Source organism: Argiope bruennichi, chromosome 11 (genome assembly GCF_947563725.1).
Source record: "Argiope bruennichi chromosome 11, qqArgBrue1.1, whole genome shotgun sequence".
Lineage (NCBI taxonomy): Eukaryota > Metazoa > Arthropoda > Arachnida > Araneae > Araneidae > Argiope > Argiope bruennichi.
This window is the reverse complement of record NC_079161.1, coordinates 43,771,548-43,915,726: the sequence shown is the minus strand read 5'-3', so window position 1 is coordinate 43,915,726 and position 144,179 is coordinate 43,771,548.

The window sequence follows — 144,179 nt, the reverse complement described above, 5'->3', positions numbered from 1 at the left end:
ATATATATTAAAAAAAATATCTGCAGAATAATTTTGACTGATTTTCAGAAATACTTTCATTAGAAAATTTCATTTGAGTGTAAAGAGAATGCGGTCTCGTGGACCGAACTACCCCAGTTAATTCATAATTTTTTACCTCCCCAGTTAAGGATTATGCATATGCTACAGTGATAAAAGTATAAAGGATGCGAATTGTAGTTTATGTAATCATTAAAATATTATACAATATTTTCAAATGATTTTAATTTATAACAATCAAAGGTTGCTAAACCAATGAAATTCGGGAAAAAAAATAAGTTTTCGTCTAAACCAATGAAATTCGGAAAAAAAAATAAGTTTTCGTCTAAACCAATGAAATTCGGAAAAAAAATAAGTTTTCGTCAAAACCAATGAAATTCGAAAAAAATATATAAGTTTTCGTACAAATACTAACAAATTCGTTTCTCTCACCAATTTTACAGTGACTAACCAATTTATATTTTCTCTCAACAAAAGCAAAACGCAGCCAACGGAACTGACGTTTCTATCCATAAAAATCAATCACCGTCCCATGTCGACACGCCCCAGCTCGACATGTCTGTCACAAATTAACATTTCTTTTCCAAAAAACACACGCCTGAGGAATTAAGGTCATGTGCAATGTATGAAACACTCCAGTGGGAGGATGGGCGATTAAGGAAATATTTTGGTGGAAAGAGCTGTATTTCCTGTAAATCTCCAGTTTGTGCCACTAATGAGTTTGAAACTGAATAGTGGAAGACATGTCTTTCTTTATACTTTGAATTTATGTGAATTTTTCTGAAACTGTTTCAGATATATTTTCTGTAGTATAAGATTTGGAAGAGGCTATCATTATTATTTATTTATGTTCCTGTTTATGAAATCTGTATTTTGGAACTAAATAATAATTTCTCAGTTTCGTTGTTCAAAACTATTTTGGAGTTCGTTTTCTGTGAAATATAAAAATAATAACTTTGTTTTTTTCCAAGAAAATAAATTTTTGGAAAATTCATATAACAAGACAGAATAAAAATAAATTATTCCATTCTCTTACTAGGCATATTTGGTGAGCAACTAATTTGTCTTGTTGCAAAAAAAAATTTTAAAAAAAATCTTTTATAAGGAACTTAGCCTTTATCTCTTTTTAAGAAATTTCTTTTAAAATTCCAGTTCTTATAGATATATAAATTGTTCTCTGCGACTCAAAAATTTAAACAATGAAAAAATTTAAATATTTAAAAATATTTAAATATTTTCATAAATATTTAAAAATACATTTAGTCTATTTTCTTAATACGAGTTCGGTGTATTGTGCTTCATATGCATAAACAATTAATAGTTGACTTGAATATATTACATATTATTGAGAATCTTTTTTTAAAAAATAACAGTTAAAAATTTAAACAATGAAAATATTCATATGGATTTCAAAATGCATTTTGTGTATTTTCTTTATATGATTTCGATGTAATGTGCTTAAGATGCATACACAATATAATGACATTAATAGTTGACAAATATTTTGCAAATTACTAAGATTTTTTTTTTAAAAAAATAGCACTATTTCAAGAATTTAAACAATGAAAAAATGTATGTAGATTTTAAAATTCATTTAATCTGTTTTTGGAATACGGCTTCGGTGTGATGTACTTTATATGTATATACAGTATTATGACATTAATAGGTGACTAGAATATATTGATCGTTATAAAGAATTTTTTTTAAAAAAATAACACTATTTAAAAATATTAAACAATGAAAAAATTCATATTGATTTCAAAATGCATTTAGTCTATTTTCTGAATACGTCTTCGATGTAATGTGCTTCATATGCATATACGATATTATGACATTGATATTTGAATATATTGCAAATTTTAAAAAAATAACAGTATCTCAAATATATAAACAGTTAAAAAATTCATACAGATTTCAAATATATTTAGTCCAATATATTGCAAGTTATTAATAATTAAAAAAAATTACAGTATCTCAAAAATTTAAACAAGGGAAAAATTCATATAGATTTCAAAATGCATTTAATCTGTTTTCTTAACATGACTTCGGTGTAATGTGCGTTATATGCATATACATTATTATGATATTAATAGTTGACATGAATTTATTGCAAGTTATTAAGATTTTTTTAAATGAACGATATCTCAAGAATTTAAACAAAAATGATATCAAATTGAAATAAACAGGACTTGATTGCGCTTCCATTCTTGTTGACCAGAGTATAGATGCGTGTTTCTATCGTTCAAACTAATTCTCGTATGGTTTGAAACTCAATTCCGTATCGTACATTATCTATAGATAGCTCGAATTCCTTTACAGAAGATTATTCCTTATAATCGAAATAATTGCCGATAATCTTATTCAAATAATCTATGTTCTAGTAAATGAACAACTCATTTTGAAAATTTGTATAGCAAAGCTATTCTTTAAACTAAATGTCACTCAAACGTTTAACTATTAACTGGGGAGGTGAAATTTTAGGACTTAACTGGGGAGGTGCGGTCTACGTGATCGCATTTCATTTACACTCAAATTAAATTTTCTAATGAATGTATTGGTATGAAAAACTGTCAGTCTATTTTGCAGATATTTTTCTTCATATATAAATATGTTCTAGAAATTTTTCGAAATATGTTATCATTGAAAAAAATAAATGCGTTGGAACATACATTTTCTTCTCAAATTACATGCTACAATAAATAATATTCTTGGAAAAACATATTACTTTTTACTTTTTCAATTATATTTATTTTTATAGTATATGAAGGTATATAGAAGACAATGTAATGCAAAATGCAACAATCATATGAAAAATAAAAAAAATTGAAAATGGATAAAATTGGCCCTTTTTGATCGGCTTGTGTGACTTTCATAGCACGGTATTCTAAAGCATTTTAAACATACAGGTTAAAAACTAATATAAAAATCGACCTATAAATTCTGTATATATATCTCTTGGTATATTAATATATTCGATAAATTTTTCAAAATACATTTTCACTAGAAAAATTAATAATGTTTGAACATATATATCAGAATCAGTTAAATGCGAACTTTTCTTCTGTACAAATTATCCTTATCACTAAAATCACTTTCTGCTTCATTTAAAAGTGTCTGGAGCACTGCTTCATAATAGGATCAGTAAATTGGATGATATTTCGAAGCTAAGTTTTAGCGCCATCTGCTTAGCCTTGTTTATCACTGGGACACTAACAGTGAGGTGCGGTCTTAGAGGTCGCGCTAAAAGAAATAACTGAATTATTTTAAAAAGCATCCGCTGAAATCGGTTGAAAAAGTGCACTTGCATTGAAGGTCACAAAACAGGAAGCTACAGGGTCAATCCATTCAATTAAGCTAAAAATAGAATAGGGGTGACCGAAAATCCATCTCTAGCGGTCTCACAGACTGCACGTCCCCAGTTAAGGGTTAAGAATTTTATTCAAAAAAAATAAATTAAATGTTAGACGAAATGAAAAACGAAATAATTTGTTTTTACTACAAGAATAGTGTTTCTATTCCTTATAATTTCGAATCTATTTAAGCATAATAAAAATTAAAACCGCGTTAAGAAAAAATATTTTTGTCCTCCTCGTCATTCAACAACAGAATACATACATATGTATATAAAAAAGCAATTTATTTCAAACGTTTGCACAAAATATAAAATAGGATGTAAATCCGACCAATCCGGCATCAATAAATTTAACACAAGGTGTGCAAAAGAGAAGGAAAGAAAAATACATAAATAATACATAAACATTGTTGATCTCCGGCTGTATTTACAAAGCCACTTTCTAGAAGCACAGAAAAAGTGAATAAATAAAACTGTTCCCGGAATGGGAAAGTCAATATCGCATTGTATCCAACCTTATTTTATCCCAGTGTATAGAAATATTCGCTTTTTATGCAACCATCTGCCTGCCACGGCGACACGGCCGCCTCTTTTTCCCCATCTAACTCTACATCTTTCAAAACTCAAGCAATATGCAGAACGTGTGAATCGTTATATATAGAGTAGCAACAAGACTCTTGTAGAAATAAAAAAAATGCGTTGCAATAACTTCCCCTGCTGACATTCAAAGTGGAGAAATATTGAAGGACTCTCCCGCTTCGAGAGCAGGAATGAAAAATGGAGCTTCACGCTGTTGAGCGCTTTCTCTAGGTTGATCTTGTTTCGCGGATATAGTGTTTCCTCTAAAGGCAATAGGAAGAATCATAAATGGCAAACGAGAGTTTTATTAAATTCTACCAGACAGAAAAGTATTTTGTTTATATGAGAAAGTGAATGCCCGTGTTGTGAAAAGTGAAAGAATGTGCTTTGTTTTGAAGTTAAATAGTGGATGATTCTGAATTGTGCAAAGGTAACTCTGTTCGTAAATGTAGGTTTACTTTAATTCCTAGTTTTAGTTTAGTATAGTTATATTAACATCCCGTTTTAAAGCAACACTAGGACTATTTGGGGACGGACCTTGCAATTTTAAGCCTTGGTCAGATGACGAGAACTGTACCTGAGCTGCCGTAACCTACATTGGTTCAGTTTTTAGTGTGCCTTAATTCCTTAATGTTTTTATTATCAACTTAACTTTCGTTTCGGAAGTAAGTTGTATTACTTATTCAATTAAGAATTTATAGAATTTATTACGTATTTGTGGATTATGTGTAAATTTTTCATCGAAGTATAACCTTTTTTAATTATATGAATTTAGTTTATAAGGTTTAGTAATAATATGGGCAGGGCGATTAACGGGTTAATCCTTAGTTTGTAGGATCTTTTTAGTTTCACAATCTTCAACCTTCTTCCTATATCTAAACATATGGAATACAAGCGTAAATGAAGGAAGACACACTTTTTATTCAAAATTTGCTATTTCAACCTTAAAGTATTTCAACTAATGCAAATTACCTTTTTTTAAAAAAAAATGAATGAATAACTTCCGGATGTATGAAATAACTGTTTGAAGAACATTCATATTCTAGAAATGTTCTACTTGACTTTAACAAGGAATATTTCACGATCGATCACACAAATATTTCTTCTTAAAACATCAAGTGTTGCTATGAATAATTAAGTAATTTCCATTCAAAGTATCTACCACGAGATTGAAAAAAAAACTTTTCTTTTGAGGCTGCTTGGATTATTTAGCATAAAGAATAACAATTTCTAGAGACGATTCTTTGATTCTTAGATATGATAAGATATAAAAAAAGATTATAATATCTAAAAACAAAATTTGCATAAAGCAATTAAAAACAAACGGGTTTTATCGTGAAACTTAGAGATAAAAATTGTTTTCCACAGAAAAGTTGTATGAAAAAAAAATTAGCTTCCCTTTAAAAAAACACCAACATTTACGGCAATAACCAGCTGTGAAAATAAAGTGTAAGTATCAACCCTATTTCTTTTTAGAACAAACACACTTCCGGAAACAGCACGCACTGCTAATTATTGAATATTCTCCTGGTAATTGACAAATCACACTATCTAGGGAACGACGGATTGCAGGTAATTCATTTTAACTGCTTTTGTTCCAAAGTGCGAAGCTTTAAGATATATCGCTTCTTCAAGTGCCTCCTGGTTAGCGTTACCAAAAAGAACGTTCTCTTAAGATCGATTGTAAATCATCATCTATTTCGCAAAGAGGATTAGATTAATCTTTCCAAAGAGGACTTAATTTGATTCGAGGATATTGGAGGTTTTTATGAATGAGAAGAAAATATATAGAGTATTGTTCAAAAGTTCACAAATTTACGAAATGCATTATTTTCTAATGAATCAGCAAGTACAAAATGTATCGGTAGAAAAAAATGTTATGGGTTTAATTTCGGTATATAAAGTGAATATTATTACAATTACAAATTGTTGCACTTGAAGTGTCATATTAAAAAGCGTGCTATTGAAAGTAAAACTAATAGCTTACATATTTCGTCTAGGTTCCTAGGATTTAATTTGATTCAAAGATATTGGAGGTTTTTATGAATGAGAAGAAAATATATAGAGTATTGTTGAAAAGTTCACAAATTTACGAAATGCATTATTTTCTAATGAATCAACAAGTACAAAATGTATCGGTAGAAAAAAATGTTATGGGTTTAATTTCGGTATATAAAGTGAATATTATTACAATTACAAATTGTTGCACTTAAAGTGTCATATTAAAAAGCGTGCTATTGAAAGTAAAACTAATAGCTTACATATTTCGTCTAGGTTCCTAGGATTTAATTTGATTCAAAGATATTGGAGGTTTTTATGAATGAGAAGAAAATATATAGAGTATTGTTCAAAAGTTCACAAATTTACGAAATGCATTATTTTCTAATGAATCAGCAAGTACAAAATGTATCGGTAGAAAAAAATGGTATGGGTTTAATTTCGGTATATAAAGTGAATATTATTACAATTACAAATTGTTGCACTTGAAGTGTCATATTAAAAAGCGTGCTATTGAAAGTAAAACTAATAGCTTACATATTTCGTCTAGGTTCCTAGGATTTAATTTGATTCAAAGATATTGGAGGTTTTTATGAATGAGAAGAAAATATATAGAGTATTGTTGAAAAGTTCACAAATTTACGAAATGCATTATTTTCTAATGAATCAACAAGTACAAAATGTATCGGTAGAAAAAAATGTTATGGGTTTAATTTCGGTATATAAAGTGAATATTATTACAATTACAAATTGTTGCACTTAAAGTGTCATATTAAAAAGCGTGCTATTGAAAGTAAAACTAATAGCTTACATATTTCGTCTAGGTTCCTAGGATTTAATTTGATTCAAAGATATTGGAGGTTTTTATGAATGAGAAGAAAATATATAGAGTATTGTTCAAAAGTTCACAAATTTACGAAATGCATTATTTTCTAATGAATCAGCAAGTACAAAATGTATCGGTAGAAAAAAATGGTATGGGTTTAATTTCGGTATATAAAGTGAATATTATTACAATTACAAATTGTTGCACTTGAAGTGTCATATTAAAAATCGTGCTATTGAAAGTAAAACTAATAGCTTACATATTTCGTCTAGGTTCCTAGGATTTAATTTGATTCAAAGATATTGGAGGTTTTTATGATGACAAGGAAGTAAAGGGATTATTGTTCAAATGGTAAAAAATTTAAGAAATGCACTATTTTCTAATAAATCAGCAGCTGCAAAATGTATCGGCAAAAAAAAAAATTTGGATTTAATTTTTATAAAGTGAATATAATTACAATCATAAATTCACTTCAAGACTTGAAAAGTTAAACATTGAAAAGAGTGTTATCGAAAATAAAATGAACAGTTTAGGTATTTCGTCACGGTTTCAAGGAGTTGAGTTATTTTTTTCGAAATCTGTTATAAAAAGGCGTTTTAAAGATAAATTTATACAAGATTAAATTCTTGAAGGAATTTCTTAATTTGCGATGTAAAAAGTCTACGAGATGTAATGAGTCTTTCTAAGGAATGTAAAAAATTATATATATATATCCTTGATTTTTCATAAAAAAAAAATCTGTACCAAATTTAACTTTGTAATGTTGTAATCTGTATTGTAATGTTGTATAACTTGATATTTTCAAGCACAATACGTAAAAAATATACTCTATCATTTCATAGCTTGCATATGTGTTATAATAAATGCATTTTGTGTATCTCAATGTAAGGAAGAAAATAGTTTGATTTTCTTCTTTCACACATGAATAAATAAAATTTTATTGCATGTCGTTGCTTCTTCCAATTATCACGTTCAAAAAAACGGTATTAGATAAACAGACAGATGAACATCCATTATATAGAACTGGCCCAAAATTGAATATACATCCACATTTATATGTAAAAACAATGTGTCGAATGCCATCACTGTAGCTCTTTGGATTTTTATTAGACAGATAGACTAACTTAACTCTTAAGACTGACTTTCAAATTTCTTGAGACAGACAGACTTTCTGTTTTCATCATCATCGCATAAAGACAGATGGATATTTTTATTGTTAGATCATCGCATAAAGACAGATAGACTTTTCATCTTTATAATCATTACATAAAGGCAGATAGATCTTCCATCCTTATAATCATTGCATAAAGGCAGATAGACCCATCCTTATAATCACTATATAAAGGCAAAGGCACTTTCCGTGTTTATAATCATCGCATAAAGACAGACATAGTTTCTATTTTTAGCATTCTCGCATAAAGCTAGACAGATTATACGTCTTTATAATCGTTGCATAAATACAGACATATTTTCTGTTTTTATCATCATTGCATAAAGCTAGACATATTATACGGCTTTATAATCATTGCATAAGTCAGACAGATTTTCTTTGTACTGATATGATTCATAATTTGATACAAATTTATAAATTTGGTATTAGGACTACATTCAAAATTTCAGCTTCCTAGCTTAAAATCTTTTTTATGCTAACCCATGCACAGAGAGAAAGACAGAGCACAGATAGACATTTTTTTTGGGGGGGGGGGGAATTCAGAGAAGTCTACATTGTGAAAAATTATGAAAATGGCGAACTCAAAGTTCTTGACGATTACAATACCTTCTCTTCGTATTCATATAATAAAGTACTTGAATAGTCATGCAATAAAATACTTGAGTAGTCATATAATAAAGTACTTGAGTAGTCATACAATAAAATACTTGAGTAGTCATATAATAAAGTACTTGAGTAGTCATACAATAAAATACTTGAGTAGTCATATAATAAAGTACTTGAGTAGTCATACAATAAAATGAAATATTAACTTATGAAATATTAACTTTTGGCGGGAATTTGGTATTTTTACGGAATCTATCTTGTGATACTTGGAGAGTTACTTGGCGATTAATCCCTTGGATGCGTTAATAATATCCTAAAATCGATTTTGAGTTTTAGACACGTTTTTCTCAGCTGATTGAAGCAAAAAATTTAACATAAAACTGTAATTGTAGTCACAAAATCCCATACCACATTTGGTATATTTAAGTCACTGCGTTTTTGAATTACCGCCTTTACATGCTTCTGAAAGTACAAGCCGACAGACAGTCAGCCCGTAGTTGAATTCGACTCAAATTTTGACATGTGTCTTTACTATAGATGTGTACCTAATCTTATCTATCTAGCTCTCTTCATTTTGGAGTTATCGTGTAAACTTATACTCAAAATGCCGAGCAGACGGATTTTTTCTGAACATACTTTACATTTCATTCAAAATTTAATAGAATTCCTAGCGTTTATTGTAAAGACCATTTACCAAATTTCTACCGCCTAGCTCAAAGCGTTATTTAATTATATTTGTCACAGATAGACAGACAGACGGACATTTTCCAAAAATGTGTTTTTCAAACTCAAGGAGGTCTGTACTATGTATACGAGAAAGTAAGAGTAATATAATGTCTTATTCATATAATAAAGCACTTGAGTAATCATGTTATAAAGTACTTGAGTAGTCATGCAATAAAATACTTGATTAGTCATGCAATAAAATACTTGAGTAGTCATGTAATAAAGTACTTGAGTAGTCATGTAAGTACTTGAAAGCATTAAATAAAGCTTTTAATTAGCTAAGTTAACTACATAAAAACAATTAATGTGTTAGCTGCATAAAAACATTTAATAAAACTAGCTACAAAAGTGGAAGATCCGAAAAAGAATAAAATGTGCATTATTAACAATTCAATAAAGTGAGAAACCGAATAAGATACTTTAAGCTCTTCAAACAATTTAATTACATACAAAGCAATAAAAATGATACTTAAGAGAAGATGACTTCCAAACAATCTCGTTAAAAGCATTTTTAAATGGAAGATTCGTATGCTAATTTCTTGGTAAAAAAGCTCATCTTAAATACATTGTTTACAACAACAAAAAAACAGCGCACTTTTAGATAACCTCAGATAAAGAAAACATCTAAAATATCTCAGAAATCTTGCATTTTTTTTCTTATTACTTGCATAGAAATATAATTTCATTTCAAATAAATGAAAACACGGAGAAAAAATGCTATAACCTGGTTTTAATACCATTTAATTAAAAACCAAAGCCTATCTGTTTGTAGGAGAGTAAGGTTTTAAAAAAGATATTATGAAAAGGAATTGAAATGAAATTCGGAAAGTCTGGAAAATAAATTAGACAAAACAAATTTTTCGTTAATACGATTTAATGTTTTGATAAAAAAAATTAAACCAAACGATTTATGCAGATATTATTTGATGTTTGAGATGGGGAAAATGTTGTAAAATAATATTTTATTTAGTGATAAATTTCGAGGCAAATTGTTTTTTGTTTTTTTTGTTTTTGTTTTTTTTTTAATGTTTAAGAAGGCAGTTTTTCAACAACAAATAGTAATTCTTCGAAAGTTGTTCCAACGAATTTATCTAATAAAGACTAAAATGAAGAAAATCCTTTTTTATACCATAAAGTTTTGACGTTTCATTGGATGTCAGGTTTTGGATACTGTTGATCAATGGGTTAAAAATTAAAAAACACATACTCACAAAAAAAACCGCTTTTCACCGGATTTAAATAAAAGTATGTTTACGAGCCAGCAAAATTAGTAAAAATATTATTTTAATAAAATTTGTTCCAACCGGATAAAGAAACACACTAAAAGAAACGTAAAAAAAGTGCAAATATAAAAGCAAACGAAATCCTTTTTATTCTAAAGACCGTTATTGAATTTTTTTTTTTATAAAGAGAAAAACATTATTTTCAAAAGCCATAAAACTTAGTTAATTGTACTATTTTCCACCTAATTTACCATTATACCAGCGCATTGTCAACAAAATAATAAATACTTGTATAACCTTCGGGAAACATTGAATTTTTTTCGGTTCTATTAATTTGTGGCTATATTTTATTAAACAGCATTATAAATGACTAAAATAATCTTAATGGTTCAAAGAAAAAAAGGAGGATAAAATGAACTACTTACCGAAAACAAAGAATTAAAAAAACATACCATTGCTAAGCCTTGATATTACAGAGAATATAGTTCTTATAAATAAATATATTGCAGCGTTGCATGAGCTTCATATAAGATAAATTTTTGAAAAATCGACTCCAACATTTAGATAAGTCATATCACTGACAAAACGACCCATCTCGAAGGCACACGGAAAAAAAAAAACTGAATGATCGAACCGCCGCTACAGCAACACTGGTGGGAACTGGGATTGAGTCCTAAGGGCCATCACCGGCCACGGTACAACCCTTCCCTAAGAAAGCACGTTCCGTCATCGCTGGGAAGAGCCCTCTTTGTGTACCCGCCAGGGTGGCGAAATCCAACTATCATGCCAGAAGCTTCTCATCCTCATTTCGAGGTGTCCCCTGAGGGGGGAGGGAGGAGCCAACATTTAGATAAGTCAGCCATCTAACTCTCCGACCTGCCACGAAAGCACACGGATTTAAACCATAAAACTGAATGACCGGACCGCCGCAACAGCAACATTGGCGGGAACTGTGGTTGAGTCCTAAAGGCCGTCACCGACCACGGTACAACCCTCCTCGAAGGAAGTACGTCCCGTCATCGATGGGAGGAGTCAGATCCCCCACCTATTAGTGTACCCCTCCAGGGTGGCGAGATTCAACCACCATGCCGGAAGCATCTCATCCTCGTTTCGAGGTGCCCCCCGGGGGGTTCCAACATTTAGATAAATTATTTTAGTTTAATGTTAAACGCAACTTTAATATAATATGAAAAGAATATGAGAAGACAAAAATTGTGAAAGCATTTATAGCAACAATATCAATTATCTAATGTTATCTCTTAAAAATCTTATAAGTGTATATAAGTCTATGATAACTCTATGTATTGATACATGCCAGCTTGCCGTTATCTGCATTGTTAAAGCAAAGTTGTTGGTAAAAGAATATTGCAGCTGTCAAAAGAGTTGCAAATGCCCGCCTCTTATATATTGTTCACAATTTAGTAAGATAGCTCCAAGTTTAGTTTGCTGTCATTACTTGTGTGGTACCTTTTCTGTAATTGTTTGTATAAGTGTTGCATTTCTTATTTAAATGTTTTGTTACAAAATAGAGTCGGTCTCAGGTTTTAATAGCCTTAAACTTTTAATCAAATCAATTTATCAACTTCAATCATCTGTTAATATATTTTAATCAAGAAGTTTTGATCATAAGTATCAAGATACTAGACATAGACAATGAAATATATAAGATGGCAGAAAATACAGAACTATTCAAAAGAATTCCGTTACGTTTTACTCGAGGATTAATCTTTTAATCTAGCTTTCTTCGCTGTTAAAAGCGAAACAACTAATCGTCTGACATAGGCTGAACGTCATTATAGAGTTACCAAAACAAATAAACTTTATCTTAGAAGTAATAACTTAAGAAAGCAGTAGAAGATGTATGCAAATCAGTATTGAATAAAAGTTCGTTCAACTGAATTTTTCTACAATATGCATATAATATTACAGAAGATATTGAAGATTACTGGCATATATCAATATAAATGTCACAACTTTTAATCATAAGTTTTCTTATGCAAGACAGAAAATGTGATGAAAAATACATTTATTGGCAAAAAAGGTAATAAAAATGAAACAAGTTTAAAGAAATTAATTACTATAAAAAATGTTTTATAAAATAAAATAAAAATGCTGACACAATTTTACTAAAAGCATTTTCCCATTCTGAATACAGACTATTTACAAGGGAGAAAGCATTCTTTAAAATCTGCAACAGAAAAAATTTGTGTTTTCCCAAACAATTTTATTTGAAGTATTTAAAATTTGTTTGCAGTTTACTAAAAGTTGTTTTATTTGGAAACTTAATTTTGTAGGAAAGCAACGAACGTATAAAAAGTTGGTGGTTTTAATGTGCAAAGTTTAAGTTTTCAACTTTTTTCTTCTAGAGTAAAATACCTTTAGCGGTAAAATATTTTTGTTGCTGAGAAAATAAATAAAATAAGATTCTAGAAGTTTATATTAGAGTGAAAAAAATCTTTACAAATTTCAATTAATTAAAGCAAATTTGTAAAATATATTTTCAATATAATGTAATCGGCATATTTATTTTGAATTTTTTTTATATTCATTTATTTAGCATTTTTTTAAATTTAATTTTGAAGGAGATTTATTTTATTTTGCTTTGGTTTCAACTCAAAAATTCAACACTATTTAAAACTTTAAAAACAATTGAAAATGTTTTTTTATTTAGAAAATCACCAAAGATTTCTTATATATAATATGAGCCTCTGGTTTCCCTTTTTTAGCATTGGTTTAACATTGGGGTCCAATTGGTTCGCCAGGAATACTGCATTGAATTTGATTTAAATCTTTTATGCATTTCAAGACATCTATGATCTCTTCAACAAAGTATTTTGTAGGCAGAAAATGAAGATTAAAGCTGTATGATTTTAATAACCTTGCACATGTTTTCTGTTCTTTATGTACATGAATCATTCTAAGGGAGTGAAATCAAGTTATCATGACATCGTAATGCCATTGAAAAAGTGGCTGCTCGGTTCACTCGTCTACTAAATTTGCAGGAATTGTAACTTCGTTTTCCTATTACTTGTGTCAAATGATCAGATATTAAAACACAATCTTTCTTTCTTAGCTTCCATCAATGTTATACAAATCAGAGAAATATATATTTGATAAATCAATGAAAACGGTTTGAATATTTGTTCAACAATAAAATCTTTAACATGTATATATTATTTTACTTTTAACATGTGTGTGTATATATATATATATATATATATATATGTTAAAAAAATGTTAAATTCAGGAAAGATTTGAAAGCCAATTAAATTAGTAGAGTGAAAAAAATGTTGGTTTAATTTTAAAATAATGTCAAAATCAGTTTTGGACAATAATATTTTAGGGAGTTATATATTTGGCGAATTATGGAGCACCCGCCTCGCATAGCGAGACTATCTCCTTCCTTGCAGCGTGGAGACTTGACAACAGATGTGCCCTGGACTGCGTAAGGGAGTTATATATGAATATATGAACATAATCGTTTATTATTTGTTTGAATATTGTTAACTTGTATCTTTGTTTTACTTTTTCTGACTTTCCAAAATATCATATTTCGTAGTTTTTCATGGTTAGCGACGAATGTTTCAAAATATCAAATATGTTAGAATTTCTAACAAATAGAATAGCCAAGATCTAGGGCAATAAAAATAGAATTTAGGCCAAAGAAATTTCAATAAGGAAATGAATGTATTTATTTATTTTTACGTTTCCCAGCTTTAATAAACTATTTTCAGATTATGTCAAGATCCCAATGCCGATTAGTTATTATTCAAACTGGCGACGGTTTGCATTTTTTGATGGGGGATTTTAAGCCTCGAAGAAAATTAAAATTGATGAATTTACTCTTAATTTCGTGAAATAAAAAATTATAGTAATAAAATTTTGAAAAATTGAACTCATTCCTTTTGATTCAAAATAAAAAGAATGAGAGTAACTTTCCAATTTACAGGGCACATAACCATGTATCCTACCTTAAATAACTTTATTTTTTTAAATTACTATATTTTTTTACATTTTAAATTTTAATTAAACTCTTAAATATTATTTGTTTCCAGATGTTTTGTGCATTTAAATATATAGAAACGCTTACCCTTAAACAAGAAAACTTGCTTACCATTAAACAAGAAAACTTTACAAGTGAAAGAATTTAAAGAAAAAAAGGTCCCAAATCATATTAACTTGGAGAGTAAAAAGAATCGTCCTAAATATATGTGGTGGCCTGGTGATAAGGTCTCGGCTTCTGATCCGGAGGGCCTCAGGCTCGAGAACCGATTCTCACCATAAGCGGGCGTGTTAGAAGCCAGATCCGCGAGGGCCAAATGCCCTCCCGTTGGTCCTCTGTGGAAACTTGGAGAGCGAGTGCTAAGCACAGGCTTCGTCCTCGTCATTTGACCGTGTTTCAATATTACGAGATCCGTCCCAACATAACCCTGTTGTTGCTTTAAAACGGGATGTTAATACAACTAAACTTTTAAAAAAATCCCAATATATCACGCAATTAAATATCAGACATAATTTATATTACAGTACATTATTCATATTTAAATGCAATATTTATTTTGTTTTTGTTTCATTAAAAAAATAACTAAAATATGCGCTATTGTGTCCAAGCAAAACCAGAAAAATACAATGCAAAAACTGCATTTCAAATAAGGGTACCTGGCTATTTTAAATGAAATAAAAAGAATAAAAGCAAATCAAGTCTTAAAGTAGAGAGCCAGGAAAAGCTCTGAATATTTGACTTATAAAAAGAAACAATTTGGTTTTTCATCAGACACAAGGCAGGTTAAAAAGTAAAGCTACAAAGAAGACATGGAATTAAATCCGATTCAGAATTCTGTTCTCAGATATAACTTTTTTATGTTTTTCAGGTAATGGGATTTTTTTTTTTTTTTTTTTGAACAACCAACACGGGTGAAATTCAACGGTCGAACTCGTAAAAGTTGAAAATTTGATAATATTTTGCTTTTTATCTATGGAAAACCAAGATGGTGTTATCACGTTTTTTAGAATTCTGCTATGCAAGTGGGTTTTATTTTTATACCAAAAATCTGATAAATTGCTGTTTCTGCATTTCAGCTGTGCCTTGTCCTTTGTAAAATTAATTATGTTTCACTTTTAAGACAACTGATTTACTACAAATTCATTTTTCTGTATCAGATAAATGCACTAACTTTTAAAAAAGAAAAAAAAAACTTTTATATTAGATAAACTTAAATATCCAAAATATTTTCCTTCGATTAAACGAGAAATATTTTGTATTATTTTACTTTTTCAGCGAATAGAATGTGGAAATATTTTATTTAAAATTTAAAGTATAAATTAGAAATTTTCGCATTATTTTTTCCACATTTCTTCTGTTTTGCTGGGTAAAGTTCTGTTAAAGGATTCGATAACTGATGATTCATTTTTTTTAAATATGAAGAAAGATATAAAATATTATTAAACATGAAAAAGATGCTATGAACACTGATAATTTCTATTTTCTCTGAAATTTAATAGACATTTTGCACTTTTACATATAAGTTTACGTCACTGAATTCACAATGACAAAAGAAAAAACTATTTCGAACAAAAATTTAAAACTTTTAAATATTTCAAAAAAAAACCCGGAGATCTTTATTAATTGTTTAAATTCAAAAACAAAGTTATAAAAAAGAAAAAATCATCCTTTGGTTTTGTTTTATGTTTTATATGTTTTCCCTATTGTACTTATTGTTATCTTAAAATTCTTTAATTGCCAATAATTTCTTTATTACGCCATAAAATATCATGTCTGATGAAAACAAAGATGAACCTTTTTCAAATTTGTTTAATTCAAATCATGACTCTCAAACGTGTTGTTAATAATGGGAAATCACATTTCATTTATAGAAGCCTGAAATAAATTAAATATTGGAAGGAAGAATACATAAGTTTAACTAAGCATTCTGACTTAAAAATATTTAATAATGGATGATTTCTTCAGGTATCCGACTAGGTTGTAAATGGGCTTTTTCTTGAAAAGTTTGAATTTTATATAATAATCGAAATCAGAGCCCAAATTTCGAAGATACTATAACGTATTTTATTTTTAATCAATGAAGGTAGAAATACGGTTGTTTCAATAGCTGACAAAAAAATAAAAATTATTGAAAAGGAAAAGAAAATAGTACCATTTTAAACCGGAATCGAATGAGTTACTTTTTTTTTTTTTTTCTATTTTCACAATTATATTTTACAATAAAATCCTTATGATCACACATAGAAAGGCATGAATTTAACGTTTTTCCAGTTTACATTCTTCTAGGCGTACATGGCAATCCAAAAATTCCGCAACTAAAAACAATCTACAAAAATGTTGTAAAAATACAATTTGAGTAAATGTCTTCCCAATATTCCGAAAGCATAGATGGAAAGGCCTGAAAAAAATTCAATGAATTTTTCTCAAGATGTTGTATCTGCTTGAACAAAGCCAATTCATAATAACCGGCTTCATTAGTAAGAAATTTTAAAAATTGTAGAAGGCGCCATGAATCAAACAAGCATATACGCTTTCCAAAAACGCACCTTTCGTTTTCGAAATTCGTAGTAAATACTACTAAGTGTAGATGGCGCCATGCATCACACGAGTATATGCTTTCTGGGAGATAGGAGATAAAACGCGCCCCTCGTGGTCGAAATCTGTAGGTATAATGATGAAACTAATTTTGGCATATGATTGAAAGTATAAACTGCTACTATACATAATTTTTCCAAGTGAATTTTGATAGTAACTTTTTTCCTATTTCAGTCATTTTGGGATTATTTTCTGAATTCACTTAACGTAATTATCACATCAATTTTTGCCGATAAAACAAGATTTTACTATAACTTGAACATACGCCGTTTTTAATTACTAACATTCAAAATAGGCGAAAGCCAGACACTTTTCAATTTTGAATTAGCATTATATGTTCTAATTAAACGACCTTTGTAAAATGAAATAACTTTTGAATCACTGAAAACTGAACCAGAACCATTTTTAATTATTACAATTATTATTGAATACACGTGGAAAAGATTGACGTGGCTAGGAAAATAAGATTTTTCAGAGCTAACATGACTTAGTATTAAAAAAAAAATGTCAAATATAGATTCAAGTGTTTCTATTTTACACTTGAAAAACTTATCAATTATAGCTTCTTTGAGGCTAATTACATGACATATTCTTACCTAAAATAAATTTTTATATGATGCTAAAAATGAATTGATATCTGTACACCAGGATAATTTAACAGGTGATAACTGTCTTTTCGAATGCACTTGTAATGGCATTTAGATGGTTTCTTGAATGTCAAAAATCACTTATATGGAATTAATGTTGTACTTCCCTCATGAAAATACCATTTTGAGACGATAAAAAAAATCTGTTTTTTAATATCTATATATTAATATGTAATATATGTTTTTATAATCTTAACTATAAATCATTTTCTATTTTATTGCCTTTAACAACTCGACGTTTTCTTTTTTTTTTTTTCCTTATTATTATTTTTTTGATAAATAATTTGTTTTCTAATAAAAAGGTTTTATACTTTTGAGTACCCTACAAACGACATGGTTTTAAAAAAAATTCTATTAAATATTTTCAACATTTTAGTCTTTAATTAGTTTTATAATACAATAATATGTAATAATCTATGGAAATTAATCTTTCCTTTGATTCTCTAGATAGCAACTTTGACAGTTAAAAGGAATGAAATAAATATTAATTAATCGACATTGCATTATAATTTTATTAATTGCATTATTCCAGTGAATACTCAATTTTTAAGAATTTCAATTACAACATCTCGAAATGAGGGAAGAATGAATTTAAAAATTCAGTCTTTAGAGATATGAATTTTCTATCATATTGAAAAAAAAATCACAGCGCGTGAGAAAATTAAATAGCAACTTTCGTTCAATAGAAGCGAGCGACAAAAGATTGTTTATTTTTATTTTCAATCACGTTCTCAGTTGCACTGAATGTAAAAAAAAGAGTTTTAATTTAAATTTACTTTCTTTAAAAGCTTCCCAAATGATAAAGCGAACATTGTATTAGTACCACAAAGGAAAAAGACAATCAGAACAAAAGAATAAAGGATACCGCATTGTTGACTTTTGTGTGTTTTTAAAATACTCTACCTGTTAAATGAAATAAGAGAATCTGAAAATGAATGGTATTATAGAATAGCCTATTCCAAAGCATTTTTCGATGATAAATATCAATTCATACAAATTCTCAAAATGTTTTATAAATCATTTCAAAGCTACATGTATCATTACGAGAAAGGTATGTTGAGGACTGAAAATCAATACTTTTGAATATAATATCTAGTAATCAATAAATGATGTTATTTATTTGATAGAAAGACGATTGCAAGATATTCAATAAAAAAATCCTCTTAAAAAGGGATAATATTTCATTCAAATAAATAACACAAATTTTGGAGCAATGAAATTGCCGAAAGTTATGTGCTTTATCAACAAATGGTCCAGATTTCTGATTTCTGTCAGATATGTTCTTATGTCAAATAGCTAAAAATGTTCTCTCGCATTTGCGTTTATTACACTGTTAGATGACTTTCAGCAGCAGGCAGAAGTCACCTGATTTAAATATTGTAAAGGTTATGGTGCAGTCTTCATAAATTTAGTATCAAAGGTTCCCGTTTCTCGATTTACAAAAGTATTCAGAATCATATTTCTCCGAGTCTAAAAGAGTGGTAAATTCACTTCTTTCTAGTGAATTGTTTGATAACAAAAAACCAGCTCCATTTCAAAACGACATGAATGTATATATATAAAACTAAAATAAAAAGAAAATTTTAAATGAATAAAAAGGTCAAAACATTTCGAATGAAACACCTACTAAGAAAAGGAAAATACATTAAAAGTCTTCAACGGAAATTAAATATTATAAACTATAAAGATACTCGGAAAACTAATGTTTTTGGCTCACGTGAGAGGAAATAATTTTAAAGATTATATTACAGCAAATGATTTTCAAATAGTTTTTATTCTTTTAATTTGCATTGGAATCGATATTGGCGCTTGCTTCAAAGTGAATCACAAACCAGATGGAAGAAAGTGGTTCACATCTTTCTTGAAAATCAGTGCACTATTTTGTACTTTAATAATATTCAGCTTGCAATTTTTTCTTCACTTTTTATTGGTTTTGTACATATCTGACACAAGAAACGAGTTATCTCGTTTTTTCGGCAAATTTTTAGTTATTCTTCTTTACGCTTTACTTTATAGAAGAAAATATGCTATATTATACAGCGTAAATGAATTAATGAAAGCAACTGAATCACTAACCATGAAAGATTTTAAAAGAAAGAGCAAAATTTTCTTGGCGATTCTTTTTTCATTTCAGCTTTTCTTAATCATTTTAAGAATAAATTCTTTTTCCAATGGTTTTAACACGTCGAAAAGATATTCACTTATATTCGAATTATTTCAAATATTGAAACTTCAACCGGAATATTTTATTGAGGCTTACAAAATATTGGACATCTCAAATAATTGCATAGCACTAATTACTGTATATATATATTTGTTATATTTCACTGCACGTTTTGCAAATTCATTCGAATTTCTTTCGAACATGTGACAACACAGATTGCGAACGATTATTCACTTGGAAACATTAAAGCTGCTTTGAACATTTATCAGAAGACGATAAAATGCATGAACGATCTTGATGAAAAATTTTCTTGTGCTGTTTTTGTTGTTGTTCTTATAAGTATGAATGGACTGTTTTCGAACTGCTATAGAATTGCTTTCTCTCCAACTGCCAGGAACGAGCATCTTATAGCAAGGCTTTTTTCAGCTATTTTATATTTATCGGTTCAACTATTATTAATATTGCACTCCTCGCTTGCAAATGAAGCGAAAAGAAAAGCTGAAAGAGTTGCAAAATGTGTCTCATAAAATTTCAGTGGGAAACAAAGTCAAACTTTCATTAAAGCAAGATTTCAATAAAGACAGCAGTCTGACGTTATGGAACATTTGTGTTGTAGAAAGATCTGTTTTAATCACAAACATTGGAATTCTGCTGACGTATGGAATTTTACTTGCAACTTTGGGGAAACAAGTATGAATTAATCTCCAAAAATAAAAGTAAAAAACAGAAAAATTTACAATGTTTATCATATACATTTATTCAATGCTTAAAAAAGCTTTAAATTCAATAAACTTTATTTTAAAAATAATTATTATTCTATATTTACATACCAGAAGTTTGTCATGAAAAACAAAAATAGCATTTGCTTATCAAAATTTAAAAATCTTTTAAGTTATTGCAAATGTAAAAAACTTAAATATCTTCAAAGAACTGGAATTATATATTCCATATTCCAGTATAACATGGAACGTATAGACATATCTAGATATCAGTTGAATTATAGAGAGGATACAAAAATAACATTGTTTTTAAAGCTTACTGAGTATATCCGCATTTGTATTAATGTTATTGCATTGTATCTTGGGATTTTCATTAATAACTATATGCGCAATGAAAAATTTTCCTCACCAATTTGCAATGTCTTAGATATTTAAATGATAGATAGAATTAAAACATCCTTAAACAGCCTTTACAACAGAAATAGTGTTTCTTTTATCTTATGAGAATGTTGAGAACCATTCAGTAAGCAGTAGATGCATCAAATAATCTAAAAGAAAAGTTTCAATTGATACTAGAAAAAGAAAAGAAAAATTCATTGGTTCTCAGACACACGAACAACATGACTCATAATTCACTATCAAGCGACCCCTATCCATTTTCCTTGCGAAGAACTGTAATTTCAGACTACAAAATAAATTTTATTTTCACTTAGATATTAAGACGGATCTTATTTTAAAGTTATGTTATGAAGTTGTATTATGTATTTTAAAGTTATGTTATGTTTTGAAGTTAAGTTATGTATTTTAAAGTTATGTTATGTTATTTTTGGATTGTGTTGTGGCAAATGTTTTTTTTGTTTGTTTGTTTGTTTGTTTGTTTTGTTTTACTTGAATGTTAAGTTGAATGTCATTTTTAGGTGGTGTTATGACAAATATTATTTGGGCAAATATTATTTTTATTTGCATGCTGTGATGAATATTAATTTACCAGGCAAACTTTTCATCGAGAGCATGAAGAACTGTTAATACAAATTCACATTTGACTGTAAAAATATTGGAAACTTTCTTATATGGTACCACTATCATTGTTCCCATCGTCGATGAACAGAATAAAGTATTGTTACACACCATTTCTAACGATAACTGTCATTTTTTTTTTCCTCCGTTCAGGCATGGACAGCAGAAACATATTGCCTAAAAATAATTTTTAAAACTGAAATTATTTTTTTTTTTATGTTATGTACATTCTCTATATTCAGATGATGTTATGACTGTTAGTATTTTACAAAGCTGTTTCTGTTTGAGTAAAATAATTCCAGCTTTAATCGCAATTAAAGTGAAAATTGAGAATATTTCTGTTATACAATTTATTTATTGTTACCCATTTGAATTCTCTAATCCCAAAAACAATGGATGGTATAATTATTCTAAAGTAATGTTTGTCCTGTTTATAAATCGGAATATTTCTCAGAGATTTTAAATTAATGCGAATTGTATATTTGAATAAAATTTATTTTAAAGCAACATTTTTTTTTTTTCAAAATTGAGAGAAAAATCGTAATTTTAAGTAAAGCATAAAAGAAAGAAAAATATTTAAGTGGTTCTTGTTCGAAATTGTGTCTGAATTTTATTATTGATTTTAACGTAGTTTGTTGACAAAAATTTGACAAGATTCTGTATTTTAGATGTTAGACCTGTGATCAATTTTTATCTATCTAGCTCTTTTCACTTAGCAGTTATTGTACTGAAACTGCTAAATAGACAAATTTTATTGGAACGGATTTCTTTTATTTATTTATTATTTTCAAATTATTTATTTTGTAGGGCACAAACAACCAAAGACACAGGCACACTCACATACTTTCAACTTTTTCAATGAACATTATAAAATACAAGATATAATTTCTTATTAGCCATTTACAGCATTCCATCCAAATAATGTACTTCTGAACTAGCATTTTTATCAGTTTGTGTTCCTTTCTCAATTAATATTTTATTAAATAAAATCCCTTAATGGTAAATTTGGAATCTAAATTGAAGCACAAAACTAATGTGACCACATTTTTGTAATACGGCAATAATTTAAAACATAGACATTTAATTTAATAAGTTAAATATTTTTTTGAATAATATTTACTCTTTTACAAAATAACAATTTTTCAATATAACAATCATTTAATAAAATACACTTGATATTAAATTTTATTGATTAAGAAAATAGCATAATAACTCTAAGTTAATTTTTTTTTTATTTCAATAGTAATTGGTTTTTAATAAATTTAAGAACACTTTTATTTAAATTTAAAGAATTTGTAAAATAATTTGTGATGTTCATTACTCATTCCAAACTTGAAAGCAAATTACATCTTTTTTAACTGATTTTGCAGCCTACTATACTCAAAATAATATCAACATTCAAGTGAAATTATCAAAATAATATCAAATGGTTTTATGGTACAAACTTAACAATTAACAAACCAATAAAAATAAATAACATTTCGAACTCATAATAAAATTCTATAAAGCAAAATCGTTTGCAAAATTCATGCATTTAATTTAATGAATTTGTTAAATACAGATTTAAAACTTTAAGTATAAAAGTTACAGTGAAAGGTTTCAGTGTTCTTAACTTTAAGCAGATGCAAATGCAAGGTAGCTGATACTGAGTGGTTCAATACCTTAAAAAATTAGAAATTTTTTGATTAACATTAAATTGTGCAGCGTCAGTTTCTTTTTCATATATATAAACATTATTCAAAATTTAACTATTATGATATGTTTATGAATAACTAAGTTTTTAAAATTATTATTCCATGAATTCGAAGAACGATCTATTTTATTTTTAAACAATTTTTTTAACATATTCCTATGTTTGAAAAACTTTAATTTGATATAAATTTTCCTTTAAGAGTTTTTAAATGTTGCACAATTGTGAATTAATAATGGTAATACACTATTTTAATACAGACAGAGCTTATTTAAAATTAATTGACCTTTTTTTGATTCTTACATGTCAAACTAACTGTCGTATTATTCTAAAAAATTAATTTCCTAACTCTATAAAATTTACAATAAAGAATTATAAATTAAAAATAAATACACTTATAAAAACTTAAAAATGTATGGAAGAAAATGCTCATTTTACTGAAGATATCCTTTTAACATTTTAAAAATAGTATTTGATATAGATTTTTTTTATTTATTTATTTATTTGAGCATTAGAATGTCAGAATAAAAGTATTCCGATAGGAGTTCTTTATTAAAACCAATGAAAATATCAAGGCTTAAAATATTTATCCACATGATAAACATTTTAAAAAATTATTTATAACTAATAATTAATAAAAGGGAGAAATTAAAATGTTCTTAATTCCTCATAACGGAAACAAAAGTTATAATTATTTATGTAAAAATGGAATATATATTCGAAAATTAACTTATTCGATTTTTTTTCCTCTAAAATATAAATAAATAAGAATTTAATTCTCTTTATACCTATGTGCTCTCAATTGAAAGTGTGCTAAACAATACTCATCCAGAATCTTCACAAAAAAGAGTATTTTGGTTTCCTCTTTCTTAACTGTTTTTTCATATGCGTCAAACAAACAAAATAATACACATAGAAAAAGTAGAAATAAAATAACAAATATAAGAAAAAAATAACTAGCAAATATAGAATAAATAATATTCAAATGCCTATATGCAAAATACATAAAATCATGCTTACCACGTCTCGCCTTAACCGCATAGAACCAGACTTAAACAATATGGAGGCAGTAATTTCGATTTGTACTTCCGAAAGCTGCGACTGGGGTAACTGCGATTGTTCATGAAACTCCTAAGTGAGACCTCACGTTCTTTTTTTTGTGTTTCGAAAACCTCTCTCACTTCGAATTTTACAAAAATATATTTATTGAAGTGCAATTCTAATTGATTTCGTAATTATAATTAGTATATCATCTTGATTTTTTTTACTATTGTTAATGATCAAAACATTGGACTTATTTATTCTTGTTAAGTCAGCTTCAATCTTATGTTGGGAATTACAGTGTCGAAGGAATAGGTGGCGCTGTGTCTACTTTATTTTAATTTAAACCATATTATTTGTGACTCATCGGTATTAACTCTTTTTCAGATTGTAACTCTTTTTATGCATATTTACTCTCAATTGAAGGTATCCTAAATAATACTCATCAGGAATCCTCACATAAAGAGCATTTTAGTTTCCTCTTTCGTAAAGGTTTTTTCATATGCATAACTTTCACATACGTCTTACTGATTCTGAATAAACAAGCAAAATCATGCACAGAAAAAAAAATAGAAATGAAATATCAAATCAAAGTAAAAACAAGTAAATATAGAATAAATAATATTTAAATGTTGATTAGTATGCAAAATATATAATATTATGCTTACCACGTCTCAACTCAACCGCTCAGAAACAGGCTTAACACGAACAATTAATGATTTTATTTGTAGTTCTGAAAGCTGCAACTGGGGGCACTGCGATCGTTTATAAAACTACTAAGTGACACCTCTAATTATTTGTCTCTGTATTTATAAATACTTTGAGTTTTAACAAAAAAAAAAAAATTTTTTTTGAAGTTCAATTCTAATTGATTTCAAAGTTGTGACTAATATATCATCTTGACTTTTAAACCGATGCCGATGATTAAAATATTTACCCATGTTAAGTCAGCTTCAATTTTATGTTTTGAATGACAATATCAAAGGAATAGGTGGCGCTGTGTATACCTATTTTATACCATACTCTCTGATTCATTGGCTCTCCTTTATAAATACCTCATGAAATAAGCCTGTAAGTGTCTGAGGTATCGAATATATTTTAACAAGATTTAATATGGGATACAAGTCAATTGTAAGAAGTGAATCACAATGAGCTCATAATAATTCTTTTTTTACACTTACAAATGAGATTGAGTTCAGAATACAGAAATGAAAAAACGTTTTTAAAGTCTTTCATCGCTTTTAAACTAAAAGAAATTTTTAAAATCCTTTGTGAAGTTCACTGCTTTTTCCAAATTTGAAAAGTAACTGCATCTTTTTAACAGCTTTTGTAGCATTTAAAATAACATTTTGTAACATTTAAATAACAATATTCATTTGTGTAAAACATTCATTCATTTGAGTAAATTCATTTTTAGAAGTAAAAATAGTTTCAAATAATTTTATTGAACCAATATAACAATTAACAAAAACACGAAAATAAATAACGATTCTAATACAAAATGTAAAATTTATAAAGTCATTTGTAAAGCTCAGCATTTGAGGTATATAATGTTTTAAATATAAATTAAAACTTTACATATAAAAAATTGCGATGAAATGGTTTAGTGTTCTTAGTTTTCAACAGTTGCAAATTCAAGGCAGTGATTGAATACCTAAGAAAACAAACAAATTTTATTTATGATCAAATTAGGCAACGCCAGTTTCTTTTTTATATAAACGTCACTCAAATTCTCATGTTAAACTGTTCCGAAAAAATAAATTCTCTAAATTTTTGTTATGCCAAAAATGTGCAAATGAAATCTATGAAAAAAATATTAATAAAAAAAACGATTTATTTTTTCTATCTGCAGCGATTTAAAAGTTATTTCATTTCATAAATATTATTTGCTTAATAATGCAATACAAAACCACAATCGAAAGAATCTTACATTCGAGTATTTTAAATGCTAATAAATGAAAACAGGGTGCATTCATGTTCCAAAAAAAAAAACTGATTATCCGCAAACTGATTATCACCACGTGATGGTTACGTGAAGCGAATTTAGAAAATAATCTTAAAATAACTGATATAGGGTAAAAATTACCCTCAAAATTCTTTTAGAAAAATGCTTATCTACAGTAACAGTATTATATAATCAATCATATGCGAATATTGGGATTTCGTAGTTACAGATTTAGGCTACAAGAGGCGCGTTTTATCTCCTGTCTCCCTGAAAGTAGATACGTGTGTGATTTATGGCGCCATCTATATTTCATATCATATGCTATTAATTAAGCTGGTTGGTTTGAACTGCCTTCGTTAAGCTGCGTTACAACTACAAGGAGAAAAATCTATTGAATTTTTTCAGGCCCTTTCTGGATTGAAAAAAACATTTACTCAATTCGTATTTTTATAGCATTTTTGCAGAATGTTTTAGTTGCCGAATTTTTGGATTACCACGTATGTTTTAAAAACCACAAGCGGAATAAATATCAATTTCTATATATGTCTAAGTTTGATCAAAAGAATCTCAGGAGGATTTCTAAATGTAATTCTGGAACAAAGATCAATTATTAATAATAATCACCTATGATTAGAAATTTATTGGTATAAATATATTAATTACTTTAAGGATTAGTGATAATTAATATTATTGCTTGCTTATTTAATTTACTTTATATGAATTACTATTACTCTCTCTCATACACACATTATTTCTCCGTCCTTCTATTACCTAGTTTCTTCCAGCAATGTGTAAATAAATTCCAAAATTAATCTGAACCGCAAAATCGATAGATTTTGGGCACATTGCAGAATTTGATGTTTCATGGTATGGCATAAACATTACAAAAGCAGCAATGAAATCTCAAATTTGTTGGAAAGCTTTTGTAAGGACAAAGGGGAAAAATTGAACAGAAGAGAAAGGTAAAACTGTAACATCTATTCGGAGATAACATAAAATTGAGATATTTAAAAGAAAATCAATTTTATAATTGAAAATTTTTCGTATCAATATTTTTGATATAGACAAAATAAAAATATATATTGGAAGAATTGTTATTAAATTCGAAAAGAAAATGTTATCTGTAACTGAAAAATAAAATATCCAGTCATATTATTTCGTCAATTCAAAAAAAAAAAAAAAATGTGAAAAGAATTGATTTTCTTGAGTACAGTGCTATGTTCACTATTTTGTGAGAATTTTAGAATTTAATGTTTCATGGTAAAGCATAAACATTACATAAAGTAACAATAAGTTCCAAATTTGTTGAAAAGCTTTTGTATGAACAGAGAAAAATGAACGAAAGATAAAGAAGACTCAACTGTAACATATATTCGGAGATAAAATAAGATTGCGACATTTTAAAGAAAACCAAATAACCAAATAACCTCATAAATTGCGGAGCCATCTTTCTGACCAGTCTTTGTTGATATGGCAACGATGTAAATAATTATCAGGCATTTGTCATGTTATTTGATTAATTTTAAGACTATATATTTTATTTTCTTTGATGCTTTGTTAATTATATTTCAATTGAATATTTTTAAAATATCATTTTCCTACTAAACAGATATTTCTTTAAAACAAAATTGGAATTTTTTAATAAACATAAAAGATGAATTGTTTTTATTGTTTGTAGAGTATCAGTTAATAAAAATATAAAGATGCATAATTAATAGAGTATTAGGCATCTTCGGCGATTAGAAGGGAATAATATCCATGAAAGTTTTCAATTAAGTATTTCATGCATCTTCGTTTTAATGGCTCAAATGTTTCTAATCTTCAAATTTTGATAGTCAAACAACTAATGTCATTATAAAGCTTCACACCATTTTCTTTATTGAACTAAATGTTCTAATTTTTTTATCGTTTCCCGTAAAATATGAGCTTCAGTTTCGAAGTTATTACCTTAAGTTAAGACGTTTATTAGTAATTACCTTACTTAGTAATTACTTAGTTAAACTTAACAATTACCATTCTAATTTAAACTAAATTTTTCAAAAGTTTAATTTTCTCACAATTTAACAGGATTAAAAAAATTTGCAATAACAAGATTTCTTATATTGAAGCAACAATTAATCTCATTAAAATCTAATGAACTAACCCAATGAATTTCCCCAAAGCTTTTGCAATATATAACTTTTAATAAGAGAGAGTTTATCTTTAATCTTATTCCTCTTTTTCACAACTAAAAATAGGCTTTCTAGTTCATTTGAACTAACTCAATAGATGGCGCTGAGGCCCTTCAATTATTAATTAGGACGACGAGGCACTTTTACTGGGAGTGATAGGCGTGTGCAACTTTGGACGCGGGTGAGTTGAATGTAGTTTGACGTGGTGCGTTTGCACTAATTGCTTTGCTTTATTATAGAGTCGTTTGGAGAGTTGCTTGCAACTCGTTGTTCTTTGCTTTCTTGTTTTAATTTTTTTATGATTGAGTGGTTTTTTGTAGTTTGTGTTTGTTCTATTGTGGTTTTGCTTGGATTTGGAAGTAATAATTTGCTTGAAATTGTATAATTTATTGTCTTTAATTTTTGTGATATTGGTTTATCTGTAAGCCTCAATTTCTGGGGATTTTCGGGTCACGAGGGGTCAATATTTTTTGACGAAAGTCAAATCCCTCACAGAAAAAATCCCTAGTTTGAATCCCTGCCTGAGGGTACCCTTGAGAATGTCTTCAGACCGGATTCTTCATGTCTTTCTTTTTGATTCTTTTTGCATTAAACAATTTTTTTTCTTTGATTTAGTTCATCTGTGTTGCAATGGTTGCAGAATTAGCGCTCTTTAAATACAAGCATCTTTTATTAGTTTAGTTCAGAAAAAAAATATTTTTAATTAAATTTCATAATGACTGCATTTTTGATTAATTAAAAAAGAAATAATGCCGTCGTTGAAATGCAGCTGCTCAGTGTTTTGTAACAAAACATTTCCATTTATAAGGGTGATAACAAATACCGTATAGATACATTTCGGTATTTCAACAAATATTCCTACATTATAATTTGTGATATTATTTCTATTTATGCAAATATTACCAATAATGAACAACACTGTCAAATTATTAAAGGTTATCTAATTGGTAAAAATGGCGAGTTTCATTTTAGACCATGCGGCTTAATTTAATGAAATTCCTGAAGTTTAAATGCATATGATGGCAGCATGAATACATCTCAGGTTAACATCTGTTGAAGAAAATAACAAAGAAAATCACTTTACTTTTACAAGGTTATGGACAATAAAACAAATTGAGTAACAATGTTTAAATTTATGCATTTGTTCAAAACAAAGTAAGTTATTTCAACATATCATTCTCGATCAAGACAACTTCCGGTGCCTATAAATTTTAATTAATTGAATGTTTTATACTTTCATAAACGCTTTAATTAATTAATCTATCGAAATTATTCGAAGCGAAAGAAAGGAAATGTCATAAGATCCACCACATTAACCATGAAAGTAAATTTAATGCAAGGCAAGATTAACAATCTTCCGTCCTTCCATTTTTACTAAAACAGAATATCAAGTTTTTTACTGTGTTGATTTTAGCCACATTAATTCCCACGCTATCGAAAATCGATAATTCGAATGCAAAATTAGATATTTATAACACTATTTAAAAATACATCAAAATACTTCATTCAGAGAAAGATGATTAGAGAATCAAATTTGCTGAATTTGAATTATTGCATCGGTTTTAAGAGAACACTCACAGCTTGAAATATAAAAAGAGAAGTTTTTATTGAACATTCTAGTCAAACCGTTTATAGAGGTATCACGTCACACACACACACACACACACGAAAAGAAAATAATTTTTTTTTTTTTTTTAGTTGTGTTTGCTTTTTGTTGTGTTAGAATATTGAACATATTGTAATATTAAATAATTCAATACTGCATTTGGAAAAAACAAAACATTTTTGACGTTTTGACGTTTTTTAATAATTCAAAAAATGTTTTTTAAAATCTAAATTAGTGAATATTGTTATTTGGACTGACGAGCAAATTTTTAGTTTTCTATTCCGCTTTAAATGAAATCCATTCTAACGAAATTTGTCTGTCTTGCTGTTCAAGTGCAACGGAATTCGATAACGATGGAATTCGCTGGATGTAATGCACTAACTCATAAATGCAATAACTGAAAACCAATGAAATTCGGGCAAAATTTCAAACAAACACCACTTAAATATTTTTCTCTAGAAATATAAATAAAAAATAATTGCCCTTACTAAAGTTTTATTCAAATATATAATGAGCAATACTTTAAAATCCCTGCGAAATCCAGGGCGATCAAGAAATAACAGGAGGTGTTCGGACCCCTCTAGTGTGTCATGTACTGGACGAAAAATAACAAAATTTGGCCACCATACCCATTAAAGTATGCGTTTTCGATTTATCAAGAAAAAAAAATTAGTACCAAAAAAACGCCGATAGGATAAATTTTGGCGCTGCGATCGAAAACTTTATTACGTAATTTGCTTATTTGGGTACTTAGTGACATGACATCGAAGATAAAAGGAAGGGTAGCGGGGATTTATGCCATTCTACAAGAATTCGCCTGTCGATTGAGTTGTCGCTACGTGAACGCGCTTTATTAGTCAAACTGTTTACGAAGAATGTTTACCATAACTAACTTACGAAGAATGGTTGAAAGATTTGATACAACAGGAATTCTTGGTGTGCAACCAAGTCGAGGATGTAATGTTATCAAGCAGGAACAAGTTGAACTGTCGCAACTTCCACTTATGGATCAGGAGATAAGTAGCTAATAAGCAGGTTACCAGCAGTGCACGTTCAATATCACAACAAACAGATACCCCGTTCTCGACGATGCAGAAGATATTGCATAAGATCCTGAAATTTTATCCGTATAAGATAAAGCCCATTTACTGATGATACTGATCTGATCTGGTTGTGAGGTGGTTCTAGTTCACTTGAAAGGCATTGTGTATCAAAGACATGTTCCTGATATTCCTATTCTAAAATATAAAATAACGTTACATGTCAGACGATTAAATGTCGATATGCTGCGAATCCCCGTCGAAAACCTCGTGTACTGCATGCAGTTATTGGAACATTAAGTTGGTTGTCACCTTGATCTAAATTTGTAAGTTGCTACAAAAAATGTTTTTCGTTGGTATTTGATGTGTTCCTATTTACTGTTTCCATTAACAGTTATGTATTCTTTTTCCACAGGTCATGAGCTTGTAGCGACAGGATTTCCCCTTTCGTTATATTTCGCCCAGTACATAACACGCTACAGGGCTCCGAACAATTCCTGTTATTTCTTGACCACCCTGTATTCTGATTTATAAACAGGACAAACATTACTTTAGGATATAGTTACCATTCATTGTTTTTGAAATTAGAAATTTCAAAAGAGTATTAGTAAATACCTAGCATAACAGAATTGTTCTAATATATGCAGCTTTCACTTCAATTGCGATTAAATTTGACATTATTATGTTCAATTGAAACATCTTTGTAAAATTCTGACATTCATAACAAACATCATTTGAAAGCGTTGAATATGGAGAACGTACATAAAACAGAATAAGAATTTCAATTCTTTATGACAATTTTTAAGTGATATATATATAGAGTCTATTGTCTGTGATTGAATGAAAGAAAAAAAAAAAGACAATTGTGGTGAAGTGTGCATGCGCAACAATGCATTATTATCTTTGTTATCGACATTTGAAACAATGATATTGGTACTAGACGGGTAAGTTTCCAACACATTTACAATCAAGGTGAATTTATATAAGCAATTCTTTATGCTTATATATGCATTCAAGTGAAAATAATACCATATGAAAATAACATTTACCACGATGCCATCTACAAATATCATTCATCTTAACATTCAAGCAAAAAAAAAATGACACAATAGATATATGGTAATAATATTAGTTGTAACAGTCCCTAAATACAATATTCACCATAATAACATTTAAAAATATTACTTTTTTTAATAATATCACCAGAAATAATATTCACCATAACACCATTTAAAAACACCACTTTTTCATATCTTCTAAAAGTAACATTCATCTTGACATTCAAGTGAAAGTAACATTTATATTTGTAGTCTGAAATTGCAGTTCTCTGTGTAAGGCAATGGATAGGGTCGCTTGATAGTGAATTAAGAGTAATGTTGTACATGTGTCTGAGAACCTATGAATTTTTATTTCTCCTTTTCAAGTAACATTTGATATTTTTTTTAGATTATTTTATGCATCTACTGCTTACTGAATGGTTCTCAACATTCTCATAAGAAAAATAAAACAACTTTTTTTTTGTAAATGCTGTTTAAGGATGTTTTAATTCTACCTATCTTTTAAATATCTAAGGCATTGCAAATTGGTGAGGAAAATATTTCATTGCGCATATAGGGTATTCGTGAAAATTACAAGATACCTAGTAAATTAATATTCACCACAGCATGCAAATAAAAATAATATTTGCCATAACGCCACCAAAAAATGACATTCATCTTCACATTCAAGTAAAAAAAAAAAAAAAAAAAAAAAAAAAAAACATTTGCCACAACACAATTTAAAAATAACATAGCATAAATTTAAAATAACATTCGTCTTAACATTTAAGTGAAAATAACATTTATATTTGTGGTCTGAAATTACAGTTTTCTGCGTAAGCAATGGATAGGGGGTCGCTTGATAGTGAATTAAGAGTAATGTTGTACGTGTGTCTGAGAACTTATAAATTTTTATTTCTCTTTTTCTAGTATAATTTTGATATTTTTCTTTTTGATTATTTTATGCATTTACTGCTTGCTGAAGGTTCTCAACATTCTCATAAGATAAAAGAAACACTATTTTTGTTGCAAATGCTGTTTAAGGATGTTTTAATTCTGCCCATCTTTTCAATATCTAAGCCATTGCAAATTGGTGAGGAAAATCTTTCATTGTGCATATAGGGTAATAATGAAAATCACAAGATACAATGCAATAACATTAATGCAAATGCGGATATACTCAATAACCTTTAAAATCAATGTTATTTTTGTACCCTCTCTATAATGCAACTGATATCTAGATATGTCTATATTTTCCACGTTGTACTGGAATATGGAATATATAGTTCCAGTTCTTTGAAGATATTTAAGTTCTTTACATTTGCAATAATTTAAAGGATTTTTAAATTTTGATAAGCAAATGCTATTTTTGTTTTTCATGACAAACTTCTGGTATGTGAATATAGAATAATATTTTTTTAAATAAAGTTTATTTAGTTTAAAGCTTTTATAAGTATTGAATAAAAATATGATAACATTGTAAATCTGTTTTTTTTTTTCTTTTTTTTTACTTTTATGTTTGGAGATTAATTCAGAATTGTTTCCCCAAAGTGGCGAATAAAATTCCATACGTCAACAGAATTCCAATATTTGTGATTAAAACAGATCTTTCTATAGCACAAATGTTCCATAACGTCAGACTGCTGTCTTTATTGAAATCTTGCTTTAATAAAAATTTGATTTCGTTTCCCACTGCAATTTTATAAGAGAAACCTTTTGCAACTCTTTCAGCTTTTCTTTTAGCTTCATTTGCAAGAGAGGCTTGCATTATTAAAAATAGCTGAACCGATAAATAAAAAATAGCTACAGAAACCCTTGATATGAGATGCTCTGTCTTGGCACTTGGAGAGAATGCAATTCTGTAGCAGCTCGAAAACAGGCCATTCATACTTATAAGAACAGCAACAAAAGCAGCGCAAGAAAATTGTTCATCTAGATCGTACATGCATTTAATCGTCTTCTGATAAACACTCAGAACATGTTTAATGTTTAAAAGCGAAGAGTCATTTGTAATATGTTCTATAACATACTCGAATGAAATCCTAATAAATTTGCAAAACGTACAGTGGAATATAATAAATGTAGATATAGTAATATGTGTCAAGCAATTATATAAGATATCGAGTATTTTGAAAGCCTCAATAAAATATTCCGGTTGAAATTTCAATATTTGAAATAATTCTAATATTTGTGAATATCTTTTCGATGTATTAAATCCATTGAAAAGTGAATTTATTCTTACAATTATTAAGAAAAGCTGAAATGAAAAAAGAATCGCCAAGAATATTTGGCTCTTTCTTTTAAAATCTTTTATTGTTAGTAATTCAATTGCTTTCATCAATTCATTGACGCTGTGAAATATAGCGCATTTTTTTCGATAAATTAAAATGTAAAGAATGATAACTAAAAATTTGCCAAAAAAACGAGATAACTCATTTCTTATATCAGATATGTACAAAACCAATAAAAAATGAAGAACTAATTGCCAGCCGAAAATTATGAATGTACAAAATAGGGCACTGATTTTTAAAAAAAGTGTGAACCGTTTTCTTCCATGTGGTTTGGGAATCGCTTTCAAACAAACACCGACATCGATTCCAAAACAAATTAAAAGAATAAAAACTATTCTAAGATCACTTATTCTTTTATAATCTTGAAAATTTCTTTGTATCTCACGTGCGCCAAAAAGATCAGTTTTCCCAGTCTCTTCACAGTTGATGATATTTAATTTCCGTTGAAGATTTTTCATGAATCTACCTTTTCTTAATAAGTGTTTCTTTCGAACAATTTTGACCTTTTTATTCATTAAAAATTCTTTTCTTTTTAAATTTCTCTCTATATACAAACGAGTGTCGTTTAGAAATGGATTTGGATTCCTACTATCAAAAAGTAAGAAGTGAATTCAACACTCTTTTAGACTTTAAGCTATTTGATTCTGAACATTTTTGTAAATCTTGAAATTCTGGAACTTTGGATATTATGACGACTTTTATCCAAACCAATAGACTTCTAAATATCTTCTGCTGAAACTAATATAATATTGCAATAATTATAAGTCCAAGAGAATGTTTCTAACTGTTAGGCATGAGAACTTACACCAACTATTTCGGACAATTTTGAGATCCCAAAAATTTTGTTAATTTGATTTTTTTAATTTCTGGCTCAATTTTTCAAAACTCTGGATATTAAACTTATGAAGACTGCACCATAACTTTTATCCAAACCAGTCGACTTCTAAGTGTCTGCTGCTGAAACTCATCTAATATTGCAATAATCATATTTCTAACTGTTTGGCTTTGGAACTTACACCAACTATTTCGGACAATTTTGAGATCCCACAAGTTTTGTTAATTTGATTTTTCCAATTTCTTGTGATTTATTTCTACTATATATTATTTCTTTTCATGGTTTTTTTTATTGCAATCGCCTTTCTATCAAGTAAATAACACCATTTATTGATTACTAGGTATACAATTGAAAAGTATTGATTTCCAGACCTCAACATACCTTTCCCATAATGATAAATGAACCCTTGAAATGATTTATAATACATTTTGTGAATTTCGAAAATAGGGGAAGAAATAAAAATATTTTATTATATTCAATTTGTATGCATTAATATTTATTATTGAACAATGCATTGAAAGAGCGCTTTGAAGTCTGAAGGATCTTGTACTTATAATTGAAAGCCATTCATTTTCAGTTTTTCTTATTGCATTTAATAGACAGAATATTCTAAAGAAACATACGGAAACATGCAATTCGATATCCTTCATTCTGTCTGTCTCTTCCCTTTGTAGCTCGTTTTTTTCTTCTTTTGTAAAACATTTAGAAGAAACGAAATTAATTTAAGTCTCTTTATTTTTTTTAACATATACTTCAATGACAAACGATCTTTTGTCGTTCGCTTCTATTCAGTGAAGGCTGCTATCATTTTAAGTATCTATTTAATTTTATCGAATTTAATTTTTTAACGATTTTTTTCTGTTTGATATAACATACATATCAATAAAGATTGAATTTTGAAATCGACTTTTCACTTATTTAGAGATGCTTGCCGTTATAATTGAAATTCGGAAGTATTTTTTCAATTTCTAAAAGTAGTTTAATTTCATTTTCCAACAACATATTTCACACAAAATAAAATAATAAAATTAAATGTGCACAAGCATTGTAAGAAGGAAAACAAAACAAAACAAAAGCCTTTATCAACGGGTTGCCATCATATTGGCAGAAACTCGAATTAAATTATTAGTCTCCTTTCACTCCACACCAAGAAAAGTTTAATTTAAAAAAATTGAATATGAAGCATGATTTTTACTAGAAGAATTAATGCAAGAAACAGATTGCAACTTTAAATAACTGTTTTATAAATTCAATATAATTTGACAAACATAGCTCAATATATACAGATATCCAATTTCATCGAGATCCAGCAACTAATTTAAAAACCTTTTATAATAAGCATAGACATCCAATTAAAAAAATAATCTATATGCAGAATATTATAAAGCCACCAACATTTATACATATTTCCTACATTTATCAATAATGTGGTTGCATATGAGTAGTTTATGAAATTATTTTTGGTATTTCTTGGTGAAAAACTTTAAGCAACTTTTTATAAGTAACTAATTATTATTTAATTTATATTGACGTTCATGAGAAACTAATATTGTGTTTCTCATAGACTGAAGCGCCATCATAGGTCTTTAATGTAAATACGCCATTTTGAAGAAGAGGAAACAGAAATAAATCTTGTGGATCTGGCAATGATGTAAACAATAATTAGGTAACTGTGATTAATGTAAACAATTTATATAAAGATGCTTTTTATATTACTTTTTATAAAGATTTTTCTTTAACTTTTTAAAAGTGTAAAGTTTTTTTATGCATCTTGTTTTATTGAAAAAGACCAACAAAAATATACAATTTCTAAAAGGTGTTGTTTTTTTTTAATCTTTTAAATACCCTAAGTTTCAAATTAAATATCGAGCTTTTAAATCGTACACATTTAGTTGGTTTGTTTTTAATATTTGGCTGTATGTATGCTACCATTGCATAATTTTCTGTTGAACAATAGTTTAAAAAATAAACGTCAGCTGTCAAAATTGTTCAAATAATATGACATCTTCCCCCCACCGTATTGAACGAGTGGTATATTTTTATAAATGTTTAGCGGAATAAATACACAAGGACACAAGGAAAATATTAGGAGCGCCGGCGCCCGTAGGGCGCTATCTCCGATCGACTAATACTTTCAGCAGGACGAAAGATGGTTTGCACAGGAGTGGGGAAAGGTCTTGAATGAGGCTGGTGGCAAGGAATATTTGACGCATTTGATGTTTCCCAAAAAATAAAAATACTTTTGTGGTAGGTCAGTATCTTTTTTAAAAAATATAATCATTTTAAGCAAGCCGTGTTTTGCTTCAAGAAAATCATGCTACTTTTTGTGACTATCAATATTGATAATTCAGGCTAAAGTATACTAAAATAGGTATCGTGATATGTTTTCATTATTTTTCCCTTTACCTGGCTACTCCAGATAAATGAACTCATTGATATATTTTAAATTTAATTTGGAAAATAAGATTTCTAAGGGTTAAACATCAAGAGGCAGTATAAAATTAACAATTTAAAAAAATTTAAATATTACTATTTAAATTTAATTTTAAAAAAACGTTAAAATACCTATTATTTATATCATTGTTTTTCCCACAATGATTGGTTCTATTTTACCTTCATCAGAATTATGTAATTCCATTTTTTAAGTATGATGGCGCTTCAGTCACAGAGGAGTTCAGTGTTAAAATTGTCTCCAAGCGCATCAATTAAAATGAATCACAGGATTTTCTTTCTCTCAAGAGCATCTATTACTATTAGCTCGTCTATTACTATTACTATCATCAGCTTACTTAATTGTTTGGGAATCAATAACGCTATCACACTAACCCTTTTCTGTAAGACATTTAATGTAAATGCATGTTTTCATTTGTTGGAAAAAAGGAATGTGATTTCCAGCGATGTAAAATGTTTTTCTACCAACCACTAAAAGTTACTTAACATTTATTTGTTATTTGAATTAGATACATGGAGTGCTGCAATATTTAAGTATTTTAATTCAAATTGAGGCTGTTAGTAGCAGAAAAAGAAGATTAATGTTACATGCGCTCTATAAAAATGCTTACTTCTGCAATTTCTCACCTTCCGAGTAAAGGTATAAAAATCCTTAATGCTTGCGAAATTCTTTTTAAGAAATTCCAATAAATTCCCTTAATTAAATCAACAAGTGTTAAAGAAATCCCTATCAGTATCTCATAGTATAAAATCGATGAGAAAAATCTTGGTCTTTTCTGCTTCTGTTCTTGTGTCGATGATTTTTCTTACTCTAGTTTTCCGTTGATTTTCTTTAAAAAGTCGTTATCTTATTTCCTACAAATATCTGTTGCAATTGAATCTTTCTCTTCTATTGATATTTTTCTCTATTCTTACAAAAGGTTTTCAACAAATTCGGAATCGCATTGCTGCTTTATGAAATGTTTATTTATGCTTTAATATGAAACATTAAATTTTGCAATGTTTAAAAATAGTTTTTTTATTTTGTGAATATTTTTTTTTTAAGTCGACGAAATAGCATAACTAAAACTTTAGTTTTCAGTTACAGAAACTTTTTTCTTTTTAGTTTAATAACAATTTTTCGAAGCATATTATTACTTTTTTTATATAAAAATATATTGATGAACGTGATGATGAAGAATGAATGAAGTTTCATTTATAAAATAGGTTTCAATTTCAATATCGTAATTTTATTTCATCTCCGAATAGACGTTACAGTTGAATCCTTCTCTTCTGTTCATTTTTTCCCTCTATTCTGACAAAGGCTTTTCAACAAATTCAAAACTGAATTGCAGCATTATGTAATGTTTATACTTTACCATGCAGCACCAAATTCTGCAATATTCGCAAAATCTATCGATTTTTAGCGTCAATTTAATTTTGAAATTGATTCAGCACGTTACGGGAAGAAACTGGATAATAGAGGATGTAAAGATTTGTAGAGGAGAAAATAGGTAGCTAGAGAATGTCTAGATTTACCGCTTAAAACAACATACTTTTAAAAACGAAGATTGCATACTTTATGACTTTTCCAAAACGAATGAAACTTGTAAAGAATCGACTTCATTTGCAATAATGCTTTAAATTTTATGGTCAATCTCTGCTAATAATACTGAGAAATATTTATTACTAATCCTTACAATAATGAATATAAATATACCAATAAATATCTAATCATAGGTAATTATTATTAATAATTGATCTTTTTTCCATTATCATATTAAAAATCCTCCTCAGATTCTCATGATCACACTTTGACATATATAGAATTCGACCTTTGTTCCTCTTGCGGTCTTCAAAACATAAGTGGTATTCCTAAAATTCGGTCACAGAAACAATCAACAAAAATGCTATATTATACAAATTGAGTAAATGCCTTTTGAATCTTGCAAAGGCCTGAAAAAATTCAATGGATTTTTCTCAATGTTGTTGTAACACACACAGATTAAACGAAGACAGTTCAAACCAACCAACTCAAATAGTAGTAAATAATATGAAATGTAGATGGAGCCATGAATCATACTAGAATCTGCTTTCAGGGAGACAGGAGATAAAACGCGCCTCTTGCAGTCGAAATCTGTAAACATAACTACGAAATCCTATTACTCGCTTATGATTGGATATATAAAACTGTTACTGTAGATTACCATTTTTCCAAAAGAATTTCGATGTAATTTTTACTCTATTTCAAGATTATTTTATAATTTCGCTTCAATGTCATTATCACGCCGATTTCTGCAGATAATCAGGATTTTATTATGAACATTTATGCACTTTGTTTTTATTTGATAGCACTTAAAATGCTTGCATGTAAGTTCCTTTTCGATTTTGGATTCACATTGTATAGTTTAATCAAGCAACTTCTATGAAATGAAATGACTTTTAAATCGCTGCAGATAGAAAAAATAAATCGTTCTTCATATTTTATTTCATGATAGAATCGTTCTTCATATTTTATTTCATGATAGAATCGTTCTTCATATTTTATTTCATGATAGAATCGTTCTTCATATTTTATTTCATGATAGAATCGTTCTTCATACATTATTTTACACATTTATGGAATAACGAAAATTTAAATAATTCTGAACAATTCCACATGAGAATTTTGTGTGATATTTATATGAAAAAAGAAATTGGCTTTGCATAATTTGATCATAATCAAAATTTGTTTTCTTAGGTACTGAGTTGCAGCTCACTCAGTTGCAGCTGCCTTGGATTTGCATATTTTAAAAGTTAAGAATACTAAACTTTTTTCACGAGAATTTTTATATGTAAATTTTTAATTTTTATTAAAAAATTATCCCCCTCAGATTATCAGTTTTACAAATGACTTTATAGATATTTCATTTTGTTTTAGAATCGCTATATATTTTCATTGCTTTGTTAGTTGTTATATTTGTTCAATAAAATTATTGGACATTATTTTTACTTCTAATATTGTTTCAAATGAATATTGATGTTATTTTAAATATAGCGTGCTGCAAAATCATTTAAAAAGATGCATTTTGCTTTCAAATTTGGAAAAAAGTAGTGAATTTCAGAAAGGAGTTTTAAAATTTTGTTTAGTTTAAAAACGCTGACAGATTTAAAAAAAAATACATTTCTCCATTTAGAACTCAACCTTATTTGTAAGTGCAGCAAACTATTCATTATGAGCAAAAGGTAAGTTACTTCTTGCAAATGACCTATATCTCATATTAATCTTTGTTAAGAAAACAAATACTCGAGAGCTCATATACACACAGGTTTATTCCATGAGGTATTTATAAAGGAGCCGATGAATCTAGTTAAGTTTAAATTAGATTAAAGTAAATACATACAGCGTCATCTATTTTTTTTTTTTTTTTTTTTTTTTTTTGACACCGTGATTCCCAACATAATATTGAAGCTGATTTAACATAAGTAGATAAGTCCAATATTTTTATCATCAGCATCGGGTAAAATGGCGAGATGATATATTCATCATAACCTTGAAATCACTTAGAATTGCACTTCAACAAATATATTTGTAAAATTCGAGGTTTTGTAAACAGAGAAAAAGAATGAGAGGTTTCACCGAGGAGTTGCATGAACGATCGTAGTGGCGCCATTCGCAATTTTCAGAACTACAAACCGAAATCATTGCCCTCGTATTGTTCGTGTTAAATAGATTTATTGGAAGATAAGTTTAATTTACGATAAAATATAATAGATCTCTCGGTAGTGTACTAAGCGAATGTATCATGTTATTAAAAATTTTGAACCAAATGCCTATGCGTTCAATAGTTTAACAACTGTTTTCCACTTCATTTCAATTTTAATAGGGGGGGGAAGTTTACTGATGTATTTAAAAAAATATCAGCTGTTCTCTTTAAGTTCCAATAATATACGTTTCATTAAGTTAGTGCAAAAAAAAAATGACTTTAAATAAATTTATAAAATTTTAAATTTTGGATATTTTAAGATTATAATAATTATTTAAATTATTTATCATCTTTAAAGTTATATGTATTTTAGCGTCTAAATATTTAATTATAATTTAAAAAAATGCAAATGAACTTAATTTTGCATAATAAATTAGTAACATATTGAATTAAAAATTACTGATATATTAAATTAAAATAAGCAGTATCAAAATTAGTAATATATTAAGTTAAAATAAGAACTATTAAAATTAGTACTATATTTACTCCATTGACCACTTCATTGAAAATGCATCTATCAGGTAAATGGAGTTTCTCCAAGTTTCATTCGATTAAATAAGAAATTATTGGTTTCCCTAAAATAATATTTTAATTTACATAACTGAATCAAATTTGGTCGCACGCGATTGAAAAGTTTTATTTATTGATATAAAAGAATAATTTCAAAAATATTTTACTGAATATGATTTATAGAATGAAAGAACTGAATAAAAATAAGACCATAATTTTTTTCTCAAAAGTATATTGATTTATTGGAAAAAATTATTATTTACGTCACTAAAATTTTTTCGAAATTAAAACTGAAAACTGAACTTCATGATAATTAAGAGAAATTTTTATAGAATGATATATAAATTATAAAAATTTATTCTGTAGTGCACATAAAATTTCAGTGCTTAGTGATTGCTTTTTTGTTTTCGTATTTTAAAATGCATATTTGGTCACAGCAAAAAAGTTTCTTTTTTTTTATTGAAATTAACATATCAAATTTAATAATATAAATTTTGATATTATGTCATAGTATCAAAATTGAGGATTTTTTTTTGTCAAATTTGACTTAATTTCATCTGTCAGATATTTATTAATTCTTCTATCTTTATGTGGAGTAATTCTTTCCGAATGAGGCTTTCTGTAGTTTTTAAAACATACGTTAATCTGTCAATGCAACTCAAATAAAAAGAGAGAAGATTTTTTAACATCTGAATTCTTTATATTCAATATTTGATTATTCTGATTAACTTCGTGTTTTGATATTTATTTAAAAATATTTCTGAAATAAATTTTCAAATAATTAATTTTTGATTATATTCAGAAAACTGAAATTTTCATGCAAATACGAATTAAAGAAAAATGAAGGCCTTGGTTACTTCAAAATTCATGAAATAATCGAAGACAGCAGCTGTACTTTTCTTTTTCACCAATTCATAGGCATTTTAATTTCTCTGCTGAGAATTGTTTGAAATTTTATGCATTAACATTCAGATTTTTCTTGAAGAGGAAAATATATTAACCTTTTGCCCTCGAATGGTGATTCTGTCTCATAATTCAAGACGGTGCGTCATTTTGGCTTTTTATTTATTTAAGTTTGATTGTTAAAAATACCTGCAGAGTAGTAAGAAGATGCAAATTAATTAATTCAACTTGAGACAATTATATATATATTTATTTTTTGGAACAATAAACAAGTCTTTATATTACTGGAATAACTATTGTGGTGGATTGGTATGAGCGGAGATAGAACCTGGGACCTTGTGGTTCGCAGCCGAGTAACATGACCACATTACAAAAGCAATTGCTTGTGTACCGTAGCTGTTAACTGGCTTATAAGCTTTCACCACACTATCCATCGAATTACTTTTCAGAGTGCAAAGAGTTAAATCGATGTCAGGCATCCTTGCAATGTTATCTAGCAGTTCGTGAATATCTGTGTCAACTGAAAAGTAAGGCTGTGATTTTGGTGAATTCGTTTATGAACTCGGATGTATCAGCAGGGGAAAACACTACGTCTTCTCACGACGAAATCTCAGAACAGAGTTCAGCCTCATAAAAATTTGTAAAATAAAAATATTATGCTAATATATATATATTATTATTATATACTTTGTTTAGTAAAAAGTTTTTCATTTCATTGCCTTAATTTTGTTCATGTTATCAACACGTTTGTACAATCATATTGTTGTTTAATATAATTATACAAAATATATAAGAAAACAAGAAAAAGTTATAAATTGTTATTCATTGTCTCTCTCAATCACTTTAAAGCATGGATGTTTATCCTGACTTGCATTTATATATAATTGTACGATTTTTACTTTCTCTTATACGAAATATACAAAAAGAGAGTATTGTAATCATTGAGAAATTCAAATAAGAGATTTAGATTAATATCCAATTTTCAGATCTCTGTGAATCTGTAAAAACGTGTTTTTAAAATTATGTTTGTCCATCTGTCTCCCTGATTGTGAACACGATAAGTCAAAAAAACTTTGAGCCAGAAATTTGATAAATGTCCTTTAAAATATATTTATAGATGTCATCAAATTTTGAATGAAATCCTTTAGAGGTAGTCTATCTACGAATATAATTTAACAGAATAACAATAGAACAGACAACCGTATGCATAATATTTCGTACACAGATTTAACATCTAAAGAGCAGATCTCCTTCAAATCACCTAACCCATCAAAGGATACACCATCTGTCTGTCTGTACTTCCACACGCATGTAAACATAAAACTTGAAGATGCAATGACATGCACATGAAATCTGGCAGGTGATAACTTTCTAATTAAAGTCGTTGTTTTGATTTTAATTGGTAAGGAAAAATATATCCAAAATACATATTCGATTTCCCAGTGCTCGTCTATTTTTTGATCCCGGGAATAACAGACAAAGATTGTATTTTTAAAATTTCTTTTGCAATTATTATTAGCTTCGCTATTGCCATACAGCTAATAATACACAAGTACAATTATTAAAAAGTATTCAAGAAAGTGTCACTGGTTTCATCTTCTTAAGGTTACTCTAAAAAAAAGGATATTTGAAAAAAAAATAATCAATTTAATACATTTCATTAAAATACTATTCATTATATAATAAATACATTTCATTAATATACTGTTCATTATATAATAAATACATTTCATTAACATTATGTTCAAATAAATAAACATAATAAAAATTAATATTACTTATCAATTGAACTGCATTCACAGAGGTTTATAATTAAACTAATGGCAATCAGAATCATTTAAAACTCGATATAGCAATCAAAATATTGTGAAATTTGGTAAGGGAACTGATAACAACAGAGAAAGATGAAAATAACAGGTAAAGATTCATTATTAGAGTAAAATTAAATTTTGCACAATGTAAAGATAGACAAATTATTTTCAATACGAAATGCTCCAAACGAAATATTCACTTTTATTTATGGCCATCTTCAATGTGAACAACGTTCTTATGCCTCGATTTCTATAGTGCTATTACTATGGAACATTATTAATATGTTGGACAGCATGTATGTGATATGCTTTCTCTTAACATTGGCAATTTTAGAAATAATATAGAGAGAGAATGGTGGAAATATAATAATTTCGTAGAACTAAAATAAATAAATAAATTGACATATCGTCTCTATTGGAATTTTTCCTTTTCCTTAGAACTTGAATCACAATCTTCATTGTTACTTACATAATTGAAAATAAATCTTTTCGTTTCTTATCTATATAGCCATGGGGAGGGGAAAAAAAAAAAAAAAAAAAAAAATCTGCAAAATTCTGATTTACAATTGTTAGTGCATTTCTCTACATCTAGATGGCAGCACAAAACAGGCCTGAAATGAACTTGATTCTTGAAGTTTTATTGCTTGGATGCGTTCGAGAGTCGAAAGGAAAGATTAGGTGTGCAATTAAATAGTGTTTTCGAATTAGAGAACCAGGGGGAGGGGGAGAGGGTTGCCTAATTAGTGAACTCGAGCAAAACTGGTGTGTTATATTTATTCCATATTAAACTTATTTGCTTGAATTGTAAACAATCATGTAAATAATTGCAAATTTTTAAATCTTTTATAAAAGGTTTCTAGTTCCTTCCTTACTGTATCTGCAGAACTGAAGATTTTGAATCCCCCCAACAGTTAAAAAACATTCTTACATCAATAAAAACTACCTACCAAATGTAACTAAAATATTGTTTCTTATTTAACTAAATTAAAAAATATAGTCCAATAACGAGTGTGGGAAAATCAGAGGGATGGAGTAAGTAGTTACAACTTGAATTAGGCTAAAGGTGCTTTCATCATTCGTAGGCTCTATTCTAATTTACTACTGGCTTGTTTGGAAAGTTTTGCTGCTTTAATTATATTAGAAAACTCCTTTACAAAATTTCCTGGCCTGTCGGTTGGCCAGGCCTGAATGGCCTGATGTTTTCATTTTTCTGGGGTTATTCAGCTTCTTTCCTCACATCCTTTTTCACGGTATTTTTGCATACTTTGGGTGCCCTTCTCTGTATTGAATCTTGGAAAATGTATGTATCCTTCCCAGGCAGCTGTGTGTCCTTTTTCCTCTAATTAACGCGATAACCAATGTTTCGATTACATAGTTCCTAGTCTGGTGTTCATCATGACATCTTACGCACCTTGCTTTCGATTTGCAATAATAAACAATCTCGTTGAAAAAATGAAAAAAATCCTGATCAATTGTCACAAAAAATGGCAGAAGAATTTCTTAGATACGATTAAGTTTTAATCTTGAGATGAAGTTATTTTCCATTGTTGATCTATGATCTCTAATAGGAGGAGCTTTATCTATATGAGGAAGCTCTGGTAGAGGGACATTTCTCTGTGATTTTAAAAAAGAAAATATAGTTATTCTTCTTATTCTCTATCCGGATGTACTCTTCGTTTCTATCTTCAAAGATTTCCAGAATTTTCAGTTTTTCTGGGTCGGTGGCAGAGGGGATGTTGATCATGTTACAGCTGAATTTATTTTCTGTATTGGGGAATTTGCTACTGATGAGTTGGAGAGAAATATTAAAATTATTTGACAGTTTGAAAAAAAATGGGGGTGGTTTTCTTGGTTGATTCAAGTTGATTTCATGTTTCCTTATTTGGAATTTCTAATGAATGTTCAATTTCAACGAGCGGCTTTCTTTGCAGGAGACGTTTGGAATCCTCTACCCACTGCGTTGTCATGTGATCTTTTGTCAGAGACAGTAATGTCTACTTTCATTTTCCCCCCTTCAAATTGATAAGGAACGATTTCAGAGTAATTTTCACTTGCACTTTCAACTCTATCTGCCCAGCTGATTTTTTTAAAGGAGATTCTGATTTCTGTTTTGTAATGTAGATGGCGCCACGAGAGTAGAAATTTTTTTTATCACAGCTGTTATGACGATGATTATTAGTTTCGAAGAAAGAAATGTCATCTAAAAGATTTTCTTTCAAATAATTTCACAATGTATTTATTTTTCTACAGTTCCAAAACATCGAATATCAATATCCTTTTTATGAAATTTTTATTAATAGAGAGGATGAATATATGTTCGAGTGCAATTTATACCTTCAAATACAGTATAGAATTTATACCTTCGAATTTTAATTAATAATTTTACTTCGAATACAATTTATACCTTCATATAACAGTATTTGGAGGATTTTAGAATCTATATAAATTGCTAAACAGGATATATGTTTTGACTCTCTCAAAGCTTTCTTATTTCATGGAATGGAAAGATAATTCCTTATAATTATTTTTGTGGCAAATGAGTAACGGCTCAAGCGATTGTCTTTGGTAATGAGAATGGTCCAATCGAATAAAATTATTTCAGCATAAAATATTATTTATGAAATTCATAATAAATGAAAGTTTATGATAAATATAAGTGGTTGTATCTCAGATTATTTGTTTATTTTATTTGTGTAAAATAAAAGAATTTAATATTTATAAAAGTATTTAGTAGGCACCCTATAAATAAAATTTCTACGACCGATGTCAACAAAAAATGAAAAGAGTATATCTGTTTATAATTGAGGCGATTCTTTCTTACTTTTAAAGAATCAATTATCTTCGGATGCATACCTCGATTTATTTAATAATATAATTTGTACCCGTGACAATATTTCTATCAGAAAATTATTTCTCACTAATCGTCTTTGGCGACCAGCGGATTCGTAGGCGATATTGTAGGTTAAATTGCTTGGATATACTCTTTATAGCTATGATACAATGAAATTGCCAAACATTAAAGATGAGTTATTTCTTTGATTTGCATACGCTTTGTTCATTGTATACTTGCTAATGGAAATGGATTAGCTGATTCGCAGGCGATATTCTTTTAAGTTAAATTGTTTAGATATACTCTTTATAGCTATGATACAATGAAATTACCAAACATTAACGATGAGTTTTAAGCGGTATATGATGCGCGAGGATAGAACCTGGGACCTTGTGCTTCGCAGTCTAGTAACATAACCATGATACCAAAAACAATCGCTCGGGTAGCAGAGCTGTTAACTGGCTTATATGCTATTCACCACAGACTCTCCCTCCAGTGAGTCGGAGGTGAGACGAACGATATGGCTGTTGAGTGGTGATGTATTTTTAGCTGTTGTCTAATGTGCTTGTACCCAGTTAAGTAGCGTGTGTGGTTGTCGCTATGATACAATGAAATTTCCAAACGTTAACGATGAGTTATTTCATTGATTTGCATACTCTTTATTCATTGTATGCATAAAACTTGCAAATGGAAATGAAAGTCAATGATACCTTTTAATGGAAATCATGACTCTATTAAACAAGTAAAAGTATAGTTCCTCTATATCATAAATTTCGTGGTATTGTAACTTGTCTTTTTCCCCCGCCGTTTTGTAACCTACCAAAAATCTTCTACTAAACTTTTTTAGCTTCAACAATGAAAGAAAATCACGTGGTTAAGGCCTGGATGAAACAATGGAAACAATTTGAATTACAGGATAGTGATGTAGTTTACTATTGGAAATGAGACAAAAAAAATATTTTAAAAAATTACTGAAATTCCTCAAAACATCACACCACTATTAAATATTATTATAAAGACAATTTTTAAAATTTTTAAGTAGCATAATAATCATTTTTATGCAATATTAGTTTTGGAAATTATCGCAGAAAAACACCAAAATTCAACCTTGTTCTTAATTAAATAAAATTATAATAAAATTTTTTTTAAATTGTTCAGAGTTGCACGTGCCATGGTATGCATATATTTATTACAAAAGTAAGATCAAACGTATCGTAAAGACACACATATACATAATTCTGTCTAATTATTTATAAGGGTACATGACATTGAATAATACCCTTGATCAATTAGCCGAAATGAAAAACCATTAGAGCCGGACGACGAAAATCGTTGCTGCATTGATTAACTGCTAAACGATAAAACAGATCATTAACTTTAAATGAAAAATGTTCAGAAATGTACCCATTAAACGACTCATTTCAATATTTTGTTTGCTCTGATGCTAATTTAGCTATAAATATATTATATTAATTTAGCATTTACAAGGCATTGAACACTAAAAGATGTGCCATTTCAGAAAATTGTTACTTAATATTATGCTTGGAAATTTTTTTACTAATTATGTGATTGTATATTTATAGAAATGTATTTACTTTGGAATTTCAAAAATGGTTAAGATTTAATACCATTTAATTTTGATATAGAAGAGAGATTTCAGTTTGGAATTGTTTCTTCTTCTTCAAAACTTTTTATTTTTAGTTTTCGGTATGTGAAGCATACACAGATAAAACATTATAAATTGCCAACAAATAAATAGGTAAATAAAAATCAATAAATGAGGTCGAGAATTCAGTGGATCTTCAATTTTACTTTTAGTTGGACCGCGATTTTTTTTTAACTATACTTACTTCCAAAATTAAAGCTACAAACATAAAATCTGTGAAAATGGATGAATTATTCAATGTGTTGCCACGAAATCTGGTACAGAGATGTATTACAATGGGCGAAAGAATATAGCAATAGGGAAAAGATTTTAATTGTGAATAAAGGAACCGCGTATATCAAAAATGTTACATGATACATAACTCATCTGTCCAAATATTGGACATGATATATCTGCATTTTTATTTCTTATTTATTGTTTCTGACTTATAAAACGTCAGGCAAAAATAAAATTTTATCAAATATTATTAAGCACTCCTTCAAATTCAGCTATTAGGGAAAAAAGGGTAAATTTCGGTACCTAAAAAAACTAAAATAAACTTACTATTAACTAAGGAAAATAACTTGTATTTCCTCAAAACAGGAATTCTTTGTCTCTCTTATAAGAACTAAAATCCTTCAGAAGTTGGCTTAGATAAAATTAAGCATCTCACAGCTTTTTTTTTCTATTTCAACAATAGAATTCGATATGATTAATTAATTTTGCAAACAATAAGTTCTTGCATTTTGTTTCTAAAGTTTATTTAAAATATGAAAACAAACAATGTGGATTCTGTTTGGAACTATTCTTTTTTCTCTAAACCTTCTGGAAAGTTTTGAATTAAATCTTAAAAGAATAAAATAATGCTTCTATTTCCCTTGGAATTTGTTCTTCGTTGTAAAGAAGTTTTTGTGTTACTTAATTCTGACTCACTGATTATTTATTGTTTATTTTGAAGGCGAATAAAAGAATTTTTCCGCTTGCGAGAAAAGAGTTTGAGAAAGACCACAAATTATGTTTTGAATACAAAAGGGATGACTTTACTTCTTTAAAAAAGTTTAAGGTGTGAAATCCCTAAAATCACTACCACTTATTTTATATAATTTTTTTATGTGTGTGTCGCAACCCTTAACAATTTTACGACATTTACACCAATTTAACTAAACATTTTCTTGAGATATAAACGTGGATTCAAAAGATAAATTTTATAAACACTAACCATAAAGATTGGTCTCCTTGAAGCTTTTTTGCACATTCCCTATAAAGGTGTTACCACTTTTTTTTATGGAAAAATGTAAAGGATTTTGGGTAAAACCTTGAACGTTATGATTGTCCAAATTTTTATTTTCAGAGTCATGCGCATTTCAAGTTTCATAGAGTAAAGAAGATGGCAATTTATACATTTTCGACATATTTTGTCGACCGATTGATACTAATATTCGACACAGAACTACAATTTTACTATCCAGATTACAAACCGTACTTATGAGGTTGAGGTTTTCTGTCCCGAAGTTCACATGTAAGCGAATGAAACTGGCTAATAATCAACACTTTCAAGGATTTGGTTCACGACTTGTTAGGGATATATACTTTAAATGTTAAAATCATGTACCAAGTGCTACAGACTCTGCGTTTTAAAGTTATAATGTTTATTTGCAATTAAGTCGATAGTTTTCTGCCCTTCCGTTAAAAAATTGTTAAAAAAACCAACGAATTAGGTTTAATAAACGTAAACGACTAAACTAACTAAGAGAAAGACAGCTATAATTCTAAAAGTGGGCCTTTTTTTTTAAACTAACAAAATTTTGAAATGTGGAGTTTGGTTTTTAGAGTTCAAAATTTTTGACATCATAATCCATTTTCTTCGATTACGAGAAATATCGAATCAGATTTAAGACGGATAATGATTAATAGTATTTTATCTGAATTATGTATCTTAATAGTATAGACACCCTATATATTAAATTACAAGGTTTTATTTATTTTAGTTGCTGAGACTTTCAGAAATCGCAGCGTATTTATAGCCGCCTTGCCAAGCATCTGAAGAAGCTGAATGGCAACCGTTTCGAAAGCATGAACGAGGGATCTAAGGCGGAATTTTAACTGTCCTTACTGGCTATGGTGCAACTTCTCCCGTAAGAAGTGCATTCTGTAATTGGAATGGAAGTAACTCAGCCCCAGAATATTAGTACACCAGAGAAACGAGAGCAACCCCACTAGTGACCCCACTTTGATGGCAACCCCACTAGTTTCGTTGGCTTGTCATGCATTTATGGTGTTTCCTCCCCCATTTAGTCGGTTATTTTTAAAAATTAGAGGAAAAAGACTAATTCAAAAACTAAAATAAACGTAAGGCAATATTTTATTTCGAATTCTTTTTTTTTTTATATATACATGATGATTATTGGTATTTGGAAAAAATCAGCTTCATCTTCTGAATTTTTGAAAATCGATTTACATTTTTTTAATACATTAATTTAAATAAAAAAAGAATAATATTTCCTGATTTAGGCTTATTTTCTTGAAGATAATAAGACGAATTCTTTAACAGAACGTTTAAATACTGCATGAAATAACCCTTATTCCACCCCAAATTTCCACCTGGAACCAATGTAGGAAGCAAATACAGAATAACTTAGAAAAAAATTTAACAAAAACTGTTTCCAATGCATTTTTATTAGCATTTAAAAAATAGATTTTTTTTTCTTTTTTTTTTTGTTATTTTCATATTTTTTACTTCTTCAATTCTTACTTATAGAAATCTGCGATTGATATTTTCTCATGTTCACTTCTAAATAGCGCTCCTAGCAAAAATGAGAAAATTTAAATAAATTAATCAGTTTACTGGAAATTAAAATCTGAACTGTACTCAAGTATTATATAAATGTATAGCCATTAAAAATTCATGACATTCCAGAAATCTCGGGCAGATTTTAAAATTATGTAAAAAAAAACAACTATAAAACATAGAGGTATAAAGTCGCATTATTTACACTAGAGCTGGCAAAATTAATAAATCTCAAGGTGAAAACCCTTTCATTATGCATAGTATTCTGAAGCGATACACAATATCAATACAACCTTTTCGCCAACCTCTCCTGTCCGCGAATTTTTTTTGTTTTCCTCTGTTTTTTTTACCGCATCAGAACAAACAAAAATAAAAACTCAAATAAGTAAACATTTACAAAGTATTTTAAACGTTTAAAAGTATTAAAATGTAGAAGAACGCTTGAAGCGCGTTATGGCCGCGCTTCAAAAGTTTCCCTTGAACGCTCTAGACGCGTTACGGACGACGAAGAGATTTAGCATTTGCAAGCGCTTGATGAAATACAGACATAAATGACAGCAATGATACGCCATTTTTAGTCCTGAAGAATTACTATAAAGTATATGATATTCATAATTTTCCCTTAACCTCATATGAAAAAAAAAAAAAAAAAAAATCGAAGAACTTAATTTTGAAAATCGCATAAACTGGTAACAAACCGAATCTTTCTCATTAAAACATTGTCAGACCATACAAAGCGCCATCTGTTGGATTCTGACATATAATTATGTCCTAAATTAAAACTTTATAATTGAAACATCATTATTCTTAATTTTTATTTTACATAATTTTTTAACATGTCCAAAGATTTTGGACACTCTTCATTTTTTCAGACAAAATTTTGTAATGCGTCCAAGAATTCTTGAACACTTCTTACATAACAGTAAACAATTTTTGAAACTATATCACAACATTAATAACCAATTATAAAATTGTTTACGAAATTACATTTTCGCCACAATGAAACATACCAAGTAAAACGAAAGTACATAAAATGCATCGTTTTAAATTCTATTTCCTTAAAGAAACAGCAAGACAAATTATATATGTTAGAAATCGACTCTTTGAAATTGTGAATGAAAAGATCGATTCTACCACACTCACACTCAGAGGAAAGCACGACATTGAAAATCTTTTCTCCACTTCTCCCCTCCCCAAACAAAGCCTTTCATTTCCAATAAAAGGGGAGTTACACGCCTTTAACTTTCTTATTTACTCGATGTCTGCTTCGGCGGAAATTTTCTTTTCTTTCCCCAAAGGACCGATTCCAGGAGGACTGGGGAAGTTTTTCTTTCTATGAAAATATACTGAAAGCATCTTGCCATTTCTCCCCTGTAAGCCTCTGAGCGCCGAAGCAGTAATTACCTTTCCTCCTTTGACTGAAGTCCCCTTGTGAATCGAGGCCTTGTGAATTTCCCGAAGATATGCAAAAAAGAATCACAAAGCCGTGATTGAATATTTTACATGTATCATTTAAATTAGAATGAAAGACCTTTATAACCGATAACAGCATTTATAATTTGTCAGAATCCTGTGGCTGAATCTTTGAGCAATTACGATAGATTCTCTATATAAACATAATAAATGAAATAATGAAAAATGTTGAAATAAGTCCTCTTTATCATTTCTTTCGTGAAAAAAGTACCAAAATATCTATATTAAATCGAAATAATTATCTCTCTATTTGTTTTATTTGTCTCTCGTTTATTCTACATTTGTATGTTTGTTTATCTGAAATACATGGAATGGAAAGGTTGCATGACAACGTACCTCTATTAAAAGCTAGACGGCGTCCTGGCATAGGGGTAGCGCGTCTTCCCCGATCTGGGCGTCCCGGGTTCGAATTCTGGTTTGGACATGGTTGTTCCTCCTCTGTGTTCTATCTGTGAGTTGTGTGTATGCGCCCCCTGTAAAATAAGGTTGTGCAAGCGAATGTGACGCATGAAGTAGCTAAGTCTCTTGCCCCTAGTTGGCGTTACTGAAAAAACAAGAGACGCTCACTTGGCTTAAATCGCTGACAGATAACTGTCAGCGGCTTTCTAAAGCCCCATAAGTCACAACCAAACAACATTAAAAGCTAAATGTACGTTTCACCAATCTTTTAAATTTTGAGTGACTTCTTAACTTCACTGTTTTATTGGTCTTGTAAATTACATAGATATTGTTACAATTTGTAATATTGCTTCCCAACATAGTTAATTCAATCACTGGAAAGACCGTTTTAGGATCAGCACTGTTGGATGCTGATCGGATGCTGAATCAGTGATCTCAGGGGTTGGTGACGAATTTAGTGACTTTGACGACAAAACAGATAATCCTGAAATCTTCCAGAATATCCTTTTGGAGATAGAGCCAATAGGAACCGAGATATGACTGATTGTTTCAGAACCTTCTCTGCCCGGCTCCGGGAACTATAAAAGACCGGTAGTCTAAGCTGAAGACGATTGTGTATAGAGTCGTCGTGAGGTTTAGAGACGCATAGCGAATCATCAGCGAATTAGTTGGATTAGTCCAGCGAAGTGCAGGTATTGAGTGGAAGCTCAAATGATTGATGAATTGATTGGTGCTGAGTTCTCTAATTTATTACAGAAGCAGCATCGAGTCGTGTGAGAAGTAGTCAGTCGTGTAATAATGTATTGGCAGTTGGATACAGGTAAGCGAGGAGACAGTGGAGAGGGTAGATAGAAGCTACAAAGATTCCCTCCTCCTGTTGAATCCTGTCTGACCGCTTTGTGTGTTGTGGTTGTTATTACTACCAATTACTACTTGTGGGCTACTGTTTGTTGTAGTGTGTTACTGTGAGTTTCCAGTGCTCATCTCGGATATGTATTTGTTGTCTTTGTATCAGCATCTTCGTGATAATAAAAGTCATCGTTCGTTACTAAGGACTGTTTCTACACTGATTAACAAATCGAAAGAAACCCGAATTCATAACGATATTAAACCCAATTCTATTTCACTAGCTTTCAACAATGGAAAAAAAAAACTTATGAGATTGGATTCTTGTTGAAACAATGAAAATGGTTTGAATTTCAGAACAACATGTAATCTAATTTTGGAAAATAGGCAAAAGCATATTCAAAATTCAAGAAAACTTTGCAGAAATATTAAACTGGTATTATTAAAAATACCTTTTTAATTTTTTTTGAAACATTGAATGAAAATGATCACTTATAGATAAATTCCGAAATTTTTTGCTCTTTGTTCTTTCAGATGCTAGATTGTATGTGTGTGTGTATGTGTGTGTGTGTGTGTTTATGTTTCATTTTATTTGTCATTTCTTTTCTATAGTTCTCCCAATTTAGGTATGTTGACCTTTTTTTTAATTTTTACTATGTTTCTTTGTGTAAATTTTCATAATTTTAATACGATACAAGGTGAAAAAAAATTCAGGCAAGCTAAAACGGCAATTAATAGCCAAGCATGGAATGCCTGAATCTATCTTATGAAATTGTGGAAACATAAATCAGTCCTTTTCCACGCATGCGCTGCCGACTGGCCGTCTTATAAGTGGCCGAGTGTAAACCCGGCATTATTCTGATAGTTTGTTATAAAAAAATATCCTTTTTATGTGTAAAATTGCAATTTTTAGGAAAGACATCTACTTAGATAAATTTAAAAAGCAAAACCTTATATAAATATGATATTTCATACAAATCGTTAGAACCGTTTCCGAGGGACACGATTTAAATTTATATATATACAACAATAGCTTGTTTAAAGTTATAAGATAAATTAGTGCTGTCATTCGCTTTCAGTTTTGTCACTGCTAAAGCGATTCACTTGCAATTATACTTTTCTTTAAACTTTTTTGCTCAGAAAAGGATTGAAAATGAAATATAAAATGAGATTTAAATTAGTTTGAGAAGATAAAAATAATAAACTCTGACATGCTAATCTTGAAATATTCTTTTTTAGATATTTTAATCTTTCTTTTCAATAGAGAAACAGCTACTGGGATTTGACAGGGTTTGCTATGATAGAATGCTTTCTATTAAAAGTGTTTGGAGCAAAGTGGAATTTAAATTGAATTTTAATAGGCGAAGCTCCAGTGGTATTACGCAGAACTCTCAAGCGTGTGAGGGTTCTAAGGATATCCATTAAAAAACCTATTAAATGCTGCTTAAGTTAAGATTTAAAGATATCTAGTGATATTAATTATGTATCAAAGAAAAGCGTTGTTTGCATAATGATTTATGATTTGTATTAATATTCATGGCTTGTTTATAAATCAAATACTTCTACATATAAGGGCACGCGACGGATTTGGTTTCAAAATAATTTTTTTGTTATCTGAATATTAATATAATACTTACATACACACACACACACACATGTAAAAGTAAAATATGTAAAATTAATATTTTTTACAGTTTACTTATTTTGTTATTTGTAATTGAAAATTTCATATTGAGGACCTAAAAGCAGCAGTCTTGTTTTTAAACAGATTTCTCAAACCGTGGGTTTTTATGTGAGCAGAATTTGAAAAATATGAGATTCGAAAAATTTAGAATAAATGCTATGAAATTCGGAAAAAAATTATTATTGAAGCTAAATAATAATCTTGATTATTCAAAATATTCTTTAAAAAAATAGAGAACTATATTTTTAAGTCCAAGTTAAAATAAATAAATTTTGAAAATTTCAAATCTGTACATTTTATTATAATATAGAGTATCCCACAGAGAGAATTACAAGGGTTGTTCAAATGAAAAGGTACGAAAGTAACCGTAACCATAACAGCAATGTAACCGTTAACATATTTGCTTATGCCACTATGGGAGAATGTAGCGAGACATCTAGGGATGTGATTGGCGGCGTAAATCGGAGAATGAGCTGGTGCCCGCTTATGCAGGACAGATAAGAGGCTCTTACAAAGATTGCATTCCAATTGATGTGGCAATTTATGTAAAGATAGGATGGCGAGCACAGAAGAACCATTAACTCCGATGTGTATTGTGAGACACTCTGAAGACTACGCAAGTCTATCAAGAACAAAAGACAGCGTTACTCGCGGCAGTTGTGGTTCTGCTCCATAATAACGAAAGTCCACACGTCTCAAGGTCAGACACGTGGTACTGGCGAAGTTCAAGTTTGAGCAGCTCGACCATCCGCCCTACAGCCCGAGCATGTCACCCTACGATTTTCATGTGTTTGGTCCCCTAAAAAAACATCTGAAAAGGAAACGCTTCAAATCGGACGGCGAACTCAAGGATGCTGTGAAGGACTGAGTCTCTTCACGGCCACAGGAATTATTTGAACAAGGAATCCTTCGGCTGTTTAATCAATGGGATCGTTGTTCTCAGGCCTATGGTGCATACTTTGAATAAAGTCTTCATTTATACCCACAGTGTCGTTTCGTAACTTTTCATTTGAACACCCATTGTACATCGTTTGAGTTTTAATAAATTTAAAAAGTTTGATTTTTATTAGCCTCAGAGATGTTCGAAACAGTACTGTTGATATTTTAATGATGCAAATGTTCAAAAGGTCCTCTGATGTCGGCTTTAGAGGAAACAGCATTAAACCAAGAGTGTTTTGTCCTATGTTTCTTTGTCAAGAGTAGAAAGTATTTGCAAATTTGACCTTTTCTGCTTTTATTAGAGTTTTAATTTGGAAATCTTTTAAAACTTAGATTAGAAAGATTTAAGCGAAAAAAATTGAGATAAAATAAACACAAAAATAATCTGAAACATTTCTTTTTCATTTTTTACTTTTTGTTAAAATATGGTATAGAGATATTTAAACTTTTCTTATATTTGTATCTGTTAAAAGTACTTTTAGGAACTATTTTTTACAAAAATAAATTCTAAATATATTTATGATTTTTTTTTTTATAGATTCGAATTTATTGTGTTTAAAATATTTCCTCAGTTTATTGAAAATAAAAAAAAAATCTTAAAATATGAAAGATTTTCTTATATTTCATTTAATAATTTTTTTCTTGAAGATTTATACATGACATAAAATTTTCCTCCATCATTACAACTAAAACCAAACACGACAAATACTAACTGAAAAACAAAACAAAACACCATGAAACTTTCAAAAACCATAAAACAATACTTTCTCAATTGAATTCCAACTCTTGGTGCAAGCGAATGAAGAAAAAAAATTATACATAAGAAAACATTTGCTTCTTGAAAACTGGCAAGGAAAAGATCAATTCACACATGCCATACTTAGTTGATATAAACACAGATGGGAAGTTTGACTGTGCAGTCCATTTTTTTCGTTTCTCCCTCTGTTAAGTACAACAATCTATTTTCAATAAAAGTGGTATTACAGATTGTCAGCCTTTTTTATTTGAATCCTGCTTTGGAGGAAATTTTCTTTCCATTCCAAGTGCCCGATTCCAAACGCAAAAGAGGGTTTTTCTTTTTATATAAAAAGAAGGTGCGGAAAGAATCTTGCCATTTTCCTTGTAATCCCCGGAGCATCGTGGCAGCAATTACCTTTCCTCTTTGCTCGAAAGCCCTCTTGTGAATTGAGGCAGCGCGAGTTCCCAAAGATATGCAAAAGAGAGTCAGAAAGTCGTTGTTGAATATTTTAGACGAGTCTGTTCAATTGACTCAAAGGGAAAATAACTTCATTTCGAGTTAAAAGTGAAGTAAAAGCTGTACTGTGCGTCATTAAAATCGCTAAATAACTTGATTATGTTACATGAGCTAAATGGTTAATTTAATATTCAGATTTTCTTACACATATCTACTAATAATAAAAGACAATTCGTGTGTGTATGAGTTGGCGCTGGACTAAACCGCTTACTTTGACTGCTACAATTGACTCAAAGGGAAAATAAATTCATTTCGAGTTAAAACTGAAGTAAAAGCTGTAGTGTGCATCATTAAACTTGCTAAATATCTCTGATTATGTAATGTGAGCGAACAGGTTAATTTAATATTCAGATTTTCTCACACATATCTACTAATAATAAAGAAAAATACGTGTATGTATATTTTGACGATTTATAGGCTAGATCTTTAATTTCATATAAGAAAATTTGGAACATATATACCTAAAGTGATAAGAAAGAACGTATATGGATGATTTTTTTGAGATATTTTGTTAGAATTTAATTTAATTAAACATGAAATGACATGATTTGATGTTTTCTACGATATAAAGTACGAACGAAAAATTATTCCTGCACAAAAATAATATTTGAACTTTTTTCTAATTGAAAAATTTACTTTTTCAGTTACACCAGTGTAGATTCCCAAAAGTTTTTTAAATTAGATTTCATTAATTTTCAAAAATGTTTTTAAGTATATAGAGCCAGAAAGCCTGAATAAAGGTTATAACACACTGATTTTTTTTTTTTTTTTTTTTTGTGAAGTCCAAAATAGTTTAGCTGCCATTTCAGCAAAAATCAAGTGTCCAAAAATGAAATATTTCTTTAAATACAGTCGTCTAATCTGACATGAATTGGAAAGAAGATTGAAGTTTTTCATTTTTGCCAGGTCAGCATAGATTTTAGAATTACTGATAACTATGTGTGTTACTGACATTTTATGAAACGCTGATCTTCTACTGAATTGATTTTTGATCAAAGTATGAAAAATGAGAATTATTTGAACACATATTCGTTGTCTAAGCATTGTATGTAATATCCAATCATTCTATAAAATGATAACTGCTGTTGATGCAACGTATGAAACGAAGGCCAGGATAAGGTGTTTCTATTAAAAATATGCATTTCACAGAAAATGAAAAAAAAAGTAAGAGTGTCGTATACTGTAAAGAAAAGAATGAATGCTATGTAGAAAAAAAAGTGTCGTGTGCTGTAAAGAAAAAAAAATGAATGCAATGTAGGAAAAAAAGTGCCGTATGCTGTAAAGAAAAAAAAATGAATGCTATGTAGAAAAAAAAGTGCCGCATGCTGTAAATAAAAAAAATGAATGCAATGTAGGAAAAAAAAAGTGCGCATGTTGTAAAGAAAAAAAAAAAATGAATGCAATGTAGAAAAAAATAAAAGTGCCATATGCTGTGAAGAAAAAAAAATGAATGCTAATTAGAAAAAAATAAGAGCGCCTGTGGTGTAAAGAAAAAAAATGAATGCTAAGTACAAAAAAATAAGAGTGCCTGTGGTGTAAAGAAAAAAAAAATGTATGCTACGTAGAAAAAATAAGAGTGCCTATGGTGTAAAAAAATGAATGCTATGTAGAAAAATAAGAGTGCCCATGGTGTAAAGAAAAAAATGAATGTTATGTAGAAAAAAATAGAGTGCTGTATGCAATAAAGAAAAAAATTAATACTATGTAGAAACAAATAGAGTGCTGTATGCTATAAGGAAAAAAAAAATTAATGCTATGAAGAAAAAATTAAGAGTGCCAGCATAATTTATTTCAAAAACACGTAATGGATAATGAAAATTATATAAAAAACAGTTTATGACTTTTTTTTTATTAAATATTGAATTTGTACCATCTAGAAAAGGAATATTTTTTTTTATATGCGCTTTTTAAATTTCTTATAAAAAGAATAATGAAGTCATATTTCATATTTTTTCCAGTTTATCATTTGAATTAAGGTGAATGCCTAGGAAAAAATTATAATTATTTATAATTTCCCTATATACTCAACCCATAACTTGAGACGGGAGTCAAAATAAATCCGTGTGGGGATTTTCATTTGACATTTTGTCCTTGAAGAAATCCTCTACTCAGTAACCTTCAATTTATTCTTTCAGCAGTACGTTGGCAAAAGTCTAAATATGACCAAGTGCATATTACAGAGTCCTTCTTTTTCAAAGTTTTTGTTGTTACTCAAGGAGTTATTGACTCCATGTCTTTGAAACTGCTTTTAATTTGAATAAAGCAAAAAGAATAAAAAGCCCCAAATATTTTAAAATTAATATTTTAAAATATCACCTTCTTCATTTTTGTTTGTTAAATTCTAACAGCTATTAACGATAATGTAATTCCATAATATTTAAATGAAGTAATCACTCATTAAAAGATTGTTTTAGGTTTTTCTTATAACAACTTTCCAACATTTAATATTATAACATTTAGCATTTTTAATATTAATCTTTTTAATATTTTTGGTAACTACATGACTTTCAGAATATATTGTATTCCCAATATAAATTGCAAAGCTGTTTACAAAAGGCAAAAAAGAAAAATAACAATGGAGTCATTTGACTTCGCATGACGAAATTCATGTCTCCAATTACGGGTTAAAAATGCGTAGTAATTCTGTAGAATGTATAATTACCAACTTTGTCAGTAGCAGATACACAAGGCATAACCATTTTAATCTATGGACTGTTTAAAAAAGCTGCTTACTTCTTGGCTGCCATATGCATAAGAAATGCAGTGTATTACGAATTCATTTTAATAAATAAATTAACAACATACCCATATGTTTATTTTTCTCAGACTTTTGGCCGAAGGGATAGCTTACGATAAAATATGAAATTAACTTTAACTTTATCTTCAAAACTCCTACTCATGAAAATGCTAAACTTTGACATGTTAATCTTGAGCTATTCTATTCCTAAGATTTTAAGCCCTGTTTCCATAGGAAGAACCCTAATGGGACCAAACGATGTTTATCTGAGTCTACTATTTTCTGTTAAAAGCACATTGAGCAAAGTGGAATTTAAATTGGATTTTAACACACACATTTTTAGTGGTATTACACTGAACTCACGAGTGTGTAAGAATTCTGAAATGTTCTTTATTAAATTTATTAAATCTAGGATTTAAAAAAAGAACTTGTTATAAAAATACGTCCAAAAGAAAGAAGCCTTTTGCATAATGAATTATAAACTTCATTAATAATCATAGCATGCTTATAAGCCAAGTATTGATACGTCTACAGCTTCCAGCCTACTTTGTTCAAATTTAAGTTTTGTTTGGTTTTATTATTAATATGACTTTTAAGGTGAATTTAAAAAGTAAATATAATAAATATTCTTATGAGTGCATAAAAATGAACTCACTTTTTTTGCTGTTTAGTTATTTATAATGATTCATTTAATATTCGGCATTTGAGAGTGGAGTGAGCAAGCGAATTTCGAAATTCTAGTGGAAGTCTCGTCTTTTTATTTCAGTTCAAAATTATGCATTTTGTCCAAAATGGTTTCGAAACAGTAACTTAATTTTATCATCCCTCTTAACTTAGAAATATTATTCAAAATTTCAGATTGGCTACTTTTATCTTCTGTAATAAGGATTTTTCTTAATGAAATTAATAATAAGAATAAAAAATAATATTTAATTAATACAGTATCAGCCTCCTGTAGTGACCACCTGTTTCTTAGAAATTATTGACGACGTAAATTTTTTTTGATCATTTGGTGTGACGCTTACAATTAATGGCTTTTTCAACAGAGCAGTCTTAAACTCCAAATTTTGATTGTCATGTAACATGCGTTATTTGAGGAAATTTACCAAATTAGGAAGAAATATTGTTTAAAATCATGAAAAGGAACCAAAAGAAAGAACTAATGAATCCGGCCTGAAGACTTTTTCAAGGGTCACCCTCAGGCAGGGATTCAAACCAGGGATATTTTTTTTTCTGTGAGAGGTCTGACTTCCATCCAAAATATTGATCCCTTGTGACACGAAAATCCGAAGAAATTGAGGTTTGAACTAGTCACAAAATTAAAAACAATAAATTACACAATAACAAACAAAATATCATTTTAATTTTTTTAAAAATCTAAGCAAGACCACAGCAAAATTGAATAAAACCAAAGACCATTAATAAAAAAACATCATTAAAATATGAAAGGAAAACGCACACCAGTTGAAAGTAAAACTCCAAAATACTTTGTGAAGATAATAAAAATATCAGTGCAGACTCACCAGGTTAAAATGAATTTAATTTACCAGCGTTTAAAGCTGCATACACCTACCACACTCGGTCAAAGTGCTTCGTCATCAAAAGATATAATTGAAGGATCTCAGCGCCATGTATCGAGTTAAAAATGAAAGTGAATAACCTAGAAATCTTATCTTTAGTTGTGAAAAAATGGAATAAGTTAGAAAATAGATAAACCCTCTTTTATTAAAACTTCCCTATTGCAAAAGTTTTGGGAAAATCATTAGTAGTTAAGTTTTTAATGAGATTGTTTGTTGCTTCAATATAATATTTTTTGTTATAGCAAATGTTTTTAATTCTGTAAATTCGTTAAGTTCATTGTGTTTTAAGTTAAATTCTTTTGTGTTTCAGTTGTAGCAGCATTAGTGCTCTTTAAATACAATGTATATTATTAGTTTGGTTCAGGAAATATTTATTTTCAATTCAATTTCATAATGACTGCTTTTTTGATTGATATTTTACGGAAATTTACATCATTCTGTTTATAATGCTACGCTATTTTTTAATTTCTTGTCATCTCAGATAAAATTTTCGATTTGAAAAAGAAAAATTTCAGAGCTTCACTGAACCCAATAGCATGTTTTTAAATTGAAGTTTTATGTAAAAAATACATTAAAAGAAAGACAGAATAATCATTTATTTCTGAAATTTGATACTTTCAGCAAAATATGTATTATGATTTAGAAAATATATCAGAATTATTCAGTAAAAATTTATCTAATTTAATAAAAATCATTCAGCGTAATACAATAAGAAAGCGAAGGATCGAGCTAAAAAAATTGATATTCTGAAAGTGAGTAAAAATATAAGAGCATTAAAAAACATTCATTATTGCTTACTTCGGAAGTTATGCTTAAACTGTAATTTCTACAATAGTTGAAACTATTATTATAAGCAGGCCTAATACTGAGATATTCTCAACATGAGAAAACTAATCAAATCATCATCAGCAATAAAAGAAATTTATGAACAATAAAAAAAACCCAGGACGAAATACTAATAGTGACATGAAAAACATTTTAGTTTTACTTCAATAATGAAATACTTTATTGTGAAATATGCTGAAAATATTTTTAAAATATTAATTAAAAATCTAAAAAAAATTTTTCGCTCAAAATATCTGTGTCATTGCAAACATTTAAACATTAAATTTTAACATGATGTGAAAATCAATTTTATCTTGCAATATTTTTGGACACGTGCACTTTTCTACCTTCCTCATTATCTACGCACATTCTCTCTCTCTCTCTCACACACACACCAGGTAGCACAACTTCTTGCACAATATTGTAAAATATTGAGTAATATATTTGTCCAAAAATTTTTCTCTACAAATATCGCCAATCAATCGCAATAATGCAGCGCATTTAATCGATAGTTCAGCAGTTTAGTTGCTGTCTAATCCTCTCAAAATCTATTACTTGTCGGCTACTCCGACTACTCTCACACACGACTCCTGACGATACACACGACTTCCCTGCAGCTTCAGAGTGCCTGTCTTTTATAGTTCCGGGAGGCGGAGCTAGAATCTTCCAGACCAATCAGGACGTCTCTGGGTGTATCTCGGTTCCTACTGGATGGAAGGTGAAACTTCTCGAATTTTCCAGTATAATACATTTAGTCGCCAAACTCGCCAAATTCGTTCCCAAGTCGCCAAATGTTCGCCCAGCTCTCTGGTCATTGACGCGGCACCTGCTCAGCACGCACAGGACAGATCTTACAACGGTTTTGTTTCCCACGATGACAATATTCGTTCCATGTAGCAAAATTACAGATTTGTAACAATATGATATTAATCAATATTTCCCAATGCTATACAATATTTCGAATATTGAAATATTTCATGAATATTGTACAGTATTTGTGCGCTACTAGGGACACACTCACGCTGTAAAGACAGAGATGTAATAGCTGAACGCTAAGCTCCGCAGTCTCAAAAATTCGGTAAAAGAATTTTTGTTATGAAGATATGGAAAAAATGGTTTTCTTTAAACGATGACAAAGAATGAAAGAAAGATTTTTTTTCCACTTTTTTTTGTGATTTCAATTGATAATAGTGAACAACTGGCATCACTACAAAAGAAATGCACATAGCAGTAACTCTATTTTGAATTATCATTAACCAGATCTCAAAACAAAAATTCTTTATAGAAAGAGAGGGGAAAATGAGTATGACAATAGGTATGATAAGCAGTAACTCTATTTTGAGTTATCATTAACTAGATGTCGAAAGATCTTTCTAGAGAGAAGGGAAAAAATAGGATGATAAGCAGTAACTCTATTTTGAATTATCATTATCAGATGTCGAAACAACAGCTCTTTCTAGAAAGAGGGGAAAAAATAGGGATGATAATATTTATTTAATTTTGATTGTTATTTCAATTTTTTATCCTAAAAATTGTAATTCAGATTACCATTTTGGTTGCGGGAAAATAGCAGAAAAATCAAAGGAAACCTATTCTATTCTATAAATATTTTAATGATTTTTTTTTTTTTGGCTTCATAACTGAAAATATCACAGCTAACAAGTTATAAATCAAAAAATAGTCAAAAGACAATTAAACGAATAATTTTAAAATTCAATTAATACCATAATCTCGTTTAAAAATGCTTGATTGCATATTTTCGAAGAGATGGAAAGTGTAAATATTTTTTACTAAGCATATTTCGTCATTATATAAAACTAGTCTAACTACTGGGGCGCTTTCAAGTAACCAAGCGTAATAAACGACGTTGCTCGTGAACACAGCGCCATCTACATGCTATTCAATCATCTCCATCTATCTCATAATAAAATTCTTACATTAACATTTCCAAAGCGTGGACAACCACTCCATCTAGCGGAGAAATAAAAAATATCAAATTATTCTTAAAAGATCTGACTCTATTCACTCTTTTCCAGTGTAAGGATTACAGATTGATCCGAGACGTATTTGAATATAAAACCCATAGATTGTTCACACATATATTCAGAGCTCCAAATATATCTCTGAGGATTATTTCAATATCATCTGTGAACTGTTGAAGCAATTTTAAAGGAACAAAATTAGTACTTTATAAACCACACGTATGCTGCATTTCATTGAGATCCTATGAGCACAAAATGCCTAATAGCATTGTTACAATATTTTTACAATATTGTATGCCATAGAGTAATAATATTGTAGGAATATCGTACATTATCTTGAGTGTATAGGAATGGTTCTATCATTTGCATGATATTGTAGTGAAAGCTCATAAGCCAGTTAACAGCTACGTTGCACGAGCAATTGCTTTTGTATTGTGGTCATGTTACAGGGCTGCGAGCCACAAAGTCCCAGGTTCTATCCTCGCTCATCACAATCCACTACAATATTTTTAAATACATCAATAATCATTTATACTCAATTAATGATAGATTATAACACCCGATTTTACAATCAAGAAACAAAGACGTAAGTAAGAATAAACATTTTCTTTAATATATAGCTCTTCACATTTTTTTTTTTTTTTTTTTTTTTTTTTATCATGCGAGATCGTGATGCTGTTTTGGTTCGAGATTTTTGAAGCCACAAAATTCACGAGCAGAAAATTGGCGATTCATCGCCTTTGAGGCATCAGTTTTTCGCTTTTAGGGTTATTAGAAAATAATAAAGTAGGTTGCCACATTTGGGGACTTATCTCCAATAAAAAGTTATAACTTGGCACGAATGTCCGCCATGTATCCAATTCACCTGTCTGGCCAATAAGGGACGGGTCGTAAGAAATTATAGCCCGAAGAAAATGAGAATGAACGCGAAAGAGCGAGGGGAGGTTTAGAAAGTTACATACGTACATAATTTTTTATATTTTCAATTTTGCTAGCTGGCAAAAAAAATTATTTTTAAGCTCGAACGATTAAGAAAAAAAAAAAAAAAAAATCGTTTTCAAAATATCGGCGCATGCGTTATCTGGTAGTCACGTGATTGTTTAAAATTGGCTTAAACTGGTTTTTCATGAAAAAAAATTCTGGCCTTGAGAAAAAATTTTTAGAAATCGATTGATTTTGATATGAAAAAAAAAATAATAATAAAAAAAAAACACGTCGTTTTTCTAAATGTTGGTAACTATGAAATATTAGTCATATAGAAACATTATGATGTTTTTCTGTTGGTTTGATACCACGAGATTTAAAAAAATAATGTTCTCACGTGATATTTGCGACAGCAGATTTCAATTTTTTTTAAAATTATTTTTTGTTTGTTTGAAAGCTTGAGCTCATATTCTCTTCTATCACATCTCTAACTAGTTTTCAATTCATGTTTTTAACTACAGATGGCGCTGCTCATTTTGCACATGTATCTTTTATAGGATTATGCAGTTTCGACTAATACATATATGGAGTTTCGTCAAACCAGCATTACTAATTAATTGCATCGCTTTTTAGTATTTCATTCATATCGTACGAAAAATCTCCATTTGTATGCATGAAATAGAAATCAATAAAATTTCAAATTTAAATCCAGTTTAATTGAATAACAAACTAATTTAAAATGGCAAAAATGTAAGCAGGATGAATTTAGCATGACAAGCTTGCTACTGTCAAAATTCTCAATCCAGTTTTCTGTTAACCTAATACCTGCTAAGCCTGTTTTCATTTATTGGATTCTTTTATTAAGTTTCAGCTTTTTCCTTTCGCACTGACTCAAGGATTCAAATTTTAAAATGGATTTAAGATGGATCGTTCTGCAAATCCTTTAAAGAAGTTGGGTTCTAAATTTGCCCATCAGTTGAAGCGCATTTTTCATCTGAATTTTCAGAGCTTAAATCTCTTGTGAATATTTCTTCTTGGATCGCAGTAAAATTGTTACAAGAGATGCTCTGTTTTAAATCCTGATTTTAGAAACTGTAACAATAGTGTGAGATTAATCAAAAGTCTTCAAGTGGATTTATCGAGATAATACATGAGATCGGTGTTTTGTTATCAAAAATAGAAGGCGAAAACCTTTTCTTTGTTATACATAATCATCTGTATTATAATTTCTTAAAAGATAGTAGTTGCATCAAAACCAAATTAAAATTAGAAATAAATATTGAGTTTACAGCCAAAGAATCAAAAAGAAAGATTAAATGAATCCGGCCCGAAGACTTTCTCAAGGGTCACCCTCAGGCAAGGATTCAAACCATAGGGGTCTGACTTTCGTCCAACAAACTGCCCCCTCGTGACCCGAAAATCCCAGAAAATTGAGGTTTTGGAGATAAAATTAGTATCATAAGATTAAAGATAATTATACTCAAACAAGTAAAAACATTTGCAAAAAAAACCATCCAAATAAGACCACAGCAAATCAAACCACAAAATACCATGAAAATAGAACCAAAATAATTTAAAAAAAACAAACAAAATACTTACAAATTGAAAGTACAATTCCGAAAAGAACAATGTGAGGTAAAAACTTGCGATTGCAAAGGCACTTCGTTAAATTAAACTAAATTTAATTTTTCCGCGTTTAAAGCTATTTACGGCTACCACGTTTTGTCATAATGCATCGTCATCAAAATTGAAGCGCCATCTAATGAGTTAAAGCTCAAAGCTAACAAACTGGAGGAAGTCAGAAATTAAACAGACTCTCTCTTATCAAAACTTCTATATTGCAAATTTAAATCCTGAGAATCAAAGTTTTTAAAATTTTTTATATAGCTGTAAATTTATATCTCTACTAATAATAAAAGTCAGTGCATGTATGAGTAGACGTTCTACAGGTGTGGGTACTGCTATTTCATCACCCATTATGTAATCCGGCCGGCAAAAACTGAATATTTTCGAAAGAGCTACTTCTACTTGCTCTATTAATCTTTTTTTCGTTTTGTTCTTGTTAAAAATGATGTAGCGTTTCTTGAAGCTCTGATCATTTTAAGTGGTGGAATGATTCAATATCCCCACACAGGCTAGACCGTTCGGCCCGTTATACCATATTTGGCAAATATATACCTTGAAAATGCCCACCTCGGAGAGATTTATTTTTAAAAATCCAATTAATTAAGAATTAAGCTGATTTCCGAGAATTTTCCATGGTAATTTTGAAAATGTATAGCACAAAAAAAGGGATTTTAGCATATATTATATAATTTGAATATTATTTTTTTAATGACACCAAATCAATTATCATACAGATGTTTCCTAATTCAGACTATCTTAGATATTGTTCACAGAGCAAACTCTCTTGTTGTACTAAGAGAGGTTATTATGCGGTTGTTTTTGTCTAATAACACTTTACTATTTGCCTTTATATTTTTTTATTCGTGTTGTTTTCGACTTTCCGTATTTTTGTGTTTTCTTGTGGAATGTAGAGTTCGCACACGTTATCGAACTTTTTTGAATTCTTACGCTGTACATACACCGGATGGATTTCCAAAACAATTTATAATTTAAAGAAAATTCCGCAAAAATTCTGACAATCTTTTAATTATTTTTTATTAAAATATTTAAACGTGTATAAATTGCGCTGAATAAGAGAAGATTGAATAAGATAGCAATGAAATGCAAAACAATATTTGGATTATTTTATGGATAATCATTTCTTTATTATATACTGAAAATGTATTTTTATTTCATATCAAATGAATTTCTAGAATTGAATCTCCATGTTGTTGTTGCTTATGGTATTTGCCATAGGCAGGCCCGCTGACAAATCCAGCGATTTTATGCCGCATTTTAGTATCTCTTGTTTCAGTAGAGCCATTTAGGGCCAAGAGTATGTCTTAGTTACTCATACAACACAGTCCGTTTTACGGGGCAGACTTCATTCATACATTTCATTCACTCACCCACAGGTCGTAGTTTAGAACTGAACAAGTCAAAGAACTATCACCTCTGCTCCAGTGCTCCCGGTGGTATTGTCTCAAGGTCTCAAGTTGGAGGACTTTGTGGCTACGACAGATTTATACGTGCACCAGCCACCATGTACACGTAGCGTCTTCAGCTGGCGGGGTTCCAACTCAGATCCCAAGGGATGCGAATCCAACGCCCAAATAATCAAGCTATCGTGGCATCCATAACTACGATCATCTGGGAAAAATAAGATAAACCATAAGTCAGTCTTTTAGAATTAAAATTAGGAATCTCTAAGTATGTGATATTTTGGGTTGAAAAATTCTACTTTGTATTTTTTTTTCTTTCACTTATAACTATGAAAATAAACTTCCAAAAGCTTAATGAATTACTTTTTGAGGCATCTACTGCAACAGGAATAAACATAAAAGATAAAGTAATAGTGATGGTAGCGCCTTCCACATTTTTTAAATTTTACATTCTGAATCTTCGATTAATTTGGTGAAACAATATTTACTCTTATAAAAGGGATATCGAAACTTATTTCTAAAATAATTCTGTTGCTATAAAAATGTACTTCAAGTTTTATCTGTATAACTCTAAAATAGATTCTTTGAAATTCTAAATTTGATTTTCTCTTTGAAAGGAAATGAGAGGTCAGCATACTTTTCATTATTTAACTGTTGAAGGATGAACTAAAGTAAAAAAAAAATATCTGTATAAGGAGGTTAAAAAATAACATTGGAAAAATACCACACATATAGGAAATAAAGTTTCAAAGCTAATATTAACTTAGAAAATTTTGAAATTGAAACAAAAAACTTAGCAAATGAAATAGACTGTTTTAAAAAAAAAATAAGAAAAATGTTTAAGGTCTAGATAAATATTCGGAAATTAATCTCTCCAAAAAGTTAAAATGTAATTTTTTTGTTCTCCGCTAAAAGGGAAAAAGAAATATTTGCATTTCAAATTTCAGAATTAAATTCTGACTTTCATCAAGTATATTCCGTTCGAAAATGCAGTTTTTTTTTTTTTAAAAATCAGGTACAGGGTTATCATAACACATGCGATAAAAGAGTAATAATAAAAATATATTTTTTTAGTTTTGTTTCATATATGTTGTTTCATTGTTTAATTTTGGATATCTTTCCATTATTATATGGAAAGACATCCAAATGAATATCGCATTGATATTGTGGGCACTCCAGCTGGCTTTTACCCGCCAGCATTTAAAAGTGGGCTTCTTTTTTTACCCCATCTTTTCTCTTTGGTTTAGAAATTCTAAGAACTTATAAAAGGTTACACTTGTTACTTCCTACACCTTCATGGTGAAGATGGTAGCAGATTAGAACAACGAAGCCAATGAACCAATGTACTTCATTTTGAACAATGTTTAATGAGCCAATGTACCTCATTTTGAACAATGTTCAATGAACCAATGTACTTCATTTTGAACAAAGTTCAATGAAGCAGTGTTCCTAATGAACTAAAGTACTTCATTTTGAACATTATTCAATGAACCAATGTACCACATTTTGAACAATATTCAATGAATCATTGCACCTCATTTTTCACCGGAGGGTTGGGGTCAAATTGACCCCTGCGTGTGTTGAATTTTCAGATTAATACAGTGCTATATCTATGATAGCATACGAACTTGAACAATAGGGAACTTAAGGTCTTATAAGTGTTCCTACAGATAGTAAAATAATGATAGCTCAGATTTGTTAGATATTGATGGAAATTTGGAAAGTGATCATGTCACAGAATTGGAATAAAATCAATTACTCTAGAAAGTATGATCGAAAGGGTTTTTACTCTTGAGAAAAAGTGGCAAATCCTTATATAAAGTGGATTCTGTATAAATATTAATAATCGTGGTGAGATTTATGTTAAAAATTCATTTTATTATGAATGAGGGATGACGAAAGTGTTTTTGAGTATGTATATGAAAATGAAAGACAAAAGCAACAAATTTTCAAAGTTGAACGTTTAAGCATCTTTTTACAAAACATTTCAAATGTTAATAAAGGCGAGTTTCAAGCTGCATGCAGTTTATTTCGATATGCACTTTTTATTACTTTAATATTAATGAATTTTGCATAATCCATTTGCTGTTCCTTTTTTTATTGTTGAATCCAAAGTTTTCGTTGCAATAGTATCAAAATGTCATCTACTGATGACTTTCAATACTACTTTTTTTTTTTTTTTTTGCAAAAGTCATTTTTTAGTTTTTGCTAAAAATTTATTTTTATCAATCCTTCTACAGACTGCCTATGATATTTGGTTCCAAACCTTTCATTAGTTTTAGATATAAATAGGGAATACTATTGCATGATCTCATTGTATTATTGTGAAAATGACACCTGGAAAAGAACTTAACATTAATCTCTTTATCGTCCCGTCCATGTATCATGTATATAAATTAAAATTTGGGCATTGAAAGTCTTAGAAATTCGATATACATATATAAAACTCACAAAAAATTTAAGTATTAGACTAGTATTTAATTGAATTATTAAGGAAATGCTTACCTGAAACAGAAGATACCATTTAATTATGAAACAAAGGAAACAAAACAGTTAAAGGGTTAATATATTAAATGCGATCTTACTCAGTTCTTGAACAAAGCAACTGTCGAAACATTATCTGCTTTAACAGCTGTCTAAAATTGGTGAACCCAAACATAACAAGATAAATAATTACAAAACAATATAAATACAAAAGTTATGTTTAGTATAGGAAATAAAAATGTCCGTCCACAAATGTGTACATTATAAAAAAATAAATGTTTAGGGGCTGAAAGTAAACATTTTAGAATTAATTCTAACATAACAGCAACAACAACAACAACAACAACAACAAAAAATAGATCTCAGCGCAGAAATCCCGATGCAGCGCAATTGATTGGATACTAGAATCGAATATCGATATTATCGTGCTTTCTAGATGAAACAAACTTTTCTCTGTCACCTTTCACTAAGGAAAACTTATACATGCAAAGGAATAAAATTGACTTCCTAATTTATTTTGGAGTACAAAAGATACTTTATTCCTTATCTTACAATACACATGCGCAAGGAAAAGGGGCTACACTGGAGGGAATGACAAAGAATTGGAAAATATTTTAACTGGTGATTTAAAGGAGAGAAATGGAAAAAAAATTGTAAATATCGGATTGATCTAAATACGACATTCGATCAAAAGCTTATAATTGTGTTTGCTTTGAAGTAATTTTTTGTGCTTACCTTGAAATGACATTGTGTAATAAATTATTTATTATTTAATTTTACTATAATCTTACAAAGGATAATGAAGATGATTCTTACCAACATTTTGTTGCTTCATTTATGTTTAAGGATACAGACAAGCCTGCATCGCTCATGAGGAAATTAACGCAGAAATATACTAGAAGAAACTTAAGTTTTTACCCAATAGCGGATAAAAATTGCGAATTCTTGTTTAAAAAAATTATGGAATAAAAAAATCACTTATTTAACTTAATGATATAATATTTAATTATTTATTTTCTTAACCTAACATAAAAAAAATTATCAGAAAAATATTCATTGGAGTGAAAAGTATATTTTAATAACATAATAGCAACTAATCTATTTTTTAGTTACTTATTTATTTTTTTGTCGCCCAAGTGAAAAATTGACAAAAAAAAAATACTTCACTCCTCGATATTTGGCGATAACCGAAGTAGCCAAATATCGTGGAGAAATCATTGAATGTTTTATATGATAGAGTTTGGAGATCTTGCATTATCTGAAATCGTCAAGTAAATCGATTATTTTGGGCTGTTTCGCGCATTCTGAAAATCGTCAAATAAACCGTAAAAATATACAAGTACCATTTTACATTTATCTGTTATAATGCCTTAAATATATATTTTATAATTAAATAAATGACATGCAATTAATTCAATTTAAATTAGAATTATGGATGGCCAAAACAAAACATATTATTTTAATTAAACATGTTATTTCTAAAGAACCTCTCTATTTTATACTTTTTTAGAGATGCATATAACTCATTAGTACATTAGATAGAAAATAAATTCAGTTAATTTTTACTCTGTTATACGATATCTATATTTAACCCAAATTTTCATTTTCAGTGTAAGACTTATTTAAGGATTTAATATTTTCCCGTTTTTATATTTTCCATTATTTTTGGTCTCCTGTACTAGTTTGTAATTTTCAAAACTAATAAATTCCTTAAATTCTTTCATTATATTAAAGTTGATTTATGTAAACGAAGTAATATTTTTAACATGATAGGTGAAACAAATGGTCGTCGAAATCGGCTATTCTCTACTTCTGCTAATGATAAATGAAATGTGTGTATGTTCATGCTCTCATGGCTAATTGTCAGGTTTAGAAAAACCAAATATGGAGAAATCATACTTTAAAGGTTTGAGAATTTCCTAACAGCTGTTTTTGAAATTTTATTTAATTAAAAAGGTCGAAGATTTTAAGTTTAGCTCGCAATAACTTCTGAATAATTACGAAAATATGATTTTTATGCCGTTTTAAAATTTAAAATTATTTTTATGATGGTATTAATTAAGTAACTGTGCAATATTTCGTCAATTTCTGGCAATTTAAAATATTTTTGGCATAATTTTCAACGATACATTTTATTGTTAAAGTTAAAATTATATTTTTTCCTAAGTCGAAACAATGAAATAATAAAGGTTCATTTTGGTATTGAAATTATAATCTATTTCAAACAAAGCATGCAATTTCTAAATATTCTAAATACTTAAAATTCCTTTAAAGCATATTAATGACAAAAAGAACAGATGCATATTATTCTAGCATAACAAGTGCAAGAAAATTTTTTAGGGAAGCATAAAAAATTATTTCAATCAAAGAATTTAATTTTGGACGAAACAATTTACAAAATAAACCGACTCAGTCGAAAAGAAATTCTTAATAATACTTAATTCACGAAATATTCGTTTGCAGTTTCAGGATTTTAATTATCTGGGATTAATTTTGGAAATATTATTTTCGAGTGATTCGGTAATCAGACGATTCTTTTAGTTGCATGGCGGAACTGTTAAAATAAAACTCAAAATTAAAACTCATTTGCAGGAATAGTTTAGTACAATGAAGCAATACTGTATCTTTCACAATTGTTTTTGACAGAAAAAAAAAACATGTAAAGCTATTTGTTTCGAAGAACATTAAGGTTTAAAATGTTCAGAACATTAAGGTTTAAAATGTTCTTCTTTAAATCATTGTCTTTCATACTTAATTATTAATCGATTAATATTATTAGTTATAAAATTCCCCTTACCTGATAAAATAAGTCATTATAGAATTAATTATGTGTATTGATAATTGAATAATTCAGTATAATTAATGAATTACTGTACTAGTTATAAATATGTATAAATAAAATAGAAATATCATCATATATGAAAAAGGACCACAGCATTTTCTATTGATCGAAGGTAGTTTTTTTTTTTTTTTTTGTTTTCTTCGATTCTTTAAAAGAATTTTTGCTTTTTTCAAATGAATAAAAATGACAGATTGAGACATATTTATTTGCCCTCATTTAATGGCATGGAAAAAAAAAGTTTTTAATCATGGCCTAAGGATAAACTACATTATTTTAAGAATAATAACATATTTCATGTCATCTTTGGTGACTAACTTATTCAACGAAGTTATTGATTGGGTTTAATTTTAATTAAGTAGTATTTATAGACATTTGTGATTCCTTCAACAAAGAAATTTTATTCATTTAATTGTGATAGATATTAAAGTTGCATTGTTTTAAAAGCCTTGCATCAGGTTTGTTCATTGTGTTTTCAATATTGAACGCTGTAGTTTCAATATATTGTATCCTCTTTCAAATTGAGCACTTCAAATGGAGGCGATGACTATATAGTGACATTAAAAATAATTCTTTTGGTGATATGTCTTCTAAATGTTCTTTTTCTTTGCAGAACAAAAGCTTCATTTTGTTATTCTTATATAAGTTGGTTAGATATAGAAAAGAATTTTTTTCTTTGAAAATTGTGAATTGACTATACAGTGGCATTAAAAGTAATTCTTCAAATGATTTGACTTCTAAATTTTCTTTGTCTTTCGCAGAATAAAAGCTTCGTTTTGTTATTCCTGTGCAAATTGGTTAAATATAGAAAATATTTTTTTCTTCTTTGAAATTCTAAAATTGAAGAAAATAAGATGCAATTTTTAACAATTACAGGACTATTAAAAATATAAAAAAAGAATATTTTTAAACCTCAGGATATGGTTTTCAAAAAAACTTTATTCCATAATCTCCAATGAAAGTATTCTCACCCCCCACCCCATAAAAACTGCGGATCTTAAGCAAGACTGAATTATACGATTGCTCAAATTTTTATTTTCAGAATCGCGAACGGAAACGCTTTCTGATTCGTATGCCATTTTAAAAGCCTTTTTAGCTGATTGAAACCGAAATTTGATGTAAAGTCACGGTTTTAGTTACAATATTATATATCAAAATTCATTTGCTTAAGTAATTACGTTTTTCAGTTATCGCGTTTGTATTTTTGGAATACACTGGCCGAAACAAGACCACGCACTTGATAAGTATAGTTAAAAATTTGATACAAAAATACGCTTTTAAAGTTAAAATTGACTTTCAAATTGATCCATATAAACTTCAAAAATTGTCGATATTCAGCGCTTTTATCCCCCACATCATCAGCCCTGCACAGTGGCATAGTGACATTGAAGCTATTTTTTCCTTCTTCATTCACTACTTCCTATCCGACGTGCAAGATTGTATTATTAATAAAGAAACAACGCATTCTTATTACTTGATTTTAGTGAATTCTTGTAGATTTAACGAATAAAATAAATCACACCAATAAAATAAATCACAATAAATAAAGATAATCACACCAAGTAAATTATCTTTATTTATTTCGGGAAATAAATAATAAAAAAATAACCAAAGAATTTAAAAAAAGTTCAGTAAATTTTGAAGCAAAAAAGAAAAATATATTCTTGCTGAAAGTAGGAAGCGAGCCTGCAATTCCAAGACTAATGCCAATTAGGTTCAGGTTTTGTATCTATTATATTTTCTTGCAGAAATATAATTGGGACAGAAAAACAATATATTCGCCGGAAGCTTGGGACAGAAAAACAAACGTTCTGTGAATGTTTTTCAACAAAATTTTATAGAAATCTATAAATATTAATGCATAAAACACATACAAATTTCATCCATTAAGCTCGAAGCGTTTCTGATATTTGTCAGACAGAGAAACAGACATAAATTTAAAAGTGTGCTGCATAAAAAATAATTTATACACTTATATAGTATATTTTTGTGATGATAGGTATTTATAACTTTGTTTTGCCTTTATTAATTTCGGAATAATAAATAATATCCGGATACTTTTCTATAGGATGTACCAGTTTTTTAATTCAGTCATGAATTCGTAATATCTCTTGAGAACACATACTTCAACAAATTTATTTTTGAAAAAAAAAAAAAAAAACGATGCAATGCAAATTTTTGGATTATATTTCTTATTATTTAGTTCCTATCATGCTAAAATTTTATATCCTTTTAACTTGAAGTAAACTTAATAAACTTCAAGGGTAAATTGTACTACTTTCAATATGAGAATTTCTATATAAATTGTAAAGTTTATTTTAAAAATTGTAATTGTAAGGTTTCTTAGGTTTAATTTGGTATTTTGTATTTTGGTTTGTAAAGTAATTATTATTGGTTTGTCCTGTAATTTATTATCCTTTATTAAACATATGAAAATAAAATTTCTGTGTTTTTTAATCATTTTTCAATAAGAATATTTTTTTTATCAGCCTTAAATACCGCACTTCATAATTAAATTACTTTTATCAGTTGTAATAGAGATAGAAATACTATCTTATGTCAAGTTAATTTTTGTAATAAATTGATAATAAATGTCAAAAATAACGAAATTATAAAAAAAATCATGATTATAATATATTTGTTAAAATAACAATTTATCATCCTGTTGTATTTTTTGTTTGGTAGCCATTGTGTTCGGAAATGGCTGGATGAATTATAATTTATTTTAATCATAAACCTATAAACAAAGATTTCATTTTTAAGATGTAATTAAGAACGAATCAAATAAAAAAACTTATGATTTAATATTTTTGATTCTCATAAAATTCAGCAAATATTTTCACAATATAATAAATTACTTAATAAAATTCATGAAACTATACCAAAGATGTTATCGAGTGTTATGAATTAAAAAGAGTTAGTATAATTGTTTCCATCGATTGAAAAAATAGCTTACCAAGTAGTTATGGATTTTCATCTCTTACTGAAATTTTTTGTTTAGTAAAAACTAATCAAATAAGATAAGTATATGAACTAGATACAGACAATTTAGAAAACGATTTTTTAAAAATTTTATTGTCTTTAAAGAATGCATCTAATATCTGTAATAATTTAATATCTATTCTAGTTCGTAACTATAATTCTATAAAAAATGCGGTAGGAGAATAAATTTTTTTAATACTTTATGATGAAATGAATGAAATAGAATTTTTACCAACGTTCAAAGAAATATGAAATTTTAACTATTTAAATTCTTTTCTATCTTTTATTTTTAAAATTTATAATCCATTATTAAAGCATTATAAAAGTTAAGAAGTTGTTTCTTATTCTCAAACTCATAACCAATTAATACCAACAGTACAGAATTAAAATTTAATCTATTAATAGAGTAAATGTTAAATAAAATAGGAAAATATCAAAATAATGTATTGTCAACGAAAGTCAGTTAAGAGATTAAAATTACAATGCCGCGGCACGTTAGAGAAATCTTTCAAAAATTCAGTATCGACGAATTTTAATATTGATAAAATTCAATATTGACGAAGATAAAAAGAAAGAAAGTGGAATGAAAAATTATATTAAAATCCAGACCAAAAGTTCTTTTATTTGAAAACTACAAGTGCGATACTAGTATTTGAAATATTACATTCCGATTCCTAAAGAAAATTAATTTTTTTAACTTTTCTCCAAGGATCATTTGCATTCAATGCAACCGAATTCCGAAAATATTTTATTCTCTCTGGAATAAAATCTTATTTTTTTGCAAAATCAAGTTTTTCATAAGTTCGTCATTATTATTAAAAATTCAAAGTAATTATTATTTTTTGAAAGCTAGCATTTTTGAACATTTATGACCTTTTTAAAATTTATTTTTCCATCTTCTTTTAACTACAAAACCATATATTTGGCTTAGCCATTTCTTTGTGACCTTAATACTAAATCTTCCTTACTTATTAATCTTCATTTCGTAGTTTGAATAACAACTAATTTTTTTTAAATGAAATAAAAAAAAATATTTTCTGCTAATGCATTATTTTTAATTGAAGCACCACGACTTTTTTACATAATCTACTTCGTTTCTTGCATAACAAATATTCAGTACCATTTCCTAAAAATAAACCTTTATTTTTAGGAAGACAAAACATTGGGAAATGTAAGAAAATAGTACTTCTTGTAAAAAAAAAAAAGAAATTTTCATTTCTGCTATGAAAGTTTATGCGTTTTAAAGAACTTCGATTACTTTTTGTATAAATCTTTACAGTTTTAAAAAAGGGGAAAACAAACTTTTTAAACTCGAGGGCAGTCTACAGAGAAATTTCACTATAAAACTAACAACTCTTAACCTCCCGATTTTGTTTATTTAGTTTCTTGGTAGGGAATATGCCGATATTTCCATTGCGTTAGCAGGAATTCATTCACTTACAAACAAAATTTTGAAAACAAGACTTTTACAGTATATGTTGATTCTAATTCTGTTCTGCTCTATGGCAGAATATTTTTACTTAACATTCTACAGTATTATTTTCCAAGTACTTCTAAAGAAACAGATTCATACATTTTCAAATAAACAGTTTAAAGAAGTTTTGTAAAGTTCACAAGAAATAAAAGCACACAAGAAAGTTCAAGTTGTTCACAACTTGAACAAGAAATAAAATCGAACTAAGACAATTAAAAGAACACGATTTTAATGTCCAACAGTTTAGAGGAATCATGAATATGAGGCTATAGAAAAAAAATGAGGCAATCAAATGTAACCGATAATCTCAGCGAACCAGCTGAGGTGACTAATAAAGAAATAAATAGCAGTGTGGAAGACCGGAATTCAGTAATTTATTATCTCCAAAAATCAGTTACTTTTTTAGAACATATTTTCAATTATTACGATCATTCTTTCATTTATTCTTTTTTCATGTAATTTCAGTTTTATCTTTTTCTAACTTAAAACAGTATAAAATACTGTGGTTGAGCTCTAAGGGCCATCAACGGCCACGGCACAACTCTCCCCTAAGGAAGTACGATCCGTCATCGATGAGATGAGTCAGATCCCCATAAGTGTGGCGAGAACCAACCACCATGCCGGAAGCATCTCATCTTCAATTATGATAGATGTTCCTAAGAGGAACTATAAGGGTATAAAAGCGATTCTGTAAAATTAATCATATTTTATTCGATTATAGCATTTTGTTTCATAAAATATAGGCTACCTGCATTTTTAAATAATTGGCAAAACTAAAGAAAACCAGCCAGTTGCAATCACTGGTACAATTCCAAAAATGTTTGGCAATTTTTTGTTTGTTTTATGAAAAAGATGGCTTTAAATGCGTCATCAGCGGTCGCGTGCGCATTGTTGCTGATCTCCATTATTGAAAGAAATCCTAAAATCATTTCTGTGTAATTTTCTATAGGAATAAATGATGAGAGATTCATGTAATAAAAAATATCGCACGGTTTTGTGAATTTGTAGATCACATTTCTCCTAGTTACGGCATCAATGGCCGTCTGCTCCGACCCTGATAAAGTTCTCTGATGTTTATATTTGTACCAATTCCTCCAGTTTCTAATTATATACATAAGCATATGTCCCTTAGATATTCTTCAATGGTTATATGATTACTACTAATCCTAATTTTCAAAAGATTTAGCGAAACAAAATTATGGTAAAGCCTCTAAACTGGCCAATGGGACCAATGTAATCAGTTGTATTCTTCAATTTGTTTTCCATTTTGATTTTAAGTATAGCCAGTAACTCCGTTACCATAGAACTAAGCCGTATTTATCAGGGTTTATTGTGACTTATTGTTATGCTTATTAACTATCAGATTTCTGCATAAGAAAACACTCAGATATCGGCCTCGTCATCTGACCGTTCTTCAAAATTACGAGGTACCGTCCCAAAATAACCCAAGTGTCGCTGTAAAACTGGATGTTAATATAACAAAAAATATAAGAAAACAACGACCAATAAAAATTCAAACTGTTGTTAAAAGATTAGAAATCCTTTCCACCATTTTTAATATTTTTAAATTTTTAGGGTATTGTAGCAAAGTTTTAAGATTATCACTATCCATAATGAGTCTTCTCTAATTTCACTGAGTTCCAACACATTCTGTTATGTAGTGCTGAACTGAGCCTATTCCCCCACATATACGTGTGTTGTCTTGCATCCTTCCGAATTTGTAGAAGTATTCCATAATTTGTAGAAGTATTCCATGTCCTAATGTAATCTGCTCTAGCATCGGGTGAACTATTCTTTTTACCATTTTTGGTTCCGGTATGAATGTTGTTGTTGCTACTTACGGCATTTTACGCGCCCACTGACAGATCTGTCAGCGATTTAAGCCGAGTGAGACTCTCTTACTTTTTCAGTAGCTCCAACTAGAGCCAAGAGTACGACTTAGCTACTTCATGCGTCACATCCGCTTGTACAATCCCTTTTTACAAGGGGTGCATTCACAACTCTCAAACAGAACACCGAAGAAGAACAACCTTGCCCGAATTGGGATGCCCAGATCACGGAGAAGACACGCTACCCCTATGCCAGGACGCCGGCTCTGGCATGAATTCATATGTTATGCGTCCTTTGCAAGACATTATCTATCCATCCTGCCACTGCATAGCCATCCCTCATCAAATTTACTTCTTTAACATCTGGAATTGTTTCCACATTATAAGCAAAATTAATCAATCAGAATGTTCTATGTCTGTTGTGTATTAATTATTTAAAAGGATACTTTCTTTTTTTGTGATGAGTTGTTTATCTATCAAAGTTTATTAACGTGACGCACCAACAGTTAAATTCCATAGGTATATTAAACTCTGAAATCCATTGAAATAATTCAATTAATTCATCTGGATAATAATCAGGACTCAAAATGAACGATATAGTAACTTTTTCCATATCATCATTTACAAATGCGTTTCATTCTGACTTAAATGATTCATGCAAAATATTCAATCGCGGCTTTGTGATTCTTTTTTGCATATCTCTGGGCAATCGCAAAGCCTCGAATCACAAGGGGATTTCAGTGAAAGGAGGAAAGGTAATTACTGCTTCGGCGCTGAGGGGATTACGGGGAGAGGGGAATGGCAAAATTCTTTCAGTATATTTTCATGGAAAGAAAAACTTCCCCAGTCCTCCTGGAATCGAACCCTTGGGAAACGAAAAGAAAATTTCCGCCGAAGCAGACATCGAGTAAATAAGAAAGTTTAAGGCGTGTAACTCCCCTTTTATTGGAAAGGAAAGGTTTTATTTAGAGAGGGAAGGAGTGGAGGAAAGGTTTTCAATGTCGTGCTCTCCTCTGTGCTTATATCGGGTGAATGTTGTACCTGCGAATCGATCTATTCATTCACAATTTCAAAGTGGGCTATTTCTGACAAATACAGTATGTTTTGTCGCTTCTTTAAGGAAATAGAATTGAAAACGATACATTTTATGTACTTTCGTTTTATTTGGTGTGTTTCATGTTGGCGAAAATATAATCTCTTAAGCAGTTTTACCATTGATTACTAATGTTGTGATATAGCTTTCAAACCATTTTTTTTGCTGCTATATAAGAGGTATCCAATTATTCTTGAACAAATTATAAAAAATAAAAATGTGTCTGAAAAATTTTAGTGTATCCGAATATATCAGGACATGAAAAAAAATTATGCAAAAAATAAATAAATAGAAATCTGTCTCAGATTTCTGGAATACCTTGAAATCTTGATAGCTATATATTTATATAATACTTGAGTACAGTCAGATTTTAATTTCCAGTAAATCGATTAAATTAATTATGTTTTTAGAACATTTGCTTGTTGCGCCATTTGTGGGTAAACATGAGGAAATATCAATCTCAAATTTCTATAATGTTAATAATAACTAGTAAGAATTTAAAATATGAAAAATATTAAAAACATTTAAATAAAAAAAATTCAAGTTTTTAAACGATTATAAAAATGCACTCTTGAAAACAGTTTTTATAAAATTTATTTCTAAGTTTTCTTACGAAAAATGAAATTAATTTCTAAGCTGTTTTGCATTTGTTTCCTACGTTTGATTGCAAATAGAAAGTTGAAATGTATTTCACACAGTATTTAAACGTTCAACTAAAGAATTCATCTTAATACCTTTAAGAAAATGATCACAAATCAGAATATATATATATATATATATATATATATATATATATATATATATATATATATTTATTTATATATTTTAGTTTATATTAGTATAAGGAGAAACAATGCAATTCGATCGGCAACATTTCGGAAGAAAGAGCTTAATATTTTCGGATACCCATGATTTTCATACATATCAAATCCAACAAATGCAAAAAAAAATCTAAATAAAATATTGCATTATGCTTATTTTATTTTTTTAAATTAGTTTTCTAAAGTTTTGAAAACAATTGATTAATGAGGGTGAGGATACTTTAAGTACATGAATGACAAGCCGATGAAACTAGTGGCGTTGCTCTCGTTTCTCTGGTGGGCATACTAATATTTTGGGGATGAGTTACTTCTATTCCAATGAAGGAATGTTCCTCTTACAAAAAAAGTTGAATAATATCCAGTAATGGTAATTAAAATTCCTTTTTAGATCCCTCGTTCATATTGTTACTACGGTATTCAGCTACTTGAGATGCTCTAGCAGTGAAGCTGTAAATCCTTTGTTATAAAAAGAATTTCTAAAAGTCAGAGCAAGCAAAATAAATAAAACCTTGTTTCTAAATATACAGGGTATCTATACAATTTAGGTACATGGTTCAGATGAAATTCTTGTACGTTATTAACCGTCTTACATCTAATTCACTCTTTCTTGTAAACAAAGGAAGATAAGTATGAACAAAATCATCAGTAATCGTCGAAAATTTTGAAGTCTAAAAACAAATTTCCACATTTCAGATTTATTTGAGTTAATAAAAAAAGTACATTTTTAGAATTATATCTGGCGGTCTGAGATCACAATTGCTCAAATACGCTTTCAACTAAATAAATGAAATTTGGTATGAGTTTATTAAAACACATTTGTAGATTTTTAACAAGGGCAGAAAGTTGTCTGAAAAATTACAAATCAACAAATCAACTTCATAACGCAAAGAGTCTGTAACAGAGCAAAATTTTAGCTTTTAAATTGTGGGTGCATTACAAATCTTGAACTAAATCCATTAGAACATTGATTATCTATCTATCAGGCAGAGTCGTTTGCATGCATATAAACACGGATAAAAAAAACCCCTCAACCTCATAAGTAAATGAAATCAATAGACAAAATCCTTCAATGGTGTCGAAAATGTATAGAATGTGTTATTTCAGTACTCTGCGAAGACTGAAATTTATATATGCAGACTCTGGAAATAAAAATTTGGACAATCATAATGTTTTGAGCCTTACCAAATATCCTTTTTTCTCCCTGTGAAGGAGGAGTGGTAACAACTAAATTAGGAAATGTACGAGAGAGCTTCAGAGAGACTGCTCTTTATGGCTAGTATTTATAAAAAAAATATCATTTTAATCCATGTTTACATATGAGAATGTTTGGCAGAAAATTATTATCGATTTACGACACACATGAGAATAATCACATACATGTAGTGATAAAGGTTTTCTGGATCTCACTTTAAAATATTTTTAAAGAAGCAAAATCATTACTTCGTTTTTAAAACCCAACTCAAGGCTGTTCTCACACTTTTTTTTTTTTATCAAGCCGAAAAATTCTTTTATTCGACATCAAAATGAACAATAAATAATAAGTAAGTATTAAGTGACACAAAAACTTCTTTATAATGGAGAACTAATTCCAAGGGAAATAGAAGCATTATTTTATTCTTGTAAGAGTTAAGTCAAAACTTTCCAGAATATTTGGAGAAAAAAAAGTAGTTTCAAACAGAGTCCACTTTGTTCATTTTCATATTTTAAATAAACTTTAGAAACAAAATGTAAGAACTTATTGTTTGAAAAATTAATTAATCATATCGAATTCTATTGTTGGTATAGGAAAAACGCCGTAAATACGGTGCTTAATTTTATCCAAGCTAACTTCTGAAGAATATTAATTCTTTTAAGAAAGACAAAGAATTAGTGTTTTAAAGGAAAATGCAAGTTTTTTTTTTTTTTTTTTTTTTTTTTTGATCATTGAAACTTGGCCTTTTTTTCATAACAGACAAAACTAAATTTGATGGAGTACTTAATATTATTTTGATAAAAATACATTTTTCACTAACGCTTTATTATTTGGAAATAATAAATAACAAACATCATATTTTTAAAAGAAAATTCAAAGCTTTAGCAAAAAAATTGTTTATTTGTTTGTTTTTTTAAACTTTCTTTCTTATACAAAGTGTTCGGGAAAGATTCAGATTGCTAAGTTATATAAAGCAAAAATCATAAGATATAGAAACGAAATGTCTTTAATTACTTACACTAGAATTGTTAAAGTTAACAAATCTCAGAGTAAAATTATTTGATTGAGTATAATATGCTGAAGGGATATTCAATACCAAATTAAGCATTTGCAAGCGCTTGATGAATTATAAATTGAATAACAGCAATGATACGAACTGATATTTTAAATTTTGCAAATTACGGAAGGGCTCCTGATGCACACAATGGTTCCATAACATAATTTTGTGAACTGCAAAATATGATTACAATGTGTACTTTTCATCAATTAATTCCTCAAATTTAAAATTTAAAATTTCATCATTCAAAAATCAAATCATTATCAGGCCATATATTGAATTCTGAAAAATAAACATGTTATGAAATAATACTTCATGTAGAGTCAAAGAACAATCATTATCACATTATTATTTTATACATTTTTGTAATAGGTCCATGAATTTTCGAACATTCTGTATTGCTTCAAACTGAATCTTAGATTATAAGACATATTACTTCATTTTTATGTTTAAAAATTGATAAATAATTTGAATTTCTTACATTTAAGCTTTGCCAGTATTATTTTAAAAATGTTAATTTCAATAACAGCTAATAACAATTATTATAGATGTTTTGAAACAAAATAATTTTACAGTTGTTCAATTTTGCATGACCTGCTAAAGTTTTAAAATAGATATTTAGAAGTTACTAATATAATCAGGTTTTTTTTTCACAGTTTTGAAACAAAGCAAATAGTACTATAATGTTATTCAAAGTTGTATTAAAAACTGAAAAACGTATTATCAGTTTGCCCAAGAAAAAAAAATCCAAACCTAAATCCTGTTATTAAAAAATAGAATTAATTACAATGCAAGAAAATAGGTAAGTGATTTTTTATATATTAATTATATCCGTTACTGATTTGGTAAGAAAGAATTTCTGTAGTGAAAAAGAATGTGTGTGTGTGCGTACATGCATCAATAATATGCTTTGTGCTACAATAATATTCTTTATACTGTAATAATTTCTATTTTCTACAAACTGCCGATTTGTAGAAATACATGATGCGTAGGACAATAAAGTTGGAAATAATATACTCAATATTTTCTGCATTTTTAATTTAGTTCTCTACCTTCTTTAAACGTTTTATACCATTCAACTACTTTCGTTTTTGATTTTTAAAAAATCATTTTTACATTTTTTTTCAAAATATTTTTATTAGAGAAATCGCATTGTAAGGGAAAAACTTAATACATATTCTTCCCTCAGTTATACTTCCCATCTTGGAAAGCCGAAAAATTAAATTTCTTATCTTATTAAAAACAAAATAATTTTCAGATAATAGCCGGCAATCAAATGTATAATGTTTCCATTATTTATATAAGTTTCAAAAATATCTGATAAAAGTATTCAAACGATTTATCATATATTAATTTTTTTTAAATGAAGCATTCCTAACATTTTAAATCTCATCAGTCTGCAAACAAACAATCTTTTATCAGTAGTATCTAATTTCAACTTTTTTTCTTTCCAAGACAATTCAAAAATAATCTGAATATATTTCATTATGTTCATCACGAAATAAAATACATCTCGCTTTTCTAAATTCTAGTCTAATTTTCCAAGTCATTGTCTTTATCATCTTTTCGTTTTAATTATTAATTTAATTTCATATAGAACCATTCATCATATGTGTTAGTAATTTAGTGTAAAAATTGTGGCACTGGATAGTTCGAATTTTTTTTTAATTATATATTACAACAAATGTCAGCTGATGAATTTCTGATGAGATTTTTCATATGAAATTTTAATAAAGCTTTTAAAAATTTAAAATGAAGTGACATTTTTTTTTTGCAGCTGCAACTTCATATCTAGTATCACAAGTGGAAACTCCAATTTTATATATATATTTACTACTGGTGAAATTTTTTAAATAAATTAGTAATTTCATAAAATATTTATTTACAAATTTGCTGTATTACTTTTTTGTTGCATATGCTTCTTTACAGAAAATTACAAAACAAGAAATAGCAAATGTAGTTTTTTTTAAATCCAATACTATCATATGCAGGGTTTTATTTGTCCTCAGTTGTCATCAATAATGTTTAGAATGGAAGATTTAACATAAATCATTTATAATTTTGAGTGAAAAAGATTTTAAATCTTAATAATTAAGTCTTTAGTAACTATCTAGATTAATTATGGCTTATATAAGCTCAAAAAAGTAATTGTTTGAGAAATAATTCCAATGAAAATATATATTCTTTTTTTAAAGTTCAACAAATTTATTTAGAACTCAATATTTATTTCAGTTTAAAAGGGCTTAAAATCTTCATTACAAAATCTCAAAAAAAAAAAATGTCTCTGCAAATTTTTATCTTCAATAAATTAATCAAAAGTGGATGTTTGGGAATTAGGTAAAAAATATGTTAATCTTCAAAGGACAATGAATTTATTTCAGATCATACTTTTCTTATTAAATATTTTTGTTTCTTACAAGCTATTCATTAATTCATATTCAGCAATTAATATGAGTACTAAACAATTTTTTTGTCCATTTCGACGATATCATGTAAAATTCAAAAATTAAACAAAAAGCAATGTTTTTCCTTTCGCACTTTGACCTAAGAAAAGCTAAATTTAGTCGAAACCTAAATTTTGCAAAAACCAACGTTCCTGACTTCAGTATCTGAAGCAAAAAATTAAAAGAAATTCTTACTACTGGAATTGCACTAGTGTTAAAATATTCCATCGCCCTATTGTATTCTTTCTGGCTATGAGTGCTTAAAAAAATTCTTCTCGATATCTGATTTTAAATGCTTTGCACTTTTCATTTTTTTCCTCTTTGGAAGATTCTATCGACCCTCGGGGAACCACTTTAGAGATTTTGTTCGCTTGGAAAACGATAAAGCACATTTATGCACTTTTGTGTGATTATGTGAATTGCTCTGTTTTAAACTTTTTCAAAAGCTTCTTTTCAATGCCTTTCCCTTATCTAGTCTTTATTCTCAATTGCTAGTGTTTAGTTGTTCAAAAAAGGCTATGAGATGTTTGTTAAAGGAGTGAATTCATACAAGAAAAATAAAGTCATCAGCTGATGTTGCAAAGCATAGAAGGAAAAAAAAACAGTAAAAGATAAAATAAATGTTATCACTTGCCTCTTTAACCCCTTTACAAAACAGAAATATCTCAGAATTCCTATTGGCAATGGAATTTAGTACATAGCAAAACTGAAAGAGAAATGAAAATATACATAGAATAAACCTTTCATTTGCATAAAACACGACATAAAAATTAATGAAAATCTTTAAAAGCAATGGGAAGATATTAAAAAAAATGTATGAAAAATGCGATGTAATATATATATTCAATAAAACGATTATGTATGTATGCAAGAAAAATTGCCTAATACTCTTCATTTTCTTCAACATTTTTTATGCTTACAAGCATATTCCCAATCATGTTTATATATATTAAAGAAAAAAATAGTAATTTACCAACTACCTAATCTAAGTATTTTAATCATTAATTGTATATTTGGTATTTTTGCATTATAAAAACATGAAATTTTATGATAAAAATCACAACAAAGATATGAATGAAAAAAGATAAAAATAGTATATAAAAGTATAGAATAGTATATTAGTATATTAAAGATAAAAATAGTAATTTACCAACTATCTAATCTAAGTATTTTAATCATTAATTGTATATTTGGTATTTTTTGCATTATAGAAACATGAAATTTTATGACAAATATCACAACAAAGATATGAATGAAAAAAGATAAAAATAGTATATAAAAGTATAGAATAGTATATTAGTATAAAATAGTATATTAAAGATAAAAATAGTAATTTACCAACTATCTAATCTAAGTATTTTAATCATTAATTGTATATTTGGTATTTTTTTCTTTATAGAAACATGAAATTTTATGACAAATATCACAACAATGATATGAATGAAAAAAGATAAAAATAGTATATAAAAGTATAGAATAGTATATTAGTATAAAATAGTATATTAAAGATAAAAATAGTAATTTACCAACTACCTAATCTAAGTATTTTAATCATTAATTGTATATTTGGTAATTTTTGCATTATAGAAACATGAAATTTTATGACAAATATCACAACAAAGATATGAATGAAAAAAGATAAAAATAGTATATAAAAGTATAGAATAGTATATTAGTATAAAATAGTATATTAAAGATAAAAATAGTAATTTACCAACTACCTAATCTAAGTATTTTAATCACTAATTGTATATTTGGTATTTTTTGCATTATAGAAACATGAAATTTTATGACAAATATCACAACAAAGATATGAATGAAAAAAGATAAAAATAGTATATAAAAGTATAGAATAGTATATTAGTATAAAATAGTATATTAAAGACAAAAAATAGTAATTTACCAACTACCTAATCTAAGTATTTTAATCATTAATTGTATATTTGGTATTTTTGCATTATAAAAACATGAAATTTTATGATAAAAATCACAACAAAGATATGAATGAAAAAAGATAAAAATAGTATATAAAAGTATAGAATAGTATATTAGTATATTAAAGATAAAAATAGTAATTTACCAACTATCTAATCTAAGTATTTTAATCATTAATTGTATATTTGGTATTTTTTGCATTATAGAAACATGAAATTTTATGACAAATATCACAACAAAGATATGAATGAAAAAAGATAAAAATAGTATATAAAAGTATAGAATAGTATATTAGTATAAAATAGTATATTAAAGATAAAAATAGTAATTTACCAACTATCTAATCTAAGTATTTTAATCATTAATTGTATATTTGGTATTTTTTTCTTTATAGAAACATGAAATTTTATGACAAATATCACAACAATGATATGAATGAAAAAAGATAAAAATAGTATATAAAAGTATAGAATAGTATATTAGTATAAAATAGTATATTAAAGATAAAAATAGTAATTTACCAACTACCTAATCTAAGTATTTTAATCATTAATTGTATATTTGGTAATTTTTGCATTATAGAAACATGAAATTTTATGACAAATATCACAACAAAGATATGAATGAAAAAAGATAAAAATAGTATATAAAAGTATAGAATAGTATATTAGTATAAAATAGTATATTAAAGATAAAAATAGTAATTTACCAACTACCTAATCTAAGTATTTTAATCATTAATTGTATATTTGGTATTTTTGCATTATAAAAACATGAAATTTTATGATAAAAATCACAACAAAGATATGAATGAAAAAAGATAAAAATAGTATATAAAAGTATAGAATAGTATATTAGTATATTAAAGATAAAAATAGTAATTTACCAACTATCTAATCTAAGTATTTTAATCATTAATTGTATATTTGGTATTTTTTGCATTATAGAAACATGAAATTTTATGACAAATATCACAACAAAGATATGAATGAAAAAAGATAAAAATAGTATATAAAAGTATAGAATAGTATATTAGTATAAAATAGTATATTAAAGATAAAAATAGTAATTTACCAACTATCTAATCTAAGTATTTTAATCATTAATTGTATATTTGGTATTTTTTTCTTTATAGAAACATGAAATTTTATGACAAATATCACAACAAAGATATGAATGAAAAAAGATAAAAATAGTATATAAAAGTGTAGAATAGTATATTAGTATAAAATAGTATATTAAAGATAAAAATAGTAATTTACCAACTACCTAATCTAAGTATTTTAATCATTAATTGTATATTTGGTAATTTTTGCATTATAGAAACATGAAATTTTATGACAAATATCACAACAAAGATATGAATGAAAAAAGATAAAAATAGTATATAAAAGTATAGAATAGTATATTAGTATAAAATAGTATATTAAAGATAAAAATAGTAATTTACCAACTACCTAATCTAAGTATTTTAATCATTAATTGTATATTTGGTATTTTTTGCATTATAGAAACATGAAATTTTATGACAAATATCACAACAAAGATATGAATGAAAAAAGATAAAAATAATATATAAAAGTATAGAATAGTATATTAGTATAAAATAGTATATTAAAGATAAAAATAGTAATTTACCAACTATCCAATCTAAGTATTTTAATCATTAATTGTATATTTGGTATTTTTTGCAATATAGAAACATGAAATTTTATGACAAATATCACAACAAAGATATGAATGAAAAAAGATAAAAATAGTATATAAAAGTATAGAATAGTATATTAGTATAAAATAGTATATTAAAGATAAAAATAGTAATTTACCAACTATCTAATCTAAGTATTTTAATCATTAATTGTATATTTGGTATTTTTTTCTTTATAGAAACATGAAATTTTATGACAAATATCACAACAAAGATATGAATGAAAAAAGATAAAAATAGTATATAAAAGTATAGAATAGTATATTAGTATAAAATAGTATATTAAAGATAAAAATAGTAATTTACCAACTACCTAATCTAAGTATTTTAATCATTAATTGTATATTTGGTAATTTTTGCATTATAGAAACATGAAATTTTATGACAAATATCACAACAAAGATATGAATGAAAAAAGATAAAAATAGTATATAAAAGTATAGAATAGTATATTAGTATAAAATAGTATATTAAAGATAAAAATAGTAATTTACCAACTACCTAATCTAAGTATTTTAATCATTAATTGTATATTTGGTATTTTTGCATTATAAAAACATGAAATTTTATGATAAAAATCACAACAAAGATATGAATGAAAAAAGATAAAAATAGTATATAAAAGTATAGAATAGTATATTAGTATATTAAAGATAAAAATAGTAATTTACCAACTATCTAATCTAAGTATTTTAATCATTAATTGTATATTTGGTATTTTTTGCATTATAGAAACATGAAATTTTATGACAAATATCACAACAAAGATATGAATGAAAAAAGATAAAAATAGTATATAAAAGTATAGAATAGTATATTAGTATAAAATAGTATATTAAAGATAAAAATAGTAATTTACCAACTATCTAATCTAAGTATTTTAATCATTAATTGTATATTTGGTATTTTTTTCTTTATAGAAACATGAAATTTTATGACAAATATCACAACAAAGATATGAATGAAAAAAGATAAAAATAGTATATAAAAGTATAGAATAGTATATTAGTATAAAATAGTATATTAAAGATAAAAATAGTAATTTACCAACTACCTAATCTAAGAATTTTAATCATTAATTGTATATTTGGTAATTTTTGCATTATAGAAACATGAAATTTTATGACAAATATCACAACAAAGATATGAATGAAAAAAGATAAAAATAGTATATAAAAGTATAGAATAGTATATTAGTATAAAATAGTATATTAAAGATAAAAATAGTAATTTACCAACTACCTAATCTAAGTATTTTAATCATTAATTGTATATTTGGTATTTTTTGCATTATAGAAACATGAAATTTTATGACAAATATCACAACAAAGATATGAATGAAAAAAGATAAAAATAATATATAAAAGTATAGAATAGTATATTAGTATAAAATAGTATATTAAAGATAAAAATAGTAATTTACCAACTATCCAATCTAAGTATTTTAATCATTAATTGTATATTTGGTATTTTTTGCATTATAGAAACATGAAATTTTATGACAAATATCACAACAAAGATATGAATGAAAAAAGATAAAAATAGTATATAAAAGTATAGAATAGTATATTAGTATAAAATAGTATATTAAAGATAAAAATAGTAATTTACCAACTATCTAATCTAAGTATTTTAATCATTAATTGTATATTTGGTATTTTTTTCTTTATAGAAACATGAAATTTTATGACAAATATCACAACAAAGATATGAATGAAAAAAGATAAAAATAGTATATAAAAGTATAGAATAGTATATTAGTATAAAATAGTATATTAAAGATAAAAATAGTAATTTACCAACTACCTAATCTAAGTATTTTAATCATTAATTGTATATTTGGTAATTTTTGCATTATAGAAACATGAAATTTTATGACAAATATCACAACAAAGATATGAATGAAAAAAGATAAAAATAGTATATAAAAGTATAGAATAGTATATTAGTATAAAATAGTATATTAAAGATAAAAATAGTAATTTACCAACTACCTAATCTAAGTATTTTAATCATTAATTGTATATTTGGTATTTTTGCATTATAAAAACATGAAATTTTATGATAAAAATCACAACAAAGATATGAATGAAAAAAGATAAAAATAGTATATAAAAGTATAGAATAGTATATTAGTATATTAAAGATAAAAATAGTAATTTACCAACTATCTAATCTAAGTATTTTAATCATTAATTGTATATTTGGTATTTTTTGCATTATAGAAACATGAAATTTTATGACAAATATCACAACAAAGATATGAATGAAAAAAGATAAAAATAGTATATAAAAGTATAGAATAGTATATTAGTATAAAATAGTATATTAAAGATAAAAATAGTAATTTACCAACTATCTAATCTAAGTATTTTAATCATTAATTGTATATTTGGTAATTTTTGCATTATAGAAACATGAAATTTTATGACAAATATCACAACAAAGATATGAATGAAAAAAGATAAAAATAGTATATAAAAGTATAGAATAGTATATTAGTATAAAATAGTATATTAAAGATAAAAATAGTAATTTACCAACTACCTAATCTAAGTATTTTAATCATTAATTGTATATTTGGTATTTTTTGCATTATAGAAACATGAAATTTTATGACAAATATCACAACAAAGATATGAATGAAAAAAGATAAAAATAATATATAAAAGTATAGAATAGTATATTAGTATAAAATAGTATATTAAAGATAAAAATAGTAATTTACCAACTATCCAATCTAAGTATTTTAATCATTAATTGTATATTTGGTATTTTTTGCAATATAGAAACATGAAATTTTATGACAAATATCACAACAAAGATATGAATGAAAAAAGATAAAAATAGTATATAAAAGTATAGAATAGTATATTAGTATAAAATAGTATATTAAAGATAAAAATAGTAATTTACCAACTATCTAATCTAAGTATTTTAATCATTAATTGTATATTTGGTATTTTTTTCTTTATAGAAACATGAAATTTTATGACAAATATCACAACAAAGATATGAATGAAAAAAGATAAAAATAGTATATAAAAGTATAGAATAGTATATTAGTATAAAATAGTATATTAAAGATAAAAATAGTAATTTACCAACTACCTAATCTAAGTATTTTAATCATTAATTGTATATTTGGTAATTTTTGCATTATAGAAACATGAAATTTTATGACAAATATCACAACAAAGATATGAATGAAAAAAGATAAAAATAGTATATAAAAGTATAGAATAGTATATTAGTATAAAATAGTATATTAAAGATAAAAATAGTAATTTACCAACTACCTAATCTAAGTATTTTAATCATTAATTGTATATTTGGTATTTTTGCATTATAAAAACATGAAATTTTATGATAAAAATCACAACAAAGATATGAATGAAAAAAGATAAAAATAGTATATAAAAGTATAGAATAGTATATTAGTATATTAAAGATAAAAATAGTAATTTACCAACTATCTAATCTAAGTATTTTAATCATTAATTGTATATTTGGTATTTTTTGCATTATAGAAACATGAAATTTTATGACAAATATCACAACAAAGATATGAATGAAAAAAGATAAAAATAGTATATAAAAGTATAGAATAGTATATTAGTATAAAATAGTATATTAAAGATAAAAATAGTAATTTACCAACTATCTAATCTAAGTATTTTAATCATTAATTGTATATTTGGTATTTTTTTCTTTATAGAAACATGAAATTTTATGACAAATATCACAACAAAGATATGAATGAAAAAAGATAAAAATAGTATATAAAAGTATAGAATAGTATATTAGTATAAAATAGTATATTAAAGATAAAAATAGTAATTTAAGAAATACCTAATCTAAGAATTTTAATCATTAATTGTATATTTGGTAATTTTTGCATTAAAGAAACATGAAATTTTATGACAAATATCACAACAAAGATATGAATGAAAAAAGATAAAAATAGTATATAAAAGTATAGAATAGTATATTAGTATAAAATAGTATATTAAAGATAAAAATAGTAATTTACCAACTACCTAATCTAAGTATTTTAATCATTAATTGTATATTTGGTATTTTTTGCATTATAGAAACATGAAATTTTATGACAAATATCACAACAAAGATATGAATGAAAAAAGATAAAAATAGTATATAAAAGTATAGAATAGTATATTAGTATAAAATAGTATATTAAAGATAAAAATAGTAATTTACCAACTACCTAATCTAAGTATTTTAATCATTAATTGTATATTTGGTATTTTTGCATTATAAAAACATGAAATTTTATGATAAAAATCACAACAAAGATATGAATGAAAAAAGATAAAAATAGTATATAAAAGTATAGAATAGTATATTAGTATATTAAAGATAAAAATAGTAATTTACCAACTATCTAATCTAAGTATTTTAATCATTAATTGTATATTTGGTATTTTTTGCATTATAGAAACATGAAATTTTATGACAAATATCACAACAAAGATATGAATGAAAAAAGATAAAAATAGTATATAAAAGTATAGAATAGTATATTAGTATAAAATAGTATATTAAAGATAAAAATAGTAATTTACCAACTATCTAATCTAAGTATTTTAATCATTAATTGTATATTTGGTAATTTTTGCATTATAGAAACATGAAATTTTATGACAAATATCACAACAAAGATATGAATGAAAAAAGATAAAAATAGTATATAAAAGTATAGAATAGTATATTAGTATAAAATAGTATATTAAAGATAAAAATAGTAATTTACCAACTACCTAATCTAAGTATTTTAATCATTAATTGTATATTTGGTATTTTTTGCATTATAGAAACATGAAATTTTATGACAAATATCACAACAAAGATATGAATGAAAAAAGATAAAAATAATATATAAAAGTATAGAATAGTATATTAGTATAAAATAGTATATTAAAGATAAAAATAGTAATTTACCAACTATCCAATCTAAGTATTTTAATCATTAATTGTATATTTGGTATTTTTTGCAATATAGAAACATGAAATTTTATGACAAATATCACAACAAAGATATGAATGAAAAAAGATAAAAATAGTATATAAAAGTATAGAATAGTATATTAGTATAAAATAGTATATTAAAGATAAAAATAGTAATTTACCAACTATCTAATCTAAGTATTTTAATCATTAATTGTATATTTGGTATTTTTTTCTTTATAGAAACATGAAATTTTATGACAAATATCACAACAAAGATATGAATGAAAAAAGATAAAAATAGTATATAAAAGTATAGAATAGTATATTAGTATAAAATAGTATATTAAAGATAAAAATAGTAATTTACCAACTACCTAATCTAAGTATTTTAATCATTAATTGTATATTTGGTAATTTTTGCATTATAGAAACATGAAATTTTATGACAAATATCACAACAAAGATATGAATGAAAAAAGATAAAAATAGTATATAAAAGTATAGAATAGTATATTAGTATAAAATAGTATATTAAAGATAAAAATAGTAATTTACCAACTACCTAATCTAAGTATTTTAATCATTAATTGTATATTTGGTATTTTTGCATTATAAAAACATGAAATTTTATGATAAAAATCACAACAAAGATATGAATGAAAAAAGATAAAAATAGTATATAAAAGTATAGAATAGTATATTAGTATATTAAAGATAAAAATAGTAATTTACCAACTATCTAATCTAAGTATTTTAATCATTAATTGTATATTTGGTATTTTTTGCATTATAGAAACATGAAATTTTATGACAAATATCACAACAAAGATATGAATGAAAAAAGATAAAAATAGTATATAAAAGTATAGAATAGTATATTAGTATAAAATAGTATATTAAAGATAAAAATAGTAATTTACCAACTATCTAATCTAAGTATTTTAATCATTAATTGTATATTTGGTATTTTTTTCTTTATAGAAACATGAAATTTTATGACAAATATCACAACAAAGATATGAATGAAAAAAGATAAAAATAGTATATAAAAGTATAGAATAGTATATTAGTATAAAATAGTATATTAAAGATAAAAATAGTAATTTAAGAAATACCTAATCTAAGAATTTTAATCATTAATTGTATATTTGGTAATTTTTGCATTAAAGAAACATGAAATTTTATGACAAATATCACAACAAAGATATGAATGAAAAAAGATAAAAATAGTATATAAAAGTATAGAATAGTATATTAGTATAAAATAGTATATTAAAGATAAAAATAGTAATTTACCAACTACCTAATCTAAGTATTTTAATCATTAATTGTATATTTGGTATTTTTTGCATTATAGAAACATGAAATTTTATGACAAATATCACAACAAAGATATGAATGAAAAAAGATAAAAATAATATATAAAAGTATAGAATAGTATATTAGTATAAAATAGTATATTAAAGATAAAAATAGTAATTTACCAACTATCCAATCTAAGTATTTTAATCATTAATTGTATATTTGGTATTTTTTGCATTATAGAAACATGAAATTTTATGACAAATATCACAACAAAGATATGAATGAAAAAAGATAAAAATAGTATATAAAAGTATAGAATAGTATATTAGTATAAAATAGTATATTAAAGATAAAAATAGTAATTTACCAACTATCTAATCTAAGTATTTTAATCATTAATTGTATATTTGGTATTTTTTTCTTTATAGAAACATGAAATTTTATGACAAATATCACAACAAAGATATGAATGAAAAAAGATAAAAATAGTATATAAAAGTATAGAATAGTATATTAGTATAAAATAGTATATTAAAGATAAAAATAGTAATTTACCAACTACCTAATCTAAGTATTTTAATCATTAATTGTATATTTGGTAATTTTTGCATTATAGAAACATGAAATTTTATGACAAATATCACAACAAAGATATGAATGAAAAAAGATAAAAATAGTATATAAAAGTATAGAATAGTGTATTAGTATAAAATAGTATATTAAAGATAAAAATAGTAATTTACCAACTACCTAATCTAAGTATTTTAATCATTAATTGTATATTTGGTATTTTTGCATTATAAAAACATGAAATTTTATGATAAAAATCACAACAAAGATATGAATGAAAAAAGATAAAAATAGTATATAAAAGTATAGAATAGTATATTAGTATATTAAAGATAAAAATAGTAATTTACCAACTATCTAATCTAAGTATTTTAATCATTAATTGTATATTTGGTATTTTTTTCTTTATAGAAACATGAAATTTTATGACAAATATCACAACAAAGATATGAATGAAAAAAGATAAAAATAGTATATAAAAGTATAGAATAGTATATTAGTATAAAATAGTATATTAAAGATAAAAATAGTAATTTACCAACTACCTAATCTAAGAATTTTAATCATTAATTGTATATTTGGTAATTTTTGCATTATAGAAACATGAAATTTTATGACAAATATCACAACAAAGATATGAATGAAAAAAGATAAAAATAGTATATAAAAGTATAGAATAGTGTATTAGTATAAAATAGTATATTAAAGATAAAAATAGTAATTTACCAACTACCTAATCTAAGTATTTTAATCATTAATTGTATATTTGGTATTTTTTGCATTATAGAATCATGAAATTTTATGACAAATATCACAACAAAGATATGAATGAAAAAAGATAAAAATAATATATAAAAGTATAGAATAGTATATTAGTATAAAATAGTATATTAAAGATAAAAATAGTAATTTACCAACTATCCAATCTAAGTATTTTAATCATTAATTGTATATTTGGTATTTTTTTCTTGATAGAAACATGAAATTTTATGACAAATATCACAACAAAGATATGAATGAAAAAATATAAAAATAGTATATAAAAGTATAGAATAGTATATTAGTATAAAATAGTATATTAAAGATAAAAATAGTAATTTACCAACTACCTAATCTAAGTATTTTAATCATTAATTGTATATTTGGTATTTTTTGCATTATAGAAACATGAAATTTTATGACGAATATCACAACAAAGATATGAATGAAAAAAGATAAAAATAGTATATAAAAGTATAGAATAGTATATTAGTATAAAATAGTATATTAAAGACAAAAAATAGTAATTTACCAACTACCTAATCTAAGTATTTTAATCATTAATTGTATATTTGGTATTTTTTGCATTATAGAAACATGAAATTTTATGACTTATATCACAACAAAGATATGAATGAAAAAAGATAAAAATAGTATATAAAAGTATAGAATAGTATATTAGTATATTAAAGATAAAAATAGTAATTTACCAACTATCTAATCTAAGTATTTTAATCATTAATTGTATATTTGGTATTTTTTGCATTATAGAAACATGAAATTTTATGACAAATATCACAACAAAGATATGAATGAAAAAAGATAAAAATAGAATATAAAAGTACAGAATAGTATATTAGTATAAAATAGTATATTAAAGATAAAAATAGTAATTTACCAACTATCTAATCTAAGTATTTTAATCATTAATTGTATATTTGGTATTTTTTTCTTTATAGAAACATGAAATTTTATGACAAATATCACAACAAAGATATGAATGAAAAAAGATAAAAATAGTATATAAAAGTATAGAATAGTATATTAGTATAAAATAGTATATTAAAGATAAAAATAGTAATTTACCAACTACCTAATCTAAGTATTTTAATCATTAATTGTATATTTGGTATTTTTGCATTATAAAAACATGAAATTTTATGATAAAAATCACAACAAAGATATGAATGAAAAAAGATAAAAATAGTATATAAAAGTATAGAATAGTATATTAGTATATTAAAGATAAAAATAGTAATTTACCAACTATCTAATCTAAGTATTTTAATCATTAATTGTATATTTGGTATTTTTTGCATTATAGAAACATGAAATTTTATGACAAATATCAAAACAAAGATATGAATGAAAAAAGATAAAAATAGTATATAAAAGTATAGAATAGTATATTAGTATAAAATAGTATATTAAAGATAAAAATAGTAATTTACCAACTATCTAATCTAAGTATTTTAATCATTAATTGTATATTTGGTATTTTTTTCTTTATAGAAACATGAAATTTTATGACAAATATCACAACAAAGATATGAATGAAAAAAGATGAAAATAGTATATAAAAGTATAGAATAGTATATTAGTATAAAATAGTATATTAAAGATAAAAATAGTAATTTACCAACTACCTAATCTAAGTATTTTAATCATTAATTGTATATTTGGTAATTTTTGCATTATAGAAACATGAAATTTTATGACAAATATCACAACAAAGATATGAATGAAAAAAGATAAAAATAGTATATAAAAGTATAGAATAGTATATTAGTATAAAATAGTATATTAAAGATAAAAATAGTAATTTACCAACTACCTAATCTAAGTATTTTAATCATTAATTGTATATTTGGTATTTTTTGCATTATAGAAACAAGAAATTTTATGACAAATATCACAACAAAGATATGAATGAAAAAAGATAAAAATAATATATAAAAGTATAGAATAGTATATTAGTATAAAATAGTATATTAAAGATAAAAATAGTAATTTACCAACTATCCAATCTAAGTATTTTAATCATTAATTGTATATTTGGTATTTTTTGCATTATAGAAACATGAAATTTTATGACAAATATCACAACAAAGATATGAATGAAAAAAGATAAAAATAGTATATAAAAGTATAGAATAGTATATTAGTATAAAATAGTATATTAAAGATAAAAATAGTAATTTACCAACTATCTAATCTAAGTATTTTAATCATTAATTGTATATTTGGTATTTTTTTCTTTATAGAAACATGAAATTTTATGACAAATATCACAACAAAGATATGAATGAAAAAAGATAAAAATAGTATATAAAAGTATAGAATAGTATATTAGTATAAAATAGTATATTAAAGATAAAAATAGTAATTTACCAACTACCTAATCTAAGTATTTTAATCATTAATTGTATATTTGGTAATTTTTGCATTATAGAAACATGAAATTTTATGACAAATATCACAACAAAGATATGAATGAAAAAAGATAAAAATAGTATATAAAAGTATAGAATAGTATATTAGTATAAAATAGTATATTAAAGATAAAAATAGTAATTTACCAACTACCTAATCTAAGTATTTTAATCATTAATTGTATATTTGGTATTTTTTGCATTATAGAAACAAGAAATTTTATGACAAATATCACAACAAAGATATGAATGAAAAAAGATAAAAATAGTATATAAAAGTATAGCATAGTATATTAGTATATTAAAGATAAAAATAGTAATTTACCAACTATCTTATCTAAGTATTTTAATCATTAATTGTATATTTGGTATTTTTTTCTTTATAGAAACATGAAATTTTATGACAAATATCACAACAAAGATATGAATGAAAAAAGATAAAAATAGTATATAAAAGTATAGAATAGTATATTAGTATAAAATAGTATATTAAAGATAAAAATAGTAATTTACCAACTACCTAATCTAAGAATTTTAATCATTAATTGTATATTTGGTAATTTTTGCATTATAGAAACATGAAATTTTATGACAAATATCACAACAAAGATATGAATGAAAAAAGATAAAAATAGTATATAAAAGTATAGAATAGTGTATTAGTATAAAATAGTATATTAAAGATAAAAATAGTAATTTACCAACTACCTAATCTAAGTATTTTAATCATTAATTGTATATTTGGTATTTTTTGCATTATAGAATCATGAAATTTTATGACAAATATCACAACAAAGATATGAATGAAAAAAGATAAAAATAATATATAAAAGTATAGAATAGTATATTAGTATAAAATAGTATATTAAAGATAAAAATAGTAATTTACCAACTATCCAATCTAAGTATTTTAATCATTAATTGTATATTTGGTATTTTTTTCTTGATAGAAACATGAAATTTTATGACAAATATCACAACAAAGATATGAATGAAAAAATATAAAAATAGTATATAAAAGTATAGAATAGTATATTAGTATAAAATAGTATATTAAAGATAAAAATAGTAATTTACCAACTACCTAATCTAAGTATTTTAATCATTAATTGTATATTTGGTATTTTTTGCATTATAGAAACATGAAATTTTATGACGAATATCACAACAAAGATATGAATGAAAAAAGATAAAAATAGTATATAAAAGTATAGAATAGTATATTAGTATAAAATAGTATATTAAAGACAAAAAATAGTAATTTACCAACTACCTAATCTAAGTATTTTAATCATTAATTGTATATTTGGTATTTTTTGCATTATAGAAACATGAAATTTTATGACTTATATCACAACAAAGATATGAATGAAAAAAGATAAAAATAGTATATAAAAGTATAGAATAGTATATTAGTATATTAAAGATAAAAATAGTAATTTACCAACTATCTAATCTAAGTATTTTAATCATTAATTGTATATTTGGTATTTTTTGCATTATAGAAACATGAAATTTTATGACAAATATCACAACAAAGATATGAATGAAAAAAGATAAAAATAGTATATAAAAGTATAGAATAGTATATTAGTATAAAATAGTATATTAAAGATAAAAATAGTAATTTACCAACTATCTAATCTAAGTATTTTAATCATTAATTGTATATTTGGTATTTTTTTCTTTATAGAAACATGAAATTTTATGACAAATATCACAACAAAGATATGAATGAAAAAAGATAAAAATAGTATATAAAAGTATAGAATAGTATATTAGTATAAAATAGTATATTAAAGATAAAAATAGTAATTTACCAACTACCTAATCTAAGTATTTTAATCATTAATTGTATATTTGGTATTTTTGCATTATAAAAACATGAAATTTTATGATAAAAATCACAACAAAGATATGAATGAAAAAAGATAAAAATAGTATATAAAAGTATAGAATAGTATATTAGTATATTAAAGATAAAAATAGTAATTTACCAACTATCTAATCTAAGTATTTTAATCATTAATTGTATATTTGGTATTTTTTGCATTATAGAAACATGAAATTTTATGACAAATATCAAAACAAAGATATGAATGAAAAAAGATAAAAATAGTATATAAAAGTATAGAATAGTATATTAGTATAAAATAGTATATTAAAGATAAAAATAGTAATTTACCAACTATCTAATCTAAGTATTTTAATCATTAATTGTATATTTGGTATTTTTTTCTTTATAGAAACATGAAATTTTATGACAAATATCACAACAAAGATATGAATGAAAAAAGATGAAAATAGTATATAAAAGTATAGAATAGTATATTAGTATAAAATAGTATATTAAAGATAAAAATAGTAATTTACCAACTACCTAATCTAAGTATTTTAATCATTAATTGTATATTTGGTAATTTTTGCATTATAGAAACATGAAATTTTATGACAAATATCACAACAAAGATATGAATGAAAAAAGATAAAAATAGTATATAAAAGTATAGAATAGTATATTAGTATAAAATAGTATATTAAAGATAAAAATAGTAATTTACCAACTACCTAATCTAAGTATTTTAATCATTAATTGTATATTTGGTATTTTTTGCATTATAGAAACAAGAAATTTTATGACAAATATCACAACAAAGATATGAATGAAAAAAGATAAAAATAATATATAAAAGTATAGAATAGTATATTAGTATAAAATAGTATATTAAAGATAAAAATAGTAATTTACCAACTATCCAATCTAAGTATTTTAATCATTAATTGTATATTTGGTATTTTTTGCATTATAGAAACATGAAATTTTATGACAAATATCACAACAAAGATATGAATGAAAAAAGATAAAAATAGTATATAAAAGTATAGAATAGTATATTAGTATAAAATAGTATATTAAAGATAAAAATAGTAATTTACCAACTATCTAATCTAAGTATTTTAATCATTAATTGTATATTTGGTATTTTTTTCTTTATAGAAACATGAAATTTTATGACAAATATCACAACAAAGATATGAATGAAAAAAGATAAAAATAGTATATAAAAGTATAGAATAGTATATTAGTATAAAATAGTATATTAAAGATAAAAATAGTAATTTACCAACTACCTAATCTAAGTATTTTAATCATTAATTGTATATTTGGTAATTTTTGCATTATAGAAACATGAAATTTTATGACAAATATCACAACAAAGATATGAATGAAAAAAGATAAAAATAGTATATAAAAGTATAGAATAGTATATTAGTATAAAATAGTATATTAAAGATAAAAATAGTAATTTACCAACTACCTAATCTAAGTATTTTAATCATTAATTGTATATTTGGTATTTTTTGCATTATAGAAACAAGAAATTTTATGACAAATATCACAACAAAGATATGAATGAAAAAAGATAAAAATAGTATATAAAAGTATAGAATAGTATATTAGTATATTAAAGATAAAAATAGTAATTTACCAACTATCTAATCTAAGTATTTTAATCATTAATTGTATATTTGGTATTTTTTGCATTATAGAAACATGAAATTTTATGACAAATATCACAACAAAGATATGAATGAAAAAAGATAAAAATAGTATATAAAAGTATAGAATAGTATATTAGTATAAAATAGTATATTGAAGATAAAAATAGTAATTTACCAACTATCTAATCTAAGTATTTTAATCATTAATTGTATATTTGGTATTTTTTTCTTTATAGAAACATGAAATTTTATGACAAATATCACAACAAAGATATGAATGAAAAAAGATAAAAATAGTATATAAAAGTATAGAATAGTATATTAGTATCAAATAGTATATTAAAGATAAAAATAGTAATTTACCAACTACCTAATCTAAGTATTTTAATCATTAATTGTATATTTGGTAATTTTTGCATTATAGAAACATGAAATTTTATGACAAATATCACAACAAAGATATGAATGAAAAAAGATAAAAATAGTATATAAAAGTGTAGAATAGTATATTAGTATAAAATAGTATATTAAAGATAAAAATAGTAATTTACCAACTACCTAATCTAAGTATTTTAATCATTAATTGTATATTTGGTATTTTTGCATTATAAAAACATGAAATTTTATGATAAAAATCACAACAAAGATATGAATGAAAAAAGATAAAAATAGTATATAAAAGTATAGAATAGTATATTAGTATATTAAAGATAAAAATAGTAATTTACCAACTATCTAATCTAAGTATTTTAATCATTAATTGTATATTTGGTATTTTTTGCATTATAGAAACATGAAATTTTATGACAAATATCACAACAAAGATATGAATGAAAAAAGATAAAAATAGTATATAAAAGTATAGAATTGTATATTAGTATAAAATAGTATATTAAAGATAAAAATAGTAATTTACCAACTATCTAATCTAAGTATTTTAATCATTAATTGTATATTTGGTATTTTTTTCTTTATAGAAACATGAAATTTTATGACAAATATCACAACAAAGATATGAATGAAAAAAGATAAAAATAGTATATAAAAGTATAGAATAGTATATTAGTATAAAATAGTATATTAAAGATAAAAATAGTAATTTACCAACTACCTAATCTAAGTATTTTAATCATTAATTGTATATTTGGTAATTTTTGCATTATAGAAACATGAAATTTTATGACAAATATCACAACAAAGATATGAATGAAAAAAGATAAAAATAGTATATAAAAGTATAGAATAGTATATTAGTATAAAATAGTATATTAAAGATAAAAATAGTAATTTACCAACTACCTAATCTAAGTATTTTAATCATTAATTGTATATTTGGTATTTTTTGCATTATAGAAACAAGAAATTTTATGACAAATATCACAACAAAGATATGAATGAAAAAAGATAAAAATAATATATAAAAGTATAGAATAGTATATTAGTATAAAATAGTATATTAAAGATAAAAATAGTAATTTACCAACTATCCAATCTAAGTATTTTAATCATTAATTGTATATTTGGTATTTTTTGCATTATAGAAACATGAAATTTTATGACAAATATCACAACAAAGATATGAATGAAAAAAGATAAAAATAGTATATAAAAGTATAGAATAGTATATTAGTATATTAAAGATAAAAATAGTAATTTACCAACTATCTAATCTAAGTATTTTAATCATTAATTGTATATTTGGTATTTTTTGCATTATAGAAACATGAAATTTTATGACAAATATCACAACAAAGATATGAATGAAAAAAGATAAAAATAGTATATAAAAGTATAGAATAGTATATTAGTATAAAATAGTATATTGAAGATAAAAATAGTAATTTACCAACTATCTAATCTAAGTATTTTAATCATTAATTGTATATTTGGTATTTTTTTCTTTATAGAAACATGAAATTTTATGACAAATATCACAACAAAGATATGAATGAAAAAAGATAAAAATAGTATATAAAAGTATAGAATAGTATATTAGTATAAAATAGTATATTAAAGATAAAAATAGTAATTTACCAACTACCTAATCTAAGTATTTTAATCATTAATTGTATATTTGGTAATTTTTGCATTATAGAAACATGAAATTTTATGACAAATATCACAACAAAGATATGAATGAAAAAAGATAAAAATAGTATATAAAAGTGTAGAATAGTATATTAGTATAAAATAGTATATTAAAGATAAAAATAGTAATTTACCAACTACCTTATCTAAGTATTTTAATCATTAATTGTATATTTGGTATTTTTGCATTATAAAAACATGAAATTTTATGATAAAAATCACAACAAAGATATGAATGAAAAAAGATAAAAATAGTATATAAAAGTATAGAATAGTATATTAGTATATTAAAGATAAAAATAGTAATTTACCATCTATCTAATCTAAGTATTTTAATCATTAATTGTATATTTGGTATTTTTTGCATTATAGAAACATGAAATTTTATGACAAATATCACAACAAAGATATGAATGAAAAAAGATAAAAATAGTATATAAAAGTATAGAATTGTATATTAGTATAAAATAGTATATTAAAGATAAAAATAGTAATTTACCAACTATCTAATCTAAGTATTTTAATCATTAATTGTATATTTGGTATTTTTTTCTTTATAGAAACATGAAATTTTATGACAAATATCACAACAAAGATATGAATGAAAAAAGATAAAAATAGTATATAAAAGTATAGAATAGTATATTAGTATAAAATAGTATATTAAAGATAAAAATAGTAATTTACCAACTACCTAATCTAAGTATTTTAATCATTAATTGTATATTTGGTAATTTTTGCATTATAGAAACATGAAATTTTATGACAAATATCACAACAAAGATATGAATGAAAAAAGATAAAAATAGTATATAAAAGTATAGAATAGTATATTAGTATAAAATAGTATATTAAAGATAAAAATAGTAATTTACCAACTACCTAATCTAAGTATTTTAATCATTAATTGTATATTTGGTATTTTTTGCATTATAGAAACAAGAAATTTTATGACAAATATCACAACAAAGATATGAATGAAAAAAGATAAAAATAATATATAAAAGTATAGAATAGTATATTAGTATAAAACAGTATATTAAAGATAAAAATAGTAATTTACCAACTATCCAATCTAAGTATTTTAATCATTAATTGTATATTTGGTATTTTTTGCATTATAGAAACATGAAATTTTATGACAAATATCACAACAAAGATATGAATGAAAAAAGATAAAAATAGTATATAAAAGTATAGAATAGTATATTAGTATATTAAAGATAAAAATAGTAATTTACCAACTATCTAATCTAAGTATTTTAATCATTAATTGTATATTTGGTATTTTTTGCATTATAGAAACATGAAATTTTATGACAAATATCACAACAAAGATATGAATGAAAAAAGATAAAAATAGTATATAAAAGTATAGAATAGTATATTAGTATAAAATAGTATATTAAAGATAAAAATAGTAATTTACCAACTATCTAATCTAAGTATTTTAATCATTAATTGTATATTTGGTATTTTTTTTCTTTATAGAAACATGAAATTTTATGACAAATATCACAACAAAGATATGAATGAAAAAAGATAAAAATAGTATATAAAAGTATAGAATAGTATATTAGTATAAAATAGTATATTAAAGATAAAAATAGTAATTTACCAACTACCTAATCTAAGTATTTTAATCATTAATTGTATATTTGGTAATTTTTGCATTATAGAAACATGAAATTTTATGACAAATATCACAACAAAGATATGAATGAAAAAAGATAAAAATAGTATATAAAAGTATAGAATAGTATATTAGTATAAAATAGTATATTAAAGATAAAAATAGTAATTTACCAACTACCTAATCTAAGTATTTTAATCATTAATTGTATATTTGGTATTTTTTGCATTATAGAAACATGAAATTTTATGACAAATATCACAACAAAGATATGAATGAAAAAAGATAAAAATAATATATAAAAGTATAGAATAGTATATTAGTATAAAATAGTATATTAAAGATAAAAATAGTAATTTACCAACTACCTAATCTAAGTATTTTAATCATTAATTGTATATTTGGTAATTTTTGCATTATAGAAACATGAAATTTTATGACAAATATCACAACAAAGATATGAATGAAAAAAGATAAAAATAGTATATAAAAGTATAGAATAGTATATTAGTATAAAATAGTATATTAAAGATAAAAATAGTAATTTACCAACTACCTAATCTAAGTATTTTAATCATTAATTGTATATTTGGTATTTTTTGCATTATAGAAACAAGAAATTTTATGACAAATATCACAACAAAGATATGAATGAAAAAAGATAAAAATAATATATAAAAGTATAGAATAGTATATTAGTATAAAATAGTATATTAAAGATAAAAATAGTAATTTACCAACTATCCAATCTAAGTATTTTAATCATTAATTGTATATTTGGTATTTTTTGCATTATAGAAACATGAAATTTTATGACAAATATCACAACAAAGATATGAATGAAAAAAGATAAAAATAGTATATAAAAGTATAGAATAGTATATTAGTATATTAAAGATAAAAATAGTAATTTACCAACTATCTAATCTAAGTATTTTAATCATTAATTGTATATTTGGTATTTTTTGCATTATAGAAACATGAAATTTTATGACAAATATCACAACAAAGATATGAATGAAAAAAGATAAAAATAGTATATAAAAGTATAGAATAGTATATTAGTATAAAATAGTATATTGAAGATAAAAATAGTAATTTACCAACTATCTAATCTAAGTATTTTAATCATTAATTGTATATTTGGTATTTTTTTCTTTATAGAAACATGAAATTTTATGACAAATATCACAACAAAGATATGAATGAAAAAAGATAAAAATAGTATATAAAAGTATAGAATAGTATATTAGTATAAAATAGTATATTAAAGATAAAAATAGTAATTTACCAACTACCTAATCTAAGTATTTTAATCATTAATTGTATATTTGGTAATTTTTGCATTATAGAAACATGAAATTTTATGACAAATATCACAACAAAGATATGAATGAAAAAAGATAAAAATAGTATATAAAAGTGTAGAATAGTATATTAGTATAAAATAGTATATTAAAGATAAAAATAGTAATTTACCAACTACCTTATCTAAGTATTTTAATCATTAATTGTATATTTGGTATTTTTGCATTATAAAAACATGAAATTTTATGATAAAAATCACAACAAAGATATGAATGAAAAAAGATAAAAATAGTATATAAAAGTATAGAATAGTATATTAGTATATTAAAGATAAAAATAGTAATTTACCATCTATCTAATCTAAGTATTTTAATCATTAATTGTATATTTGGTATTTTTTGCATTATAGAAACATGAAATTTTATGACAAATATCACAACAAAGATATGAATGAAAAAAGATAAAAATAGTATATAAAAGTATAGAATTGTATATTAGTATAAAATAGTATATTAAAGATAAAAATAGTAATTTACCAACTATCTAATCTAAGTATTTTAATCATTAATTGTATATTTGGTATTTTTTTCTTTATAGAAACATGAAATTTTATGACAAATATCACAACAAAGATATGAATGAAAAAAGATAAAAATAGTATATAAAAGTATAGAATAGTATATTAGTATAAAATAGTATATTAAAGATAAAAATAGTAATTTACCAACTACCTAATCTAAGTATTTTAATCATTAATTGTATATTTGGTATTTTTTGCATTATAGAAACAAGAAATTTTATGACAAATATCACAACAAAGATATGAATGAAAAAAGATAAAAATAATATATAAAAGTATAGAATAGTATATTAGTATAAAATAGTATATTAAAGATAAAAATAGTAATTTACCAACTATCCAATCTAAGTATTTTAATCATTAATTGTATATTTGGTATTTTTTGCATTATAGAAACATGAAATTTTATGACAAATATCACAACAAAGATATGAATGAAAAAAGATAAAAATAGTATATAAAAGTATAGAATAGTATATTAGTATATTAAAGATAAAAATAGTAATTTACCAACTATCTAATCTAAGTATTTTAATCATTAATTGTATATTTGGTATTTTTTGCATTATAGAAACATGAAATTTTATGACAAATATCACAACAAAGATATGAATGAAAAAAGATAAAAATAGTATATAAAAGTATAGAATAGTATATTAGTATAAAATAGTATATTGAAGATAAAAATAGTAATTTACCAACTATCTAATCTAAGTATTTTAATCATTAATTGTATATTTGGTATTTTTTTCTTTATAGAAACATGAAATTTTATGACAAATATCACAACAAAGATATGAATGAAAAAAGATAAAAATAGTATATAAAAGTATAGAATAGTATATTAGTATAAAATAGTATATTAAAGATAAAAATAGTAATTTACCAACTACCTAATCTAAGTATTTTAATCATTAATTGTATATTTGGTAATTTTTGCATTATAGAAACATGAAATTTTATGACAAATATCACAACAAAGATATGAATGAAAAAAGATAAAAATAGTATATAAAAGTGTAGAATAGTATATTAGTATAAAATAGTATATTAAAGATAAAAATAGTAATTTACCAACTACCTTATCTAAGTATTTTAATCATTAATTGTATATTTGGTATTTTTGCATTATAAAAACATGAAATTTTATGATAAAAATCACAACAAAGATATGAATGAAAAAAGATAAAAATAGTATATAAAAGTATAGAATAGTATATTAGTATATTAAAGATAAAAATAGTAATTTACCATCTATCTAATCTAAGTATTTTAATCATTAATTGTATATTTGGTATTTTTTGCATTATAGAAACATGAAATTTTATGACAAATATCACAACAAAGATATGAATGAAAAAAGATAAAAATAGTATATAAAAGTATAGAATTGTATATTAGTATAAAATAGTATATTAAAGATAAAAATAGTAATTTACCAACTATCTAATCTAAGTATTTTAATCATTAATTGTATATTTGGTATTTTTTTCTTTATAGAAACATGAAATTTTATGACAAATATCACAACAAAGATATGAATGAAAAAAGATAAAAATAGTATATAAAAGTATAGAATAGTATATTAGTATAAAATAGTATATTAAAGATAAAAATAGTAATTTACCAACTACCTAATCTAAGTATTTTAATCATTAATTGTATATTTGGTAATTTTTGCATTATAGAAACATGAAATTTTATGACAAATATCACAACAAAGATATGAATGAAAAAAGATAAAAATAGTATATAAAAGTATAGAATAGTATATTAGTATAAAATAGTATATTAAAGATAAAAATAGTAATTTACCAACTACCTAATCTAAGTATTTTAATCATTAATTGTATATTTGGTATTTTTTGCATTATAGAAACAAGAAATTTTATGACAAATATCACAACAAAGATATGAATGAAAAAAGATAAAAATAATATATAAAAGTATAGAATAGTATATTAGTATAAAACAGTATATTAAAGATAAAAATAGTAATTTACCAACTATCCAATCTAAGTATTTTAATCATTAATTGTATATTTGGTATTTTTTGCATTATAGAAACATGAAATTTTATGACAAATATCACAACAAAGATATGAATGAAAAAAGATAAAAATAGTATATAAAAGTATAGAATAGTATATTAGTATATTAAAGATAAAAATAGTAATTTACCAACTATCTAATCTAAGTATTTTAATCATTAATTGTATATTTGGTATTTTTTGCATTATAGAAACATGAAATTTTATGACAAATATCACAACAAAGATATGAATGAAAAAAGATAAAAATAGTATATAAAAGTATAGAATAGTATATTAGTATAAAATAGTATATTAAAGATAAAAATAGTAATTTACCAACTATCTAATCTAAGTATTTTAATCATTAATTGTATATTTGGTATTTTTTTCTTTATAGAAACATGAAATTTTATGACAAATATCACAACAAAGATATGAATGAAAAAAGATAAAAATAGTATATAAAAGTATAGAATAGTATATTAGTATAAAATAGTATATTAAAGATAAAAATAGTAATTTACCAACTACCTAATCTAAGTATTTTAATCATTAATTGTATATTTGGTAATTTTTGCATTATAGAAACATGAAATTTTATGACAAATATCACAACAAAGATATGAATGAAAAAAGATAAAAATAGTATATAAAAGTATAGAATAGTATATTAGTATAAAATAGTATATTAAAGATAAAAATAGTAATTTACCAACTACCTAATCTAAGTATTTTAATCATTAATTGTATATTTGGTATTTTTTGCATTATAGAAACATGAAATTTTATGACAAATATCACAACAAAGATATGAATGAAAAAAGATAAAAATAATATATAAAAGTATAGAATAGTATATTAGTATAAAATAGTATATTAAAGATAAAAATAGTAATTTACCAACTACCTAATCTAAGTATTTTAATCATTAATTGTATATTTGGTAATTTTTGCATTATAGAAACATGAAATTTTATGACAAATATCACAACAAAGATATGAATGAAAAAAGATAAAAATAGTATATAAAAGTATAGAATAGTATATTAGTATAAAATAGTATATTAAAGATAAAAATAGTAATTTACCAACTACCTAATCTAAGTATTTTAATCATTAATTGTATATTTGGTATTTTTTGCATTATAGAAACAAGAAATTTTATGACAAATATCACAACAAAGATATGAATGAAAAAAGATAAAAATAATATATAAAAGTATAGAATAGTATATTAGTATAAAATAGTATATTAAAGATAAAAATAGTAATTTACCAACTATCCAATCTAAGTATTTTAATCATTAATTGTATATTTGGTATTTTTTGCATTATAGAAACATGAAATTTTATGACAAATATCACAACAAAGATATGAATGAAAAAAGATAAAAATAGTATATAAAAGTATAGAATAGTATATTAGTATATTAAAGATAAAAATAGTAATTTACCAACTATCTAATCTAAGTATTTTAATCATTAATTGTATATTTGGTATTTTTTGCATTATAGAAACATGAAATTTTATGACAAATATCACAACAAAGATATGAATGAAAAAAGATAAAAATAGTATATAAAAGTATAGAATAGTATATTAGTATAAAATAGTATATTGAAGATAAAAATAGTAATTTACCAACTATCTAATCTAAGTATTTTAATCATTAATTGTATATTTGGTATTTTTTTCTTTATAGAAACATGAAATTTTATGACAAATATCACAACAAAGATATGAATGAAAAAAGATAAAAATAGTATATAAAAGTATAGAATAGTATATTAGTATAAAATAGTATATTAAAGATAAAAATAGTAATTTACCAACTACCTAATCTAAGTATTTTAATCATTAATTGTATATTTGGTAATTTTTGCATTATAGAAACATGAAATTTTATGACAAATATCACAACAAAGATATGAATGAAAAAAGATAAAAATAGTATATAAAAGTGTAGAATAGTATATTAGTATAAAATAGTATATTAAAGATAAAAATAGTAATTTACCAACTACCTTATCTAAGTATTTTAATCATTAATTGTATATTTGGTATTTTTGCATTATAAAAACATGAAATTTTATGATAAAAATCACAACAAAGATATGAATGAAAAAAGATAAAAATAGTATATAAAAGTATAGAATAGTATATTAGTATATTAAAGATAAAAATAGTAATTTACCATCTATCTAATCTAAGTATTTTAATCATTAATTGTATATTGGGTATTTTTTGCATTATAGAAACATGAAATTTTATGACAAATATCACAACAAAGATATGAATGAAAAAAGATAAAAATAGTATATAAAAGTATAGAATTGTATATTAGTATAAAATAGTATATTAAAGATAAAAATAGTAATTTACCAACTATCTAATCTAAGTATTTTAATCATTAATTGTATATTTGGTATTTTTTTCTTTATAGAAACATGAAATTTTATGACAAATATCACAACAAAGATATGAATGAAAAAAGATAAAAATAGTATATAAAAGTATAGAATAGTATATTAGTATAAAATAGTATATTAAAGATAAAAATAGTAATTTACCAACTACCTAATCTAAGTATTTTAATCATTAATTGTATATTTGGTAATTTTTGCATTATAGAAACATGAAATTTTATGACAAATATCACAACAAAGATATGAATGAAAAAAGATAAAAATAGTATATAAAAGTATAGAATAGTATATTAGTATAAAATAGTATATTAAAGATAAAAATAGTAATTTACCAACTACCTAATCTAAGTATTTTAATCATTAATTGTATATTTGGTATTTTTTGCATTATAGAAACAAGAAATTTTATGACAAATATCACAACAAAGATATGAATGAAAAAAGATAAAAATAATATATAAAAGTATAGAATAGTATATTAGTATAAAACAGTATATTAAAGATAAAAATAGTAATTTACCAACTATCCAATCTAAGTATTTTAATCATTAATTGTATATTTGGTATTTTTTGCATTATAGAAACATGAAATTTTATGACAAATATCACAACAAAGATATGAATGAAAAAAGATAAAAATAGTATATAAAAGTATAGAATAGTATATTAGTATATTAAAGATAAAAATAGTAATTTACCAACTATCTAATCTAAGTATTTTAATCATTAATTGTATATTTGGTATTTTTTGCATTATAGAAACATGAAATTTTATGACAAATATCACAACAAAGATATGAATGAAAAAAGATAAAAATAGTATATAAAAGTATAGAATAGTATATTAGTATAAAATAGTATATTAAAGATAAAAATAGTAATTTACCAACTATCTAATCTAAGTATTTTAATCATTAATTGTATATTTGGTATTTTTTTCTTTATAGAAACATGAAATTTTATGACAAATATCACAACAAAGATATGAATGAAAAAAGATAAAAATAGTATATAAAAGTATAGAATAGTATATTAGTATAAAATAGTATATTAAAGATAAAAATAGTAATTTACCAACTACCTAATCTAAGTATTTTAATCATTAATTGTATATTTGGTAATTTTTGCATTATAGAAACATGAAATTTTATGACAAATATCACAACAAAGATATGAATGAAAAAAGATAAAAATAGTATATAAAAGTATAGAATAGTATATTAGTATAAAATAGTATATTAAAGATAAAAATAGTAATTTACCAACTACCTAATCTAAGTATTTTAATCATTAATTGTATATTTGGTATTTTTTGCATTATAGAAACATGAAATTTTATGACAAATATCACAACAAAGATATGAATGAAAAAAGATAAAAATAATATATAAAAGTATAGAATAGTATATTAGTATAAAATAGTATATTAAAGATAAAAATAGTAATTTACCAACTATCCAATCTAAGTATTTTAATCATTAATTGTATATTTGGTATTTTTTGCATTATAGAAACATGAAATTTTATGCAAATATCACAACAAAGATATGAATGAAAAAATATAAAAATAGTATATAAAAGTATAGAATAGTATATTAGTATAAAATAGTATATTAAAGATAAAAATAGTAATTTACCAACTATCTAATCTAAGTATTTTAATCATTAATTGTATATTTGGTATTTTTTGCATTATAGAAACATGAAATTTTATGACAAATATCACAACAAAGATATGAATGAAAAAAGATAAAAATAGTATATAAAAGTATAGAATAGTATATTAGTATATTAAAGATAAAAATAGTAATTTACCAACTATCTAATCTAAGTATTTTAATCATTAATTGTATATTTGGTATTTTTTGCATTATAGAAACATGAAATTTTATGACAAATATCACAACAAAGATATGAATGAAAAAAGATAAAAATAGTATATAAAAGTATAGAATAGTATATTAGTATAAAATAGTATATTAAAGATAAAAATAGTAATTTACCAACTATCTAATCTAAGTATTTTAATCATTAATTGTATATTTGGTATTTTTTTCTTTATAGAAACATGAAATTTTATGACAAATATCACAACAAAGATATGAATGAAAAAAGATAAAAATAGTATATAAAAGTATAGAATAGTATATTAGTATAAAATAGTATATTAAAGATAAAAATAGTAATTTACCAACTACCTAATCTAAGTATTTTAATCATTAATTGTATATTTGGTATTTTTTGCATTATAGAAACATGAAATTTTATGACAAATATCACAACAAAGATATGAATGAAAAAAGATAAAAATAGTATATAAAAGTATAGAATAGTATATTAGTATAAAATAGTATATTAAAGACAAAAAATAGTAATTTACCAACTACCTAATCTAAGTATTTTAATCATTAATTGTATATTTGGTATTTTTTGCATTATAGAAACATGAAATTTTATGACAAATATCACAACAAAGATATGAATGAAAAAAGATAAAAATAATATATAAAAGTATAGAATAGTATATTAGTATAAAATAGTATATTAAAGATAAAAATAGTAATTTACTAACTACCTAATCTAAGTATTTTAATCATTAATTGTATATTTGGTATTTTTTGCATTATAGAAACATGAAATTTTATGACAAATATCACAACAAAGATATGAATGAAAAAAGATAAAAATAGTATATAAAAGTATAAAATAGTATATTAAAGATAAAAATAGTAATTTTCCAACTACCCAATCTAAGTATTTTAACCATTAATTGTATATTTGGTATTTTTTGCATTACAGAAACATGAAATTTTATGACAAATATCACAACAAAGATATGAAAGAAAACAAGGCAATAAAAATTACAAAATTCAACCATAATTAAATTTCAACATAAATTAATTTTGTTTAGTTAAAAAAATAATTGATATTTCATTATTTTCCGTGTTTATTCTTAATTCTATCTCAGAACATGGGCTTTAAATTTCAACACGCATTCCGCATGTTCTTCATTCCCCAAAAATATTTATTTTCTTTCAAAAATACTCAAAAATGAAGCGTTCAAAGCCTAGTTAGGATGACTAAAATCCACTTAGAGGAAGATAAATTCATTCAGGTATTTGTTATTTAATCAAGTAGCTTTAATAATTAAATCCTTTTATCCGAGGACGTTACTTTATTATTGCATAAATACGTGTATAAAATTAATTCTCCCCTCAAATTCCATTTCTAGTATTTGTGAGGTTTGTTTGCAAAATCTTTTAGTTGTAACAAATAGATGTATATTTGATTCTTTATCTTTTTATTTAAAGTAATTTCAGCCATTCGCTTTCATTGACGTTCAATGTTTCTGATTTCATTAAATATTACTATATACGTTAAATGCCCAAAAGAATCTTCGTTTTATTTTTATTTACTTAGATTAATGATATATAAAAAAAAATTAGGATATACATTATTATTTTGAATTATTAATTAAAATTAAATGCTAATGAGATTTAATTCAATATTTATATTGTGTCGCATCAATCCTGGTTACTGAAGGAAAAATAATTCGTTGTTTTAATTTAACCAGTTTTGTAACAAATAGAAGGATAGCCCTCTAGCGGCTATAGAGAGAAACATGTAGTTCAACCTCTAACCGTTGGAAATATAGCGTTGTTAGGATTGGTCTAGATTGTTTTTTGTGCTAATTGTTTGTATCTAATTGTTTGTGATTGTAGTTCATTAGATCTTAAATATAATTTTATCTAAACTAGCCAACATCTCTTGTTCTTAATTCCAAAATCTTAAATTACAAAATTTATCCAATTTATAACATACTTTAACAAATAGAAGAATAGTTCTCTTGCCGAAAAGCAGACGATAAATATCTTCCAAGATAAAAAGATTTTGTACGCTGTAATATTTTGTAAAAGCAATATTTAAGTTAAAAATCTTATGAATGAAATAATTTTATCTCAAGCACTGCTTTATATATCAACTAGTTATTAGTAAAAATAATCAACATCAAAAAAATATTGGTATCCATGATAATATTACTCACTTGTTATTGCCGAGGCAAATTCTTTAGAACAGGAAGTTCTAAGTTATTCTAAGTGTCTTTTCCCGCGGAAAAATCTGGGATCTTCTGTTTCTTTTATCCTTTCTCCTAATAGATATTTCTTGTTTGTCCAATGCTTGAGTTCTTCTACATGTTGCTAATTACTTTGAGTTCATTAAATGAGACATTGTTTGAAATCGCTCCATTGCACTTCAGTTCTAGAAGAAATTGATTTAATTTGCTTATTCTTATAACAAGTCTGTAGATATTTAAACATTGTAAATTTTGAATAAAAATCTTATTTAAAGTGTTGATATTGATTGAACTCAGCTAAATCGACCAGTATAAAGAGAAAATCCAATTCTTCGCTTTGTTCTCATGAGACTGGAAAATGAAGTATGAATTTTTAACTAGAATTCTTATAGTTTAAAAGTGAATAAAGGTTAAAATATAGATTAACTGCTGGAATTAAACTTAATACAAATAAACAATTTAATGAATTTCTTTTCGATAACTGTCGCATGCTTATTACTATGATGCTTTAAATAAAATATTTTATTCTTTAGAAAGAAAGTTTAATATTTAAATCTCTAATAATAATAAAATGAATGTGTGTGTTGGGGCTGTACAGGCATAGAGTTTGACCTGCAATTACCAAATGATGAAAGTAAATGTATACTTCGTAAGTAAATGTAATTTTTTTCAGATTTAAATTAAAATTTAAATTAATTAAAGACTAAGTTGAATTTTTTGGATTTTCTCTATAAAATACGAAAATATTATTGCATAAAAATAAATATTACACCTTTTTAAATTAAAAAAAAATGTCTGTTTAATGATGTCAATTTAATAGTTGTACAGAATTTCTTTTTTTTTTTAAATTTTCAATAACAAATTACATTGTTTCCATGGAATCCAAGCCTTTTTCGTTATTTCATAAACTATCTAATAGCATGGTTTTCTTCACTTATTGAAAGCTAAAGAAAAAGGATTTTGTTTAATATCTGTGTAATTTACGGAATGGATAAAAAGTGAAGTAATAATGCCACGAAATTTATTATATGACTTTGAAATTTACATTTTTAATAAAACAATGTCTTGTGCCTAGCCTATATTACAAAATTTCAGAGGAGCATATGTAAGATAATTAAAGTAATATATTTTTAATATCTGCTAATTTCACGGCATCTTGGATATGAAACTATATCTAAACTGAACTGATTTAACTTAAATTCTAGATAATCAATTTCCACAGGGAAACAGCTGGTCGTCAAAGGTAGCTAGTATTAAGAAAATCAGCTATGTTTTCCATATCTTTCTGATGATTTTATTATTATATTTCGAATTTTAAAAAAGGGAACTTATTTTTTTTATATTTTCGACGTGCTACTAATATTCATATTTCGTGTCATGTTAAAAAATATTATGTTAAAAAATTTTTAGTCCACATTTTCCAGATAAATATTCTTAATGTTATTAGTATTTAATTTTTTAAGCATAAAAAAAGAGTGATTATGTTTTGGCTTTAATTTATTAGAGAAAAATTACTATGCTAATTTCATTTTAAATCTTGATTTAATATCATGTTAAATTATTCCTCAAAATTGTAAGCTATTCGTTTAAAAAATATATAATTGAAAATTCGAAGTAGTTTTTGTTGTACACGTGAAGCAATTTCAGTTATATTCAAGTCCCGTTTTAGAGTAACACTAGGGATATGTCTGTACAGACTTTCGATATTCTGTCAAATAGCTAGGGCGATGCCTGAGCTAGCATCCATTCTCCAAGCTTCCCCACCGCACCATCAGGAGGACATTTGGTCCCGACGAAATTAGTGTGCACCATGCCAGCTTACATGTTGGTTTTACTGTAGAATCCGGCCTCGAACCTGAAACCCTTCGGTTCTGAAGTCGAGACCTGATCTTCAGGCTACTGCGGACCTGCATGTGAAGCAAAATAATATATAAATACTTACAGCAGAAAAATGAAACCCAAAGCTGAGATTGGATTCACTAACATCTTGTAAAATTTAATTTAAAATAAAACTAACAAATTATCTACATAATAAATCACTACTCTTTCATATCTTCTTCCTATACAAAAATTAAATGAATAGAGCTCATCAGGAACCCTTTTTTCTCAAAATAAAAATAAAATTCTCCTGTGAAGAATTGATTTTATTTTAAAAGTCCTTATTGAACGAAATTCAAATAAAATAAATTAAATCCGAAACTGTGAAAAATTAATATGCCATTAAAATCAGGAATTTTTTTTCACCGAATGCATTTTAATATTGGAGTACACTCAACTAAAAGACGAGATGTTACATGTATCTAATGTTTCCAAATGATTCTTGACGGTTTCATCTGATTAATTGAAGTAGAAAGAAGAGAAAAGGAGCGATTTGAGATGAGCTGCTAATGGATTGGTTGATGTGTACTTATCATTAAAAAACTAATGGAGTGTTTTCATTTCTTTAACAATTAATCAATACTGCGTTGATTTTCGTTAGAAATTTCTGTAGTTTTCGAAGTAATATAGAAATACTTTTATCTAATATTCAACACATTTTAAGAAAAATTAAGGCTCCGTCCTAAGTAAAAACAAATCTTATTTTTCCAGTATACATATTATATTTTGAAATGTTGTAATAAAAATGATGAAATAAATTTTTGAAATAGTTTCTATGCATGTTAGTTCGCACAATGCAACAGCGATTTATGATTAATGTAAAATAACGAACGATCTCTAATAATAATAATAAAGAAATGCATATGTTCTGAAACTGGATGATATATGAAACCCAGAATTTGTAAATTTCGTACAGATACAGAATTTTATATTTTGAAGACATTATTTTAAAATTATAATTAGAATTTTGCAAAGTTGAAAATTAAGGAATTTTCAATTATTGATCAATATTATGAGAACTGTTATATTTTTCTGCAATAATATTCTAAAATATAATCAATTCTTAAAATAATCATTTGAAATTCCGAAAACGTAGTTTCTTTTCAAAGCAGCAAAATATTTTTATAAATTTTTAATTATTTTTTTAAAAAAATGCTTTTTAGTTAATTTTATAACAATACTTTTATGATGTAATAAACTGATTATGCGTATTATTAGCAGAATTAAAATTGAAATCAAAACATAATTACAGTATTATCTGTATTGGAATCAAAACATTATACTGCATTATCGTGAAAGACAATATGTAACCAGAAGATACACGTTACAAAAATTACATATTTAATAAACTAAGATAACATGGAACATAATTCTATTAAGAAGTTTCTATCATGATAACATGGAACATAATTCTATTAAGTTTCTATCATGATAACATGGAACTTGACTCTATTAAGGAGATTGAACTATGATAAGATTGAACTTGATTCCATTAAGAAGGTTCAATCATGATAACATGGAACTTGATTCCATTAAGAAGGTTCAATCATGATAACATGGAACTTGATTCCATTAAGAAGGTTCAATCATGATAACATGGAACTTAACTCCATCAGAGAGTTTCAATTATGACAACATGGAACTTAACTGCATTGAGAAATTTATAAATGAGCTTGACTCCATAAAGATAGTTCATGCACACAATAAGGAGAGCAGAATTTGATGCCTAAAGAAGTATCAAGAAGGAATCATGATCATCAATCTACATATGATAGATTTTACTGGATTTAAAATCAAAATTCTTGGAGCCGTAGCTGAATGCCACTGACAAATAGCATGACAGTAAATTTTAATTACCTCCCAGTGAACTGATAAATATTGCTTTGAAAGAATCTTTGTGACTGAAAAAAATGAGATAAAACTTCACAAAAAAAGATATTCATTAAAAAATTTTTTATTAATTTATTTTCAAATATGAAGTTAATAATCTTATATGACATATATTACATAAATTTTAACGAAAATCATTTAATTGTATGAAGGTTACTCTTTATATTATTAGTGAAAATCCAGATTCGGTCTAGTGGCTTTACAGTGAAAAAAATCCATTAGGCTCAGCAAAGAATACCGACTATTTATTAGATACGAAAAAATGAAACATACTAGTAAAATTCAGACGAAGCGTGCACAAGACAGCATTTGCAGTAAACAACAGCATATCAATAACAAACAATCATAACAGCACATTACTAAAAAATAACTTCTAGGAGATTAACATTCCAAAAAGAGAATGCACTTAACTATCTTCTCGACTGAACTTACATTCCTTCATGTGCCTCCGCTTTTATAGCTCCTTTAATAGGATATCGAATATTCTAGAACAAACACTGGAAATGGTGTTCTACTGGAGATGTTGCAAATATTGTCTAAAATTTGAAATCGTCATTTTTTTTCAATTAATTCGATTTTTGTCAGCTTGATCTTGTCTAAAGCCAGGAACCATTGATTGGGCATTCATTTAGTAGTCATTATTATATATGCAAAACGATCTTCTTTAACAGGAGATTTATTACAAAGAAAAGCAATCTTACAAATTCGAAACCATATTAATTTAAGACATTGACTCACGAATAAAGAAAGTTTATATTTTAAATCCTAATTTTTCTCCAACAATTTTATATAAATGCTAAAATAATGTCTGCATTATTCCTTTTACATTATGCCACACTTGAATATAGTTTACCTACCAACCTGGACGTGAATCATTGCACAACATAATCACTTTTCTCACTTCATTTGATTATCATTTACCAATTAACCTTGACGTAAATTATTGCAAACATAATCACTTTTCTCACTTCAATTTAATATCATTTACCAATCAACCTTGATGTAAATTATGGCACAACTTAATCACTTTTTTCACTTTATTTGCATATCATTCACCAATCAACCTTGAAGTAAATTATTGCACAGCATAATCACTTTTCTCACTTTATTTGCATATCATTCACCAATCAACTTTGAAGTAAATTATTGCACAGCATAATCACTTTTTTCACTATATTTGCATATCATTCATCAATCAACTTTGAAGTAAATTATTGCACAGCATAATCACTTTTCTTACTTCATTTGCATGTCGTTTTCTACGCATCATTTCATTTGAATATCATTTTCCAAGCAACCATGACGTGAAATTTTGCCCAATATAATCCTTTTTCTCCCTTTGTTTGCATAACATTTATCAACCAGCCTTGATGTGAGTTATTGCACAGCCTAATCACTTTTTTCACTTAATTTGCATACTGTTTATCCATCAACCTTGACGTGAGTTATTGTATAGTCTAATCAATTTTCTTCCTTCATTTGCATATCATTTATCAATCAAACTTGACGTGAATTATTGCACAGCATAATAACTTTTTTCACTTCATTATCAATTGTAAGTGCTATCTTAAAATGTCATCTCGAAACATGAGATAAATTATGCAGTTCATATCTAACAAAATATCTGTAAATTCAGTAAATTTAAAAATAAAAATCTTTTCAGAAAACGTTAAAATAAATTTGAAATTCGATCTTTTACTTTTTTATAAAAATATTACCCACCCCATGCTTTTTTTGTGTAAAATGAAAGAAAAAATCTCGCAACATTCTTTCATTAATAGTCCCGAAAAACATTTTTTTAAAGAAAATGTTATCGATATGTTACTTCACACATAAGCAAACATGATAAAAGTTCCAAGAAGATTTATAAAAATTGTTTATGGCAATATGAAAGGCGTGAAAAAATTAAAATAAAGTTGCTATTTCTTAAAAAATAAAATTATTCCAACATTTATATTGAATACGGATTATCTGAAAAAACTTATTTCGTTTCTTTGCCTGATTGCTCTTCAGCAATGCATCATGGGAATTTAGACAAATTCCCGGTTCAGCTTAATCTAGAAGAAATAAAATAAGTCGGATGTCAGACTATTAGCATTAGAATAAAATTTCTTTTCTAAGGATCGTCTGTAAGTTGGAAAAGTTTGTCCCTTTCCCCTTTTTTTTCGTTAGAAAAAAATTATAAAGGAATGTCTTTCTTTGTAAGGCATAAAAATATAGATGGCTATTATGATATGAACAGAATTAGAGCATGTATATGTTTCTTGTATTTCCCAAATGCAATTATTTTATTGAAAATCATGATTCATTTTTGTAAACAACAATTTTCGCTTATCATATAAGAAAGGAAATGTATATAAATATAGGTGGAGATTCAGCTTGTAAATTTGTATTCAAAGAGGACTTCTAATAAAGAATTTTTTTGGAATTATTTTTCTGAAAATAATGATTTATTTTTGAAAACAACAATTTTCGCTTATCATATAAGAAAGGAAATGTATATAAATAAAGGTGGAGATTCAGCTTGTAAATTTGTATTCAAAGAGGACTTCTAATAAAGAATTTTTTTGGAATTATTTTTCTGAAAATAATGATTTATTTTTTGAAAACAACAATTTTCGCTTATCATATAAGAAAGGAAATGTATATAAATATATGTGAAGATTCAGCTTGTAAATTTGTATTCAAAGAGGACTTCTAATAAAGAATTTTTTTGGAATTATTTTTCTGAAAATAATGATTTATTTTTGAAAACAACAATTTTCGCTTATCATATAAGAAAGGAAATGTATATAAATATAGGTGGAGATTCAGCTTGTAAATTTGTATTCAAAGAGGACTTCTAATAAAGAATTTTTTTGGAATTATTTTTCTGAAAATAATGATTTATTTTTGAAAACAACAATTTTCGCTTATCATATAAGAAAGGAAATGTATATAAATATAGGTGGAGATTCAGCTTGTAAATTTGTATTCAAAGAGGACTTCTAATAAAGAATTTTTTTGGAATTATTTTTCTGAAAATGATTTATTTTTGTAAACAACAATTTTCGCTTATCATATAAGAAAGGAAATGTATATAAATAAAGGTGGAGATTCAGCTTGTAAATTTGTATTCAAAGAGGACTTCTAATAAAGAATTTTTTTGGAATTATTTTTCTGAAAATAATGATTTATTTTTTGAAAACAACAATTTTCGCTTATCATATAAGAAAGGAAATGTATATAAATATATGTGAAGATTCAGCTTGTAAATTTGTATTCAAAGAGGACTTCTAATAAAGAATTTTTTTGGAATTATTTTTCTGAAAATAATGATTTATTTTTGAAAACAACAATTTTCGCTTATCATATAAGAAAGGAAATGTATATAAATATAGGTGGAGATTCAGCTTGTAAATTTGTATTCAAAGAGGACTTCTAATAAAGAATTTTTTTGGAATTATTTTTCTGAAAATAATGATTTATTTTTTGAAAACAACAATTTTCGCTTATCATATAAGAAAGGAAATGTATATAAATATATGTGAAGATTCAGCTTGTAAATTTGTATTCAAAGAGGACTTCTAATAAAGAATTTTTTTGGAATTATTTTTCTGAAAATAATGATTTTTTTTTTAAAACAACAATTTTCGCTTATCATATAAGAAAGGAAATGTATATAAATATAGGTGGAGATTCAGCTTGTAAATTTGTATTCAAAGAGGACTTCTAATAAAGAATTTTTTTGGAATTATTTTTCTGAAAATGATTTATTTTTGTAAACAACAATTTTCGCTTATCATATAAGAAAGGAAATGTATATAAATATAGGTGGAGATTCAGCTTGTAAATTTGTATTCAAAGAGGACTTCTAATAAAGAATTTTTTTGGAATTATTTTTCTGAAAATAATGATTTATTTTTGAAAACAACAATTTTCGCTTATCATATAAGAAAGGAAATGTATATAAATAAAGGTGGAGATTCAGCTTGTAAATTTGTATTCAAAGAGGACTTCTAATAAAGAAGTTTTTTGGAATTATTTTTCTGAAAATGATTTATTTTTGTAAACAACAATTTTCGCTTATCATATAAGAAAGGAAATGTATATAAATATAGGTGGAGATTCAGCTTGTAAATTTGTATTCAAAGAGGACTTCTAATAAAGAATTTTTTTCTGAAAATAATGATTTATTTTTGAAAACAACAATTTTCGCTTATCATATAAGAAAGGAAATGTATATAAATATAGGTGGAGATTCAGCTTGTAAATTTGTATTCAAAGAGGACTTCTAATAAAGAATTTTTTTGGAATTATTTTTCTGAAAATGATTTATTTTTGTAAACAACAATTTTCGCTTATCATATAAGAAAGGAAATGTATATAAATATGGGTGGAGATTCAACTTGTAAATTTGTATTCAAAGAGGACTTCTAATAAAGAATTTTTTTGGAATTATTTTTCTGAAAATAATGATTTATTTTTGAAAACAACAATTTTCGCTTATCATATAAGAAAGGAAATGTATATAAATATAGGTGGAGATTCAGCTTGTAAATTTGTATTCAAAGAGGACTTCTAATAAAAAATTTTTTTGGAATTATTTTTCTGAAAATAATGATTTATTTTTGAAAACAACAATTTTCGCTTATCATATAAGAAAGGAAATGTATAGAAATATATGTGGAGATTCAGCTTGTAAAATTGTATTCAAAGAAGACTTCTAATAATGAATTTTTTTTTGGAATTATTTTTCTGAAAATAATGATTCCTTTTTAAAAACAACAATTTTCGCTTATCATATAAGAAAGGAAATGTATATAAATATAGGTGGAGATTCAGCTTGTAAATTTGTATTCAAAGAGGACTTCTAATAATGAATTTTTTTGGAATTATTTTTCTGAAAATAATGATTCCTTTTTAAAAACAACAATTTTCGCTTATCATATAAGAAAGAATGTACAATCTAAGAAAAAGAAAGACAACTGTCTCTCAATCTGTTCCATAGTGAATGCTATATCTCTAAATACAATAAATTAGGTAAATGAAATTGGTAAGTGATACTTACATGAAAATTATTAATTTTAAATAAATTTTGGACAAAATCTTTTAATGAAAATTTTATCTGTTTATTTGTCTGTCTTTTTATATATAATCTCGATGACAACAACAACAAGTAAAATAAATATAATATAACATATGGTGTTGCCACAAAGATGTTATATCCGTATCAAGTTATTGATGCAATTCACTGAGAGAAATATTTCATTGTTTTTTTCAAAAGGAAACAACCTCACTAAGAGCATGAGGAAGTCGAAAAGCCACACGATGTTTATATTGTTAGAAGACAAAAAATGTCTGTGATAATAATTAATACGCCATTTAAAGCTGAAAAATTTTTAATACAGACGTCTACCGCCGTCTGTAACTCTAAGTGGAAATCTTTGCCCTTCCTTTCATTCCCTGTGTCATTATTGGATGTGGACTCTTAACTTGCGTTTTAGAATCTAGTAACTGAGTCAATTTCCTTTTTTAATATTTAAACCGACTGATTTATTGGACTTTTCAAACTAATACTTAACGTAAGTTAAAGATTTTAAAGATTCAACTTTTATTTCATTTTTTTTAAATATTTGAACTCACTGTTAACGAAAAATCTAGAATACGTCTTTAGGTTTTAGCGTGAAAACACCTACAAGATCAGCAAAGGTTAAAGGAGCTTTATTCGACACGAATACACAAAGATAAGACGTAGGCAAAGCTTACACAGAACAACACTAACATTAAACTATTGCACACAAGCAGTAAATTGCTATTAAGTAAGCATAAAAGTGCAATCACTCACGAGGAACTCAACCATTCATGATTCATGACTCAGTGAGTCACTGATAGACTCGTACTAGTGACTCATTGACAGATTCTTCTCGTCGGCGCGGCTCTGCTTTTATAGACCCTTTGAAAATGCTTTAAATATTCTAGAACAAACGCTGGAACTCTAGTACTAATAGAGCTATCGTCAAGAATCTCGAATAATCTGAATCATTCAATTTCTTTTCACAAAATCATCAAATTAGCCTCCAAATCGCAAAATGATTGCCAAATTTGTTGCCAAGGGCAGGAGTCATTGACCTATTCACCCATCCTTTTTAAAATGTTATTGTTCCCGCTCTCATAAAATCTGCGCTTCCGAAGTGAGTATATATCTCTTAATTGAATGTTGATTTATCTATAGGGGATTAACTATTAAGTTAAAATACTGTCGTTATAAAGGCAGCAGAAAAAAATTAAGATAAATTAAATTATTGATTTGTAGAAAGAATTAAAGCATGAAACGTTATTTCAAAAGCCCTATTTCGCATCTGAAATGCTTTCAAAAGATAATAATGAATTTGAAAACTTAGAGATTATATCTGATCATTTTTTTAGGAAAGGTCAATAACCAAGTTAGGTATTTAAAATTCTATAATAACGTTATTTTAAAATGCAATGATTTTTCTAAGGTTTTTAAACAGATTATATTTCCGTACTAAATCTCTTTTGGCAAGGAGTAATATTCAGTTTTTCTCTGAAAGGATCTTTCATAAATGCATCTTCAATAATTAAGATACTAATTAAAACTAATCTATAATTAAACATTCAAGTAACGTCTGAATAATTCATTTTCAGGGGGAAAAAAAGCTTTAAAAGCCGATTAGATACAATAACTAATATTCTTAAACTCTTATGGTTACAACCATTTTGTTGGAAAATTCTTCAAAAAGTTTAATAAGTATTATTCTCTTTCCAAATAAATCCACTATCTTTATTCCTGGGAAAATTGCTTTTACTTATTTAAAGATTAGGGTTGTTTGTTTTTAGTATTAATTATTCTGGCATAACGAATACGTCATACAGGCTTGGATTTTTTAAATTTTCTACTCAACGGAGGAAATATTTAAATAGATTTGAGCTCGCTTCTTTCTTAAAGGCTCGTAATTGTTGAATTAAGGATTTATTTAACTATTTATACTAAGAGATCAGAACTCATTAGAAAAAAGGTTTGATTAAAGCGTTGAAATTTAAAATGATTAGTTCGAATTAAATTAATTAGTTCAATAAGAAAAAAAGTGCACATTTATTTAGAGTTTGTAGAAAAGAAAAGAAAAATACAAATATAGTTTTAAATTTGGAGACATCTATTTTAATCTCGCATCAAAATGATTTATTAGATTATGTTAATCAATTTTGAAATTAATTATATGCCTGGAATGATATTACTTTATTTTCAGAAGGTTATTCGATTTCTGTTAAAAAAATATTTTGTAAAGACCGCTTATCATATTTCATATGTCTAGCTGAAAGCGGTTTTCAGCTATCGTTTTCACAAATAACCATAATACTTAGGAAATGCTAACTTTAGCCATAATATTTAGTACTTTACTAAGCCATAATACTTAGTACAATACTTTATAGCCATAATACTTAGGAAATGTATGACTTAGGAAATGCTAACTTTAGCCATAATACTTAGTACTTTACTTAGCCATAATACTTAGTACTTTACTTAGCCATAATACTTAGTACTTTACTTAGCCATAATACTTAGTACTTTACTTAGCCATAATACTTAGTAGCCATAATACTTAGGAAATATATGACTTAGGAAATGCTAACTTTAGCCATAATACTTAGTACTTTACTTAACCATAATACTTAGTACAATACTTTATAGCCATAATAGTACAATACTTTATAGCCATAATATTTAGTACAATACTTTATAGCCATAATACTTAGGAAATGCTAAATATAGCTCGAATTCTGAATTTCGAGAAATGGTATCCTGGTATCAGCAATAGAGGGTGAAGTTTCCTGAAAACTTTCTTCTATAGTTTGTAATAAATGTGTTCATATATTATTAACTAAATGCTGTAGGCGAACATTGGTTATGGAGTAGAGTATTAGCATGCCATCACTGGCAATAATTCGCTATGATGGGATAAACACACCAATTAGAGAGATTTCCTCGAAACTTTTGCCAATAATGGTCTTATCCCTTTTCTCTTGCATAAAATTGTGGGTCTTGGCTGAAACTGTGAATACCTTGCATCGTATTGGCGAACAATAATTACGATATATAGTTCACTGTTATGAATCTAGCATTTTAAATGAATCTGCCAAGAAAATGTATATTCTGGATGTCTTTTTTCTCATCCGGTTGGAATTAAATTTTGGCATGTAACTACAGTTATTGTCATACGTTCACATATCGAGTATCGTTGATTTAAATGATGGAATTTATGAATTGATACGTTACATGCATGCTAAACTACAGACTGAGAGACGATTTTTGAGTATTGGATTAAAATTTTATATTCTGAATCAGAATACGAAATATTTATTATCTAGCTCTTTACAGTTTGTAGTTACTGAGTTCACTTGCACACAACAACTAAATGCACATATTTCCTCCAAAAGGATTAAAGAAATATACGTTTGATTGAAAATCCAAATGCCAAATTTCATTCTTCTAGATCAAAGCAGTTTGGAGCTATTGTGTTTCCAGACAGATGCCCAGACACAAAAACAGAGACAAACAGACCTAATACTAAAAATATGCTTTTCAAACTCAGGTAGATCGGAAACATGGAGAGTTGTCAAAAGCTTGAGTTTGAATTCTTTTGGCATCTACAATTCTTTATATATACTTTGTATACGAGAAATCACAAATGCCAGAAAAACGAATGTGCATTTTGGACGTCCTTACTCTGACCAAATAAAATAAAAATTTGACACATATTTGGACTTTCAAAATCTCACACCTTTATATATATATTTAATTCATTGAAGTTTGGAATTATAGTGTTTACAAACATGCGAAAGAATAGACCGACAGATATTCAAACCTTTGATGGATTCAATTCCATATTTAATCTGTATTTATACTTTGGATGCTAAATTTGAATTTTAATTTTCTACTTATCTAGCTATTTTTTTGTGTAGTTACTGTGCTAACTTATTCGGACAGACGTCATCTAAACACATTTTTTTCAAATTCTTATTAAAAAAAATACAAATATCTTGTAAAGAACTTATACCAAATTTCTTCTGTCTAGCTGAAAGTGTTTTTCAGTTATCGTATTCACATATAGACATAATTCCAAAATTTCGTTATAGGGAGGGAGGTCTGTAATTTACAGTTTCGTCAAAATCTCGAGTTCGAATTTTTCACTATATTTACTTTTTGTATACTTCGTTTACTAACAAGGAAAAAAATAAAAATAAATTAATAAATAAAGGTTGGAAACTCTTTTTGTTGGAATCTTACAGATAGTAAGGAAGTCTATGTTTCAAAACCATTACATTTTTTTTTTGGGGGGGGGGAGTACTTGGAGTGCTGATACCTGATTTTAAACGCACTCCACTTTCGTGTTTTTTTTTTCTGAAGAAGGTTCTAATAGACCCTCCGAAAACCACTTAGGAATTTTCGTGCAGTTAGAAAACGATAATGCATCGTTATGCATTTTTGAATGAATACGTGAATTGCTTTGTTTGAACACTTTTTAAAGGTTTCTTTTTATCACTTTTTTGCTATCTAGTATCTTTTTTCTCGATTGCTAGTGTTAAATTACCAAAGATAAAAACTTTTGGTAGTTCTCTAAAGGGCCAAGTTCATATCAGAATAACTAGAGTGACGAGCTGATACTGCAGAATCTAGGAGAAAAAAAATAAAGCGAGAATAAAAGATGAAGTTAATATTATCGTTTGCTGTTTTGTTTTTTTAAATTTAAAATAAAATTTCATTTCGGCATTTATTTAACCAATGGTATAGTAATAAAAAGATTAAATGAAAAAAAAACATTTATTGAAATTCATTTAAATGTATAAAATAAGTCTTCTTGTATAAAACAAGTCAAGAAATCTTCGAATATTTTTTATTAAGCTAAAAACAAAAGAGAATTTTTAAAGATTTGCTAAAGAAGAGTATCATTATTTTCTGCTAATTCTTTTCTAATATATTTTCCTCAATTAAAAAAATATCATTCAGAGAAAAAAATTTAAATCATCAAAAAGGGAGCATGATTTTTATCACAATCTTTAAAACAGACGATAATAATTCTGTGATGATCAGAAGATTTTTATAAATTTATCTGAAAGAATTATAAAAAAATGAGGTGCAGATGAGATTTGATTTTGTTGTAAAAGACATATTTTTGTGTCATTTTCTTTTATATGGATATCAATGGTTCTATTAATTGTATTCATATTCTAAGTTCTAAAAAATCACTATGCCTAGCAGATCTTTAAGGAACCAGAGTACTTTAGCAAATGTTTATTCTAAAATTCCTTGCAAATTTAACTATATTACAAGGAAAATACAAAGGGAAGGTCTCTTTGTATAAATTTTATAAAACTTATAACAGAATGTCTAGGGAAATTGACATTCATCATATGACTCCAAACGTTTCTAAAACGACTTGTTCTCAACTTTTATCTACTTGATCTTACTTTTTTTTTTTTACTTTATTATTTTTTTAAATTCTTGACTACATATTATTTTTACTATTCATACTGTGATATTTATGTGTATTCATACTTATGTGTAGTATTGGGCTTGTATGTGTTTTGCTTTTTGACCTTTGCTGTTTAATTTTTTTAAATTTAAATATTGTTTAGAACTTTGTAATTCTTTACTCTTTGCTATTGCTTCTTTATGTATGTTTATTTGCTTTGTGGTTTGTTTTCTTCGCGTGTTTTTGCTTAATGCACTTTGTAAATGGAGTCAATATCTGTAGAGTGTTTATTTCAAATAATTAAAATTCGAAACACTCTCTGCATAGGTAATGAGGTGGCATGCAAGAACTGAAGGTCTGTTTAGTATTATAATTTAAAAGTATGCGCAAGTAACTTTTGACTAACGTGTTCAAAAAATAGTGCACATCCTATATACTATAAGATGATAATGATTTTAAAACTGCTCGATGCAAAGTTTAGTAAAAGTTTATTTTTGAAGGCAAAAATAATTTACTTTTGAAATTTTGACTTCCAGTATAAAAGTTATATTTTTTTGTTCAATTAATTGTTAAATTTTTGTTATAGAAAGAAAGTTCCAGTGAAAGTATAAAATTAATATTTTTTAAAAAAATGTTTTAATTTATAATTCTACATTTTTACCATCCAGATAATTGAAGAAAACATTTCCAGATTTGAACTTATAAGACTGTTCAATTAGAGTTTGATATTTTTAACCACAAAATGGCGAGGAATATGAAACAAAACGAATACGTGAAACATTATATTATATTCCAGTTTTATACAATAATAAGACTTGGAAAAATGGGTATGCAATTTCTGATATACCTAAGCACATCCTTATATAGATTGTGAATGGGTAAAAAACGATCTCAAATCACTTTGTTCTGAATAACATTTGGGACTCTCGTCGTAGAGTCAAGAAAAACATTAATAAATTCAAAAAATTCAATAAATTTAAATTCTTGTATAAAATTATATTATTTTAATTATATCGCCAATAATTGTAAACAATATATTGTATAAAATTATTGGCTACTTAAATTCAACCATTCAACTCAAAATTCTGTAACAATTCTTTTCACTGTTTGCTTGAAAGATTAAATGTCAATAAAGAACAAAAAAATTTGGATGGTTGACAATTTAACTACAGATTTGCAACTTAATAAAATTATAAAATCCAGATTAAATTTATGCACTATAAAATGTGAGCTAAATTATTTTAATTTATATAAAAGAAAATGCTAGTATTAATTTAATTCAAATTCCTTGTGTCTCTATCATGCTAGAATTGAGAAAGATACATTGTGGCTTCCATGGGAAATATTTCAAATCGGAATACTTCTCTTTATACCATATTCTACATTTCACTTTATTTGGCTATTTCTATCTTGATTAAAGTCTCTCAACAAAATATTAGCTGTTCAAATGTTTGGATTATGAATATTACATTCATATGTTATCTTTAAGTTTCTGTCAATTTTTCTTTTATCCTAAAGTAGGAAAAAAGATTGTATAACATATTTATTTTTAAATGTTTCATATGTAAAATAAAACTTATTTCTTTGATTTGATTCTTTTGATTTGATTTTTTTTTATGAAAAAAACATTTTTCTTCAATGTCGGTTTTATCTCTTTTTTCATAAGATATATTTGTTATTTCCGGAAACGAATCTTAATCTTCAAAATGATAATAACTTTTCCGAAATGCTAGAAATATCGTTCCTTAACTAAAAAAATATTTCTTTTTCCCTATTATCTTATAGATATGGATTCTTTTTTTAAAGAAAAATAATATATTTATTTTTCCACGCAAACATATAAAAGTGAAAAAAATGAAAAACAAATTTTTCGAGCTTGATTGGAATATTTGAAAATAAATCATGTTTTAGTACTAATATTCTGATATATTTTGTTTCTCCTAGATTAACTGAAACAAAAAATTCCCATGATGCAATGCTGGAATTCTCTTTTTTTCTCACATATATAAAAACGATTATTTAGAGATTTTTTTTCAATCCTTCTGAATCCTTTATAATATAAAAAATAAATTTACATGGATTTTTAAAATGTTTTAACATGTTTTTGAATTAATTAGATTAAATATTTCATTAGAGTCTTGATGAAGCTCTTAAATACAGTTAATTCGATTTTATATCGGAACAAGCTCGAGTGATCAACCTAAAACTTTCTCGCAATGCTCTCTGTTGCATCTGTTATACCTGAGAACGCCTTACATGACATTTTCTGACAATACTTTCGAAATATTAGCTTTTGGCATGAATTTAGCATTTTTATTTAATATATCGCGTCAGCCCTGGAAAGTATTTTGGCGATCAGTTCATGGCATGCCTTTAATAGTATCTAAAAATCGAATTTGTGCTTTAGACACGTTTTTCTCAACCAACAAAATCAATAATTGAGACAAAATCCCATACCAAATTTAATATATTTAAATCATTGCGTTTTTGACTTATATGCTTCTGAAAGTACAGACCGACAGACAAACAACCCAACCCATTATGTAATTTCGTTCAAAACCTGACAGCCATTTCAGATATAGATGTGTACTAAATCTTATCTGTCTAACCCTCTTCGCTTTGCAGTTATCGTGTTAAATTACATTTGAACAGCCGGACTGACGTACTTCTGAACAGATTTTACTCAAACTTTGACAGAAATCTTCAAATTTAGTTATAAGTCTGAATACCAAATTTCATTCTTCTAACTCAAAGCTGTTTTTAGTTATCTTTACATACAGACAGACGGTCATTTTCCAAAAAATTATTTTTTGAATTCATTGAGGTCTGAAACGTTACAAATACGAAATATCATTTCTAAATATCTATTTTTGTCTTCAGACATTATAAGGAATATCATAGCCTTTTAAAGATTAAAATTCATAATTGTATGTATCTTCCGAATGGACGTAAAAAAGTAGTAGTTTATAAGTAAATTTATATTTATTTTAAAATTCAATACTTTTCTAATACAGATAAGATTTACGTTATTAAACCTCATTTACAAAAAAGTTGTTTTCACTTTATTTTATAAACATATCAATAAAAATTCTTTATTTGTGCCTACAATTGTGATTGATAATAAATAATTAAATTTTAAAAATAAATATTAATAAATTAATGATAGAAAATGGAATGCAAAAAATAATTAGTTACTCATGCTTATATTATTAATCCGTTAGAAAGAAAAATTTAACTTGTTGTATGCTTTCTTCCCTTAACCACATAATACTGTAGGGACTTTTGTCTTTATTATCGTTCTTCGTAATGATACTTCTTCTTTGTCTAGGGCTTAGTATCCTTTATATTCATAGGTAATTACTTTGAATTGTTGAGTGAGGCAGTTCTGTTTTAACCGCACCCATTTTACTACAGCTTAGGAAGTATTCAGTTGAAATTGATTCAGTCTCTTTCATCTAGCAACAAATTTACTGAAGTTAACGATTTGTAAATTGTTAAATAAAAATTCTGTTTAAAGTTTTAAGTTTCATAATAGTAATTTAGATTCAGTAATACAAATTAGTTTCACGAAAAATCTCATTATATACTTAAATATTAAAGTTAAGTACAAATCCATAATATACTTAAGTTCAATTAAGTACTTGAATAAAATACTAAATCTAATTTAAGATTTCGTCCTGTTTAAAAGTGCCCAAAAGTTCAACTATAGTTTAGGAACTGAAATTAACTTTTAGCAATGTAGATAAAAAGTTTAGATTCACATGAAGTTTCAAAGAATTTTCACTACTAATAAAAAATAATATGTGTATCTTTGTGTTGGTACCTTATAAATTGGACCTATAAGCGTATTAGTTACCAAATTTGGCGCATGTATACTTTTGAGGGTGGGAATGGAACCTCGGTGTGATCTTTGAAATTTTGAAACTTTAATTATAATTTTTATTAATTAAAATTTAAGCTTTTTAAGCTGAATTCTAGTGTTTTTCCATTATAAAAAGAAAATATATTTGCACAGAAATAAACTTTACATCTTTTAAAAATATAAAAAATGATTATTTTTAATGATAAAAATTTAATAATCATTCAAAGTTTTCTTGAATTTTGGTACCCTTTAAAAAATATTTTTGCCTAATTTCCAAAAATATTGCTGCTTCAGATTTCAAACTGTTTTCACTAGCTAGTCGATGGAGTGATTTTCTCACATTTGTGAAAACTTAAGAAAATATATTCATAAAAATGATTCTGAATTAAATATGTGTAGTTTATTAAAAGCGTAATTGCAGAAACGTGAAATTTAGAATATAGTGTATCCAGACAGATACAATCGGACAACACTGTGACGGCATGATACTTTATTCTGTTAGAAAGGTCCGTGTACACAATAAATAGAGCATAATGTTAGTCATTTAAAAAATACAACTTTACTCTCTATTTTGCAGAATTATGGAAGTCATATCTAAACATTTATCTTAAATAGAACCAATATTTCCCCCGAAATAGCTAGTTGTAAAAAGACGATTAGTCATAAAAAGACGAGATTTCTTTTTGTAATATATTTTGCAAAGAATTTTATTCCTCAAGATAAATTAATAAATTAGATATCAACTTAAAATGAGCATTCTTTTGTATATATTGTTTGAATTATTTTCATTTGTGAATGATCCCTCCGAGAGGCACCTCGTGATTGAGGATGAGAAGTTTCCGTCATGGTGATTGGTTCTCGCCACCCTATAGGGTACACAAAAAGGTGGAGATGTGGCTCCTCCCATCGATGATGGTGTTACGTAAGCATGTTGCCCCGCCTCTCACTTGTAACGCCCTCTAGCGGCATATGTAAAAAACCATCAGTCTTTGTAACATCATCGACGTAGCAGCAACGCCGAAAGGCAAGGCTCAATCCAACTCCCGAAAGCGGAGAAATAATAAAATCTTTAAAATACAAAAAAGGTCCGTCATCATTATCGAACCTCTCCAGATGGGACGTAATTCCTTAGGTTAGTGTTGTACCGTGGCTGGTGATGGCCCTTAGGAACTGACCCACAGTTCCCGCTAATGTTGTTGCAATGGCGGTCTGGTCATTCAGTTTTTTATCCTTGTGCCTTCGAGACGGGTCGGAGAGTCAGTGATATGTCTTACATTTGTGAATGATGAGAATGATGTTCCAAATTTCATAGGTCTAGCTCAAACGACTTGGCTTACAGGGTGCTAATATGCATGCGTAAGTGTACTCAAGCGAATCATTCTTTTCATTAGCAGAGTTTTATTTCAAAAATTACATGATTAAAAATAATTCCAGTTGTGTTTAACTATATATGTGTAGCAAAATAAAAATAAAAGATCATCGTCGTAAATTGAAATACAATGAGAAAAGAGAACGCACAACAATATCTTGCAAATTCAAGTTATTCATATTTAATTCAATGCACATATATTGAATTAAATAAATAAGATTCACTAGCAGACATTTCAGCTTTCAAGACAAAATTTCAAAATCTATCAAGGAGAAAAAAAACTTCCTTATTGATAGAAAGATAATTAAAATAAATGAAAATCCACACACATCCCTTTTTAAAAAGCAATTACACCATTAAAAGCATCAAAAGAAAAAAAATATTACAAATGTATTTAATATTGAGTAACATTCAGCGAAAAGACCATTTGTTACATATGCTCAATGCTTCAATAAAATCTAACACATTAAGATTTTATCCGCTTGAATAAAGTAATATAAAGAGAAATGAAAGGCTTTAAGACTAACTGCTAATGGATAGACATCGTCCATTAAAAGCTAATGACGTGTTTTATGTTTTGAAAAGTAGTCAATAATGGAACTTTTTTTTTCAGTTGGCTTTTGTGGTTTTCATTGAAAGTAATTGATCGATAGCGTTAAGAAATATTCGACGCTTCTTAAGCAAAAAATTAACATTCTATTCCATTTTAGAAAAGCTGACTTTGAAAATTTACATCGCATATTTTGCTCCTTTTGTGTTTTGAAGCTTTTTAATAAAAATGTGGTGCAGCTTAGTTTTATTATATTTAAATAGTAATCGAAATATTTCTTTTCTTGCTAGTTGTCACAATATACGATAAGAAACGAATAAAGTCGCAAAATTCGTAATGAATAAATAAAAACCTCACAACGCATTACACTGCAAATGAATTAAAAATATTTTTTATTCATTCGCCGAAGAATTTTGAAAAATTTTTAAGTTATATTGAGGCTTTTAATTTCTCCTACATTACTTTTGTTCAAATTGATTGTACTTTTTAATAAAGCTCCATATTTCTATTTCTGCATATTTTCGGCACTGAATAGTTTCTGCCGCCACAGCATTCTGTAATTACCCGCAACTCAGTATCACAAAATTACCTTAAAATCTCTGTAGTATTATTATAACGATATAATTGAAGAGATAAAACATAAGATAGCAATAGTAATACAGTTTTAAAAAAACGATAACACATGATGCTTCATATGAAAAAAAAAGAAAAAAAAAACAGAATTTTGAACATTTAAATGACTTTTACCGCCACAGCATCACGAAGTTATTATAAAATTTGAGTAATATCATTCGTAGTAATTATCGTAGGTGTAGGGATGTTATAATTGAGGATATAAAATGCAATATAATAATAGGAAAGCATTTCATCTATAGAAAAAGAAACGATAGCACATAATGTTTCAATAAATGCAAAAACAGGAAGAAAAACAAATAAAACAGGACATTAGAAAAACAAATAAAAGAGATTAAAGATCGCAATGAGACAAATTTTACTTATTAAACTTTAGCCATAATTGTTCTTTTTAAAAAGATATGAATTTCTTTTAGAATTCTACTTTATAAATTTATGATTGAAATTATTATATATGTAAAATAACTTTATACATGAAAGCAAAACATATTTATTACAGACAGATAAATATACTTGTTTTTTTTATGAACATAAGATATAACATTAACATAATACATAATATTTCAGCAAAACTAGTTTTATTAGAATTACATTATTAAATTAAAAAAAATATTATGCTCATTTAATCTGTAATAAATAGAAAATATTTATGAAATGAACAAAAATTACACTCTATATTACTGCTGATTCAATATATTTTGTAAGACATATTTATATATAAAGGAATTTAGTTAAATTAAATCTTTAAAAACCAATAAAACAATTATTTCGAGTTATGAAAAATTAAATATTCCATAGTTTAGAGTATTTTTAAACAAATGGAATTTCTCAGTTTGTGTCATATTGTAAAAATAAGCCATCATTATTTTATTATGTATAAAAATCACATACATAAAAACTCAAAAATGCAAAAGAAATGAAATTATTTTCTTCTGCCCAATTTTTATTTATAACTCATGATTATATATAATTTATTACTCATGAATTATATATGATTTAATTTATTACTCATGAATTATATATGATTTAATTTATTACTCATGAATTATATATGATTTAATTTATAACTCATGGTTATATATGATGAACGGGTGAACGGATTGCAACGAAATTTGGTATATAGACTATACACGAGATGCGCTCACGGAATTTCGAAAAAAAAATTTAGTTCCAAAATGTCCACCAGAGGACGCCTTTTAAGGTAAACATAAATTTTAACACAATGAACGCCCAAAACGGAATACAGAAATAATATTAACATTCATTGACTAGTTTCTGATCACCTGTCATCCAACCACATTAAGTGAAGGTAAAGAAAAAATAACAGTACGCTTTATGAGAAGGGAAGAAAAACAACATTTCAGTTTCCAGAAACAAGAACAGATTAGAACGAAATTGCATAAGAGGAGCAGTTGTTAATCGTGTCCAGATTATGTAGGGAAAGGTGCTCCATGTGACCACCTTCATTCACCTGCAAAATGTCAAGTCGGTGGACAGTGTGTTCAACAGCAGATTGTAACTGATCAGTTGTGATGCTTCGCACATGAAGTGTTATGGAGTTCTTAAAGTCATCCAATGTCGCAATAAGATACCGACATCAATACAGCCGGAAACATCGACATAAAACATGACAACGACTGCAAACGTTTCTTAGCCTAACCTGTTTTTATAAAGTTTCCTTTTCTTCGCAAGCATGCAAATCTCGACATCTTTTTCCTAGAATTGAACAGCTCTTCTCGGTTTTTCATTTTATTACTCATAATTCTTCATCTGGATTGTTAATATTGTTTCTATATTCCGTTTTGAGCGTTTATTAGGTTTAAATTTAATGTTTTTCCGGAAAAGGCGCCCTATATTGGACATTTTGGAACTAAAAAATTTTTTCTCGAAATTCCGTGAGCGTATTTCGTGAATAGCCTACATACCAAATTTCGCTGCAATCCGTTCATCCGTTTGCGTTGTAGGATACTGTTTATAGGGGAAGTTTAATTATAACCACCCCGTATATGATTCGACACTAAGTATCATAAATCAATTAAAATAAGTTATTGATAATCTTATTCTTGTAAATATATAAATTCTTAAGTCAGCATTAAATTATTTTTAAAAAATCAATAAATTTCGAACAGGCCATCTTTGGTTTACAACTAAGACTTGCACACTTCTTCATAAATTAGAGCAGAAAGCTTCCCCTCTAAGCGATCATAATTAATTGCCACAAGCGCAACAACCGACTGCTTAACGTTCAAAGATCTGTTACATAAAGTATTCGAACAGCGTCCACATAATTAGCGCATTACTTAGCAGAAAACATTGTTCGCCACATTCCCACCGTAATAAAGAAAACCTTAGCTAATCTTGCACAATACTTTTGCAGCTCCGCAAACAAACGATGACATTAAATATTCCTTCATAAACTGGACCGAAATTTATTACCTCATTAAAGTCGAGACAGAATAGCTATTCCACACTTTAAGGTCCAGTAACTCATAATTGTCAGACCCTCGGTTTTGTGTTCCTTTTACGTGGATTTCATTAAAATGTAACCCAGAAGTTGGTGTTTAACTCACTCGGTTTTTCTAGAGTGAATTTGTAAATGACTCTTGATTTATTCCCGTTGAACATTGGATCACTTTGTGCTTTAATTTTATTGCCTGTGATGTAAGTCTGATGTAATTCATCTAACGCGGTGCGTGTCTGTTTAATGGTTATTCAGTCTTACTCTTGGCTTCGGTGGATATTCTAAATATTTCCGTTTAAGTATCGCGTGACAGGGTTTGCTAGGTTCCGCGAAATATTTCACCTAGTAAACCACACGATTTTTTTTAAATACATTCGATAACGCAATCTGATACGAGTTTGTCGTTACAGCGAGTGAAAAAATTTGAATATGTTGAGCAATTACGTGTAAAGAATTCATCAATCTCAGAAGGTGAATTAAATTTTTTTGCTTAAGAAGCTAATGGTTGTGTGATTTATAACTAACAATAAATCGCTAAATTATCACATGAAATATATCCATTTAGGTTTCTTAAAATGTTTTAAAAACATTTTTTAAATATTATAGAATGTAAGTGCATCGGTCACAAAAAACAGTTAATTAATATCCTATTATGTCAGCATAATAGCGAGAAATATAATTTCTTTATGAGTTTCTTAAGAGAATGATTCTGTTATAAACAATAGTATCTTATAGAACCCCATAAAATTTTTAATATAATGTATCGAGAAAAATCTAAACTGCCTTCATCCAATTACTTTTTCTTATAATTTCCTATTGAATTGTTAATAATTATTTAATTGTTTTTTTATTTAAATATTAATTTTATTTATTTTATTAGTATAATTATTGAATCTATTTATTTAATTAATTTAATTATTTTATTCCATTAATTTAATTATCAATTTCATCCTATTTAATTAAATTAAATTAAATTAAATTCCTAATTTTCACCCATTTAATTAATTTAATTTAATTATTTTATATAAAATAGTGGGAGATTGTTAAGTTACTTGATTTTTACTATCGAAATTGAAAAACAAATTCTGTATCAGATTAAGTTTTATAGTTGACTTAACTTATCTTAAGTTGCGATGGTTGAAGATTAAGGATTCTGAATCCAATTCAATTAAATGATCAATTGATGTGACTAGAATAGAAAAAGTTCAAACAAACTTGCTTTATTTCAACCAGGTCAATCATTTGAAGTTAGAATAATTAGCTACATCTGATAATAAATAAAAAAAAACTCGACAAACGACTACTACCTTTTGGAAAGATAATTAAAAAGAAAGAGGAATTGGAGTTCCATTAGAAAAATAAAGGAATGCTCGAAAAGAAAATTATAACTTCTTCCCTATTAAAGATTTTTGTTACAATCTGCTGGTTATATTTGTACGAAATATTAAATCTTTCCTATGTTACGGTTTTTTTCTGAATATCAGCAATGAATTAAAAAAAGCAGACGATTTTTCCTCCTATATAAATAAAAAAAAATGATAAATTCATACTTTCTATCATAAAATTCTATTCTCTTCACTTAATTGAAAGAGGAAAATTTGCAAGCGATAATTAATTTTTTTTCAAGTATTTTTTAAATACAGAGATAAACTTTTAGTTTTTTTTTAATGCAGAAATAAACTTTTAATATTAAAAAAAAACTGATATAAATCTTTGTGATTTCCTTAAAAACTTCAAAGTTTTTCAATAATACACTTTGCCTATATTTTGCCAAACATATTTTTATAATATTTATTACCTTAATATTATTTATTTTGCAATAAAGATTCAATCATTTTCTATGGTTGTTTCAAAATTTAATATG